The sequence below is a fragment of the Anomaloglossus baeobatrachus genome, chromosome 12 (genome assembly GCF_048569485.1).
Source record: "Anomaloglossus baeobatrachus isolate aAnoBae1 chromosome 12, aAnoBae1.hap1, whole genome shotgun sequence".
NCBI classification, from domain to species: Eukaryota; Metazoa; Chordata; class Amphibia; order Anura; family Aromobatidae; genus Anomaloglossus; species Anomaloglossus baeobatrachus.
Window position 1 is genome coordinate 18,704,706 of NC_134364.1, and position 144,179 is coordinate 18,848,884.

The 144,179-nt window shown below is 48.9% G+C and overlaps 1 protein-coding gene across 4 annotated transcripts; it reads right to left on the reverse strand.

The window, feature by feature from the left end:
- Positions 1–1,336: 1,336 nt before the first annotated feature.
- Positions 1,337–111,468, reverse strand: TRAF3 (TNF receptor associated factor 3). Of its 4 annotated transcripts, none has more exons than XM_075330519.1 (11): positions 111,136–111,468; positions 39,044–39,284; positions 38,837–38,888; positions 31,499–31,603; positions 29,231–29,398; positions 28,929–29,009; positions 28,660–28,734; positions 26,881–26,973; positions 20,142–20,282; positions 8,290–8,458; positions 1,337–7,795 (listed from the first exon to the last, which is right to left on the reverse strand). In XM_075330519.1, exons 2-11 carry the CDS (start codon positions 39,265–39,267, stop codon positions 7,224–7,226), a joined length of 1,680 nt encoding a protein of 559 aa, XP_075186634.1. In that variant the 5' UTR covers positions 39,268–39,284; positions 111,136–111,468; the 3' UTR covers positions 1,337–7,223. The 4 variants fall into 4 exon arrangements, with proteins under 4 accessions (XP_075186634.1, XP_075186636.1, XP_075186633.1 ...); XM_075330521.1 differs by lacking the exon at positions 111,136–111,468 and adding an exon at positions 104,239–104,297; XM_075330518.1 differs by lacking the exon at positions 111,136–111,468 and adding an exon at positions 80,927–81,140.
- Positions 111,469–144,179: the final 32,711 nt, after the last annotated feature.

The window sequence follows — 144,179 nt, forward strand, 5'->3', positions numbered from 1 at the left end:
AGGGGGGAGGAAGGGGTGGATGCCTGATCCCAAACAATGGGGAGGCTGCAGGGGGGAGGATTGTCATTTTTTTTCCAATGTAAGGCCTCCCCCGAAAGTAAGGCAGGGTGGGACTTTTGGGGGTAAAATTAATGTAAGACAGGGCCTTACTTTCGGGGAAACACGGTATCACAGATCTGTTAAGGATTCATTTGCAGAAAAGTTGTGCAAACACAACTTTTTTTTGTCTGTTGTTAAATAGTGGAAGTTGGCCGGATCTGTTTTTGTATGGCCAATGGATCCGTTAACGGATTGCTATTTATCATCCATCCGTCAAGAAAACACCGGATCCGTTACAAATACAAGGGATGGGTAAATAAAAATTAGTTATCGAATCCATTGTTCATAAACTCCCATGTCAAAAAAAAAAAAAAAAAAAAAAATGGATCCGGCAGAAATCAGTTTCCCAAAGGAACCGTTCTAACGGACAACCACAGGACATGTGAACTGAGCCTTACACGGTTTCCTCCAAACACACTGGCTAAAAGCGTCCTAGGGACCTAGAGGCCAATTTACATTAGGGTAAAGATTAATTCAACCTCATCTTTTGACAAAGCTCATCTCCAAAAAATGTCTCGCCCCTGTCCTGTCCCCAAATAATGATTTAAAGGGGCACTGTGTAATACTTTAATCCCCCTCTGGAGGGGAAATTAAGCACTTACTGATCAGACACACCTGATCTTTCAGGTCCCCCCTTGTAGGATGAAACTTTGTGAACATCTTAAAATAAAGATGGCTTAAAATGGAAAAATAATAAAATACAAATATATATATATATATATATATATATATATATATATATATTACACATACACACTCATACATATATATACACATATAGATAGATAGATATATATATATCTATCTATCTATATCTATATACACACATATACCGTATATATATATATATACATATATATAAATATATATATATATATACACACACAGTATATAAATATATATATATATATATATATACACACACAGTATATAAATATATATAAAAAAATATATATTTATATAAAAAATATAAATATATATATATATATATATATATATATATATACACACATATATACACCGTATATATATATATATATATAAACAAGTAAATATATATATATTATATATATATATAAAAAGAGAGATTCACAGAGAGCCAGAGACAGACGGATCATATATAATATATAGAGAGAGAAAGAGAAAGAGAAAAAGAAAAGAGAGAGAGAAAGAGAGAGAAAAAGAGAAAGAAAGAAAAAAAAGAGGAAAAGAGGTAAAAAATCATGTAAAATTAAAATATTAATGTAAAGAAAAAAATGTGAGTGAATATGAAGATAAAACTTTTGTTAAAAAATATATATTATATATTACCACACATTTAGAAAGTATAAGAAAAAATAACCTGGAATCCACGTTAAAATTTTACATTTTTATTACTTTATAATATAATCTCAATATCTGAGGGACTGAATCCAGACACCAATGTGCAATTTTTATCATTTTATTTTAATTAAAAGCCCTGAATGCGAGGCGGACATACGAGTGATCAAATACATTCCTCATCTTGACACAGACACGGCATCGTCCTCTAAATATTTACTACGTTTGGTATTTTTTTTTTGCTGAGTTGGTTTTTCTTTTAGGCCTTTTTATTTTTTTGGCTTTTACCTTAAAATGAGCACCAATGATCTGTATGTGATACAGAAGCAGCGTCTCTACACAAAAACGACATTTAATCCTGCGTCTGACAACAATCCCCACCACTGTCCCCGCACGTCTCAGGTCTTAGTGCTTCTTCGGTTGCAATCTACAGGAATGGAGCAGATATTTAGGAGTAAGCACCCAGTCACTGTCACCTATAGACCTAGGTATGCACCATGTCGGATTACAGAGGTCAATGTGCCCTCAGGCACTCTGCGTCTCATGTCATAAAATAACGACTACAATAAAATATATATTAATAAAAATAATTATTTTTAGCAGCTTCTCTTGGTCCCGTAATGGACCGATGCATAACTGGAAGCTTCCAGACCCCAACTATGTAACAAGCCCCCATTACATCACTTATCATTTACACTATTTAGGGCAGTATTCTGAGGCCCTGAAACAAGAAAAACCCTTATTAGTTCATTGCCAGTCCAGATATCCCGGTGCGGCCTTTACGACCCATGAGGGGCATTTGGGTTCATGGTAACTAATTTGGTTTTTATGAGAATTTGACCTTAAAACTTGCAGGCACGTTAGACATTCACGGTCCGAGTACAGACCGCAATGTCCGAAGTGGCTGGCGGTCTGCTGTATATAGGTCCATGAGGCCATTGAGCGGTGTAACTCACTCTATTAACCCTTTCTTGGAACTGATCACCGAAAAAGAAGGGATTATCCATACTGACTACAATTTATTTTTTATTCGTAAAAAGGCTTGGGAAATGAGTTTCCATAGATCAAAACCAAATGGCCATGAACACGACCGATATCTTTAATGATCGTCTTAATGGCATATATTACTATCTGCCTTCATTTAATACATGTGTACAGTACTGGGTATACCATAGCTTCCAACCAAAAATTAGGAATAGATGTCAGCCCCAGACCCTTCTTCGCTTCGCCTGGATCCAACCCTAGTTTTGGCCCAAAACATAATTTAATTTATTTAAAAAGAAAAAAAAATAATATAAATATATTTTGTTTTTTATTTTATTATTATTTTTTTTAATATATGTATATATAAACATTTTTACATATACATTTTATATTATATATATAAATTTTTGTTGTATATATGTATTGAGAATTTATAAAACTATATATTTTTATATATACTAAACACATACACACATAAATGTATAGTTTATCAGTTCTTAATACATATATAACAAAATGTTATAAATATCTGTTATATGTGTGTGTATGTATATATACTGTATTTATTAAGTAACAAGGAGGCCCCGGCTGTTATTAGCCATTCCCTCCCATCCGTGTCTGCTGCTGTGGCTGACAGTAAACCACTAGGCCTCAAATCTCCACCAAGTGACCTTGTTGCCCACAGCAACCAATCAGATTCCATCTTTTATTTTTTCAGTGCAGTTTACAAAGTGAAAGGTGAACTCTGATTGGTTGCTATGTGGACCATAGCAACCCATCTTGGGAACTAGTCTGCTTGCTATGGCCTCCCCTCATGTTTTAGTCATGTCTCCCCAAGGACTGTCATGCTCCATATTAAAAAATATTATAAACCAAAAATAAAAATACATAGATATATTTATGTGACAAAGTAACTCCTAGACTTTTTTCCATCTTCAGTCGAATTGTGGTAGAAAATAACCTGCGTAGTAAATATACATTTATATACTGATCCCATAACGGTCTGTAAAAAAAATAAATAAAAATAATCAGATCTTTGCTATCGTCCTAGATGCTACACACGGCCCGGCCTGGCGCTGGGGTGACATCACGTCTACATCGTCCCCCACCAGATTCTGGACCAGACGAGTAAAGTCGTTAATACTGTAAACATTATTTTTTTTATTACCACATGACTGTAGAAAAACAATGGCGGCTGCGGATAATCCCCACTGTATAAGGCACAGCGGGGGGCTCTGGGCTCCAGAGCTTACAATCGATTTTTTCTTTCGTGCTGGAGATTGTGGGAGGTAAATTTTGTAACAAAAAACACAGAAAAAAGCAAAAAATATATATAATTCTAGATAGGAAATATGCAAGGTATGGAATAGCAATGACTATTATGGCCACAGCACTCGTACAGGCCACACTTGTTAGGGCCACATCATTCCTTCTATAGCCACTAGCCTGTCTGTGTCCACGTCCATTATATCACACGCAGCCAATTCACGGGCCCTACTAAAAAGGCTTCTTTTTTGCCCCTTTAAGACCTCATAGGCTGCAGTGCTATGAACATTAGAGCGGCGTATAAAATGGCTGCCGCCACTAGGACCAGACACTTCATTTGCATGCAGAGGGGTGGGGAAAGGCAAGGGAAATGAAGCATGAATGATAAGGCGTCTACAGACCAGTTATATAGCGTAATAATCAGCATTATGACAAATAATATTCTTTATGAGCCCAATCGTATCACGGCTTTGGAATTTCTTAAAAAACAAATGGTTGCCATGAACGTAGTCTCCATTTTTGTCCATGCTTGCGCACAGTGCTGAATTCCAGAGTTCCTCATCCGTGTATCCCCCTACAGGTGTCAGGTCTAGACATCATATCAACCTTGTTCTGTAGAAATGGTTAGATGGCCATATAAATCAGACCGAGATTGGAGAGCAGTGTACACACTGGCCGCTGGCTCTCCAGACCCGAGCGCAGACCTACATAGAAATACATGAAGCGGTCATGCTCAGATCGGGAGAGCCGGCGGTCAGTCCATGCATCGTGTTCTCAACCTGATCCAATTTATATTGCCATCTGGCTGTGCCCTGACTCTGCTTTCTTTTATTAGGTAACACCAAATGAAAGCAAAATTGAGCAAAGTAATGAGAGCCCAGGGCACTAGTCATGTAAACCTATTCTAGGCTTTTCTAGGTCCCTTGATAGGGGCAGGCTGGTGCGCTTGCTCACTTATCCCCTCTGGGGTGGGAGTTAAAGCTCTGTACCCCTTACTGTACTGCCCACCCCCGCTTACTTCTAGGTTCTCTGAACTCATGAGGGAGTGGTTCATGGCCCTTATCACCCGCATGGATGAACATAGCACCAGAGGCAGGGTGTCCATTTTGACATATTACCTCCAAATTGCCCTTTTCTTTGAGGATATTTTTTTTTCTAAGAAATAATGCCACTTATTATGTAATCGATCAATTAAAACATAATTTAAAAAAAAAAACGTTTGCTGCATATAGAGATGCGTGGCATCACACAAGGTGTCGCTAATAACACAGAGTGTCTCAGTAGTGCAGTCTCAAGCTTTAGGCCTCTACCATCACTCAGATCTAAGCCTAGAAGGACGATATCAATAAACGATTTTCTGTCATTTGCACTAAACGACGTGTTCTGGTCATCACTTTGGAAAACACTTTACATTTTTTTTACATATAAAGAAAAAATGTGTTTATTTCTGCTTATTTAAAAGGGAACCTGTCATGTAAAAAAATAAAAAAAAGCTGTTAAGTTTCAAATATGGGTTTAATCTGTAGGTTAAAGGGGTTGTCCACTACTTTTACATTGATGGCCTATCCATAGACCTAAGGTCATCAATGTCTGATCGGCTGGGGTCCGACACCCTGCACCTCCCTGATCAGCTGTTCTGAATTCTCCTATTGATCTGAATGGGAGGCGGATGTGCAGTACCCAGCCGCGGCTACTATCATAAGATGGAGCAGCGCCGGAACTGAGCATTTCTGGCGGTCTACTGCCAGGACTGAGAACAGTTGATCAACCGGGGTGTGGGGTGTCAGACCCCGGCCAATCAGACATTGATGACCTATCCCAAGGATAAACCATCAATGTAAAAGTAGTGGACAACCCCTTTAATAGCCTCCCAAACCCTGGGCGGCTGCTGAACTGAAAACCCTGCTGTCAGGAGGAAATTAACTTTATTCCTCCCGGCAGCCTAGGGCTTTCAGTCATATGGGCATGGCCGGTGTGGTACCAGTCACCCACAGGTTCCCTTTAAAGGGTAACTCCACTTCCATAGCCTAAATTTTGTAAGTTAAAGTTTTTGCTTTCGTATCTGATTTTGTAACTTTGTTCTTTTCCCCATTCATATCCAAAGCGGTTTTTAAAGTTTTGCCATTTGCAGTAGGAATCGCTTAACTCCGCCTAGTTTGTCCGTCATGTGATCTCTGTAGCGGTTAGCAAAGCTTCCCACGATGCACTGCTGTTTAGCGGCAGGAAATTATTATCTTAGTGGCAGGAGATCATGAGGCTTATGGCTTTAACAATGGATGTGAATGGAGCAGAAAAGCTCAAAATGAGTCAAAGAAAATTATATATCAAAAATTCTCAACATAGTTGACATGTTGTATTTTACTTTTATCGTGTTGCATAAAAAAAAAATAAAATAAAAAAATGTAAATCAGGAATTGGTGGAGGGGTGTCAAAACTAAACTACAAGTCCCAGAGTTCTAGAGATAATGGTCACAGACCGGTCATCGCAAAGCTGCAGAAGGCTACAAAGCGCAAATAAGCAGAAATATAATCCGACCCTGGAAAAAGGGAAATAGCGCTACAATTTTTTGTTCAATCACTTCAATGCAGAACCAGAGAAACCACGAAAGTAATTTATTGAGAACTCCAAAGTTCAACATATCCCTATTTTAGGGTGAAAGCCCGAAGCCTGTTTCAGATGCACGGCATCGACGAAGCGTTCAGATGTGTAATAATAATAATCATCGGTATCTTGTCATAACCTACGACATGTAGTTGGTTTTACATTTCAAAAGTGAAATAATACAACACTGAATAGCTTAGCAGCGATAACAAAAACCCGAGATGTTTCTGTTAAGAACTTTAAGCGTATTCACCGACAAAAAAAAAAAAAAATAAAATAAAAAATGTCTGCGAGGACCACAATAGTAACATCGGCGGATTGATGAATGTCAATGACATTGGGGGGACAACAAGACGGGCAATCAAAAATAATATTACTGATAAGGCAACTGTCCTTGGAAGCGATTCATTAGAGCCCAAATTCTTCTTCCCCGTTAACCCATTTGAAGCCAGCATCAACATGGCATTATTGCTGATGGCGGCCAAGTCTAGCACCCAATGGGTTAATAGGAAGAACTTGGGATTAAAAAAACAAAAAAAAAAAACATACGGTATATATTTTTTGTATAATGCCTGCGTTTTCATTTTTGGAAAATAACATTTTTGGATACTAGAAAAAAAATATATATCTTTTTTTATTTTGCTGCCCCCTCCCTTAATCTATTCTGCATCCCATAAAAAAAATAAAAAAAAATGAAAAAACGGCAACTTTCACAATGGTCACACTACTCAGATATCCAACATTCTCATTATCACAACATAAAGATTTCAATCCTCTGCACGGAAAGTTGTCGCGTCGGGCGTCGGACCCCACATGCTTGTTCCTTCAGCCTTCTGTTCCAACTCCAACGGGTCCTCAGCTAAACCTTCGGACCTCCCTCCTTTCAAGACTGTTGTACAAAACACCCCGAACCTGGCCTGTCTTCTACCTGACAACACCTGGCTACCTACTCTCAAGGGTCTGGCAGGTCCGAGGTATCCACTATGACTTTAATAAAAATAGTATCATCTTTAATGTACGTCCCATTCTCTAAGACGCTTTGGGCGACAAATACAGGACAGCCAGAGGCGATGTTCATTTCCCCGCTGGGCTTTTTGAAGCTACTGCTGTTTGGATCTGGCTTGAAAGCGTCTCCTAAATGTCGTCTCGATGGCCCCTGGTCCATGAGCATGAGGCTAACTTTTTGCTTGAAGGGCCAAGGCAGCAGAGCGTCGTACTCTCCTCTCATGATCACAAAGAACAGGGACAGGTGCGTGTTCTTCCCCATGCCGTCCCCATTGAGATAGACCCTCGCGCACATCTTATATCCAAAATATCCAGTGTAAAAGGGCTGGCTGTACAAAGATAATGTCTTCCCCAAAACAGCCTCCTGCTTCCGTCTCTTGTAGTCTCGGATCTTCCAGATTAGGACCCCGTTGTAACTTGCAGTCTCCAGCACTTGGAACCGGAGATCCATATCGGCCAGACGGATGTCGTGAACGCTCAACATCTGATCGTGTCTATTAATTTGAGTCTCCAAGACACCTTAGGAAGGGGGAAAAAAAAAAAAAAAAAAGATTTGTAACTTATCCGATCATGCATGATGCAATATTGCGCCAAGATTTGCCAAATCACCCCCAAAAAAACGTACAATTACCATGGAAGCAAAAGTCCCTCAAGACCTCTTTTGGATAACATCTATAGAAAACAAGGTTTTACCTATGGACTGGTTCAGTTCTACTTCTGGAGACCCCACTTATACCCATAATGGGGGAACTTGGATTCCCTTTTATGCCCTGCCTGCAAAACGAGAGCCGAACATGGCAGGGAGGAGAGGAGCGGAGCAAAGCATTAGGTTGTGCTTGCACCATGGTTCTCCATTCCAGTCTATGGCATTGATGAAGACCACTGAGCTCAGCGCAGTGCTCCCCTTCTGAGTGGAGCGGTGGGGTACATGTAAGATTGGTGTGGGCCCCCCACCTCACATTATCACACATCCTGACCCTATCCATGTATATATAAATGGCTCCGAGTCTCACCAGGGTTCCAAGCCGCTGCGTTTTTACCGATAACTTCTAAATGCGTCAAACGAGTTTTTAATGACTCAAGGTCGCTTTTCACGCTATCATCGTCATCTCCCGTCTGCCGCAAGCACCGGATTTCCTTGTCCAAGTCCTTCAGTTTGTCGGCTTGGCCTTCAATCACCCTCTAAACACAGAGAAAAAAAAAAAAAAAGGAATTCACTGAAAACCCAATGGAAAAATAAAAATCACAATATTACTGGTTGTTAGTAAAATAGTTCACCATCTTGTCCTCATACATCCCCCCCTCACTGCGTACCGGACCTCTTATATAGTGCAAGTTTGGGTAGATTTTCCCATGTACACGCTGTAGGATAAAGATGGCACCCCCAAACTGCACGTCATCGGAACAATCTATGTGCAGACACTGAACAAGCAGGGAATGCTGGGAAATGTGAGCTCTGAAGCCTGCAGAAAAAGGAATTCAGCTATGGAGTGTAATACATGATGTAGATCAATATAAGATTTAATGTATGTATACTGTGACTTCACCAGTAGAATAGTGAGTGCAGCTCTGGGGTATAATACAGGAGGTAACTCAGGATCAGTTAAGGATCATTAATGTAATGTATGTACACAGTGACTGCACCAGCAGAATAGTGAGTGCAACTCTGAGGTAGAATACAGGAGGTAACTCAGGATCAGTAATTTCATGTATGTATACAGTGCATGCACCAGCAGAATAGTGAGTGCAGCTCTGGAGTATAATACACCATGTAGCTCAGGATCAGTAATGTAATGTATGTACACAGTGACTGCACCAGCAGAATAGTGAGTGCAGCTGTGGAGTATAATACAGGAGGTAACTTCCGATCAGTACAGGATCAGTGAAGTAATGTATGTACACAGTGACTGCACCAGCAGAATAGTGAGTGCAGCTCTGGAGTATAATACAGGATGTAACTCAGGATCAGTACAGGGTCATTAATGTAATTATGTACACAGTGACTGCACCAGCAGAATAGTGAGTGCAGCTCTGGAGTATAATACAGGATGTACCGTAACTCAGGATCAGCAATTTCATGTATGTATACAGTGCCTGCACTAGCAGAATAGTGAGTGCAGCTCTGGAGTATAATGCAGGATGTAACTTCCGATCAGTACAGGATCAGTGAAGTAATGTATGTACACAGTGACTGCACCAGCAGAATAGTGAGTGCAGCTCTGGAGTATAATACAGGAGGTAACTCAGGATCAGTAATGTAATGTATGTACACAGTGACTGCACCAGCAGAATAGTGAGTGCAGCTCTGGAGTATAATACAGGAGGTAACTCAGGATCAGTAATGTAATGTATGTACACAGTGACTGCACCAGCAGAATAGTGAGTGCAGCTCTGGAGTATAATACAATACGAGTAAGGCAATGTATTTACAGTTTATATAGATTGATCATGCTTTATTATTCAGCACTTATAGACTCCACACTGTAGATTCAGATCATTAGTGATAATGGGCAGGCCCATCGGTTGAGCTCATCCATCCACAATCTTTGTTTCAGCTATAAGGTTTATTTCTCAAGTGCATACGATGTACTCGCACCCAGACAGCACCGGGTATTTCCTGCAAGACTGGCAGCCACAAGGAACCACAGCTCCGGAGCGCCAGCTTCAGCAGGATTGTAAAATACATGGAGTAAAAACGCTAATGGCACATAATAACAATTCTTTAGTGGTAGAATCAGATACAGTCTGTGTATAAGATGGGGCCTTCCAAAAAACGTTCTCCCTGCTCGTTACCCAACATCAAGCATCTATTATGTGGGGCACAGTGAGGGTCCCGGTGTTTATACTGTGGATAATCATCCATGGTAGATCTGTAGAGACCGTAGTCCCCAGAGCCGCGTGGAATGATCCCTCCAGAAACGTATCAGAGACACTTCTAATCTCCGGGGTCTAGAAGAAGAAATGCAAATCCTTTCAGAGAAATTGCCCATTTCAGATGACTGTGAAACTCCGGTGTCAGAACGAGAAAGGCTTGAGAAGTGTCGCTTCCCTGTTCTCTCGAATGTCTTATATAATCTCCGGCTTCATCAGTGTGAGAAGATTACACTCATTATTGTGGGGCAAGAGAAGTAAGAGAAGTATTGTAAAGTGTTACTTACAAAAGTGAAATGTAAAACGGTGGTTATATTTGGCAATACCGGGAGCAACGCAGCCCCGAGGTTCAGGGTGACCAGAAATGGCTCTGGTTTTTCTACTGTTTCTCTACGGTTCTGCCGCTTTAGGGTGACCTGTTATATCCCTTTATAGTGTCACCATCTGGTCATTTTAGGGTGACAAATTATTCCTTTTGGTTGTCCTACCATGACTTTTAAGGGCGCCCTGCTGTTTTAGGGAGTCCCACAAAGTTCTTTTAAAAAAATCCTCTACTCCTCTAAGGCCCTCACTGTCCGCTTTAGGTCATACCTTGCTTGTCTTTTAAATTCCTGTTATTTCAGGGTGCCCTGCCCTGTCCCAGTGGTCATTCTACCCGGACCCTCTACAGCTCAATCCTTTTGCAATTTTTCATCATGTCCCTTTGTTTTTCCTATCCTGTTCTTCTAAGGCCCAGTCCTATTAGTGTGTCCCACCCATGTCCCTTTGAGATGTCCTGTTGCTTTAAGGTGTCCCGCTAGGTCACAATGTCCCTTTAGTATGTTCTGTCCTATTCCTCCAAGATCTTTTCCATCCCTCTTAGGCTCCTTGTCCTTTTTATGTCCTGTTGTTTCAGGGTGTCTGCCCTGTCCCTTTAGCGTTTTTTTCCCCCGTGTTCCTTGTACATTGTCTCTCTAAGGCCCTGTCCTACTAGGGTGTCCTGCATCACCCCTGTAAGGCCCTGTCCTAATAGGGTGTTCTGCATTTCCCCTCTAAGGCCCTGTCCTATTAGGGTGTCTTGCTGTAAGGTCCTGTCCTACATCACCCATCTAAGGCCCTGTCCTAATAGGGTGTCCTGCATCACCCCTGTAAGGCCCTGTCCTATTAGTGTGTCCTGCATTGCCCCTTTAAGGCCCCGTCTTATTAGGGAGTCCTGCTGTAAGGCCCTGTCTTATTAGGGTGTCCTGCATTGCCCCTCTTAGTCCCTGTCCTATTAGGGTGTCCTGCTGAAAGGCCCGGTCTTATTAGGGTGTCCTGCATTGCCCCTGTATGGCCCCGTCCTACTAGGGTGTCCTGCTGTAAGGCCCGGTCTTATTAGGGTGTCCTGCATTGCCCCTGTATGGCCCCGTCCTACTAGGGTGTCCTGCTGTAAGGCCCGGTCTTATTAGGGTGTCCTGCATTGCCCTTCTAAGGCCCTGTCCTATTTGGCTGTCCTGCTGTAAGGCCCTCTCCTCTTAGGGTGCCCTGCATTGTCCCGGTAAGGCCCTCTCCTCTTAGGGTGCCCTGCATTGTCCCGGTAAGGCCCTCTCCTCTTAGGGTGCCCTGCATTGTCCTGGTAAGGCCCTCTCCTCTTAGGGTGCCCTGCATTGTCCCGGTAAGGCCCTCTCCTCTTAGGGTGCCCTGCATTGTCCCGGTAAGGCCCTCTCCTCTTAGGGTGCCCTGCATTGTCCCGGTAAGGCCCTCTCCTCTTAGGGTGTCCTGCATTTACACTCTGCCTTGCACAATTCTGAGCCCTGTTGCTTTGTGGTCTCCTTTCCTTTCGGTTGTGACCCGGTCACTTCAGGTTACTCTGCCCTTTTCTCTAAACCCTCATCATGCCCTTTTAAACTCCTGTCGCTTTATGGCGCCTGCACTTTCGCCTTACGGTCCTGCCACTATACAGGGGTTTTCCCACCAGTGACATTTATGAGCCATTTATAGGGAAGGTGGTAAATGTCTGATTGCAGAAGGCTCCACCGATCCTGCAGGTAATAAATGTCATGAGTGGGAAAACCCTGCGAAAGGTTCTGCCCTGTGACTACAATTAAAGGAGAACTTCACAAAAAAAACCACCGTTTTCGGGTCTTCTGAGAAAAGATGTAAGGGATCTGAGAAATTAGCAAGATTTTATTAATTTGTCATTTCTCCGAATTGAAAGCATCTTGTCTCAGACCAGTGATCGGATGAGCCGGAGGGAATTTTTAGGGAATTATAGAAGTGAAACATGAACCCAGAAGTGACTGGTCTGAGAAATATTCCATTACTGCTGAGGAGCAACCTATTGACCCCGATGTCATCATCCGGGCGCAGACAGAAAGCCCCTAAGAACAGACTCCTAGAGGAAGCACAAATTATGTGGCCAAGTATTAAGCTACTGTATTTTTGGTTTTATAAGACGAACTGGATTATAAGATGCACCCTTAATTTAGAGGAAAATGAAGGGAATTTTGTTACTTACCGTAAATTCCTTTTCTTCTAGCTCTTATTGGGAGACCCAGACGATTGGGGTATAGCTACTGCCCTCCGGAGGCCACACAAAGCACTACACTAAAAAGTGCAAGGCCCCTCCCCTTCTGGCTATACCCCCCCGTGGTGTCACGGGTTCTCCAGTTTTAGTGCCAAAGCAAGAAGGAGGAAAGCCAATAACTGGTTTAAACGAATTAACTCCGAGTAACATCGGAGAACTGAAAAACCGTTCAACATGAACAACATGTGTACCCGCAAACAACAAAAAAATCCCGAAGGACAACAGGGCGGGTGCTGGGTCTCCCAATAAGAGCTAGAAGAAAAGGAATTTACGGTAAGTAACAAAATTCCCTTCTTCTTCAGCGCTCTATTGGGAGACCCAGACGATTGGGACGTCCAAAAGCTGTCCCTGGGTGGGGAAATAAATACCTCATGTTAGAGCTGCAAGACAGCCCTCCCCTACGGGGAAATCACTGCCGCCTGCAGGACTCTTCTACCTAAGCTGGCATCCCCTGAAGCATAGGTATGCACCTGAGAATGTTTGGTGAAAATGTGCAGACTCAACCAGGTAGCTGCCTGGCACACCTGTTGAGCCGAAGCCTGGTGTCGTAGTGCCCAGGACGCACCCACGGCTCTGGTTGAATGGGCTTTCAGCCCTGAAAGAACCGGAAGCCCTGCAGAACGGTAGGCTTCCAGAATTGGTTCTGTGATCCATCGAGCCAGGGTGGCTTTAGAAGCCTGCAACCTCTTGCGCGTACCAGCGACAAGGACAAAAAAGGTGCATCGGAACGGCGTATGGGCGCCGTGCGGGAAATGTAGATTCTGAGTGCTCTCACCAGATCTAGCAAACGTAAATCATTCTCATACCGGTGAACCGGATGAGTGCAAAAGGACGGTAAGGAGATATCCTGATTAAGATGAAACGAGGATACGACCTTAGGGAGAAACTCCGGAATGGGGCGCAGCACTACCTTGTCCTGGTGAAACACCAGGAAGGGAGCCTTGGATGACAGAGCTGCCAGCTCAGACACTCGCCGAAGCGATGTGATCGCAACGAGAAACGCCACCTTCTGTGACAGGCGAGAAAAAGAAACTTCCTTCAGAGGCTCGAAAGGCGGCTTCTGGAGAGCAACTAGAACCCTGTTCAGATCCCATGGATCTAACGGCCGCCTGTACGGGGGTACGATATGACAAACCCCCTGCGGGAACGTGCACACCTTAGAAAGACGTGCTAGACGCTTCTGAAAAAACACGGATAGTGCTGAGACTTGCCCTTTGAGGGAGTCGAGCGACAAGCCCTTTTCTAACTCCTATTGTAGGAAGGAAAGAAAAGTAGGCAATGCAAATGGCCAGGGAGACACTCCCTGAGTAGAGCACCAGATTTAAGAAAATCTTCCACGTTCTGTGGTAGATCTTAGCAGACGTGGGCTTCCTAGCCTGTCTCATGGTGGCAACGACCCCTTGGGATAATCCTGAAGACGCTAGGATCCAGGACACAAAGGCCACCCAGTCAGGTTCAGGGCCGCAGAATTCCGATGGAGAAAACGGCCCTTGGGACAGTAAGTCTGGTCGGTCTGGTAGTGACCACGGACGGCCGACCGTGAGATGCCACAGATCCGGGTACCACGATCTCCTCGGCCAGTCTGGTGCGACGAGTATGACGCGGCTGCAATCGGATCTGATTTTTGCGCAGTACTCTGGGCAAGAGTGCCAGAGGTGGAAACACATATGTGAGCCGGAACTGCGACCAATCTTGCACTAAGGCGTCTGCCGCCAGAGCTCTGTGATCGCGCGATCGTGCCATAAATGCCGGGACCTTGTTGGTGTGCCGAGACGCCATTAGGTCGACGTCCGGCACCCCCCAGCGGCAACAGATTTCCTGAAACACGTCCGAGTGAAGGGACCATTCCCCCGCGTCCATACCCTGGCGACTGAGGAAGTCTGCTTCCCAGTTTTCTACGCCCGGGATGTGAACTGCGGATATGGTGGATGCTGTGTCCTCCACCCACATGAGGATTCGCCGGACTTTCTGGAAGGCTTGCTGACTGCGCGTCCCTTCTTGGTGGTTGATGTATGCCACCGCTGTGGAGATGTCCGACTGGATTCGGATCTGCTCTCTTTCTAGCCACTTCTGGAAGGCTAATAGGGTAAGATACCCTGCCCCGATTTCCAGAACATCGATCTGAAGGGTGGACTCCTGCTGAGTCCACGTCCCCTGAGCCATGTGGCGGAGACAAACTGCTCCCCACCCTGACAGACTCGTATCTGTCGTGACCACTGCCCAGGATGGGGGCTATGACAATGAGGTGGGAATAAGCCACTATAGCAGAGAGTCCTCGGCCGTCTGGGAAAGGGAGACTTCCCTGTCCAGGGAGGTTGACTGCCCGTCCCATTGGCGGAGAATGTCCCATTGCCGTTGGCGCAGATGAAACTGCGCAAAGAGAACTGCCTCGATGGCTGCCACCATCTTCCTTAGGAAGTGCATGAGGCGCCTTAAGGGGTGCGACTGGCCTTGAAGGAGAGACTGCACCTCTGTCTGCAGTGAACGCTGCTTGTTCAGCGGAAGCTTCACTATTGCTGATAGAGTATGAAACTCCATGCCGAGATACGTTAGTGATTGAGTCGGAGACAGATTTGACCTTGCCAAATTGATGATCCACCCGAAAGTCTGGAGAGTCTCCAGCGTAACATTCAGGCTGCGTTGGCATGCCTCGAGGGAGGGTGCTTTGACGAGTAGATCGTCCAAGTACGGGATCACCGGGTGTCCCTGAAAGTGCAAGACTGCTACCACTGCTGCCATGACCTTGGTGAACACCCGTGGGGCTGTCGCCAGACTGAATGGCAGAGCTACGAACTGAAGATGTTCGTCTCCTATCACAAAACGTAGAAAACGTTGGTGCTCCGTAGCAATTGGCACGTGGAGATAGGCATCTTTGATGTCTGTTGAGGCAAGGAAGTCTCCTCGAGACATTGAGGTAATGACGGATCGGAGGGATCCCATCCGGAACCGCCTGGCATTCGCATGCTCGTTGAGCAGTGTCAGGACCAGAACGGGACGGAAGGAACCGTCCTTTTTTGGAGCCACAAAGAGATTGGAGTACAAACCCTCGCCCTCGTTCCTGAGGGGGGACAGGGATCACCACTCCTTCTGCTCTTAGAGCATCCACCGCCTGCAGCAGGGAAATGGAGTCGGAGGACGAGAACAGAACACTGTCCTGTGCACGTGAGCACAATGTCCGTCACCCACTGGTCTGTGACCTGTGGCAGCTAAATGTCGCCAAAGGCGGGGGAGTCTGCCATCAACCGCGGATGCGGAGAGAGAGAGAGAGCTGAGAGTCCTGAGGAGACCGCCTTGGTAGCGGTTCCTCCGACTGCCTTCCTTGGGCGTGATTGAGCCCGGCCGGAATCTGAGCCCGTCTGAGGTTTTGTAGCCCTTTTGCACGAGGACAATTGGGACCTGCCGGAGCTTGGGAAGGACCGAAACCTCGACTGTACTTTTAGGACAGTATTAACAGGGTAAGTCGCAGTGCAGACATTGCGGGGTTACGGACGCCTCTGCGGTACAGATGTCCCTGTGCTCAAGGCCAGCTGCGCAAGAACAGCTGAAAAGGTTAGGTTGCCTATACGGCTGTGGATGCCGGAGCAACCGACACGCCGATAGCTTCCTAGACAGATTTCAACCAGAGTCCATCTGTCTGTGACTGGCATCTTTAAGTGAAGCCCCATCTCCAGTGCAACTATGGCTCTAGATGCAAGCCTGGAGATTGGAGAATCCACCTTTGGACCCTGGGTCCAGCGCTGACCACGTCAGGGGAAAAGGGATAACGTGTATCCTAAAAACGTTTGGAGAAGACGCTTATCTGGTAAGCGTGTGTTCCTGGACTGCTTCTCTGAAGTCAGCGTGGCCAGAAAAATACTCAATATCTGTGTGAGATACTGAAAAGGGACTTCTCCTGTTCGTCTCCTATCTCCACTGGGGGAGCTGAGGGAGAAAGATCCAACCTTCCATTGATGGACGGTATAGGACATTCCGTATGGCGTTACCACCCGGTGTATCCGGATCGATAGCGATGTCAGTATCAAAGCCCTGAAGAGCTGCCTTTTGGTCAAGTAGATTGCCCATGGCCTGTCTGGACTGCAAGTCTCTATATTATGACTACTCCGTCCCTGTCCATGGACAGGGTTGACAGGTGGTTTCTTTGGCCACAACTAGTAGAGACCCCGGCAGACGAAGTGCTAGAGACCCCGGCAGACGACGTGCTACAGGGGAGCATGCACACAATGGGACGGTGTCATGAACAGCATCCCATGTAGTAAAAACAGCACTGAAAATCTGTGTTGCTTTTTTGCCGCTGTCGACTAGCTATCTAGAATTATATAGCCAAGATTGGTGACCGTACAGTGCAATGTATAGCATACAGGCATAAAGTACAAATGACCACTGCAGTACAAGCAATACAAGCAGCATAGAAGCCTGTGCCCTGGCACCCCTGCTCTTCTGCTGCTGTATACTAGTCATCTAGGGGAATATAGCCAAGAGTGACCCTACAGTGCAATGTATAGCATACAAGCACAAGTACAAATGAACACTGCAGCACATGCAATACAAACAGCATAGAAGCCTGTGCCCTGGCACCCCAGCTCTTCTGCTGCTGTAGACTAGTCATCTAGGGGAATATGGCCCAGAAGAGTGACCATACAGTGCAATGTATAGCATACAAGCACAAGTACAAATGCACACTGCAGCCCATGCAATACAAGCAGCATAGAAAAAAACCTGTGCCCCAGCACCCTTGGTTTTCTGCTGCTGTAGTCTAGCCATTCCAGGAGAATATAGCTAAGACTAGCGACTGTACAGTGCAATGTATAGCACATAAGCATAAACACAAATGAACACCTCAGTCGTGCAATACAAGCAGCCTAGAAAGCCTGTGCCTTAGCACACCTGCTTTCCTGCTGCTGATGTGTCGCTCCCCAAGCGGGCATATAGCGACCTATGCAGTTAAAAACAACACATGTACACACTGCAGTTAAATGTGGTCAGCACTATGTGTGCCGCTTACCGCCCGCCTATAAGCGGGTGTATGATCGCCACCGTCCTGCCTGGTTGCCGAAAGTCCGAGCTCGGACTGCAGTAATGGCTGCCGGCTTCTTCCCCAGCTCATGTGAGGAGGGGCGGGCCGTGGGCGTGCCCCCAAGGCAGAGCGGGAATCCGGCGTCCGACAGTGTGCAGTGAGAGGGCTGGAGCATGTAAATAAGGCTCCAGCCCTCGGCGCTGCTGATTGCTCAGCGCCTGTCCCCTTCCCTGAGTGACAGGGGGGGGGGCGGGAACGAAGCGGCACTAGGCCGCAGAAGCCGGGGACTGGATTTATAAGCGCCGCCGCCGTAAAAGCGCGGTCGGCGCCCAGTCCCCGGCGAACTACAAGTCCCAGCCGCGCCGCCGCTCCCGGAGCGTCCGGCGCGGTAGTTCCCAAAACACAAAGTCACTCAGCAAAGCTGCAGTGACTGTAACCCATTACTGTCCCCGGCGCACTAGCACACCCAGCAAGTCTGGAGTGTGCTGTGCCTGTGTGTACGGGGACACAGAGTACCTGTAATGGTGCAGGGCCATGTCCCTGAACGGTACTCCAGCTCCGTATCCAGCAGGTTCAAATGGGTCTGTGGATGGAGCCCGGCGTCAGAGCTTTGAGGCCGGCAGGATCCCACTTCCTCAGAGCCCCTCAGGGGGATGTGGAAGGAAAGCAGCATGTGGGCTCCAGCCTCCGTACCAGCAATAGGTACCTCAACCTTACAACACCATCAACGGGTGAGAAGGGAGCATGCTGGGGGCCCTATATGGGCCCTCTTTTCTTCCATCCGAAATAGTCAGCAGCTACTGCTGACTAAAATCTGTGGAGCTATGCATGGATGTCTGACCTCCTTCGCACAAAGCTTGAAAACTGGAGAACCCGTGACACCACGGGGGGGTATAGCCAGAAGGGGAGGGGCCTTGCACTTTTTAGTGTAGTGCTTTGTGTGGCCTCCGGAGGGCAGTAGCTATACCCCAATCGTCTGGGTCTCCCAATAGAGCGCTGAAGAAAGGAAAAATAATTATTAATGTTAAAATGAGGGTCAGTCTTACAATCCTAGTGCGTCTTATAATATTTCACCAGGGAGGAGCGGTGGTGGAGCGGCTCACGAAGGTCACAGGAGGAAAGGTCGATGTTAAGGGCTCAGGAGGGTCAGTACACGATGGGTCATTGGACAGCGGATCGGTGATACTGCGGGCTCGCGGGAGGGGGTGTCGAGGCTCAGGAGGGTCAGTAGACGGTGGGTCATTGGACGGTGGATCGGTGATACTGTGGGCTCGGAGGAGGGGGTGTCGAGGCTCAGGAGGGTCAGTAGACGGTGGGTCATCGGATGGGGGGGTCAGTGATACTGCAGGCTCGGAGGAGGGGGTGTCACAGCTCAGGAGGGTTGGTGATACTGCGGGCTTGGAGGAGGGGGTGTCGCGGTTCAGTGGACGAGGAGTCGGTGAGGGGGTGTTGCAACTCAGGAGGGTCAGTGGATGGTGGGTCGGTGATACTGCAGGCTCGGGGGTGTCATGGCGGTAGGCGCTATTGCTTTGCCGGCAGACTCCATTGAATCACCCGTGGTTGACAAGCTTGACTTAAAAAAATTGGCGCGGAGTCGGCGCGTGCGCAGATAAAACTCTAAGTCCATCGCATCAATGTGTGCATTCGCCGCCTCCGTGGCCAATTTCTTGAAGCCCATTGCGTCAACCGCGGGCAAATCAATGGAGCCCTCAGCCCACTGGCAGATCAATAGTGCCAGCCGTATCGCCGACCCTCTGTCCTGTGACCCTCCCTGAGCTGCTCCACTGCAGTGACACCCCCTCTGCCGAGCCCTCAGTATCGCCGACCTTCTTCTCCTGTGACCCGACTCGAACACCGCCTCCCCACTAAACCATATCCGGATTATAAGACGCACCCCGAAGTTTTTTGGGGAAAAAAGTGGTCTTATAATTCAGAAAATACAGTAGTTTTTAAATACAGTAGTTTTTTGGGATAGCAAACTGGGCATCTGCCCAGGAGAGGGGTCACTAAAAATGCCAGTTTACTGAGCACAGCTCCATACACTGAGTAGTGGCCATTCTGGGGTACTGCAGCTATGATCACATTAACTTCAATAGGAGTGGAGCTGCAGTACTGAGAACGGCCACTAGACAATGCACGGCGCTGTGGTGTTCTGGCTCTGTATACTGTGTACTTTCCACAGCAGCATGACCTCCGTACATAGATTGGGGGCGCCAGATATCGAGGTCCAGTAATACTCATATTAATTAGTAATTTTAGTCCTGGACACCTTTAAATTATAAACTGGAATACAGCATATATTGGTTGTTGGCTTTACCCCACTTTCTATAAAAACCATAACAATAAAACTTGCCTTCAGTCTCTTTTTGTAGCAGAGAGCGGCCATCTTTACAAAATGTATCCAAAAAAATAAAAAGTTGGAATTTGGTGCGTACCTGTAACTGGTGAATTTTGGATTCATTGTTTCGGAGGAGCTCTTTATGCCTTTCGATCTCTACTTCAAAGGTGCACATCTGGTTGTGTAATAACTGGATGCTTTTATTCTTATCTGAGCTTTCGTTTTGTAATTTTGACACCTGGATTAAAAATATATAAAAAAAAAAAAAAAGGTCAAAATTGATTAGTCGGTTTTTGGAAAAGAAGGGAATTTTGTTTACTTACCGTAAATTCCTTTTCTTCTAGCTCCAATTGGGAGACCCAGACAGTGGGTGTATAGCTACTGCCTCTGGAGGCCGCACAAAGAACTACACTTAAAAGTGTAAGGCCCCTCCCCTTCTGGCTATACACCCTCCCGTAGGAGTACGGATTCCTCAGTTTTAGTACCAAAGCAAGAAGGAGGAAAGCCAATAACAGTTTCAAAAACAAATTCAATCCGATAACAAGATCGGAGAACTTAAGAAACAACATGAACAACATGTGCACCCGAAAAACGAAACCCTAAGAACAAATAGGGCGGGTGCTGGGTCTCCCAATTGGAGCTAGAAGAAAAGGAATTTACGGTAAGTAAACAAAATTCCCTTCTTCTTTTTCGCTCCTAATTGGGAGACCCAGACAGTGGGACGTCCAAAAGCAGTCCCTGGGTGGGTAAAAAGATACCACATGAACGGGCTGTCAGACAGCCTCTTCCTACAGGTGGGCCACCGCCGCCTGAAGGACCTGTCTACCTAGGCTGGCATCTGCCGAAGCGTAGGTATGCACTTGATAGTGTTTGGTAAACGTGTGCAGACTCGACCAGGTAGCCGCCTGGCACACTTGCTGAGCCGTAGCCTGATGCCGCAATGCCCAGGACGCACCCACGGCTCTGGTAGAATGGGCCTTCAGTCCAGATGGAATCGGAAGCCCAGCAGAACGGTATGTGTGAAGAATTGGTTCCTTGATCCACCGCGCCAGGGTGGATTTGGAAGCTTGCGATCCCTTATGCTGACCAGCGACTAGGACAAAGAGCGCATCAGAACGGCGTAGAGACGCCGTGCGAGAAATGTAAATCCTGAGTGCTCTCACCAGGTCCAACAGATGTAAACCCTTTTCAAATTGGTGAACTGGATGCGGACACAAAGATGGCAAAGTGATATCCTGATTGAGATGAAAGGAAGAAACCACCTTGGGAGAAAACTCTGGAATTGGACGCAGTACTACCTTGTCTTGGTGAAACACCAGGAAGGGAGATTTGCAAGATAACGCCGCTAGCTCGGACACTCTTCGAAGAGACGTGACCGCCACAAGAAAAACTACCTTTTGTGAAAGCCGAGAAAGGGAAACCTCTTTCAAAGGCTCGAAAGGCGGCTTCTGGAGAGCAATGAGAACCTTGTTCAGATCCCAGGGTTCCAATGGCCGTCTGTAAGGAGGAACGATATGACAAACTCCTTGGAGAAACGTGCGTACTTTAGAAAGCCGTGCCAAGCGCTTCTGAAAGAATACGGATAGCGCGGAGACTTGACCCTTAAGAGAGCTAAGCGACAAACCTTTTTCCAACCCAGACTGCAGGAAGGAAAGAAAAATTGGCAATGCAAATGGCCAGGGAGAAAACCCTTGAGCCAAGCACCACGCTAAGAATATCTTCCACGTCCTGTGATAGATCTTAGCTGAGGATGGTTTTCTAGCCTGTCTCATTGTGGCAACAACTTCATGAGATAAACCTGAGGCCGCTAGGATCCAGGACTCAATGGCCACACAGTCAGGTTCAGGGCCGCAGAATTCAGATGGAAAAACGGCCCTTGAGACAGCAAATCTGGACGGTCTGGTAGTGTCCACGGTTGGCCTACCGTGAGATGCCACAGATCCGGGTACCACGACCTTCTTGGCCAATCTGGAGCGACGAGTATGGCTCGATGGCAGTCGGACCTGATTTTCCGGAGAACTCTGGGTAACAATGCTAGAGGTGGGAACACATAGGGGAGTCGGAATTGCGACCAATCCTGAACCAAGGCGTCTGCCGCCAGTGCTCGGTGATCGTGAGACCGTGCCATGAAAACTGGGACCTTGTTGTTGTGCCGTGACGCCATCAGATCGACGTCCGGCGTCCCCCAGCGGCAACAGATCTGCTGAAACACGTCCGGGTGAAGGGACCATTCTCCTGCGTCCATGCCCTGGCGACTGAGAAAGTCTGCTTCCCAGTTTTCCACGCCTGGGATGTGAACTGCGGATATGGTGGACGCTCTGCTTTCCACCCACGTCAAAATCCGCTGGACTTCTTGAAAAGCTTGGCGACTGCGTGTTCCCCCTTGGTGGTTGATGTACGCCACCACCGTGGAATTGTCCGACTGAATCCGAATCTGCTTGCCTTCCAGCCATTGTTGGAAGGCTCGCAGGGCAAGATAGATTGCTCTGATTTCCAGAACATTGATCTGCAGGGTGGACTCTTCCTGAGTCCACGTCCCCTGAGCCCTGTGGTGGAGAAACACCGCTCCCCACCCTGATAGGCTCGCATCCGTCGTGACCACTGCCCAGGACGGGGGAAGGAACGACTTTCCCTGTGACAATGAGGTGGGGAGAAGCCACCAACGCAGAGAGTCCTTGGCAGTCTGAGAGAGGGAGACAGTCCTGTCGAGGGACGTCGATTTCCCATCCCATTGGCGTAGAATGTCCCATTGTAGAGGGCGCAGATGAAACTGCGCGAACGGGACTGCCTCCATTGCTGCTACCATCTTTCCTAGGAAATGCATGAGGCGCCTCAGTGAGTGCGACTGGCTCTGAAGGAGAGATTGCACTCCAGTCCGTAGCGAGCACTGCTTGTCCAGTGGAAGCTTCACTATCGCTGAGAGAGTATAAAACTCCATGCCAAGATAAGTCAGAGATTGGGTCGGGGTTAGATGAGACTTTGGAAAGTTGATAATCCACCCGAAACTCTGGAGAGTGTCTAGTGCCACCTTCAGACTGTGCTGGCATGCCTCTTGAGAGGGTGCCTTTATAAGCAGGTCGTCTAGATACGGGATGACCGAGTGACCCTGCGAGTGCAGAACAGCTACTACTGCTGCCATGACTTTGGTGAAGACCCGGGGGGCTGTTGCCAGACCGAAAGGTAACGCTACGAACTGCAGGTGTTCGTCGTGTATGACGAAGCGTAGGAAACGCTGATGCTCTGGTGCAATCGGCACGTGGAGATACGCATCTTTGATATCTATTGATGCTAGAAAATCTCCTTGAGACATTGAGGCTATGACGGAGCGTAGGGATTCCATCCGGAACCTCCTGACTTTTACGTGTCTGTTGAGCAACTTTAGATCCAGGACGGGTCGATACGATCCGTCCTTTTTTGGGACCACAAACAGATTGGAGTAAAAACCGTGACCTTGTTCCTGAAGAGGGACGGAGGTCACCACTCCTTCCGCCTTTAGAGCGGCCACCGCCTGCAACAGAGCATCGGCTCGGTCTGGTGGTGGAGAAGTTCTGAAGAAACGAGTTGGCGGACGAGAACTGAACTCTATCCTGTACCCGTGAGACAGAATATCCCTCACCCAACGGTCTTTGACGCGTGACAGCCAAATGTCGCCAAAGTGGGAAAGCCTCCCACCGACCGCGGGTGTGGGAATCGGAGACTGCAAGTCAGGAGGACGCCGTCTTGGCAACGGTTCCTCCGGCTGTCCTTTTTGGGCGTGACTGAGACCTCCAAGAATCTGAGCGTCTCTGGTCTTTTTGAGTCTTTTTTGACGAGGCGAATTGGGACCTGCCCGGTCCTCGAAAGGACCGATAACCAGACTGACCCTTCCTCTGTTGGGGTTTGTTTTGTCTGTGTTGCGGTAAGGATGAGTCCTTACCCTTGGAGTGTTTGATGATTTCATCCAAACGCTCTCCAAACAATCGGTCACGAGAAAAAGGCAAATTGGTTAAGCACTTCTTGGAATGAGAATCTGCTTTCCAATGTCTCAACCACAGGGCCCTACGCAAAACAACGGAGTTGGCTGACGCCACTGCCGTGCGGCTTGTAGCGTCAAGAACAGCATTAATCGCGTACGACGCGAATGCCGCCATTTGCGAGGTCAATGGTGCTACCTGCGGGGCAAATGCACGTGTGACTGAGTCGACTTGCGCAAGCCCGGCTGAGATAGCTTGGAGTGCCCATACGGCCGCAAAAGATGGCGCTAATGACGCTCCAATCGCTTCATAGATGGATTTCAGCCAGAGCTCCATCTGCCTGTCAGTGGCATCTTTAAGTGCCGCTCCATCTTCAACTGCAACCAAGGATCTAGCTGCAAGCCTGGAAATTGGAGGATCCACTTTTGGACACTGGGTCCAACCCTTGACCACCTCAGGGGGAAAAGGATAGCGTGTATCTTTAAGCCGTTTAGAAAAACGCCTTTCAGGATAAGCGTGGGGTTTCTGGATTGCGTCTCTAAAGTCAGCGTGGTCCAGAAAAGTGCTTAATGTACGCTTAGGGTATCTGAAATGGATTCTCTCGTGCTGCGAAGCTGACTCCTCTACAAGAGGAGCTGGTGGGGAAATATTTAACATCTTATTGATGTTAAATATAAGATCATTAACTATGGCGTCACCATCTGGTGTATCTAGATTGAGAGCGGTCCCAGGATCAGAATCCTGATCAGTTACATCCGCCTCATCACCCATAGATTCATCTCGCTGGGATCCTGACCATTGAGATGAATGTGAAGGCCCGTCATAGCGAGCCCGCTTAGGCTGCCCGGGGCCATCGTCCGAGTCAGAGTCTTCACCCTGAGGTGTATGTGCCCGTCCCGGAGCTTGGAGGTAACTCAGCTGAGGGGGACCAGGGGGCAATGATTGCACAGTGTCCGTGGCCTGAAGTACAGGCCTAGCTCGCAATGTGTCAAGAATTTGTGACATAGTGAGAGACATTCTGTCAGCAAAAGCTGCAAACTCAGTTCCTGTCACCTGGACAGCATTCACAGGTGGTACACCCTGGGTCACGTCCAGCAGAGGTCCCGACTGTGCAAGCGCCGCAGGGGCCGAGCACTGCACACAATGGGGGTCCGTGGAGCCTGCCGGTAGAAAAGTCCCACATGCGGTGCAGGAAGCATATAATGTCTGTGCCTTGGCACCCTTGCGTTTTACGGACGACATGCTGCTGGCTCTCTGCAATGTGAGAGAGTCTATAGCCAAAGGGCGACCAGCGCTATGCAATACAAAGTATTTGTAGAAACAAAATACTAAGAATACTACTGGCACAAGAGGGGGTGAGCCCTGAGGGCTGCTTACCGCCCGCTGAATAGCGGGTAAGAGGCGCAGAATTCCTTGTCTGGGTCTCCCCGGCTCCCCTCTGCAGCTCAGCGTGTCAGCAGGAATGGCTGCCGGCGTCTGTGGAGAGGGGCGGTCCGTGGGAGTTCCTAAACAAAAGTGCGGGAAACAGTGTCCCCTCTGTGCCGATTGTGAGGGCTGGAGTATGTAAAAACGACTCCAGCCCTCGGCGCTGATGCACTGACCAGCGTCCCGCCCCTCTCCTGACTGGCAGGTCTGGGGGCGGGAACGAACGGAAGCAGGCCGCAAAAGCCGGGGACTCGAGTTATCAGCGCGGCCGCCGTAAAAGCGCGGCCCGCGCTGAAGTCCCCGGCGCACCACAAGTGCCAGCCGCGCCGCAGTCCCAGCGGCCGGCGCGACCGATTCCCAGAAGTGTGCCTGCTTCAGCGAAGCTGAATGAGGCCATGGCACAAGCGCCGCAGCGCTGATGTCCCCGGCGCACTACAACACCCAGCATGCTGCGGTGTGAGCGCCAAATGCACGGGGACACAGAGTACCTTGAGGAAGCAGGGCCATGTCCCTGATGTACTCCGCTCCATCCAGCATCTTCTCCAGGGGCTGTAGATGGAGCACGGTCTCAGTGCCTGGAGACCAGTAAATCCCACTTCACCCAGAGCCCTGTAAAAAGGGATGGGGAAGGAATCAGCATGTGGGCTCCTGCCGCCGTACCCGCAATGGGTACCTCAACCTTACAAACACCTCCGACATACAGTGGGGTGAGAAGGGAGCATGCTGGGAGCCCTGTATGGGCCCTCTTTTCTTCCATCCGACATAGTCAGCAGCTGCTGCTGACTAAAAACAATGGAGCTATGCGTGCGTGTCTGACCTCCTGCGCACAAAGCTAAAACTGAGGAATCCGTACTCCTACGGGAGGGTGTATAGCCAGAAGGGGAGGGGCCTTACACTTTTAAGTGTAGTTCTTTGTGCGGCCTCCAGAGGCAGTAGCTATACACCCACTGTCTGGGTCTCCCAATTAGGAGCGAAAAAGAAATGCAGATTTGCTCTCCTCCGTACAAAGCCGTCCGATCGATGATCCAAAACATAAAATTCATCCCAGGGCTAAAAATTATATTATTACAAGTTTTTATGTACAGTAAATAAAACAAAAACAATTATATAAAAGTAAAAAAAAAAAATAATAAAAATTCCGCTTTGAGCCAACGCCACAGTTCCTTATTGAGTGTTGTTTTATGCAGAGAGAACAGGGCTGTGCTCGGCAAATCCTGGGATTTCCAAAGTGATTCACAAACGTTAAAGAAAAGGAAGCAAAGCCCATAAAAACAACAACAAGCCAACAAAGAAGCAGAAAGATCCCTCATCAGAGACAAAAATATATAGCGTCATTCACACAAGTGACGTCCGCACTGCTGTCTTTTCTGTCTTTCCGTCTCTTGTTGGATACATTGTAACAGTTTTCTTAGAGGCTCACAGTAAAAAGGCAAAAAACCCCAAATACATAAATATTACCTTGGTTTCTAAAAAACTGCTCCATTCTTTCATTAAATTGACATGCTGAACAGCAGAGCTCGCTTCATGTGCTTTAATCTGCTGGTTTGTTCCCTGGAAGCAGAAAATAAGTAATTATATGTCTCCATAAGGAGCAGTATTATAGCAGTTATATACTTGTACATTGGGGCAGTATTATAGTAGTTATATTCTTGTACATAGGGGGCAGTATTATAGTAGTTATATTCTTGTACATAGGGGGCAGTATTATAGTAGTTATATTCTTGTACATAGGGGCAGTATTATAGCAGTTATATTCTTGTACATAGGGGGCAGTATTATAGTAGTTATATTCTTGTACATTGGGGCAGTATTATAGTAGTTATATTCTTGTACATAGGGGCAGTATTATAGCAGTTATATTCTTGTACATAGGAGGCAGCATTATAGTAGTTATATTCTTGTACATTGGGGCAGTATTATAGTAGTTATATTCTTGTACATAGGAGCAGTATTATAGTAGTTATATTCTTGTACATAGGGGCAGTATTATAGTAGTTATATTCTTGTACATAAGAGCAGTATTGTAGTAGTTCTATTCTTGTGGATAGGGGCAGTATTATAGCAGTTATATTCTTGTACATAGGGGCAGTATTATAGTAGTTATATTCGTGTACATAGGGACAGTATTATAGTCGTTATATTCTTGTACATAGGGGCAGTATTATAGTAGTTATATTCTTGTACATAGGGGCAGTATTATAGTAGTTATATTCTTGTACATAGGGGCAGTATTATAGTAGTTATATTCTTGTACATAGGGGGCAGTATTAAATTCATACGTTATACAGTGGTACCTTGCTTAACGAGAACAATCCGTTCTGGGACTGTGCTTGTTAATCAAGGTACTCGTTCAGCAGAGCAAGATTTCCCATAGGAAATCATTGCAATGCAGACAATTCGTTCCACAACTTCTAAAATGTCCCATCCTGGTCCCCTATTCTATCATTCCACACATGCACGCACGCACACGCACATATTATATGCTCACTTTACCTTCCGTTCCATCGCCGGTCTGCTGGGACTTGCTTGTTCTCTGGTACGGGGCCGGGCTGTGTATCAGGTTACCATAACGACGAAGCAGGAACTTCCCGGCCAGAGCGCTGACGTCAAAGGCAGAGCCGCTTGCCTCTGATTGGCCAGCGCTCTGCCTTTCATTAGCGATGACAGGAAGTTCCTCCCTCGTCGCTATGGATGCAGATACACAGCGTGGACTGGAGCGGAGCGGCGAACTACAGGACCCAGGAGGCCGGCGATGAAATGAAAGGTACACATATTATGTTATATTATATGCTCACCTTACCTTCCGTTCCGTTCCATCGCAGGCCTCCTGGGTCTTGTAGTTCGCCGCAAGGACGTCGCGATGTACCCGGGAACTACAAGAACCATGAGACCGGCGATGGAACGGAATGTAAGGTGAGCATAATACTGTTTGTGTGTGCGTGCGTGTTTGTGTGTACATGTGTGTGTTTGTGTGGACTGCAAGTGCGGGTCAGAGTGTGGTGGATGGACGAAACCGAAAGTGTGTGTGGTGAGAATTTCGCTCGTCCAGCAAAGCTTTCTCGTAAAGCGGGTTACAAATTTACAGAAAGCTTTGCTTGTTAAGGGAAATTCTCGTTAAGAGGGTTACTCGTTATGCGAGGTACCACTGTATTTTTTCAGGGTAGTTTAAGTATTAGGTCAGGAATTTTCTCATGTTACACTTAGTCCTAAAATATAAGGGAACAGAGAAATACTGACCTTAAAACTGCAGCCATAGCGTTTAAATCCACAGGTACTCGGGGCATTCACACATTCTGATAAATGAGAATTCAGCTGCATAGGGAGAAAATGAAAAATTAACTCACCTAAAAAAAAAGGCCAACCCAATACCACAAATTATAGGGCATCCTATGTGTCCTTCATGTATAAATGCATCATGTTAATTTTTGGGGGCGCACTACTGACGATTGCCTTATCTACTCTGAGCACATACGGTTATAGACGTCTAGCCCGCGGCCTTCACCCACCTCGCTCCTCAGTAAAGCTTTTACACTGCATTTATGCGGACAGGACACCACCACCGATGGGCAATCCATTTCTTCATGCTTCTGCAAAAGACAAGAAGTGACAAAAGTCATCACACGGCGTGAAACAGATGACAAATGTTGCTCTCAGGTCACTAATTAAGGGAAGTCATTTGTTAGATATTTTTTATATATAAAGAATATAGGGTTTTTGTTACTTTTTTCAATATTTTAGATATAAAATGGTAGACCACCATTTCTTTCTATGACCATCTGAGGTCCCATCCGCTATACATGGCAGTTACCTGCATTTCCACCAGCGGCACTTGGTTCTTGCAGTACTGGCAGGGCGTTTCTCGGTACTTGCATGTCTTCTCTATGTGGTCGCTGAGATCCTTGCGAATAACTTTTTCCTTACAATCCGCACGAGGACAAGAAAGTTCTTCGAACTGACAATCACTTTTTAAGTGAAACTGCAGAAATAAAACGAAAACCACAAGTAACATTATAAAGCCGCCACCATGACGGACCCTCCCTGCGGCGCACAGCGTGCCAACTGTCTAAAAATACATTTTCCAAAATTTCCACTAAATATATAAGGGTATTTTTGTCTCCTTGTGAACTCCGGTGCCAGCTCTTGGGAATAAAGAGGAGACGTGAACTCTGCCAGCTGCTCGGAGTGTGACTCATGGGGTCTTTATACAAGACTCGTGTAAATAATGTCAAAAAGCTTTCCAAAAGGGCAGCTGGTATTACATAGCCGGCCGTCCAATAGCTCCATCTTCCCTAAGTCATGATAGGGAAAGGCCAAATTGTGACTCAAACTTTGTAGAACCACAAATTTATACACGCCTTGGCGGCAGCTACCTGGCATTAGGTGCTCAAAATAATAATACCCATAGATGCATCCAGGTGCGGTGCCGGTGGAGCCGCTGTATAATGATACACTGAATTAATAATTCCAGCTATATGGAGATAACTGTCACATCTGTAAGTGTAGAAGCCACAGTTCCCGGAAGCGAATGCGAATCTGACACTAAAGAGAGACCGATAATGTGTCTAGGATGTCGGCAATGTCGCCTAGTCTTTCACTGATTACTTTCTCATCTCTTTCTTTGCTTTCAAATGGTAAAAGGATTGCAGTCTACAGGATGAATGAAGTGTGTGTAGTGATGGGAGGGATGAAAGAAAGAAAGAAAAAGAAAGAAAAAGACAGAAAAAGACAGAAAGAAAGAAAGAAAGAAAGAAAAAGAAAGAAATAGATTGTAAAATTAGGAAGTGAGAAAGGAAGGATAAAATGATATAAGGATAAAAAATGGAAGAGAGCAAAGAAGGACAGATGGAAGGAATACGGACAGAACGAAGGCAGAAAGAGGAAAGGAGGGGGAAATAAAGGGAAGAAGGGAGAGATGGATGGAAAGTAAAGAGAGACATGATACATAAAGAGACAAAAGAAGAAATGAAAAAATGGGAAAGGAAGTAGGGATGGAAGAAAGGAAGGAAGGAAAGAGACGGATGGATGGACTGACAGACGGAAGGAAGGATAGAACAAGGACGGAAGGAACAAAGGACGGAAGGAACAAAGGACGGAAGGAACAAAGGACGGAAGGAACAAAGGACGGAAGGAACAAGGACGGAAGGAACAAGGACGGAAGGAACAAGGACGGAAGGAACAAGGACGGAAGGAACACGGACGGAAGGAACACGGACGGAAAGAACACGGACGGAAAGAACACGGACGGCAAAAGCACGGACGACAAAAGCAAGGACGGCAAAAGCAAGGACGGCAAAAGCAAGGACGGCAAAAGCAAGGACGGCAAAAGCAAGGACGGCAAAAGCAAGGACGGCAAAAGCAAGGACGGCAAAAGCAAGGACGGCAAAAGCAAGGACGGCAAAAGCAAGGACGGCAAAAGCAAGGACGGCAAAAGCAAGGACGGCAAAAGCAAGGACGGCAAAAGCAAAGGACGGCAAAAGCAAAGGACGGCTAAAGCAAGCACTCCCCTTGCATAGTCACTGGTGTGCATACCTTCTATCCATATAGTGATGTTTTTTAAGGTTTTTGCACCCAGTTCAGACTGAGAATGGTGTTCTAAACGTTATTTCTTTATTTGGCAAAAGCAAGGACGGCAAAAGCAAGGACGGCAAAAAGCAAGGATGGCAAAAAGCAAGGCAGGAAAAAAAGCAGGAAGGAAGGAAAGAAAAAAGGACAGAAGGAAGGACGGAAGGAAGAAAGAACAAAAGAAGGAACAAAGTAGTGTTAGCAAAGAAAGAAGCAAGGATGGAAGGTAAGGGCTGAAATAATAGAAAGAAAAAGGAAGTAAGGAATGGGAAGCAAAAAGAAAAGAGATAATAAAACAGCAGAGATGTAAGATCACATAAATAGTATATGAATGAAGGACAGAAAGAAGAGAAATGCAGTAATGTAAGCCATTGATCTGGTCCCGCTCTGTTTCGGGAGGTGAGCATGTAACCCTCTGGTTACACTCCCCAAATAATTGGAATTCCCTGCACTTTGTGCTGAATTGCTCGGTAATTACAGGCAGTAATATTTGCGGCTTTGATTTCCAGCTTACCAATAAAGTGCCTAGTGTTATTTGCTCCTTGCAGCCGCGGCTCTCGTTCCGGCAGAACATCTGAAGCGCGAGCACCTCTCTCCGACAACAGTTATCCTTAAACACCTGAAAACCAACAGATTATTTTATTGCTCGTAGAATTCTTTTCTTTTGGACGATTTGTATAATCCGGAACAGTCACGCTCATCCCCTTGGCATTAATAGGCTTATCACCATAGGATGCCAACTTCAGCTTTTCCCTCAGACCACCTCAAAATAAATCTCTGTTAAAATACTAAGATTAGCACTTCTACCATGCTATTCCCAACACCATTCACATTGACTTCTGGTAGACCCGACGCTGGCAGCAATATGTCCGAACAGACGCCCATGACCGAGCCGGAATACACGAGTGCTACCTAAATATCAGGGGGGTTTGGAAAACATGGCGGTGGCTTTATCTTGTGTCAACTGCCAATAAATCCCAAAAACCTTCAACTGTTCATAATGGATGGTACCGGGTGCCTGCGAGGAGTCTCCCATAAATGGTGGAGGTGCCTGGAGGAGGGGAGGATGTCCTACATGTGGTGGAGTTGTAGGCCCGGGCACATGCCCTGACGTGGATGAAAACCTCACACACCTCCAGTCTTTCTACTTTTTATGATTTCAGCTGCTTTTCCTAAATATAAAACAAAACAACCAATGTCTTTCGGCATCCCTGAAAGAGCCAGACTTCCCCAGAATGGTTTGACCTTCTCAGTAGCATGGAAGAACCGGTGGTCCCCAGCAGTCTTTGCTTATTTTTCTGAACTAGTGATAAAGCATTCATCTCAGTGACCCCTCCAGATCATTACATACGCCCTCTAGGGAAAGTGATTGGCTGCAGTGGTCACACGGATTAACAGCACATTATTGCACTACGAAAGAACAAGAAATAAAACGTTGAGGATCACTGGAGCGTCGTCTATGGATTTAATTATAGCCAACAACTTATTACTCAACAGCTAATAAACTAAGCTGTAATTAGAAGTATAACAACGTGACAAATTCCAAAGAAAATCTAGTTTTGCTTTGACTTAAGTTTTTTTTTTTTTTTTTAATTTCCAAGACTTTTTTTCTTTAGTGAAGAAGTGGTGACCAACAGAGAATAGATGGTACCAACTAAGGGAGCCATGAACTATGCGACCAAGATGTCAGTCTCAAGAAGCAAAGTTGCCCCCATTAGCAATAACTGGTCTTTGACGTTAACATTTTGAGTTGACAGTTTTTGGGTCAAATGATTTTGGCATCTACCTATTGAAGGAACTAAACTGACAGGCACTCCTTGGTGAAATGGGCACGGTACCTTCTACCCTGGGTGGCACCGATAAAGACTGACCGGCACTCCTTGGTGAAATGGACTGCACGGTTCCTTCTACCCTGGGTGGCACTAATAAAGACTGACCGGCACTCCTTGGTGAAATGGACTGCACGGTTCCTTCTACTCTGGGTGGCACCGATAAAGACTGACAGGCACTCCTTGGTGAAATGGACTGCACGGTTCCTTCTACCCTGGGTGGCACCGATAAAGACTGACAGGCACTCCTTGGTGAAATGGACTGCACGGTTCCTTCTACCCTGGGTGGCACCAATAAAGACTGACCGGCACTCCTTGGTGAAATGGACTGCACGGTTCCTTCTACCCTGGGTGGCACCGATAAAGACTGACCGGCACTCCTTGGTGAAATGGACTGCACGGTTCCTTCTACCCTGGGTGGCACCGATAAAGACTGACCGGCACTCCTTGGTGAAATGGACTGCACGGTTCCTTCTACCCTGGGTGGCACCGATAAAGACTGACCGGCACTCCTTGGTGAAATGGACTGCACGGTTCCTTCTACCCTGGGTGGCACCGATAAAGTACCATACCTTGGCAAGGGTACAGGGCTTGAGGGCTTGAGGTTTTGGGTGAAGGAAAGCCTGGCTACTTTCCAACCTCACCGGGGTTCCAGCCATAGAATCAATCTAGCAAGAGCAACTTTGTAAAAGCCGTTTGAGGATCCTTCGACAGGAGTCAGTACGTACGATCCTTCTCTAAGGAAAGGTCTCACTTTAACGTCAACTCTTCTTACAAGAAATTAAAGAGTCAGGGTGAAACCCAGGCGCACGTATCTGTCGACATCTTTGTAGTTCCCCTGGCCCATTGTTAAGAAAGCCTATAGATAAAGCTACCTAACTCCAAGGAGTTAAGATCAGATTTCGACAGAAATATCCTGTGGACACGCATCCTGTTTCTCGCTTGGGACTTTCCAAACCTTCTCAACCCCGAGCTTATTCATACAAACAATTCAGAAAACGTGAACTCTGTCTTGATAATTGCCGACACTCCCCAGTACACCATATACTTGTTTTCTCAGCCATCTACATGTTGTTAGTGAAGGGCAGCTCCTTGAAATGATGGATCACGCGAAGGACGATTCAATCAAATTTTATCTGGAGTTGATCGCCTGCAGCATATCTCCCCCTAAATCCTCTGTTCAATGTTAGGAAAGTGTAAATCTGATCATCACCGGCTGGTTCCATCAGTCACTCACCTAAAATCGTGGCCAGGTGAGCAGCCATATACACGTCCTCATCTCCAGACGTTTTCTTGAGTAGTCCACCCTCTTGGATTTTCAAGGTATTCCCCTAGCCACCATTTACTGGAAAGTCTTCCTCTTTTTACTCCCTTGCCAGGATCTAGGTTCCTTTTTTCTATTTCACACCCCTATTTTCCTCATTAAGAGTTTAAACAGGATGTGATCTTGACCTCCGTTGATTTCAAGAATGAAAAGGGCATGAAGTGAGGAGCCAATTCCTTCAAGGGGTTTTCCATGGAGAGCAAATAAGTGCATTACGATGATGAGATGCATATCTAAATGCTTTATTAAAGATGCCCCATAAAGTCCTAAGCCACGTGGCAAGTTGTCTCCCCTTTTCCCTGACTCACCACTAAACAGAGGACCATAAGAAACTGAACTGAATTTCCAGACCCTGGATCACGTGGCCACTGATGACTAGGGCAAGGGTCTTTTTTCAGTTATGGGGCTGGCTTAGCTGTATAACCAAGAGAAATAATGCCAATGTCACAGGTGACAGACAGTCCAGTGGTGTCCGGCTATAGAAGGTCACAGTGTTTAGCTGCACAAACCACTCCCTCACCATGTATCATTCCTGCTTGGTTTTCAATCCCATTCCCTTTAGGACCCTTGGGCGTTGTTCAGCCTGTCAGCTGCTTTTCGTTAATACTTTCCTTGTCTATATATACCTTAACTTCCTATAATTCGGTGATGGTGATATTTGATACATCTTTATCAAGTCATCAGTGCAAGCAGGCTGTTTGCATACATCTGGAGAATCTTGGTGGTTTTTGCAGCTTCTCCACGAGTCAATTAGAGATAAGTTGTTTGTTGTTTTCCCTTGTTTGTTATTCCTGCGTGTCCTTTAGTGTCTAGTGGGGTTGACTTAGCGCTCATCCCATCTGCTCCCTACCTAGGGCCCAGATCAGTGTCAGCCTAGGGGTCAGGTATCCTGTTCGGCGCATAGAAGCAGAACCTATCTACGGCGGTGAGGGAAGCCAGGGCCTAGCAGTAGGTTTGGTCAGGGGTCACCATCTCCCCCCTTCCCTAGACACAGGGTTTCCCTTCTCTTTCATCGTACACTTGGTATTTCCCTGTACCTACCATGAGAGCCAACCCCACTTTACATCCTAACAATACAGTCTAAGGGAGGAATGCTGGGACCACCCATTTTGAGCAATATGCTACTATGATCTGGGCCTGCTGATCTTTTACATGATCAAAGTCCCCTGTTTATTATTTATATGATGAATTTTTGGCATTTATGCGACTTGATGGGTTTGGTAATCGGCATGTGAAGTACAGCAGTGATCCAATCATCCATAACAGGAGAAAATGTGGTAAATATTCTGTTATGTGTCATGCTGTAATCACAGTTTGTGAGCTATTCTTCGTCATAGCCTGAAACGCGTCAACTGTTTCGCATCGCCTCAGAATTCCCATTCCTGTTTACACAAGAGCTAGACTTTGGATTTTTTTTTTGGCACTCTCTCTTTTTACCCCGTCAGCTTGCTTTCTGTTTCTTGCAGATCAGCCTTCCCACGCGTTTTCAGCTTCATTGATTCATATTCACATAGTGGATAAGGAGTTAACAAGTTCCTGTATAACTGCAGTTCTCCGTTCTGCTCAGAGCCCGAATGAGCTGCATTTTCCATGCAATGCCTCCCACATTGGCGCCAGAGGCGAAGAAGTTTCTGTTACAGAAAGGGAAACAAATTACTTGAGTTGTTTTGAAAGCAGAACACGTGAGATCCGAAGGCAAGATCCAGAAACCAGATCCGTGCCATCCTACAAAGACCTGGGAAAACATAGAAGTCTTTTTCTTCACGTATTTGTGTCCACTTAGAGAAGGAAACTTGTGTTCACGTTAAGACTCGAGATGAAGAACTCATTCCCACCGTTTCCACCAGGCTTTTCACCTACAGTCAAAGGAGAAAGGACCTAAATGATGTCCATCGATGGCCACATCTATAGTTTTACACATCTCCTTTGCTCTTCAATCGTAAGACCACCGAAAACTTGTTGAGTGTTGGTGCTCTTAAAATATCACCATCCAAAAATGATACAAGGCATTCTTTGGATCTGGTCTAAACCATGGGTGGTCTTCTTACAGAGGTGGTATCTTTAGCGGAAATCTATTTTTCTAGCATACACTACCAATTATGATCTCCAGTGGGAAAGACTGATGTACAAGAGTAAGAAAGGTGTGGAGGGCACTATCCAAATGCCTCGTTCCCAACAGATTTTGGGATCTGAAATTGCTCTTGGATGTGGTCTAGTTGGTCGCTAGAACCCAAGCCCCAACATCACATGCCCCGATGTTTGGTAGGCCGCTGCTTTAGGACCTCGATTCCTATAAATAGTAGGTGAAGAGGACATCAGCTTTAAGAATCAGATACAGAGGAAGAAAGCGTTCTACAGTCCTTTAGCTGTAGGATTACTGATAACGTTGTGCAAGAAAACTTTCCCACATTTTATAGTAAGACACACAACGTCATTAACCGAGATTTGTAACTAAGGTCCATAATAAAACAACGACAAAGGAATTAACTTTAGTGACACAATAATGATTTCCTAACTCCTCCACTGCTTCCTTCAAAGTATTCAGTGATTTCCCCCCCTATCAAATAGTTGCTGCCATCTAAAAAGTCTTTAAGATGGTCCTTGCCCAACTACTTTTCTAGTGAGTGGACAGGACAAGTTGAAGATCTCTAGTTGATTGGACAGTTCAGTCCTATAAAATAGGTTTATCAGAGCAACGATGAGCCATGATATCACATGGCTGGTCCAATTCTAAAAAAAACGTCCAGAATAACATCTAGTGGAGCAAAAGTAGCCTTTGACATGGATTGCTTGGGCTAGTTCCAGAACTAGGTCAAGTAAAGTCAAGAACATACAGTGGAACAATTGGAAAGGGCTCCTAGACAAAAAGAGTGAAGGTGAGCCATGGCCTTTATAGGACAGACCAGTCCGATAAACATGTCTAATAAAGGTCAAAAATACTCATGGCTACCAGTTGGATAGAGAAGTTATAAAACCCAGTCTTGAGGAGTGAAACAGGCTTGTGGTCATCACATGGAAGGATCAGGTCTAGAAGCATGTCTAGTAAAGTCAAGGATGCCCATTGGTACAAGCTGAAAAGAAGCCATTAATCCTGTATAGTGAAGATGGTCCCTAGCCTATATTGATTAGACCAGTCCTACAGACATGTGTAGGAGAGTCAAGATGGCTACCACTTGGACATTCATTAGTTCTAACTTATTCTAGTAGAGGCAAGTTTGGAAACCAAATGGATCAAACAATGTCTACTAGAACGTCCATGGGTACAAGTTGGAAAGAGCCATTAACCCAGTACAATGAAGAGAGCCCATACCTTTTATTGGACAAACCAGTCCTAGAGACAGGTCTTGTAGAGAGTCATGATGGCAACCAGTTGAACACCTGAGCTTTATAATTTATTCCACCTGAGCTTTATAATTTATTCCCGTGAATGGAAGGTGGCTGTAGCGCTGGTGTCTCTGCAGAGACGCTGACTTATCACTGCCCTGGTGGTGTCACGTGCACCCCCGCACGTCCCCGGCCATCCATATGTGCTGCTGCCTCCTACCCCTCAGGCCCTGTACATGCCACACAGGGTTCCCAGGAGTGCACCTAAGATGTGTGTGCATACGCTGGCCCTCCTCTTAAAGAGCAGGCTTGTCATTTCCCGGAAATGCCTCTCAGCCTATGACTGAGAGGCACTGTGCATTTAAGGCACCCTCCCATTAGGGGAGGTGCCTGCGCAATGCCTCTAGCTAGTCAGTCAGTGTCCAGTCTGCTACCTAGCTAGTTGTCAGGTCCTCAGCTCCTGTCCATGTCCGTCACCCTGTAACCTACCTTCCCATACCTGGGTGCCCCTGCCATGCCCACCATTCCTGTCCATATACGCCTGCCCAGCCTGCCTCAGTCACCCCGCCTGTACCTGTTTATTCCTGTGTCCGTCACCTGTCCTAGGGGTCAGCTGCCACAGTCGCGGTCACTGCCCTCGGAGTGTGGGCGATTAGTTAATCCCCTCCCACTAAAGGGTAAGCCCTGGTCCCCCCTGTGGTCCAGTGGGTCCACTAATCCCGCTCGCTACCTCTACACCAGCCGTGAGAGTTACACTGGCCCATGATATAAAAATTGATGAGCCTGTTGACAAAAAAAAAAATGTCCAGTAGAGGTAGGCACATTCATGGGTGCAAAAGGTGAAAAAACTACTAATCCAGCAGAGTAACGATGGCCTTTATTGGACATACAAGACCCATCAATATTTCTAGTAGGCCCAGATTGCGGATGGCTACCAGATGGACAGTCCAGTGAAGCTCGCCCATGTTCATCAAAGACCAGTTCTATAAATTGGCTACCAATAGTTAGTAGACCTCTACACACTTTTACGGCCATTGCATTGTTGGACCATAAACCTACCTAGTGCGGCCAACACAACTCATGGCCACCAGTTGGAAGATCTCTCTTCTTGGATATCCAGAATTCACCATAATTTTACTAAGACACGTATACATAGCAAAGATATACACATTCTCCAGACTGCATCCAACTTTGGGCACAAAGTACCAAGTGTTAATGTTTTACATTAAGACCCTCTCAGTCGTGTCCCCCACACATCACCGGACTCATGCTCCAGAATAAACCCTGGTGATTCCCATTTCTTCTCTACTTTGAAGGTTTTCACAATCATCTCTCAATACGGACAAAGTTTGGAAAAATAGGAAAAAGTTCTTACCTTGTCTTTAATAATTATTTCTTCACAAGCCGTGCATTGTGGACTGGTGGAGCTGCGGGCAAAAACACGAAATCATCGGTAAATACAGAAGATTTACGCCAATTCACCAAATATGTATCCTGACAATTTCCAGGCTGGTGGATTAGGGAAGGGACCTGACAACAGCTCAGAATACACTCACTGCTTAGTCAATAGTTGTCAGCTCACCTTATTATTGAGTTCATACAGGTCTCACAATATCGGTGGCCGCATTCTGTCTGCCGCGGGTTGCACAGGACCAGTCTGCACTTCTCACACTTGTATTTCTCTTCCACCAGTTTCAAGAACTTTTCCTTGTACCCTCCCTGCTCCGGCACGTAGATGGTGGTGGCGAGGCTGCGGTCGGCTCTCTGCTGTAGTGTTTGTGATTCGATCCTTTTGCTAGCATCCATGATATAAAAGCTAAATTCTGCAACAAGAAGAAAAATATAAAAAAAATCAGGAGGCGAGGTCAAAATCTCATTTTACACCACTCAACACCAACCAGCGCCACTGCCCGCACGGCCAAGATTAACGCAACGAAGGAAGAACGCTACGAATTACATTTCCAACATCAAGAAAATAAAAGGAGAAATATTAAGTTTTAGAACCTTTTGGGAATTTTGGAGTTTAAGCATTGCCCTGCATTTGCTCCATGTGATACTTGAAAACTCTCCCGAAACATCTGGAAGACTCAAGGAAAAATGGGAAGAGGTTGTAGACTCCAGAAAAAAAGAAGGCAAATCCCCAATCCCAACTAAGATCCTCCAGAAATAAGGGATTCCAGGTTTCTGGTGCTCTGATGGTGCTTAGTCTGAGGGACCAAAGCGTAGAGAATAGGCAGAGGGACTCTTTACGGGAAGGGAAATCGCTATGGAGAAAAAATGTCTGACAGGAAAATGGAATGCGCTTTTTATGTGACAAAAAAAAAAAAAAAAAGTTTAAACATTCTCAACCCTTCTCATGAAACTTCAAAAAAAAAGGGTACATCTCTCCAGAAATAAGAGATTCCAGGTTTCTTGTGCTCTGATGGTGCTTAGTTTCAGGGAACAAAGCATAGAGAATAGGCAGAGGGACTCTACAAGGGAAGGGGAATCGCGATGGAGGAAAAACTGGGTGACAGGAAGATGGAAGGTGCTCGTTATGTTAGGCTAGGTTCACATTTCCATTAAAATGTATCAGTCACAATCTGCGGCTCTGGTAAACAACGCAATCCGTTTAGCGGATTCCGTTGTGTCCCATAGACTTGTATGAGTGGCGGATTGCGACTGATTACCATGCGTTGCATCCGCTGCTTCGCGGTCAGTCGTTTTTGGACTTACCGCCGGGCGGGAGCAACGCAGGATGTAACGTTTTTTGGGCCGTCAAAATTAACGCACCGCGCAGGAATCCGTTGCCATCCGTCAAGCTTGTAATGTATGTCTATGGTGCTGGATCCCGTCGTAATCAGTTTGATGACGGAATCCAGCGCTGGATTCCGTCATGCTCTACTGAGCATGCCCAGCATGTTTGGCACACCCACTGGGCTGTCCCAAACAAAAACGCATCATGACGGATCCATCAAAAAATGGACACACAGCGGATGTAATGGACGCAACGGATCAGATTTTTCACAGGATTCCTGTAAAAAACACATCCGTTGCGTCAGTTGACATCTAAAAAAACGACTGATCCCTTGCTGACGGATTTAAAACCACGGAATGTGAACCTAGCCTAACAAAGCAAAAAAAAAAATGGTTCAAGCATTCTAGACCCATCCCAGAAAGCTCCAAAAAGGGTACATCTCTTGGGTGACCCAAAGGCTCGCCCCGTTGCTGTACCTCCTTCTGCTCCTAGCGCAAAACACGTCAAAGGTTAAAAATCCGCCAAATCGTCACAAAATGTAGTACGGTAAGTATGATAATTTCCTGCTTTTATTCAGAGACGGAGATACAAAATATTCATTTTCGTCCGGGGTGCACACGCCAGACGTTGTCACTTCCTTCCACCTCTGTGGGTGCGGGGCGGGCTTCCCAGGAACTGTCCTCATGCGTGGTCTCGTGTTTCATCACGGGAAGAATGAGGTAACACGTTACATGAATGAGCCGGCGTGACGACGCTACTAATTTCTGTGCAAGATTTTAAACCCGGAACCTACTCGTCGTATTCTCGGAATTGCATGTGCTAAAGTTTGTCCCAATCCCGCACTCGCTGAGCCCCCCGCCCGCGACTCCTCGGAGGGGTCCCGTACTCTCACACCGACGGCCCGGAAGAAATATCTTACACGAAATTTTTTATTTATTTCTTTCCCCTCTTTCGACATTTTGATATCTGAAGCATCATGGTGGGTTTTTTTATGTTCTGACTCAGAACGAACATTGTAAAAATATAAACATTCTGCATAAAACGAGTGTGGGCAAAAGGGGGAAAGGTTGTAAAAACTAAAAGGAAGAAGCCCATGAAAATTAAAAAATAGAATGTTATATATATTATGAGGTTCCTACATTTGATGTGATGTTATGGGTCTTCAATGTAAATTAGCCATCACAAAAAAAAAAGAATACTAAAAAAAAAAAATAAAAAAAAAAAAAAAACCACCAAAACCAGCGTCATTGTTGCTGCAGTTCTCAGGCCATAGTCAGCCACATATTGTCTACATGAAAAATGTACAGGAAGCAAATTGGTGAGTAATGATGGAGAGGAAAACCCTTCTCATGTAGAAAGGTCCATCAATGCAAAGCAGGAAAACTATTTTTTGGCAAAGGAGGAAATTCAAAGTGTAACATTTACATCCATGACAGAGCGAGGTGGAAGGCCCCGGGAAAAACACCGAGCAATGGCTGGAAGGGGGAAAACACAAATACAAATGTGAGCACGTCCCAGCATCACACACTGCAGCATGGGCGTGAATACATATCCTTATTAGAAAGAGGAATGATTGATAATGTGTAGGGTGATTGTGAGCTTCATTATACTATTATATTATAGTCACCACATACTGAAGGTCATAGAGGCGTGTGATAGGCCATTAATACTGCTATATTATATAACTATTATAATACTGCCCCCTATATACAAGAATATAACTACTATAATACTGCCCCCTATATACAAGAATATAACTACTATAATACTGCCCCTATATACAAGAATATAACTACTATAATACTGCCCCTATGTACAAGAATATAACTACTATAATACTGCCCCTATGTACAAGAATATAACTACTATAATACTGCTCCCTATGTACAAGAATATAACTACTATAATACTGCTCCTATGTACAAGAATATAACTACTATAATACTGCTCCCTATGTACAAGAATATAACTACTATAATACTGCTCCTATGTACAAGAACATAACTACTATAATACTGCCCCTATATACAAGAATATAACTACTATAATACTGCCCCTATGTACAAGAATATAACTACTATAATACTGCTCCCTATGTACAAGAATATAACTACTATAATACTGCTCCTATGTACAAGAACATAACTACTATAATACTGCCCCTATATACAAGAATATAACTACTATAATACTGCCCCTATGTACAAGAATATAACTACTATAATACTGCTCCTATGTACAACAACATAACTACTATAATACTGCCCCTATATACAAGAATATAACTACTATAATACTGCCCCTATGTACAAGAATATAACTACTATAATACAGCCCCTATGTACAAGAATATAACTACTATAATACTGCCCCTATATACAAGAATATAACTACTATAATACAGCCCCTATGTACAAGAATATAACTACTATAATACTGCCCCTCTGTACAAGAATATAACTACTATAATACTGCCCCCTATGTACAAGACTATAACTACTATAATACTGCTCCTATGTACAAGAATATAACTACTATAATACTGCTCCTATATACAAGAATATAACTACTATAATACTGCCCCCTATATACAAGAATATAACTACTATAATACTGCCCCTATGTACAAGAACATTACTATAATACTGCCCCTATGTACAAAAATATAACTATTATAATACCTCCCCCTATGTAAAGGAATATAACTGCTATAATACTGCTCCTATGTACAAGAATATAACTGCTATAATACTGCCCCCTATGTACAAGAATATAACTGCTATAATACTGCCCCCAGGTATATTTGCCATTGTATTTTGTATGTGGCTCTCCGCTCAGCTTTTCCATGGCTGCTGTTCTTCACTCCCCCTCAGAAGGAATGATTGTTTCCATGTATGCTCCATTTCCATCGGAGCTTTCATTATTACGGACCCTCCACCCAGTGGTCTCCGCAGATCGTCCTTCTGCTGTCGGTTCAGGCTGATCGTATAGACATTACATATGGTGACCCCCGTCCCTTGTCGCGGTACCGGTCCCCTGCCTCTTGCGCTGGCGGCCGCGCTCCCCGCTTCGTCTGGTGCTTAGATTTAGTAGTAATTATTTGGCTCGGTTCCTACTACGACTGCCCGCCCCGCGAGGAGGAACAAAAAAGTGTGAATGAAATACAGAAGCAGAGGAGGGGGCTTGGCCCAATATCCAGGAATCTGGTTTCAGAGTGACAGGTGGGGGGAGGCCCCTGCTGCAGTCACTGGTCACAGCCAGAACAGCACCAACCGCAGCACAAATACATGTAACTGCAGATACAGGGGCAGGAGCTGCCAAGAAGAAGGATCCACAGCACCGGAGCTGCGGGAGGTTTATGAGCGCTGGTAATTGGTAAATGGAGGCCTATTAAACAATTAATCAGCAGGGGCTATAAAAGACAATAAGAACCATAATTATCAGCTCTTCTGTATTTTACAGCATAAGTATGAACGCAGTGAGTCTACAGCAGAATAGTGAGTGTAGCTCTGGAGTATAATACAGAAGGTAACTCAGGATCAGTAATGTAATGTATGTATACAGTGACTGCACCAGCAGAATAGTGAGTGCAGCTCTGGAGTATAATACAGGAGGTAACTCAGGATCAGTAATGTAATGTCTGTACACAGTGACTGCACCAGCAGAATAGCGAGTGCAGCTCTGGAGTATAATACAGGAGGTAACTCAGGATCAGTAATGTAATGTATGTACACAGTGACTGCACCAGCAGAATAGTGAGTGCAGCTCTGGAGTATAATACAGGAGGTAACTCAGGATCAGCAATGTAATGTATGTACATAGTGACTGCACCAGCAGAATAGTGAGTGCAGCTCTGGAGTATAATACAGGAGGTAACTCAGGATCAGTAATGTAATGTATGTACACAGTGACTGCACCAGCAGAATAGTGAGTGCAGCTCTAGAGTATAATACAGGAGGTAACTCAGGATCAGTAATGTAATGTATGTACACAGTGACTGCACCATCAGAATAGTGAGTGCAGCTCTGGAGTATAATACAGGAGGTAACTCAGGATCAGTAATGTAATGTATGTACACAGTGACTGCACCAGCAGAATAGTGAGTTCAGCTCTAGAGTATAAGGCTATGTGCCCACGCTAGAATGTCCCTGCGGATTTTTTTGCCTGAAAATCCGCGACTTTCGCGGCAAATCCGCACCCGCGGATCAAAATCCGCGGCAAATCCGCCGCGGAAAAATCCGCAGCATGGGCACAGCATTTCCAAAATGCCATTGAAATGGCTTGGAAGTGCTGCTGCTGCAGATTTTCGGCAAATCCGCGGTAAATCCGCGGCAAAATCCGCGGTAAATCCGCGGTAAATCCTGTAGCGTGGGCACATAGCCTAATACAGGAGGTAACTCAGGATCAGTAATGTAATGTATGTACACCGTGACTGCACCAGCAGAATAGTGAGTGCAGCTCTGGAGTATAATACAGGAGGTAACTCAGGATCAGTAATGTAATGTATGTACACAGTGACTGCACCAGCAGAATAGTGAGTGCAGCTCTGGAGTATAATACAGGAGGTAACTCAGGATCAGTAATGTAATGTATGTACACAGTGACTGCACCAGCAGCATAGTGAGTGCAGCTCTGGAGTATAATACAGGAGGTAACTCAGGATCAGTAATGTAATGTATGTACACTGTGACTGCACCAGCAGAATAGTGAGTGCAGCTCTGGAGTATAATACAGGAGGTAACTCAGGATCAGTAATGTAATGTCTGTACACAGTGACTGCACCAGCAGAATAGTGAGTGAAGCTCTGGAGTATAATACAGGAGGTAACTCAGGATCAGTAATGTAATGTATGTACAGAGTGACTGCACCAGCAGAATAGTGAGTGCAGCTCTGGAGTATAATATAGGATAAGTAATGACTTCACTTTTTATGTAAATTTAATGTGCAACATAAAATTCTCAACTGAGAAGGACTATTATTATTATTATTATGATTAGTACGGGGGGGTGATGTTTCACCTCTGACGTTTCTGCCTTTCAGTCATTGAGGATAAAATGTTTTTCGCTTTGTAAGAAATGAAGCCGGATTGGGGCTGGAGGTGAGGTCGCTCTGTGCTCTGGAGCGTGATGATTTACTATCATATGTCCAGAGTCCTGGACAACCCCTTTAAGAAATAGCCTGGAAATACCCTGCGATTTGATAGAAATCCAAACTCAACATAAGGAACAAAGGACAGCGATGACAATGCCGCGGAATTACTGCACGATCATTGCTAATTGTAGCCGTGTGCCGGGATGTAGCAGAGCCAAATCTGTCACGTGACGTTTATTTTTTTAAACATATTCTAGAGGTATAAAGTATACAGACGGCGGTGGCTCTGGGCCGAGGCACGGTCACAGCCGCGCTGGAATAGATTCTGGTAGGAAAAGTTGTAAGCAGCGTGAGGCAGACGAAAAAGTGCAAATCCACAAAAAAGTCTCTATTCCCAGTCTGAGATCAGCAGCACGCGACTGTCTGAACGCCGCTCGTCTCCACGACGCCTTAGAATTAGCAACTAAACCAGTCTATGAAGGTACAAGGGCTGCCGTCCCGTAGAAGCGAGAGCCGCCGTCCCGTAGAAGCGAGAGCCGCCGTCCCGTACAAGGCAGAGCCGCCGTCCCCTACAAGCCAGAGCCGCCGTCCCCTACAAGCCAGAGCCGCCGTCCCCTACAAGCCAGAGCCGCCGTCCCCTACAAGCCAGAGCCGCCGTCCCCTACAAGCCAGAGCCGCCGTCCCCTACAAGCCAGAGCCGCCGTCCCCTACCAGCCAGAGCCGCCGTCCCCTACCAGCCAGAGCCGCCGTCCCCTACAAGCCAGAGCCGCCGTCCCCTACAAGCCAGAGCCGCCGTCCCCTACAAGCCAGAGCCGCCGTCCCCTACAAGCCAGAGCCGCCGTCCCCTACCAGCCAGAGCCGCCGTCCCCTACCAGCCAGAGCCGCCGTCCCCTACAAGGCAGAGCCGCCGTCCCCTACAAGCCAGAGCCGCCGTCCCCTACAAGCCAGAGCCGCCGTCCCCTACAAGCCAGAGCCGCCGTCCCCTACAAGCCAGAGCCGCCGTCCCCTACAAGCCAGAGCCGCCGTCCCCTACAAGCCAGAGCCGCCGTCCCCTACAAGCCAGAGCCGCCGTCCCCTACAAGCCAGAGCCGCCGTCCCCTACAAGCCAGAGCCGCCGTCCCCTACCAGCCAGAGCCGCCGTCCCCTACCAGCCAGAGCCGCCGTCCCCTACAAGGCAGAGCCGCCGTCCCCTACAAGCCAGAGCCGCCGTCCCCTACAAGCCAGAGCCGCCGTCCCCTACAAGCCAGAGCCGCCGTCCCCTACAAGCCAGAGCCGCCGTCCCCTACAAGCCAGAGCCGCCGTCCCCTACCAGCCAGAGCCGCCGTCCCCTACCAGCCAGAGCCGCCGTCCCCTACAAGGCAGAGCCGCCGTCCCCTACAAGCCAGAGCCGCCGTCCCCTACAAGCCAGAGCCGCCGTCCCCTACAAGCCAGAGCCGCCGTCCCCTACAAGCCAGAGCCGCCGTCCCCTACAAGGCAGAGCCGCCGTCCCCTACAAGGCAGAGCCGCCGTCCCCTACAAGCCAGAGCCGCCGTCCCCTACAAGCCAGAGCCGCCGTCCCCTACAAGGCAGAGCCGCCGTCCCCTACAAGACAGAGCCGCCGTCCCCTAGAAGACAGAGCCGCCGTCCCCTACAAGCCAGAGCCGCTGTCCCCTACAAGCCAGAGCCGCCGTCCCCTACAAGCCAGAGCCGCCGTCCCCTACAAGGCAGAGCCGCCGTCCCCTACAAGCCAGAGCCGCCGTCCCCTACAAGCCAGAGCCGCCGTCCCCTACAAGCCAGAGCCGCCGTCCCCTACAAGCCAGAGCCGCCGTCCCCTACAAGCCAGAGCCGCCGTCCCCTACAAGCCAGAGCCGCCGTCCCCTACAAGCCAGAGCCGCCGTCCCCTACAAGCCAGAGCCGCCGTCCCCTACCAGCCAGAGCCGCCGTCCCCTACAAGCCAGAGCCGCCGTCCCCTACCAGACAGAGCCGCCGTCCCCTACAAGACAGAGCCGCCGTCCCCTACCAGCCAGAGCCGCCGTCCCCTACAAGACAGAGCCGCCGTCCCCTACAAGACAGAGCCGCCGTCCCCTACAAGACAGAGCCGCCGTCCCCTACAAGCCAGAGCCGCCGTCCCGTACAAGGCAGAGCCGCCGTCCCCTACCAGCCAGAGCCGCCGTCCCCTACAAGCCAGAGCCGCCGTCCCCTACAAGCCAGAGCCGCCGTCCCCTACAAGCCAGAGCCGCCGTCCCCTACAAGCCAGAGCCGCCGTCCCCTACAAGCCAGAGCCGCCGTCCCCTACCAGCCAGAGCCGCCGTCCCCTACAAGCCAGAGCCGCCGTCCCCTACCAGCCAGAGCCGCCGTCCCCTACAAGCCAGAGCCGCCGTCCCCTACAAGCCAGAGCCGCCGTCCCCTACAAGCCAGAGCCGCCGTCCCCTACAAGCCAGAGCCGCCGTCCCGTACAAGCCAGAGCCGCCGTCCCGTACAAGCCAGAGCCGCCGTCCCCTACAAGCCAGAGCCGCCGTCCCGTACAAGCCAGAGCCGCCGTCCCCTACAAGCCAGAGCCGCCGTCCCCTACAAGCCAGAGCCGCCGTCCCCTACAAGCCAGAGCCGCCGTCCCCTACAAGGCAGAGCCGCAGTCCCCTACAAGGCAGAGCCGCCGTCCCGTACAAGCCAGAGCCGCCGTCCCCTACAAGCCAGAGCCGCCGTCCCGTACAAGGCAGAGCCGCCGTCCCCTACAAGGCAGAGCCGCCGTCCCCTACAAGGCAGAGCCGCCGTCCCCTACAAGGCAGAGCCGCCGTCCCCTACAAGGCAGAGCCGCAGTCCCCTACAAGGCAGAGCCGCCGTCCCCTACAAGCCAGAGCCGCCGTCCCCTACAAGCCAGAGCCGCCGTCCCCTACAAGCCAGAGCCGCCGTCCCGTACAAGGCAGAGCCGCCGTCCCGTACAAGGCAGAGCCGCCGTCCCGTACAAGGCAGAGCCGCCGTCCCGTACAAGGCAGAGCCGCCGTCCCCTACAAGCCAGAGCCGCAGTCCCCTACAAGGCAGAGCCGCCGTCCCGTACAAGGCAGAGCCGCCGTCCCGTACAAGGCAGAGCCGCCGTCCCGTACAAGTCAGTGCCGCCGTCCCGTACAAGCCAGAGCCGCCGTCCCCTACAAGCCAGAGCCGCCGTCCCCTACAAGCCAGAGCCGCCGTCCCCTACAAGCCAGAGCCGCCGTCCCGTACAAGGCAGAGCCGCCGTCCCCTACAAGGCAGAGCCGCCGTCCCCTACAAGCCAGAGCCGCCGTCCCCTACAAGGCAGAGCCATATTTTCATTAGAACTCATTCATGAGATTGAGTAACGTTGATGGCAATGGGCGATGTTACACTGCGCTGCAGATAACAGGAGCGATATTCTGTGCTCCGCTGCAGATACAGGATCGTCTGACCTGCTCTGTATACAGGGAAGACCACCCTATGGCCGCCATCCCCAACCTGCAGAACTACAACTCCCATCATGACAAGAGTTAGTTTTGCAGCAACCTAAGAGTCACAGACTGGAGACAAGTATTCTACAGCATAAAGGCACTATCAGCCCCGGATACACAGAGGGGTAAAGGCAGGCTAAAGGTCTCGGTCTTAAGACATCATAGTTCCCTCTTGCCTTAACTGAGTGCAATCCTTAAAGACGTCATCATAGCCCTGAAATGGCTTGAAGTGGGAAGAAAGAAGGAGGGAGAAAAAGAGGAAAGGAAAAGAAAAAGAAAAGAAAGAAAAGGAAAAGAAAAGAAGGAAAAGGAAAAGAAAAGAAAAGAAAGAAAAGGAAAAGGAAAGAAAGAAAAGGAAAAAAAAAAAAAAGAAGAAGGAAGGAAAGAGTCATATGATATAATAAATCCTGTAGTCAGGTATAGCTGTGTATGGTTACACTGTATCATGGCTTTCTGCCCCCTTGGCTGACGATGATGGGGCGGTCCGAGATAAAATGTTACCAGTGTTAGTGGAACTTCCCTCTAAAAATATTTGATCAGGTTGTGGTAAGAACTGATAGTCAAACTAGAAAGAATGAAAACCCCACACACAGAGGAGGCAATGCAGGAGCAGTACAGCGTGGTGTCATCCACACACAGAGGAGGCAATGCAGGAGCAGTACAGCGTGGTGTCATCCACACACAGAGGAGACAATGCAGGAGCAGTGCAGCGTGGTGTCAGCCACACACAGAGGAGACAATGCAGGAGCAGTGCAGCGTGGTGTCATCCACACACAGAGGAGGCAATGCAGGAGCAGTACAGCGTGGTGTCATCCACACACAGAGGAGACAATGCAGGAGCAGTGCAGCGTGGTGTCATCCACACACAGAGGAGACAATACAGGAGCAGTGCAGCGTGGTGTCATCCACACACAGAGGAGACAATGCAGGAGCAGTGCAGCGTGGTGTCAGCCACACACAGAGGAGACAATGCAGGAGCAGTGCAGCGTGGTGTCAGCCACACACAGAGGAGACAATGCAGGAGCAGTGCAGCGTGGTGTCACCCACACACAGAGGAGGCAATGCAGGAGCAGTGCAGCGTGGTGTCATCCACACACAGAGGAGACAATGCAGGAGCAGTGCAGCGTGGTGTCATCCACACACAGAGGAGACAATGCAGGAGCAATGCAGCGTGGTGTCAGCCACACACAGAGGAGGCAATGCAGGAGCAGTGCAGCGTGGTGTCAGCCACACACAGAGGAGACAATGCAGGAGCAGTGCAGCGTGGTGTCATCCACACACAGAGGAGACAATGCAGGAGCAGTGCAGCGTGGTGTCATCCACACACAGAGGACACAATGCAGGAGCAGTGCAGCGTGGTGTCAGCCACACACAGAGGACACAATGCAGGAGCAGTGCAGCGTGGTGTCAGCCACACACAGAGGAGACAATGCAGGAGCAGTGCAGCGTGGTGTCAGCCACACACAGAGGAGACAATGCAGGAGCAGTGCAGCGTGGTGTCAGCCACACACAGAGGAGGCAATGCAGGAGCAGTGCAGCGTGGTGTCATCCACACACAGAGGAGACAATGCAGGAGCAGTGCAGCGTGGTGTCAGCCACACACAGAGGAGGCAATGCAGGAGCAGTGCAGCGTGGTGTCATCCACACACAGAGGAGACAATGCAGGAGCAGTGCAGCGTGGTGTCAGCCACACACAGAGGAGACAATGCAGGAGCAGTGCAGCGTGGTGTCATCCACACACAGAGGAGACAATACAGGAGCAGTGCAGCGTGGTGTCATCCACACACAGAGGAGACAATGCAGGAGCAATGCAGCGTGGTGTCAGCCACACACAGAGGAGGCAATGCAGGAGCAGTGCAGCGTGGTGTCAGCCACACACAGAGGAGACAATGCAGGAGCAGTGCAGCGTGGTGTCATCCACACACAGAGGACACAATGCAGGAGCAGTGCAGCGTGGTGTCAGCCACACACAGAGGAGACAATGCAGGAGCAGTGCAGCGTGGTGTCAGCCACACACAGAGGAGACAATGCAGGAGCAGTGCAGCGTGGTGTCAGCCACACACAGAGGAGACAATGCAGGAGCAGTGCAGCGTGGTGTCAGCCACACACAGAGGAGGCAATGCAGGAGCAGTGCAGCGTGGTGTCATCCACACACAGAGGAGACAATGCAGGAGCAGTGCAGCGTGGTGTCATCCACACACAGAGGACACAATGCAGGAGCAGTGCAGCGTGGTGTCAGCCACACACAGAGGACACAATGCAGGAGCAGTGCAGCGTGGTGTCAGCCACACACAGAGGAGACAATGCAGGAGCAGTGCAGCGTGGTGTCATCCACACACAGAGGACACAATGCAGGAGCAGTGCAGCGTGGTGTCAGCCACACACAGAGGAGACAATGCAGGAGCAGTGCAGCGTGGTGTCAGCCACACACAGAGGAGACAATGCAGGAGCAGTGCAGCGTGGTGTCAGCCACACACAGAGGAGACAATGCAGGAGCAGTGCAGCGTGGTGTCATCCACACACAGAGGAGACAATGCAGGAGCAGTGCAGCGTGGTGTCATCCACACACAGAGGAGACAATGCAGGAGCAATGCAGCGTGGTGTCAGCCACACACAGAGGAGGCAATGCAGGAGCAGTGCACCGTGGTGTCAGCCACACACAGAGGAGACAATGCAGGAGCAGTGCAGCGTGGTGTCATCCACACACAGAGGACACAATGCAGGAGCAGTGCAGCGTGGTGTCAGCCACACACAGAGGAGACAATGCAGGAGCAGTGCAGCGTGGTGTCAGCCACACACAGAGGAGACAATGCAGGAGCAGTGCAGCGTGGTGTCAGCCACACACAGAGGAGACAATGCAGGAGCAGTGCAGCGTGGTGTCAGCCACACACAGAGGAGGCAATGCAGGAGCAGTGCAGCGTGGTGTCAGCCACACACAGAGGAGACAATGCAGGAGCAGTGCAGCGTGGTGTCATCCACACACAGAGGAGGCAATGCAGGAGCAGTGCAGCGCGGTGTCATCCACACACAGAGGAGACAATGCAGGAGCAGTGCAGCGCGGTGTCATCCACACACAGAGGACACAATGCAGGAGCAGTGCAGCGTGGTGTCAGCCACACACAGAGGAGACAATGCAGGAGCAGTGCAGCGTGGTGTCATCCACACACAGAGGACACAATGCAGGAGCAGTGCAGCGTGGTGTCAGCCACACACAGAGGAGACAATGCAGGAGCAGTGCAGCGTGGTGTCATCCACACACAGAGGAGACAATGCAGGAGCAGCGCAGCGTGGTGTCATCCACACACAGAGGAGACAATGCAGGAGCAGCGCAGCGTGGTGTCATCCACACACACAGGAGACAATGCAGGAGCAGTGCAGCGTGGTGTCAGCCACACACAGAGGAGACAATGCAGGAGCAGTGCAGCGTGGTGTCAGCCACACACAGAGGAGGCAATGCAGGAGCAGTGCAGCGTGGTGTCATCCACACACAGAGGAGGCAATGCAGGAGCAGTGCAGCGTAGTGTCATCCACACACAGAGGAGACAATGCAGGAGCAGCGCAGCGTGGTGTCAGCCACACACAGAGGAGACAATGCAGGAGCAGCGCAGCGTGGTGTCATCCACACACAGAGGAGGCAATGCAGGAGCAGTGCAGCGTGGTGTCAGCCACACACAGAGGAGACAATGCAGGAGCAGTGCAGCGTGGTGTCATCCACACACACAGAGGAGACAATGCAGGAGCAGTGCAGCGTGGTGTCATCCACACACACAGAGGAGACAATGCAGGAGCAGTGCAGCGTGGTGTCATCCACACACAGAGGAGGCAATGCAGGAGCAGTGCAGCGTGGTGTCATCCACACACAGAGGAGGCAATGCAGGAGCAGTGCAGCGTGGTGTCAGCCACACACAGAGGAGACAATGCAGGAGCAGTGCAGCGTGGTGTCAGCCACACACAGAGGAGACAATGCAGGAGCAGTGCAGCGTGGTGTCAGCCACACACAGAGGACACAATGCAGGAGCAGTGCAGCGTGGTGTCAGCCACACACAGAGGAGACAATGCAGGAGCAGTGCAGCGTGGTGTCAGCCACACACAGAGGAGGCAATGCAGGAGCAGCGCAGCGTGGTGTCATCCACACACAGAGGAGGCAATGCAGGAGCAGTGCAGCGTGGTGTCAGCCACACACAGAGGACACAATGCAGGAGCAGTGCAGCGTGGTGTCAGCCACACACAGAGGACACAATGCAGGAGCAGTGCAGCGTGGTGTCAGCCACACACAGAGGAGACAATGCAGGAGCAGTGCAGCGTGGTGTCATCCACACACAGAGGAGACACCTTGATAACATATTTCCCATCATTTGTGTTGTGTTCCTTGGAGCACGGCTTTCTTGCCGTGATATATTAATAGCAGAGTCGTCCTGCTGCGCTCCTGTGCATGACGTGATAGAAGCCGCTCCACACTGCAAATTAACTGCTCATCAATTCCAAGAACCTGCCACACAAGGTGAAGACGAGAGCAGCAGAGGCTGCAGGATGCAGGAGCCCGGCCACAGAACCACAGGAACCAGAGCGGCTCCACTGCCACAGGCCTCAATGAGCTGTTCACTTGTGCGTCACTGCAGACCCATCACTGCAGACCCATCCACTGCAGACCCATCCACTGCAGACCCATCCACTGCAGACCCATCCACTGCAGACCCATCCACTGCAGACCCATCCACTGCAGACCCATCCACTGCAGACCCATCCACTGCAGACCCATCCACTGCAGACCCATCACTGCAGACCCATCACTGCAGACCCATCCACTGCAGACCCATCCACTGCAGACCCATCCACTGCAGACCCATCCACTGCAGACCCATCCACTGCAGACCCATCCACTGCAGACCCATCCACTGCAGACCCATCCACTGCAGACCCATCCACTGCAGACCCATCCACTGCAGACCCATCCACTGCAGACCCATCCACTGCAGACCCATCCACTGCAGACCCATCCACTGCAGACCCATCACTGATCCGGAGTACAAGGCCGGATACATATGGATGTGGTGCAGAATGAATGAACTTACAGCCTCATATATGCCTATGTGATTGTAAGTAGGGGTCGGGGGACTTGTGTCTAGTAGATGCAGTGTTGTCCATACACAGTGAAGTATTGCATTATTAACCCAGCCTTATACCCCAGAGCTGCACTCACTATTCTGCTGGTACAGTCACTGTGTACATGCATTAATGATCTTGAGTTACCTCCTGTATTATACGCCAGAGCTGCACTCACTATTCTGCTGGTGCAGTTACTATGTACATACATTACATTACTGATCCTGAGTTACATCCTGTATTATACTCCAGAGCTGCACTCACTATTCTGCTGGTGCAGTCACTGTATTTGATAAAATACCAGTGGTACTAGTAATATGATTGAGCCCACCCTATAACAAGCGACCACCAAACTCCCTGTTCTTTCATCTTTTGGGATGTAACAATATACAGAAAACTAAACAGCAAGAAATCTCCATAATAATTATCATCAAGACTCTCAACACATGCAGAGAAAAGATTCCCAAAACTCTGTTCTATAATTCTAGTAAAAGTCTGAACCGGTCCCCGACCTGAAAGCCGGAATCTTTCAATGACTCTGAATTAAAAAAATATTTAAAGCATTTAATAAATAAATGAAAAAAAAACAAAAACAACAAAAACCACAGAAATAAATAATAATAATAATAAAAAAAATAAAATAAATTATATATCTATATATATATATATATCTATATCTATCTATATCTATCTCTATCTATATATATATACACATACACACACACACACATACAGTATATCTATCTATATATTTATATATATATATATATATATATATATATATACACACACACACATACATACATATACATTATATATATATATATATATATATATATATATATATATATATATACACATACATATACACACACACACACACACACACACACAGGTATAATTATATATATATATATATATATATATATATTTTACACATATGCACACTGCTAGATATATATATATATGTGTCTAAGTAATATATAAACAGTATTTAAAAAATCAAATCAGAAATATACATACAGAATATAGCCAATTTCGTCACACTGGACGCGAGACCAAACATCTGTCCACAAAGAGATACTCCAACAAAATGTCCAAACAATTAAAAATAAAAAAGTATATGTATAAAAAAAAACAAAAAGACTTTTTCTCCCAGTTTAGTGCTATTCCAGAAGCGGCAGAGCCCTGGAGCTTGTGCCGCCGGCTGCCATGTGCAGGTCTGCTCCTCTTCCTCGTGCGGCTGCAGTACGCACTGATTTCTAGGGGATTACCTGCCGGGGAGACGGCGGATTGTTCCTTTTGATTCCAGACGAGAGGCACTTCCTCTGCGGAAAGTTTCTAAGAGTTTATGATAGATGATTAAAATCACAAAGTGTTCTTTTTTTTCTGTATAAGATTGAAAGTGAAATCATTGTTTTTTTTTTAGTTTTTCTAGCCTTGCACAATATTGGTTTAAGTCGGGGATTGGCAGGACGGAGAGTGGCCAGCAGGGGGCGCAATATCTGCTCTTTCCAAGTCTAGGAAATCTTGGATTTTGGCTGGAAATTCAGCAGCGGGATCTCTGCGGGACTCGTCCTCCCACACCACAACTTACAGCAGTTAATGAATCAAACAAATCTGCTGCTTGGCAGAAAAAGCGCAAAACTGCGGCCAACAGCGCAGCGCCCCTTGTGGCCAAAGCAAACCGCACCGCGCCCGCCGGCGATTTTGAACCAAAACATCATTTGTTTTTTAGCTAATGCGGTGTGTGGTTGTGTCTTTACTAAGGGGAGAACGTCTGGCAGATTCGCGCATTTTTCGGAGACCCTCCATGACTTTCCCTAGATCGTGGTGTTATTGCACCATATTTATTTATTTATTTATTTTAAATATTGTCACTTATTTTTCGGACTAATAGATCTGGCGCCAAATTAATCAAAATGGAATGATAATAAATATTACAAAACTTCAAAAAGACGCTTTTGTTTTTGCTTTATTTGTGCTTTTTATTTCTAAAATGACGACGACCTTTTCAATAAGATTTAAAATGTTCCCCCTTAAATGAGGACCTGAAGAACAATTTCGGGAAAAAGTTGCAGTCGTTTGAGAGGTCTCGAAAGATGAATTATGAATATCTGGTTAATGAAAACTCTCAGTTTTGGGCAAATGTAAAAAAAATACCAAAGGACAGAATAAAGCTGCGTAAAAATGGTGCAAAAGACGGAATTAATTTGGCACAAAAAATACCGGGAGGTAAGAAGTGTTTCAGCAATGTCTAATCATGAACAGTCCCTTTAAATGCCCTAGGAGTCTTGGCGACAGATAGGCTCCGCTACACCGAGGAGCAATCTGCATCCTTCTACATTGGCGCTCTGCTATTCGGCCTCCCTGCGTGTCCTGTCCTGATGATTGACAGCTCAATCCGGCTGCTCCGGTCCAAACTGAGCCCCCTACAGCATTAGAGGAGACAAGGGGCAAAGAAGCTTCAGAGCTCTAAGCCGTAGCCTAGGAAAACGACCACCTCCGGCAGACTGCAGAGGCGACCGGTAACCTAAGCAACAAGGAGCGAACTGTAAAATTACAAATCCTTCCATCCTAGAGAGAATTGTTAATAAGTAATCTGCAAAGATTTTTTTACGAGCATTTTCAGACAATCGCTTTAATTTTACCACGGCTGAATGCAAAACTACTCAATTCGGAACCTATTTAGGCAATTGCTAAAAAGACAACTCCCTGAGGTTCCCCAATATTTAGATTTCTCTTATTGATATTTTTAAGTGTTTCTTTGCAAGAAAATCTCCCCAGGACGGCACCGTCCGCCTTCCTTATACTTTTATAACAAGCAGCCGACAACACGCAAATCATCCAATGGCAGCTGGTCAATGCGAGCACCTTCCGAAACAGCCCCCCTTGCCCCCCAATTCTAACACTGCAGCAATCTGCACCCCCCTCGCCCCCCATCCTAACACTGCGGCAATCTGCACCCCCCTCGCCCCCCATCCTAACACTGCGGCAATCTGCACCCCCCTCGCCCCCCATCCTAACACTGCGGCAATCTGCACCCCCCTCGCCCCCCATCCTAACACTGCGGCAATCTGCACCCCCCTCATTACGCATCCTAACACTGGGGCAATCTGCACCCCCCTCGCCCCCCCATCCTAACACTGCGGCAATCTGTACCCCCCTCACCACGCATCCTAACACTGCGGCAATCTGCACCCCCCTCACCACGCATCCTAACACTGCGGCAATCTGCACCCCCCTCGCCCCCCATCCTAACACTACGGCAATCTGCACCCCCCTCACCACGCATCCTAACACTGCGGCAATCTGCACCCCCCTCACCACGCATCCTAACACTGCGGCAATCTGCACCCTCCTCGCCCCCCATCCTAACACTGCGGCAATCTGCACCTCCCTCGTCCCCCCATCCTAACACTGCGGCAATCTGCACCCCCCATCCTAACACTGCGGCAATCTGCACCCCCCTCGCCCCGCATCCCAACACTGCGGCAATCTGCACCCCTCCTCACCACGCATCCTAACACTGCGGCAATCTGCACCCCCCTCACCACGCATCCTAACACTGCGGCAATCTGCACCCCCCTCGCCCCCCATCCTAACACTGCGGCAATCTGCACCCCCCTCGCCCCCCATCCTAGCACTGCGGCAATCTGCACCCCCCTCACCACGCATCCTAACACTGCGGCAATCTGCACCCCCCTCACCACGCATCCTAACACTGCGGCAATCTGCACCCCCCTCACCACGCATCCTAACACTGCGGCAATCTGCACCCCCCTCACCATGCATGCTAACACTGCGGCAATCTGCACCCCCCTCGCCCCCCCCATCCTAACACTGCGGCAATCTGCACTCCCCTCGCCCCCCATCCTAACACTGCGGCAATCTCCACCCCCCCCTCGCCCCCAATTCTAACACTGCGGCAATCTGCACCCCTCCTAGCCCTCCATCCTAACACTGCGGCAATCTGCACCCCCCTCGCCCCCCCCATCCTAACACTGCGGCAATCTGCACCCCCCTCGCCCCCCCCATCCTAACACTGCGGCAATCTGCACCCCCCTCGCCCCCCCATCCTAACACTGCGGCAATCTGCACCCCCTCGCCCCCCCATCCTAACACTGCGGCAATCTGCACCCCCTTGTGACCGCTATAATGAAGCGGCGCGCTGCCCACACTTTGCCTTTCTTTGCCCGTCTATTATGTACAAGGATAATCCGCGATCTTGACTTTCGGCCAAGACGTTACATCACTTTCCTTTTCTGAAAAGTCGATGGGAAAACAAATATTTAAAATAATAAAGTTTCGTTTCTCCTTGTTTTACAATAGTTTATTACAGTGTAGAAATCTGGGGTCCACAGAGGATCGTCTCTGGAGCAATACACTGAAACAACCCCTCAGCTGTGAGAAGTATCGGGCCTGGACAGATTCAGAAAATTCCTAAGGAACTAAAAATGTTCCCATTCACTGACAGCAAGCAGATCTGGAGATTAGAGAGGAATAGAAACATGAAGTAGATAAGAAAGTCGCAGCTTCTTGTTACACAAGGATTCAGCTTCATTTACATAAAAATGGAAAATCCCTTTAAGCAGATTACCAGTAAGTGATGACAAATGCGGCATATCACGGGCAGACGCAGAGGTGCCGCGGAGCAGGAGGGATCTTCTTGACCTTTTAGTTTTGGGACTGATGAGGGTCCTGGGGGTCCAACCCCCACATTCATTGCAGCACTTTATATACATATCAATAAAAATACTGTTATGACCCGAAATAGCAGCCCTTAATGGTCACCGAACTGCACCACAGCGGGCTGGAGACAGTCAGCGGGCTGGAGACAGTCAGCGGGCTGGAGACAGTCAGCGGGCTGGAGACAGTCAGCGGGCTGGAGACAGTCAGCGGGCTGGAGACAGTCAGCGGGCTGGAGACAGTCAGCGGGCTGGAGACAGTCAGCGGGCTGGAGACAGTCAGCAGGCAGCGCGGGGCGGCGCTGTGCACATTCCTGCCATATCTCCCGATGGCCGGGCATTTCCCACACAAGTCATAAACCTTTGTGCTTCTTTTATAAAGTGATGATGATAACGGTCACAATGGTCACACGAGCGCGACCGCGAAAGTACCCGGGCAAGAACCGCACGCAAATCCACCGGGGGTCAAAGGGTTAATTTAATTATGTGGGCTCCTCTCAATTCCACTTTGCGGAGGTGTGTTTCAGAAGGTTCTGCAGCAGCTGAGGTGTCTATTATGAGGTTCTGCAGCAGCTGAGAGGTATTTGATGAGGTTCTGCAACAGCTGAGGTGTCTACTATAATGTCCTGAAGCAGCTGAGGTGTCCATTAAGAGGTTCTGCAGCAGCTGAGGTGTATGTATGATGAGATGCTACAGCAGCTGAGGTGTATGTATGATGAGGCTCTGAAGCAGCTGAGGTGTATGTATGATGAGGCTCTGAAGCAGCTGAGGTGTATGTATGATGAGATGCTACAGCAGCTGAGGTGTATGTATGATGAGGCTCTGAAGCAGCTGAGGTGTATGTATGATGAGGCTCTGAAGCAGCTGAGGTGTATGTATGATGAGGCTCTGAAGCAGCTGAGGTGTATGTATGATGAGGCTCTGAAGCAGCTGAGGTGTATGTATGATGAGTCTCTGCAGCAGCTGAGGTGTATGTATGATGAGTCTCTGCAGCAGCTGAGGTGTATGTATGATGAGTCTCTGCAGCAGCTGAGGTGTATGTATGATGAGATGCTACAGCAGCTGAGGTGTATGTATGATGAGATGCTACAGCAGCTGAGGTGTATGTATGATGAGATGCTACAGCAGCTGAGGTGCAGCCTTCCTACAGAGGTGACCTGTGACCAGGGCTGCTGCAGCAGGAGATAAGCGGCGGCCATTCTGCCATCATGATGGGGGGTGTATACAGAGTATAATGCTCTGCTGTGTCCCAATACACTGTAGTCTATAGTGTGTAGGGTATTGTATTGTTATAGGTACAGGTGTATATAGAAAGGCTGAATGATGTATGTAATATAGATATATTTGAATTTTTCACTCTTTTCCCACATTTCAGGCTTCAAACATAAAGATAAAAATGTTAATGTTCTGGTGAAGAATCAACAACAAGTGACAGAATCGTGAAGATGAAGGAAATTTATTGCTTATTTTAAACTTTTGTAAAAAAAAGAATAAACTGAAAATTGGGGCGTGCAATATTATTCATCCCCTGTACTTTCAGTGCAGCAAACTCACTCCAGAAGTGCATTGAGGATCTCTGAATGCTCCAATGTTGTCCTAAATGACTGATGATGATAAATATAATCCCCTGTGTGTAATCAAGTCTCCGTATAAATGCCCCTGCTCTGTGATAGTCTCATCTTCTGTGTAAAGCACAGAGAGCATCATGAAGACCAAGGAACACAACAGGCAGGTCCGTGATACTGTTGTGGAGACGTTTAAAGCCGGATTTGGTTACAAAAAGATTTCCACAACTTTAAACATCCCAAGAAGCTCTGTGCAAGCGATCATATTGAAATGGAAGGAGTATCATATCACTGCAAATCTACCAAGACCCGGCCGTCCATCCAAACTATCATCTCAGACAAGAAGAAGACTGATCAGAGATGCAGCCAAGAGGCCCATGATCCCTCTGGATGATCTGCAGAGATCTACAGCTGAGGTGGGAGAGTCTGTCCATAGGACAACAATCAGTCGTACATTGCACAAATCTGGCCTTTATGGAAGAGTGGCAAGAAGAAAGCCATTTCTCAAAGATAGCTATAGAAAGTGTTGTTTAAAGTTTGCCACAAGCCACCTGGAGACACCAAACATGTGGAAAAAGGTGCTCTGCTCAGATGAAACCAAAATCAAACTATTTGTGCACAATGCCAAATGATATGTTTGGCATAAAAGCAACACAGCTCATCACCCTGAACACACCATCCCCACTGTCAAACATGGTGGGGGCAGCATCATGGTTTGGGCCTGCTTTTCTTCAGCAGGGACAGGGAAGATGGTTAGAATTGATGGGAAGATGGATGGAGCCAAATACAGGACCATTCTTGAATAAAACCTGTTGGAGTCTGCAAAAGACCTGAGACTGGGGACAGAGATTTGTCTTCCAACAAGACAATGATCCCAAACATAAAGCAAAATCTACAATGGAATGGTTCACAAATAACCGTATCCAGGTGTTAGAATGGCCAAGTCACAGTCCAGACCTGAATCCAATCGAGAATCTGTGGGAAGAGCTGAAAACTGCTGCTCACAAACGCCTCCATCCAACCTCACTCAGCTCCAGCTGTTTACAAAGGAAGAATGGGCGAGAATTTCACCTCTCCATTGGAAAAACTGATAGACACATACCCCAAGAGACTTGTGCTGTAATCGCAGCAAAAGGGGGCGCTACAAAGTATTCACTTACAGGGGATGAATAATATTGCACGCCCCAATTTTCAGTTATTTATGTGCTATAAAAGTTTAAAATAAGCAATAAATTTCGTACAACTTCACAATTGTGTCCACTTGTTGTTGATTCTTCACCAGAACATTAACATTTATATCTTTATGTTTGGAGCCTGAAATGTGCGAAAAGGTTGAAAGAAAAAAAAAAAAAAAATCAAGGGGGCTGAATACTTTCACAAGGCACTGCAATATTTACATATGTATAATTTATATATAATATTTATAATAGATATAAATATTTATATATATATATATAATAGATATATAATTCATATACATAATAGATATATAAAATATATAGATATATATATATATATATATAATTTTATTTATATATATATATATATATATATATATATACATAATAGATATATAATATATATATATATATATATAATATAAATATTTATATATATATAATAGATATATAATTCATATACATAATAGATATAATATATATAAAATTATATATATATATATATATATATATATATATATATATATATATATATATATATATATATATTTCGCCCTATGCCTCTGCAGCAGCCTCTGTATAGTGGCTCTGGGCTTCGCTGCAGCAGATGACAAATTCTCATATCCTCGGGGCACACATATCATGGCCATATCTGCAGATAGCACAGGACGTCCGGCTTTACCCCGTACAATACACCATCTATGGAAGAATTGCTCCTTTCCAAACAGAAGACGGACCCATTAGCAGACGATTATTTGGGCATTTTAACCCTTCGTAGTGTAGAGCATGGTCCATATGGACTCCATGATGGGCCCTACACGGCGTAGAGAGGGCACTGTGGAAGCGGTTTGGGGTCTCTTTATGCTAAACATTAACTACCTAAAATCCTGAAGCCACAGCCCCGCTATGCAGTCATGAAAAAAGAAAGAAATTCTGCACACGAGGCTCTCCGAGAAGGGAAATCCCCAGCAAAAAGAACCCAAAAACATGAACAGATACACAGCGTTCCTCAATATTCAGCAACTTTCAAGAAACAAAACAATACAGGGATAAAAAAACAAAAAATATTTTACAAGACAAAAACAAACAAAACAAAGACAAAAAACAACATCATGTCATCACCAATAGCATAAAATCCAGCAGAATCCCAGAACGGGAAAGCTGGTAACTGGGATCGGAGAGAATGGAAATGGAGCGGTTGTAAGGACGCCCGGCGGACGCTCCATTCAATCTCTATGGGGATGCCAAATAAAAGCTGAGGAAATGAATGAAGCAGCATAGGTACTGCGACTACATTATATTGGGGATAAAAGTGCCCCGTTCTGCTGATCAGGGCGGACCCCAGAGGTCAGACCCCCATTGATCCTTTGGATAAGTGATCACTTGTTTTCACAGCATAACCCATTCTAAAAAAAAAAAAACGTAAAAAACTTCCCAATGTCTATATAAAGTACTCAGCCGCCACCTACGTAGTTGCTGATTTTGGCTGCAGCCCACTTTCTTCTCAGAGATCCAGGCCTACACCAGCGAGAATACAGCGAGGAGCCGAGCTCGGCCCACCGCAGTGGAATCGCACTGACTCATTCATTCAACACAAGGTTACCCCTGAATCCACAGGACACCCCCCACCAGCCGGCGGTGGAAAACAAAACGATAAAGGCCATCATGTACAGACATAGTTGGTGAAATGTAGAATATACGACCGACCCTTGGAGCACAACGTCAGGTGGAAAATAGGACTGGATCCACCTAAAGTTGGTCAAGAGTCAGGATTATGTCCCAAATTGGAAGAATCGGGCAGAACACAGGAAAGTGCATTGATATCATTTGGGGTGAGAAGAGCATAAGAGCCACTTCTTATAGTTTCCGAAAGTTTAATTGGAACTAGTTAATAGACATCAGAAAAAGAAGTGTCAGCAGAGATCGGGCTCATCCCCAAAAAGAGAGGACATACAGCGTCAGCAGAGATAGGGCTCATCCCCAAAAAGAGAGGACATACAGTGTCAGCATAGATAGGGCTCATCCCCAAAAAGAAAGGACATACAGTGTCAGCAGAGATAGGGCTCATCCCCCCCAAAAAAAAGAGAGGACATACAGTGTCAGGAGAGATAGGGCTCATCCCCAAAAAAAAGAGAGGACATACAGTGTCAGCAGAGATAGGGCTCATCCCCCCCAAAAAAAAGAGAGGACATACAGTGTCAGCAGAGATAGGGCTCATCCCCAAAAAAAAGAGAGGACATACAGTGTCAGCAGAGATAGGGCTCATCCCCAAAAAAAAAGAGAGGACATACAGTGTCAGCAGAGATAGGGCTCATCCCCAAAAAAAAGAGGACATACAGTGTCAGCAGAGATAGGGCTCATCCCCAAAAAAAAGAGAGGACATACAGTGTCACCAGAGATAGGGCTCATCCCCAAAAAAGAAAGGACATACAGTGTCACCAGAGATAGGGCTCATCCCCAAAAAGAGGACATACAGTGTCAGCAGAGATAGGGCTCATCCCCAAAAAGAGAGGACATACAGTGTCAGCAGAGATAGGGCTCATCCCCAAAAAGAAAGGACATACAGTGTCAGCAGAGATAGGGCTCATCCCCAAAAAGAAAGGACAGACAGTGTCAGCAGAGATAGGGCTCATCCCCTAAAAGAAAGGACATACAGTGTCAGCAGAGATAGGGCTCATCCCCAAAAAGAAAGGACATACAGTGTCAGCAGAGATAGGGCTCATCCCCAAAAAGAAAGGACATACAGTGTCAGCAGAGATAGGGCTCATCCCCAAAAAGAAAGGACATACAGTGTCAGCAGAGATCGGGCTCATCCCCAAAAAGAGAGGACATACAGTGTCAGCAGAGATAGGGCTCATCCCCAAAAAGAAAGGACATACAGTGTCAGCAGAGATCGGGCTCATCCCCTAAAAGAAAGGACATACAGTGTCAGCAGAGATCGGGCTCATCCCCAAAAAGAAAGGACATACAGTGTCACCAAAGATAGGGCTCATCCCTAAAAAGAAAGGGCATACAGTGTCACAAGAAAAGGGATCATACCCAAAAAGAAAGGATATACAGACAGTGTCAGCAGAGATGGGGCCCATCCTCAAAAAGAGAGGACATACAGACATGATATTGGTTGAAAGAAGCCATCAATATCTGACCACCTTTATATGTCTCAATGGTTGGACCCATCCCCACCGTGGCCAATTTACAACTTTTGTGCTTTCATTTATTTTTCTCATCTTTTTCCATCTGCCATACATATTTTATTCTTCCATTGATATACACGAGGTCAAGTTGTTGTTTTTAACTACATCATTCATTTTTCTGTATAATCTGCAGTAAAACAGGAATAAAATTAAAGAATGTTAAAATAATGGGCTGACCAACGGTTAGGTTTACCAACGGCCGGGGCTGACCAACGGCCGGGGCTGACCAACGGTTAGGTTTACCAACAGCCGGGCTTAACAACGGTTGGGACTTACCAACGGCCGGGCTTACCAACGGTTGGGACTTACCAACGGCCGGGCTTACCAACGGTTGGGACTTACCAACGGCCGGGCTTACCAACGGTTGGGACTTACCAACGTCCGGGCTTACCAACGGTTGGGACTTAGGCTACTTTCACACATCAGTTTTCTGCATTCAGGCACAATCCTTTTTTTTCCTGATCCAAAGGATCCGGCAAAAAAAATGTAAAACCGTATCCACCGGATCCGGTTTTTAACGGATCCGTTATGCCAGATGCGTACAAAACCGGATCCGGTGGATATGGTTTGCATCCGTTTTGTCCGTTTTTTTGAAGGATCAGCTTTTTTAATTAATTTGGTGCATGCGCAGTTTACAAAAACGGATCTGGTAGCCGCATCCATTTTTTACCGCATTGCGCCGGATCCGGCGTCCATAGGCTTTCATTGTAAAACACGTCGTATTGCGCCGGATCCGGCGCGATGCGGTTTTTTTGCCAGACAAAAAAACGTTGCAAGACACGTTGCCTCCGGCCGCCGCTTTGATTAATTTTGCCGCATCCGGAAAAAAACGGATGCAACGCAAAGCCATCAGGTACAATCCGGTAACAATGCAAATCTATGGGGATAAAACGGATGCGGTACCGGATCCATTTAACCTGTTTTTTTCCGGATTGTACCTGATGGAAAAAAACTGATGTGTGAAAGTAGCCTTACCAACGGCCGGGGCTGACCAACGGCCGGGGCTTACCAACGGTTGGGGCTTACCAACGGTTGGGGCTTACCAACGGTTGGGGCTTACCAACGGCCGGGGCTGACCAACGGCCGGGGCTGACCAACGGCCGGGGCTGACCAACGGTTAGGTTTACCAACGGCCGGGCTTACCAACGGTTGGGACTTACCAACGGTTGGGACTTACCAACGGCCGGGCTTACCAACGGTTGGGACTTACCAACGGCCGGGCTTACCAACGGTTGGGACTTACCAACGGCCGGGCTTACCAACGGTTGGGACTTACCAACGTCCGGGCTTACCAACGGTTGGGACTTAGGCTACTTTCACACATCAGTTTTCTGCATTCAGGCACAATCCTTTTTTTTCCTGATCCAAAGGATCCGGCAAAAAAAATGTAAAACCGTATCCACCGGATCCGGTTTTTAACGGATCCGTTATGCCAGATGCGTACAAAACCGGATCCGGTGGATATGGTTTGCATCCGTTTTTTTGAAGGATCAGCTTTTTTAATTAATTTGGTGCATGCGCAGTTTACAAAAACGGATCTGGTAGCCGCATCCATTTTTTACCGCATTGCGCCGGATCCGGCGTCCATAGGCTTTCATTGTAAAACACGTCGTATTGCGCCGGATCCGGCGCGATGCGGTTTTTTTGCCAGACAAAAAAACGTTGCAAGACACGTTGCCTCCGGCCGCCGCTTTGATTAATTTTGCCGCATCCGGAAAAAAACGGATGCAACGCAAAGCCATCAGGTACAATCCGGTAACAATGCAAATCTATGGGGATAAAACGGATGCGGTACCGGATCCATTTAACCTGTTTTTTTCCGGATTGTACCTGATGGAAAAAAACTGATGTGTGAAAGTAGCCTTACCAACGGCCGGGGCTGACCAACGGCCGGGGCTTACCAACGGTTGGGGCTTACCAACGGCCGGGGCTGACCAACGGCCGGGGCTGACCAACGGCCGGGGCTGACCAACGGCCGGGGCTGACCAACGTTTCTGTTCCCTTTTAGTGCATTTTTAGAGGAGTAGCAGAGCGGACACCACTAAATCTATAGTCTGAGCCCCGTGATCTCTACAATCATAGGAGGACATGTATCAAAGCTAAGGAAAAGGGAAAGTATCAGATTCCTTCTCTAACCCACGGCCCTTTTTATTTGCATCAGACATAACAGCTTCCGCCCAATGTTCAGTAGATTGCGACAGGACGGTGATCCCATCATCAGGTATTCCAAGAGGTTATGCTGCTAAAAATGGAAGCCTTTTCCCTGGTCTCATCCAGCCAAAAAACTTCTAATCAACGTCCTGATAATTACCTCCAAACTGTTTGCCCGAGGCTACGCGGTGTCGGGTGTATTGCACCGCCATACAATCCCCAAGTTGTACAGCGCCGGAATACGGAACTGGGAAAACGTTATGGGATTTAACTGTAATGACCATGAGCCTCTAATTTTACTCCTTTGGATCCAAGTGGAATCCGGCGAGAAACAATTTGTAAGTGATCTTTGTAGATATCCCTCTGGTGTCGCATGGATTTGGATGGTGTGCCGCCATGTGGGCTCACAACACGGCTACGACACGTGTTCAGTATCTCCGTGCCCATGCTCTATCACGTTTCTCCCTCCAATATTCCATCTCACCCCCTATTACAAAGCTTTTCTCCTATTCCTTTGGCAATCGTTCCAAAACAAGGGACCCCCACAACAGACCCCATCTGCAAATGTTCACTAGCTTCCACCAGGAAAAGAAAGTCTCCCATGAAATCAATAGTCTGCATGTGTAATGCATCCTTACAGAGCAGGAGACGATCATAGCCTTTATATACCCTGAATAATAGAGGCTGGTTCTTACTCCCTTAATTAAAATTAGTTTTCTAAACCAAACAACCCCTTTAAGGATTGTTCCTTATTGTAAAGGGAATCTGTCAGCAGGTTTTTGCTATGTACTCTGAAGCCAGCATGCTGCAAGGGCTAACACACAGAATTCAGGGATGCCCATCTCGTCATGGTCTGATCTGTTGTTTATTTGCTATTTTTGTTTAAGCAGCAGGACCCTTATCATTGCAGGACTACAATGTCACTCCTCTTGATTAACGCTTCACTGTCAATGTACAATCTCTATAGAGAGTTTGGTGTGGGCGAGGAAGCTCTCTCAGCTGTGCTACATGGCGAAAGCTAAAAATGCTGATTGTGTCAGAACGGCTGCAGCCAGTAATCTAAGTGATGCATCGTTGGATTCAGGATCTCTTTGCCTACATTATGCTGCTCTTAGATGAAGTAGCAAAAACCTGCTGAGAGATTAACGCTTCCGAAAAAGAAAAACTCCTCCAAAAAGAAGGAATGTTTTTGATTGTGGTTTCCACTGGACAAATTTGGTTTTGACCATATTAAAACCCGTGAGCACAAACCCCAATTGTGACAGAGCGAAGATTTCTGCAGATTTCGCTGGAATCTACACCCTGTTTACTGCTCACTGAACATTTCCTTGTTTAGGAGCTGCCGGCCCTTTAAGGAAAATACCCTAATATTTCTCCTAAAGCACATGTCCATTGCGACACCGCGATCCCAGCGAAATCAAAAGCCAGCAGAACGTCCACGCGGGCTGTAAACAGCGCGGTCACAGTCAGCAGCGGGGGCCATAAACTTTACTGGAGGCAATTTTAAAGTGCCGCACCCCGGCCACAACCCTGAGGGAATCCACCATGGGCGATGGCGTCGTCCCTCCCAAATAACTGGCATTTCAAAGATTAAATTATCAGCAATCAACTTTGCAAATAATGAAATGCAAATACCTCCCTCCATAAACAAACCTCAACTATAGATACCCCAAAAATAAAAGGTGAGGGGCATGCACCGAACGATCAGATTGCACAAATGGCGCCTTTATGGGCATAACCAACATTAGAGAGGTGATAATTACCAGATGACGGGGTCTACCTTTAAGATGGGGGAACAAAGGACCTGCGTCCTCCCTCCTGGCGGTGGGGAGAGGATGCCGGAGTCGGACCCCCAACAATCTAGTAACAAATCCTCCTGAACGCAAAACATTCCAGAGGAGATCTTCACCAGGGACCCTCAATTCACTAAGGCTAGTTTCACACTTGCGTTGTTTTCCTTCAGTCGCAATCTGCAGTTTTGGAAAACAGCGGAATCTGTTAACGGATTCCGCTGTTTCCCATAGTCTTGTATGGACGACAGATTGCGACTGACGGACCTGCGTTGCTTCCGCTGGCCAACGCTGCGTTGCTTCCGCTGTGCAAAAGGAACGCAGCATGTAACGTTTTTTGAGCGGCGGAATCCTTTATTTTTTCACTGCGCATGCTCATCTTTTCTTTTTTTTAAATCACAGAAACTTTGTTTTGTCTCTCGGTGGCCGACCGCTCAGCTGATTGCCCGGCAGCCGGCATGTGAGAGGGGCGCTCAGCTGATTGCCCGGCAGCCGGCATGTGAGAGGGGCGCTCAGCTGATTGCCCGGCAGCCGGCTTGTGAGAGCGCTCAGCTGATTGCCCGGCCGCCGGCTTGTGAGAGCGCTCAGCTGATTGCCCGGCAGCCGGCATGTGAGAGCGCTCAGCTGATCGCCCGGCCGCCGGCATGTGAGAGGAGCGCTCAGCTGATTGCCCGGCCGCCGGCATGTGAGAGGAGCGTTCAGCTGATCTCCCGACCGCCGGCATGTGAGAGCGCTCAGCTGATCTCCCGACCGCTGGCAAGTGAGAGCGCTCAACTGATTGCCTGGCCGCCGGCATGTGAGAGGAGCGCTCAGCTGATCTCCCAACCGCCGGCATGTGAGAGCGCTCAGCTGATCTCCCGGCCGCTGGCAAGTGAGAGCGCTCAGCTGATCTCCCGGCCGCCGGCATGTGAGAGCGCTCAGCTGATCTCCCGGCCGCCGGCATGTGAGAGCGCTCAGCTGATCTCCCGGCATGTGAGAGCGCTCAGCTGATCTCCCGGCATGTGAGAGCGCTCAGCTGATCTCCCGGCATGTGAGAGCGCTCAGCTGATCTCCCGGCATGTGAGAGCGCTCAGCTGATTAGCTGATCGCTCTCAAAAGACAGCAGCCAGGCAATCGCCCGGGCAGCCGGGTGATCAGCTGATCGTTCACAATAGTCTGCTGCCGGTAAAACGGTAACTGACCTTTCCCTGCGCCTGCGCATTACAGTACTATGCTCTGCTCTCAGCATGGCAGAGGTAGTGCGCAATGGAGGGCACTGTGTGGATGACGTAGGATGGGTCATCCACACAGAGCAGGAAGGAGGATGGTGATCACAAGGATAGAGGCGACACCGGATCAAGATCAGGGACGCCCATCGGACCGGACCGCCCCACAGGTGAGCAGGCGACAGGTTCCCTTTAAATAGACCGCACACTGACCCATAGAAATTCATTAATCCAAGTACAAATCCAATTTACAAAAATAATCCATGTGTCCGATCTATGAGGCTGAGCACGTCCTAGTCTCGTCCATTTTCCGGAACACACTTCACCATTAAAGTCCATGGGGACCCACGAATCACCTAAAGAGGTGACAAACCAAGGACACTTTGTAACTCCTGTTTCACCTGTTTTTCACTGATCCGTTAAGTCAATGGATAGATAAAAGTTCAGGCGTTCTCCTGCAGTTTTTAAAAATGGGCGAGAAAATAAAACAAAAACGGGCAAAATACAAGAAAAAAAAAAGTAAGGCTGCATTCCCACCAGGGACGGACAAATCACTGGTGCAGCCGCAGGGGCACAAGAGGTCAGGGGGGCTACATTTACCTTCAAGGCAGGTGGGATTGTGCATTATGGTAAGTTATTGGATTACAGAGGGACCTCTTATGTTTGGTTCCCACAATCAGCTTTTGGTGAGTTTTTGGTGTTACTTATTTTCCCCGCTGTAGGGGCAGACATTCTGCATTGGATACACTTCCAATTTTGCAAGTTTTCCCACCTACAAAGAATGGGGAAGTCTGTAATTTTTATCAAAGGTAACGTCTACTATGACAGACAGAATCCCCTCAAAATCCAGAAAATCCCATTGTATGATTAATTAATTTGCTTCTTATTGCATGAGATAAGTATTTTATCACCAACCAACCAGCAAGAATTCTCCTCTCACAGACCTATTATTTTTCTCCTACTCTGCACTCATTACCTGTATTAATTGCACCTGTCTGGACTTGTTGCCTGTATAATAGACACCTGTCCACACACAATCACAGTCCCACCTCTCCACCATGGCCAAGAGCAAAAAGCGGACTGAGGACACTAGGCACAAAATTGTAGACCTGCACAAGGCTGGGATGGCTACAGGACAATAGGCAAGCAGCTTGGTGAGAAGGCAACAATTGTTGTTGCGATTAATAAAAAATGGAAGAAACACAAGTTGACTGTCAATCTTACTTGGTCTGTGGTTCCATTGAAAATCTCACCTCGTGGGGTAAGGATGATTCTGAGAAAGGTCAGGAATCAGACCAGAACTGCACGGGAGGACCTGGTCACTGACCTGAAGAGGACTGGGACCACAGTCTCAAAGATTACTAGTAGTAACACACTACGCTGTCATTTAAAATCCTGCAAGGCATTTGAAGTCCACCTGCTCACGTCCAGGCCCATTTGAAGTTCACCAATGACCATCTGAGTGATCTAGAGGAGGCATGGGAGAAGGTCATGTGGTAAGAGGAGATCAAAATAAAAACATTTTAGTATCAACTCCGCTCTCAGTGTTTGGAGGAAGAAGAAGGATGAGTGCAACCCAAAGAACACGGTCCCAACCGTGAAGCATAGGGGTGGAAACATAATACTTTGGGGGGTGCATTTCTGCAAAGGGGACAGGATGACTGTGCCATATTGAAGGGAGGATGGATGGGGTCTTGTTTTGTGAAATTTTGGCCCACAACCTCATTCCCTCAGTAAGAGCATTGAAGATGGGAATTGGCTGGGTCTTCCAGCATGACAATGACCCGAAACACACAGCCAGGGCAACTAAGCAGCGGATCTGTAAGGCGGGCTTTGCACGTTGCGACATCGCAAGCCGATGCTGCGATGTCGCACGCGATAGTCCCCGACCCCGTCACAAGTACGATATCATGTGATAGCTGGCGTAGCGAAAATTATCGCTACGCCAGCTTCACATGCACTCACCTGCCCTGCGACCGTCGCTCTGGTCGGCGACCCGCCTCCTTCCTAAGGGGGTGGGTCGTGCGGCGTCATAGCGACGTCACACGGCAGGCGGCCAATAGCGGCGGAGGGGCGGAGATGAGCAGGATGTAAACATCCCGCCCACCTCCTTCCTTCCGCATTGTGGCCGGCGGCAGGTAAGGAGATGTTCCTCGCTCCTGCAGCTTCACACACAGAGATGTGTGGTGCCGCAGGAGCGAGGAACAACATCGTACCTGTCACTGCACCGGCATTATGGAAATGTCGGAGGCTGCAACGATGATACGATAACGACGCTTTTGCGCTCATTAATCGTATCATCTAGGATTTACACACTACGATATCGCAAGTGATGCCGGATTTGCGTCACTTTCGATTTGACCCCACCGACATAGCACGTGCGATGTCGTACTGTGCAAAGCCGCCCTAAGAAGCATTTCAAGGACCTGGAGAGGCCGCCAGTCTCCAGACCTGAACCCAATAGAAAATCTTTGGAAGAAGATGAAACTCAATGTTGTTCAGTGACAGCCCTGAAACCAGACAGATCTGGAGACGATCTGTATGGAGGAGTGACCTGAAAGATCTGGAGAAGATCTGTATGGAGGAGTGACCTGAAAGATCTGGAGAAGATCTGTATGGAGGAGAGACCTGAAAGATCTGGAGAAGATCTGTATGGAGGAGTGACCTGAAAGATCTGGAGAAGATCTGTATGGAGGAGTGACCTGAAAGATCTGGAGAAGATCTGTATGGAGGAGAGACCTGAAAGATCTGGAGAAGATCTGTATGGAGCAGGGACCTGAAAGATCTGGAGAAGATCTGTATGGAGCAGTGACCTGAAAGATCTGGTGAGGATCTGTATGGAGGAGTGACCTGAAAGATCTGGTGAAGATCTGTATGGAGGAGTGACCTGAAAGATCTGGAGAAGATCTGTATGGAGGAGAGACCTGAAAGATCTGGTGAAGATCTGTATGGAGGAGTGACCTGAAAGATCTGGAGAAGATCTGTATGGAGGAGTGACCTGAAAGATCTGGAGAAGATCTGTATGGAGGAGTGACCTGAAAGATCTGGAGAAGATCTGTATGGAGGAGTGACCTGAAAGATCTGGAGAAGATCTGTATGGAGGAGTGACCTGAAAGATCTGGAGAAGATCTGTATGGAGGAGTGACCTGAAAGATCTGGAGAAGATCTGTATGGAGGAGTGACCTGAAAGATCTGGAGAAGATCTGTATGGAGGAGTGACCTGAAATATCTGGAGAAGGTCTGTATGGAGGAGTGACCTGAAATATCTGGAGATGGTCTGTATGGAGGATAGACCTGAAAGATCTGGAGACGATCTGTATGGAGGAGTGACCTGAAAGATCTGGAGAAGATGAGTATGGAGCAGTGACCTGAAAGATCTGGAGAAGATGAGTATGGAGGAGTGACCTGAAAGATCTGGAGAAGATCTGTATGGAGGAGTCACCAAAACCCCTGCCACAGTGTGTGCAATCCAGGTCAAGAACTACAGGAAACGTCCGACCTCTGTAACTGCAAATAAAGGTTTCTACCAAATATTAAGTTCTGTTTTTCTATTGTATCAAATACTTATTTCATGTAATAAAATGGAAATTAATTTAACAGGCTTTTCTTTTTATTCTGTCACAGTTGAAGTCACCTACGATAAAAACTACAGACCTCTCATGGAGGGCACACAGCCTGGAAGAGGTGGCCACTACTTTAACATTAGTGGCCTATCCACAGTAGAGGTCATCAATGTCTGGTGGGCTGGGGGTCGCACCCCCACTGATCTGCTGTGTTTGTTATCGGCAGCGGACAGCTGGAAATGCTCCGTTCCGGAGTTGCCCCGTCTTCTGATAGTGGCCACGGACAGTACTACACATCCGCCTCCCAGTGATTTGATTTGGCCGCAGCCGCTGATGGGGCAGCTCCGGAACTAAACATTTTCGGTCTTAGAATAGGCCATCAATTTTAAAGTAGTGGCCAACCTCTTTAAGCGGTAAGATCATACACAACCCAAGGACAGGTGTACAACGCAACCAATGAGATCTAGAGATCCCCTTTAAACATGCAATGACTGTAATATATAGCTATGTCTACACAACGCTTCCTGGAAATCCAGGATCCGAAACAGGAATTTCACAAATTTGTTATCAATGTAGCAAATGTTTCTCAGCAGAACATTTCATCAAGATGCTACAGATGTATCAGACACCGGCTTCATGATTTCAGCCATTGATGATCGATCTGAAACATTGCGCCATTTCAGGGAAAAATATACGGTAATTTAAAAGCCGCCAGGAGTAGTCGAAAAGGCCGGTCCATGGCGGCTACTCCTCACCCGCCCCTTCTGACTGATGGGTCTCTCCCGGTGTGCCTGCACCCGTCAGTCATTGGCAGCTGGCGAGAAGCCGCCAAGGAGCAGTTTTCCGTCTAGTCTCCTGTGCGGCTTGGTCCCCGGAAGTTTTTAAAGTTTTCCCAAATAGTGACTTCCAATGGGGTTCAGGTCATGTCCGGGTCCAGAACAGAACTTTATCTACAGTCCAGCTGAACCCCGGTAACCTGAACTTCCAGAGGTCTGCTCATCTCTACTCCTAATACAATCCTATACGGGCAAAAAGGAAATGAACCAAAAAACGAGCTCGGTTAAAAAGCATCTTTCATGAAATCAGAGCCACATTACATTCTGCCTGGAGCATTTCTCCACAGTGTCCCGTATTGCTATAAATGATCACCCAGACGGGGGCTTATGTCACCATCCGGACCTCAAAACATGGATTGCGACAATATTAATATCAGAGGCACGTGTGAGGAATGTGTAGGCAAAATTCCAGAAGAAAAGCAACATCCGGAGCAAAAGTTTCTCAATGACTTGAAGTGGAGGGAACATTTTGTTACTGGGATTACACAAGGTTTGTAGTATGTATTGTGCAAGTGCTGCACTAGCGTGCTCTCAGGGAATGACCTCACACCGCAACAATGTGACGTCTGGAGAGGAGCGTGACATGGAGCCGGAGCGGGGCAAGGAGCAGGACCCAAAGCGGGGCACACAACCAGGCAGGGAGCGGGGCACGAACCGGGTGCAGGAACAGGGCCCAAAGCGGGGCACACAGCCAGGCACGGAGCGGGGCACGGAGCAGGGCACGGAGCGGATCCCGAAAGAAGGTACGGAGCGGATCCCGAAAGAAGGTACGGAGCGGATCCCGAAAGAAGGTACGGAGCGGATCCCGAAAGAAGGTACGGAGCGGATCCCGAAAGAAGGTACAGAGCGGATCCCGAAAGAAGGTACAGAGCGGATCCCGAAAGAAGGTACAGAGCGGATCCCGAAAGAAGGTACAGAGCGGATCCCGAAAGAAGGTACAGAGCGGATCCCGAAAGAAGGTACAGAGCGGATCCCGAAAGAAGGTACAGAGCGGATCCCGAAAGAAGGTACAGAGCGGATCCCGAAAGAAGGTACAGAGCGGATCCCGAAAGAAGGTACAGAGCGGATCCCGAAAGAAGGTACAGAGCGGATCCCGAAAGAAGGTACAGAGCGGATCCCGAAAGAAGGTACAGAGCGGATCCCGAAAGAAGGTACAGAGCGGATTCCGAAAGAAGGTACAGAGCGGATCCCGAAAGAAGGTACAGAGCGGATCCCGAAAGAAGGTACAGAGCGGATTCCGAAAGAAGGTACAGAGCGGATCCCGAAAGAAGGTACAGAGCGGATCCCGAAAGAAGGTACAGAGCGGATCCCGAAAGAAGGTACAGAGCGGATCCCGAAAGAAGGTACAGAGCGGATCCCGAAAGAAGGTACAGAGCGGATCCCGAAAGAAGGTACAGAGCGGATCCCGAAAGAAGGTACAGAGCGGGTCAGGGAACAGGGCTCAAAGCGGGGCACACAGCCAGGCACAGGAGCGGGTCCCGGAAGAGGGCATGGACCAGGTCAGGGAACAGGGACACAGAGCGGGTCGGGGAACAGGGACACAGAGCGGGTCGGGGAACAGGGACACAGAGCGGGGCACACAGTCAGGCACAGAGTGGGTCCCGGAAAAGGGCATGGAGCGGGGCATGGAACAGGACCCAAAGTGGGGCACACAGACAGACATGGAGTGGGTTCTGGAAGAGGGTACAGAGCGGGTCAGGGAACAGGGACCAAAGCGGGGCACGAAGAAGGTCCTGGAAGAGGGCACGGAACGGGTGCTGGAATAGGGACCAAAGCGGGGCAGACAGCCAGGCATGGAGCGGGGGACATGGAGTGGGTCCCGGAAGAGGGCAGCGGAGCAGGGCCCAGAGCGGGTCCCGGAGAGAGGCACACAGCCAGGCGAGCAGTAAGACATTAAACGTGACATGGGCACGGAGCGGGGCACCGACATGCTTCTATTTCATACCAATGACCTCACAATTACACAAGCCCGCGTGAGTCCAGTAACAATCCGCCGGTGTGAGGAGCCCAATGATTGCACTCACGTATAATATTATAATTAAATGGTACAAACAACACAATATTTACAAAACAAAATGTGCCCAATCTGCAGAGTCCGGATCATGAGGACATTGGTCGGGTCCTTTATATAAAAGGTTTTAATACCAAAGAATATTTTACACAGGATCAGGATAACGAGTTCATCCAGGATGAGTCAGAAGAAGCCGATCCAGAGCGATCATGAATCACAAAGCAGCAATTATATGTTATCTGCGTCTAATGTACGCGGGTTTATATACCGGCAAAAATGTGCATAGATCAATATGGGTGTGTGCGTGTATAGGTGTGTGTGTCCCTGGGTGGGTATAGAATAGATGGTTATAAATATAGGTATGATAATGCTGGAGCACTGCAAGAATGTATCCGAATAAAGAAGTGCATGTAGCTATAGGAAGATACATGTGTGTATCTGCAGAAATGTATGTTTAGATGTGTATGTATTAATGTGTATATTTAGATGTCAATGCATTTTCCAAATATAAGTGCTGAGGAGTGGACGTATCATTGGTGCATCATGTGCAGTCTGCAGCCCTGGGGGATGAGGGGGGGGGGGCGGAGAAGGGGGAGGGGGGATGGGGTCACGCTACCCCCAAAGCAGGTGGGATGGTGCATTATTATAAGCTAATGAACGGTGCCTCATCTGCGGTGAGAGCAGGGCTAGCAGGAATCCGGATTTCTCATCAGTGCAAAAATCGGTGTGCCGGATGGCCAATGCCACATGCCACGTTTTCTGGTCGCCTCCTCGAAGGGTCCAGTAAAACTAGTAACGCGCCAGGTGAATGGGAAGAGAGGTGAGGAAAAGGATTTTCAGCTGTATCCCCCCGGCCTTGCGATCCTCCATCTTTTCGCAGCATCCCCAGCTCCTCTCCTGAATAGCGGACCACCGCCGTGTCATGAGGGTCACCATAGTGTACGGAGGTTGTAGGCAGCCTATGATTCAGGACAGGCCGAGGATGCCGCATGTAGGAGGATCGCAGCGCTCTGCTCCAGCGCTAAGGGACACAACCACGGGACCAGGGTCCGCTCAATAATATTCCTTATCTCTAAATATAAATAATAGCATAAACACAGGATCCAGCCTCACTTCAGATTCCCTCCAATCTTCTCACTGCCACGCACAGGGAAAATAAGCGGATATATACAGGTGCGTATGTATGAACATGTATATACAGGTGCGTATGTATGAGCGGATATATACAGGTGCGTATGTATGAGCGGATATATACAGGTGCGTATGTATGATCGGATATATACAGGTGCGTATGTATGAGCGGATATATACAGGTGCGTATGTATGAGCGGATATATACAGGTGCGTATGTATGAGCGGATATATACAGGTGCGTATGTATGAGCGGATATATACAGGTGCGTATGTATGAGCGGATATATACAGGTGCGTATGTATGAGCGGATATATACAGGTGCGTATGTATGAGCAGATATATACAGGTGCGTATGTATGAGCAGATATATACAGGTGCGTATGTATGAGCAGATATATACAGGTGCGTATGTATGAGCAGATATATACAGGTGCGTATGTATGAGCAGATATATACAGGTGTGTATGTATGAGCAGATATATACAGGTGTGTATGTATGAGCAGATATATACAGGTGTGTATGTATGAGCAGATATATACAGGTGTGTATGTATGAGCAGATATATACAGGTGTGTATGTATGAGCAGATATATACAGGTGTGTATGTATGAGCAGATATATACAGGTGTGTATGTATGAGCAGATATATACAGGTGTGTATGTATGAGCAGATATATACAGGTGTGTATGTATGAGCAGATATATACAGGTGTGTATGTATGAGCAGATATATACAGGTGTGTATGTATGAGCAGATATATACAGGTGTGTATGTATGAGAAGATATATACAGGTGTGTATGTATGAGCAGATATATACAGGTGTGTATGTATGAGCAGATATATACAGGTGCGTATGTATGAGCAGATATATACAGGTGCGTATGTATGAGCAGATATATACAGGTGCGTATGTATGAGCAGATATATACAGGTGTGTATGTATGAGCAGATATATACAGGTGTGTATGTATGAGCAGATATATACAGGTGTGTATGTATGAGCAGATATATACAGGTGTGTATGTATGAGCAGATATATACAGGTGTGTATGTATGAGCAGATATATACAGGTATTTATGAACATATGTGTATGAACCTGTGTATCTATGAATGGGAATGTATAGGTATTCATGTATGAACATGTATACATACAGGTGCATGTGTATGAATGAGTATATAGAAGTGTGAATGAGTAATTACAGGTGTGCATGTATGAACACTCATATAGAGGTGCCTATCTATGAATGGGAATATATAGGTACTCATGTATAAACATGAATACATGTGTGTGTATGAATGCGTATATAGAGGTGCGTGTGTATGAATAATTATACACAGGTGCGTATGTATGAATGTGTATACAGCAGTGCGTGTGTATGAATGCAGGAGTATACAGAGGTGCGTGTGTATGAATGCAGGAGTATACAGAGGTGCGTGTGTATGAATGCAGGAGTATACAGAGGTGCGTGTGTATGAATGCAGGAGTATACAGAGGTGCGTGTGTATGAATGCAGGAGTATACAGAGGTGCGTGTGTATGAATGCAGGAGTATACAGAGGTGCGTGTGTATGAATGCAGGAGTATACACAGGTGCGTATGTATGAATGCAGGAGTATACAGAGGTGCGTGTGTATGAATGCAGGAGTATACAGAGGTGCGTGTGTATGAATGCAGGAGTATACAGAGGTGCGTGTGTATGAATGCAGGAGTATACAGAGGTGCGTGTGTATGAATGCAGGAGTATACAGAGGTGCGTGTGTATGAATGCAGGAGTATACAGAGGTGCGTGTGTATGAATGGAGTATACAGAGGTGCGTGTGTATGAATGGAGTATACAGAGGTGCGTGTGTATGAATGCAGGAGTATACAGAGGTGCGTGTGTATGAATGCAGGAGTATACAGAGGTGCGTGTGTATGAATGCAGGAGTATACAGAGGTGCGTGTGTATGAATGCAGGAGTATACAGAGGTGCGTGTGTATGAATGCAGGAGTATACAGAGGTGCGTGTGTATGAATGCAGGAGTATACACAGGTGCGTATGTATGAATGCAGGAGTATACAGAGGTGCGTGTGTATGAATGCAGGAGTATACAGAGGTGCGTGTGTATGAATGCAGGAGTATACAGAGGTGCGTGTGTATGAATGCAGGAGTATACAGAGGTGCGTGTGTATGAATGCAGGAGTATACAGAGGTGCGTGTGTATGAATGGAGTATACAGAGGTGCGTGTGTATGAATGTGTATACAGAGGTGCGTGTGTATGAATGTGCATACAGAGGTGCGTGTGTATGAATGTGCATACAGAGGTGCGTGTGTATGAATGCAGGAGTATACAGAGGTGCGTGTGTATGAATGCAGGGGTATACAGAGGTGTGGGTGTATGAATGCAGGAGTATACAGAGGTGTGGGTGTATGAATGCAGGAGTATACAGAGGTGCGTGTGTATGAATGCAGGAGTATACAGAGGTGCGTGTGTATGAATGCAGGGGTATACAGAGGTGTGGGTGTATGAATGCAGGGGTATACAGAGGTGTGGGTGTATGAATGCAGGGGTATACAGAGGTGTGGGTGTATGAATGCAGGAGTATACAGAGGTGTGGGTGTATGAATGCAGGAGTATACAGAGGTGCGTGTGTATGAATGCAGGGGTATACAGAGGTGTGGGTGTATGAATGCAGGAGTATACAGAGGTGCGTGTGTATGAATGCAGGAGTATACAGAGGTGTGGGTGTATGAATGCAGGGGTATACAGAGGTGTGGGTGTATGAATGCAGGAGTATACAGAGGTGCGTGTGTATGAATGCAGGAGTATACAGAGGTGCGTGTGTATGAATGCAGGAGTATACAGAGGTGCGTGTGTATGAATGCAGTATACAGAGGTGCGTGTGTATGAATGCAGGAGTATACAGAGGTGCGTGTGTATGAATGCAGGAGTATACAGAGGTGCGTGTGTATGAATGCAGGAGTATACAGAGGTGCGTGTGTATGAATGCAGGAGTATACAGAGGTGCGTGTGTATGAATGCAGGGGTATACAGAGGTGTGTGTGCACTTTTGTGTGTAGGTATGAATGGCCATATTAAGGCTTATTCAGCTATATAGAGCCATGCATGTAAGTGACGGGGCTGGAGGAGTGCACTAGTGTGTGCAGTGTGTATACACATGTCAGGGGTATATTTCTTCTTCATACACTCACATAAGCAGAATATTTATAATAATGACATTAACCAGCAAAAACCATTGTGCAGGTCATACCTACACCCCCACACTGCAGGACCCTCACACTGCAGGACCCTCACACTGCAAGACCCCACATTGCAGGACCCTCACACTGCAGGACCCTCACACTGCAGGACCCTCACACTGCAAGACCCTCACACTGCAAGACCCCCACACTGCAGGACCCTCCACACTGCAGGACCCTCACACTGCAGCACCCCCACACTGCAGGACCCTCACACTGCAGTACCCCCACACACTGCAGGACCCTCACACTGCAGGACCCTCCACACACTGCAGCATCCCCCCACACTGCAGCACATCTCCCACCCTGATAATGCCATAGAGGTCATGCTCTGCACACCCGGCCCTCCATAATACCACCAGCTCCCCTCCCCCACCAGAGACACAGACACTGGCCCTTTAAGTCCATGGCCCTCCCACATGAGCACTGTGCTCCATTGTAACCGATGAGGGCTCTGCAGGACACATGGGGGTCTGGCAGAGGGGGGGAGGGGAGCAGGAAGCCCTGGTGCAGTCAGTCTGTGGTGGCTACTCACTATTCATCGGCGGCACCCGGAGGAGGAGGCCAGGAGAGAGCAGGGGCAGGAGGAGGAGGCCAGGAGAGAGCAGGGGCAGGAGGAGGAGGCCAGGAGAGAGCAGGGGCAGGAGGAGGCCCCGGGCAGTGGCCGCCGCTCTCCGCTCACAGAGAAAAAAAACTACATTGTTGAAAAAGTGAATCAGCGAATCAGCCGCCGGCATCCCGGGCAGAAGAAAGCCCCTTACCCAGAGAGCAGCGCGGCGCCGCCCCCTGGAAAGTCCCCGCAGCCACTTCCTCTGATGGAAATCCCCGGCAGCGAGCGCCTGCTGAAGAGCGACTCTGCTGCCCCCTGTGCCCCGGACTGCGGCACCGCGGCTGTGTGCATAGAGGCTGCCCCCTGTGCCCCGGACCGCGGCACCGCGGCTGTGTGTATAGAGGCTGCCCCCTGTGCCCCGGACTGCGGCACCGCGGCTGTGTATATAGAGGCTGCCCCCTGTGCCCCGGACCGCGGCACCGCGGCTGTGTGCATAGAGGCTGCCCCCTGTGCCCCGGACTGCGGCACCGCGGCTGTGTATATAGAGGCTGCCCCCTGTGCCCCGGACTGCGGCACCGCGGCTGTGTGTATAGAGGCTGCCCCCTGTGCCCCGGACTGCGGCACCGCGGCTGTGTGTATAGAGGCTGCCCCCTGTGCCCCGGACTGCGGCACCGCGGCTGTGTGTATAGAGGCTGCCCCCTGTGCCCCGGACTGCGGCACCGCGGCTGTGTGTATAGAGGCTGCCCCCTGTGCCCCGGACTGCGGCACCGCGGCTGTGTATATAGAGGCTGTGCCCCGGACTGCGGCACCGCGGCTGTGTATATAGAGGCTGCCCCCTGTGCCCCGGACTGCGGCACCGCGGCTGTGTGTATAGAGGCTGCCCCCTGTGCCCCGGACTGCGGCACCGCGGCTGTGTATATAGAGGCTGCCCCCTGTGCCCCGGACCACGGCTGTGTATATAGAGGCTGCCTTCTGTGCCCCGGACTGCGGCACCGCGGCTGTGTATATAGAGGCTGCCCCCTGTGCCCCGGACTGCGGCACCGCGGCTGTGTATAGAGGCTGCCCCCTGTGCCCCGGACTGCGGCACCGCGGCTGTGTATAGAGGCTGCCCCCTGTGCCCCGGACTGCGGCACCGCGGCTGTGTGTATAGAGGCTGCCCCCTGTGCCCCGGACTGCGGCACCGCGGCTGTGTATATAGAGGCTGCCCCCTGTGCCCCGGACCGCGGCTGTGTGTATAGAGGCTGCCCCCTGTGCCCCGGACTGCGGCACCGCGGCTGTGTATATAGAGGCTGCCTCCTGTGCCCCGGACCGCGGCTGTGTATATAGAGGCTGCCCCCTGTGCCCCGGACTGCGGCACCGCGGCTGTGTATATAGAGGCTGCCCCCTGTGCCCCGGACTGCGGCACCGCGGCTGTGTATATAGAGGCTGCCCCCTGTGCCCCGGACTGCGGCACCGCGGCTGTGTATAGAGGCTGCCCCCTGTGCCCCGGACTGCGGCACCGCGGCTGTGTATAGAGGCTGCCCCCTGTGCCCCGGACCGCGGCACCGCGGCTGTGTGTATAGAGGCTGCCCCCTGTGCCCCGGACCGCGGCACCGCGGCTGTGTGTATAGAGGCTGCCCCCTGTGCCCCGGACCGCGGCTGTGTATATAGAGGCTGCCCCCTGTGCCCCGGACCGCGGCACCGCGGCTGTGTATAGAGGCTGCCCCCTGTGCCCCGGACTGCGGCACCGCGGCTGTGTGTATAGAGGCTGCCCCCTGTGCCCCGGACTGCGGCACCGCGGCTGTGTGTATAGAGGCTGCCCCCTGCGCCCCGGACTGCGGCACCGCGGCTGTGTATATAGAGGCTGCCCCCTGTGCCCCGGACCGCGGCTGTGTATAGAGGCTGCCCCCTGTGCCCCGGACTGCGGCACCGCGGCTGTGTGTATAGAGGCTGCCCCCTGTGCCCCGGACTGCGGCACCGCGGCTGTGTGTATAGAGGCTGCCCCCTGTGCCCCGGACTGCGGCACCGCGGCTGTGTATATAGAGGCTGCCCCCTGTGCCCCGGACTGCGGCACCGCGGCTGTGTATATAGAGGCTGCCCCCTGTGCCCCGGACTGCGGCACCGCGGCTGTGTGTATAGAGGCTGCCCCCTGTGCCCCGGACTGCGGCACCGCGGCTGTGTATATAGAGGCTGCCCCCTGTGCCCCGGACCGCGGCTGTGTATATAGAGGCTGCCTTCTGTGCCCCGGACTGCGGCACCGCGGCTGTGTATATAGAGGCTGCCCCCTGTGCCCCGGACTGCGGCACCGCGGCTGTGTATAGAGGCTGCCCCCTGTGCCCCGGACTGCGGCACCGCGGCTGTGTATAGAGGCTGCCCCCTGTGCCCCGGACTGCGGCACCGCGGCTGTGTGTATAGAGGCTGCCCCCTGTGCCCCGGACTGCGGCACCGCGGCTGTGTATATAGAGGCTGCCCCCTGTGCCCCGGACCGCGGCTGTGTGTATAGAGGCTGCCCCCTGTGCCCCGGACTGCGGCACCGCGGCTGTGTATATAGAGGCTGCCTCCTGTGCCCCGGACCGCGGCTGTGTATATAGAGGCTGCCCCCTGTGCCCCGGACTGCGGCACCGCGGCTGTGTATATAGAGGCTGCCCCCTGTGCCCCGGACTGCGGCACCGCGGCTGTGTATAGAGGCTGCCCCCTGTGCCCCGGACTGCGGCACCGCGGCTGTGTATAGAGGCTGCCCCCTGTGCCCCGGACTGCGGCACCGCGGCTGTGTATAGAGGCTGCCCCCTGTGCCCCGGACTGCGGCACCGCGGCTGTGTGTATAGAGGCTGCCCCCTGTGCCCCGGACTGCGGCACCGCGGCTGTGTGTATAGAGGCTGCCCCCTGTGCCCCGGACCGCGGCTGTGTATATAGAGGCTGCCCCCTGTGCCCCGGACTCCGGGACCGCGGCTGTGTATATAGAGGCTGCCCCCTGTGCCCCGGACTGCGGCACCGCGGCTGTGTATATAGAGGCTGCCCCCTGTGCCCCGGACTGCGGCACCGCGGCTGTGTGCAGTGTATAGGGGCTGCACACCACAGTGTATACACTGTGTTCCAAATTATTATGCAAAAAGAGCTTAGGAGTGATAAGGTTAGACATTTTTTGTTTGTCATTTAAACTCATTGCTGGTGATGTGTGTCCGGGCTCTTGATATCACTTTATATCATTGCTGGTGATGTGTGTCCGGGCTCTTGATATCACTTTATATCATTGCTGGTGATGTGTGTCCGGGCTCTTGATATCACTTTATATCATTGCTGGTGATGGTGTCCGGGCTCTTGATATCACTTTATATCATTGCTGGTGATGGTGTCAGGGCTCTTTATATCACTGAGAGCAATTGCAGATACCTGTGCACATTAGTTTGGCGTTAGGCGTGTCTACATAAAGGCAGACTACTTAAGAAGGCTGTTCCACATTATTAAGCAGCTACGTTTTTTGCCAAAATGGGAAAGAAAAAGGATGTGTCGGCTGCTGAGAAGCAACAAACTGTGGAGTTTTTAGGTGAAGGCATGACTACAATCAACACTGCCAAGACACTTCATCATGATCATCGCACAATCAAGTAGCATGTAGCGGATTCCCAGCACACGCGTGTACGTGCTGATAAGGAGAAATTGAGGACTCTTTCCAACAGGCAATTGCGTCAGGTGAAAAGAGCAGCTGCTACAATGCCTGGTCATAGCAGCAGACACGTGAAGCTGCCGGTGCCTCCAACGTCCCCCGAACAACAAGATGCAGGGTCCTTCAGAGGTTTGCAGCAAGCCATCCTGTCGCCACCTCTATCCACTGCACACAGGCAGAAACGGCTCCAGTGGCCAAACCATACATGAAGACTGACTTCCAAACTGTTGTGTTCATCGATGACTGCTGTGCAACGCTCGATGGTCCAGATGGATGGAGTGGAGGATGGCTGGTGATGGACACCCCATGAAAACACGGCTAAGGCGCCAACAAGGAGGAGGTGGAGTAATGTTTTGGGCTGGAATCATGGGGAGAGAGATTGTCGGCCCCTTTATGATCCCTGAAGGGGTAAAGATGAACTCCATAATCTATGTGGAGTTTCTAAAACAGCACTTCCTGCCATGGTTCAGGAGGAAGAACCGTGCATTCCGCAGCAAGATCATTGTCATGCATGATAATGCACCGCCGCATGCTGCAAATAACACATCTGCATCTCTGGCTGCTATGGGCATAAAAGAGGACAAACTTATGGTGTGGCCACCATCTTCCCCTGACCTCAACCCCATTGAGAATCTCTGGAGCATCATCAAAAGGAGTGACTATGATGGCAGGAGGCGGTTCACATCTAAGCAACAGCTCTGGGAGGGTATTCTGTCCACATGCAAAACAACTGAAGCACAAACCATCCAAAAACTGACAAATTCAATGGACGAGAGAGTTCAGAAGCTTCTTTCAAACAAGGGGTCCTATGTGCAAATGCAACATCACCTAGAATTAAGTTTTGACTTGAGAACTGTTTGATTTCATTTTATAATAAGCTGTGAATGCTTAGAATGTCACAACTGACCATTTTGTTTTTCAAAATAAAATAAAAAGGATAAACTCTGCTGTGCATAATAAACTGGAACATGCATTTTAAGTGCATTTTGAGTGTTTATTATTTTTAAAAATATACTGTTTTCATAGGCAGTTTGATCAAAAACATTTCAATTATACCCGAATAGTAGACGACTGGAAAATAGCAATGACTCAAATTCATAAAGGTAATTTAGGAAAATATGAAAAAATATTTTTTGCATAATAATTTGGAACACAGTGTATATAGGGGATACACACCACAGTGTATATAGGGGATACACACCACAGTGTATATAGGGGATACACACCACAATGTATATAGGGGATATGTACCAAAGTCTATATAGGGCTGCACCACAGTGTATATAGGGGATACACACCACAGTGTATATAGGGGATACACACCACAGTGTATATAGGGGATACACACCACAATGTATATAGGGGATATGTACCAAAGTCTATATAGGGCTGCACCACAGTGTATATAGGGGATACACACCACAGTGTATATAGGGGATACACACCACAGTGTATATAGGGGATACACACCACAATGTATATAGGGGATATGTACCAAAGTCTATATAGGGCTGCACCACAGTGTATATAGGGGATACACACCACAGTGTATATAGGGGATACACACCACAATGTATATAGGGGATATGTACCAAAGTCTATATAGGGCTGCACCACTGAGTATAGGGGCTGCATCACCGTGTATTTAGGGAGCTGCATCAGTGTATTTAGGGTTGCTCCAAGGGGTATATAGCGAATGCTCCACAGTGTATATAGTGTATGCACCACAGTGTATAGGGTATGCACCACAGTATATATAGGGGCAGCTCCACAGTGTATAAAGAGACTGCTCCAAAATGTACACTATTCTGCTGGTGCAGTCACTGTGTACGTACATTACTGATCCTGAGTTACCTCCTGTATTATACTCCAGTGCTGCACTCACTATTCTGCTGGTGCAGTCACTGTGTACATACATTACATTACTGATCCTGAGTTACATCCTGTATTATACTCCAGAGCTGCACTCACTATTCTGCTGGTGCAGTCACTGTGTACATACATTACATTACTGATCCTGAGTTACATCCTGTATTATACTCCAGAGCTGCACTCACTATTCTGCTGGTGCAGTCACTGCGTACATACATTACATTACTGATCCTGAGTTACCTCCTGTATTATACTCCAGAGCTGCACTCACTATTCTGCTGGTGCAGTCACTGTGTACATACATTACATTACTGATCCTGAGTTACATCCTGTATTATACAGTTAGGTCCAGAAATATTTGGACAGTGACACAAGTTTTGTTATTTTAGCTGTTTACAAAAACATGTTCAGAAATACAATTATCTATATAATATGGGCTGAAAGTGCACACTCCCAGCTGCAATATGAGAGTTTTCACATCCAAATCGGAGAAAGGATTTAGGAATCATAGCTCTGTAATGCATAGCCTCCTCTTTTTCAAGGGACCAAAAGTAATTGGACAAGGGACTCTAAGGGCTGCAATTAACTCTGAAGGCGTCTCCCTCGTTAACCTGTAATCAATGAAGTAGTTAAAAGGTCTGGGGTTGATTACAGGTGTGTGGTTTTGCATTTGGAAGCTGTTGCTGTGACCAGACAACATGCGGTCTAAGGAACTCTCAATTGAGGTGAAGCAGAACATCCTGAGGCTGAAAAAAAAGAAAAAATCCATCAGAGAGATAGCAGACATGCTTGGAGTAGCAAAATCAACAGTCGGGTACATTCTGAGAAAAAAGGAATTGACTGGTGAGCTTGGGAACTCAAAAAGGCCTGGGCGTCCACGGATGACAACAGTGGTGGATGATCGCCACATACTTTCTTTGGTGAAGAAGAACCCGTTCACAACATCAACTGAAGTCCAGAACACTCTCAGTGAAGTAGGTGTATCTGTCTCTAAGTCAACAGTAAAGAGAAGACTCCATGAAAGTAAATACAAAGGGTTCACATCTAGATGCAAACCATTCATCAATTCCAAAAATAGACAGGCCAGAGTTAAATTTGCTGAAAAACACCTCATGAAGCCAGCTCAGTTCTGGAAAAGTATTCTATGGACAGATGAGACAAAGATCATACCAGAATGATGGGAAGAAAAAAGTTTGGAGAAGAAAGGGAACGGCACATGATCCAAGGCACACCACATCCTCTGTAAAACATGGTGGAGGCAACGTGATGGCATGGGCATGCATGGCTTTCAATGGCACTGGGTCACTTGTGTTTATTGATGACATAACAGCAGACAAGAGTAGCCGGATGAATTCTGAAGTGTACCGGGATATACTTTCAGCCCAGATTCAGCCAAATGCCGCAAAGTTGATCGGACGGCGCTTCATAGTACAGATGGACAATGACCCCAAGCATACAGCCAAAGCTACCCAGGAGTTCATGAGTGCAAAAAAGTGGAACCTTCTGCAATGGCCAAGTCAATCACCAGATCTTAACCCAATTGAGCATGCATTTCACTTGCTCAAATCCAGACTTAAGACGGAAAGACCCACAAACAAGCAAGACCTGAAGGCTGCGGCTGTAAAGGCCTGGCAAAGCATTAAGGAGGAAACCCAGTGTTTGGTGATGTCCATGGGTTCCAGACTTAAGGCAGTGATTGCCTCCAAAGGATTCGCAACAAAATATTGAAAATAAAAATATTTTGTTTGGGTTTGGTTTATTTGTCCAATTACTTTTGACCTCCTAAAATGTGGAGTGTTTGTAAAGAAATGTGACAATTCCTACAATTTCTATCAGATATTTTTGTTCAAACCTTCAAATTAAACGTTACAATCTGCACTTGAATTCTGTTGTAGAGGTTTCATTTCAAATCCAATATGGTGGCATGCAGAGCCCAACTCGCCAAAATTGTGTCACTGGCCAAAGATTTCTGGACCTAACTGTACTCCAGAGCTGCACTCACTATTCTGCTGGTGCAGTCACTGTGTACATACATTACATTACTGATCCTGAGTTACCGCCTGTATTATACTCCAGAGCCGCACTCACTATTCTGCTGGTGCAGTCACTGTGTACATACATTACCAGTGGCGTAACTACCGCGGTCGCAGCGGTCGCGACCGGGCCCGGGCGGTTTGGGGCCCGCGGGGACCCGGCAGATCAGCAGCCAGCTCCTCTCAGTGAGAGAGAAGCTGCGCTGATCTATCACAGTGCACGCGCCCACTATATGACCCGCTGCCGCCCCCGACACCGGGCCCTCCTGCCCGATGTCAGCGGCGGCACCGGGGCCCCCCTCCCCCGTCACCGCGCACAGTAATAATGAAGCAAAGAGCGGCCGGCGCCGCTCTGCATCATCATTCTCCCCCTGTGCGGTGACGTCACTCCTGTGCGACTGCTGTGCTGAGTGCACAGAGCGCAGGGAGGGAGGACGCCGACCGCAGCACCGGGAGGACGAGCAGCAGTGGAAGGAGGAGAGCAGGGAGTACAGCATCAGTGGAACAAGGAGACGTCAGGACAGAGCAGCAGTGGAAGGAGGAGAGCGGTGAGTACTTGGTTTTTTTTTTTTATATATATATGAGTACACGGTGGTCAGAGGCCTGGAGTGGGGAGGCTGCATTATACTGTACATGGAGGCCTGGGGTGGGAAGGCTGCCTGATACTGTACATGGAGGCCTGGGGTGGGGAGGCTGCATCTGTACATGGAGGCCTGGGGTGGGGAGGCTGCCTGATACTGTACATGGAGGCCTGGGGTGGGAAGGCTGCATCTGTACATGGAGGCCTGGGGTGGGGAGGCTGCCTGATACTGTACAAGGAGGCCTGGGGTGGGGAGGCTGCATCTGTACATGGAGGCCTGGGGTGGGGAGGCTGCCTGATACTGTACATGGAGGCCTGGGGAGGCTGGCTGCATTATTATACATGGAGGCCTGGGGAGGCTGGCTGCATTATTATACATGGAGGTCTGGGGAGGCTGGCTGCATTATTATACATGGAGGCCTGGGGAGGCTGGCTGCATTATTATACATGGAGGCCTGGGGAGGCTGGCTGCATTATTATACATGGAGGCCTGGGGAGGCTGGCTGCATTATTATACATGGAGGCCTGGGGAGGCTGGCTGCATTATTATACATGGAGGCCTGGGGAGGCTGGCTGCTATATTATACATGGAGGCCTGGGAGGCTGGCTGCTATATTATACATGGAGGCCTGGAGAGGTTGGCTGCATTATTATATATGGAGGCCTGGTGAGGCTGCATAATAAACATGAAGGACACCTTATACATTGAATATAGAGGTGTAATATACATAGAGGTCTATGAGGCTGCATTATACTGGAGGTCTATAGGGCTGCATTAAAATGGAGGTCGGGGGGGGGGGGGGGGCTGTATAATACAAAATGAAGGGACACCTTATACATGGAATATAGGGGTGAATTATACATGGAGGAGTATGGGGCTGCATAATACCATCTGAAGTTTTATGGGGTTGTGTTATAATACATATAGGACTATGGGGGCTGCATTATAATATATGGAGGACTATGGAGGCTACCTTATAGATAGACTATGGAAGTGCATTATAAAACATGGAGGACTATGTGGTGCAGTATAATATATGGAGAACTATGGGGTGAATTTTAATACATGGAGAACTATGGGAAATGCATTATAATTGAAGGGCTACTTTATACATGGAGGATTATGGGGGTGCATTATAATATATGGAGGGCTATGTATCTGCATTCTAATATATGAAGGGTTATGTGAGACCCTTTATACAATTATTTGGAAGGCTATGTGGGGGCTGTTATAGTATTTTGAGAACTTTATACAGGGGGGACAAAGATACAAGTATGGGATGGAAATGTTTTGTGCTGAGGGAAAAAGGCTCTTTCCCTCAGCACCCAGCTTTCCCATGCTCTGCTATACATCTCTCAGCAGCCAACTTTCCCATGCTCTGCTATACATCTCTCAGCACCCAGCTTTCCCATGTTCTGATATACATCTCTCAGCACCCAGCTTTCTCATGCTCTGATATGGGAAAGCTGGGTGCTGAGGACAAGATAAATATCAGAACATAGGAAAGCTGGGTGCTGATAGAGGGATTTCAGGGTGCTGTGGGTGAGAGCCAAGTGTCAGCGTCATTATCCTGTACCCCGAGTGTCAGTGTCATTATCCCTTACCCCATACCTCCCAACCGTCCCGGATACAGCGGGACTTTCACACTTTACGTTGTTTGTCCCGTTGCCACGATCGGGACGGCCGGCTCCCGGGCTCCGCCCACCCACTCTCTCTCCGACTCCCTGCTTTTCCCTCCTACCATCCCAGTAGACGTGGCATAACAGAGAGGAGCGCTGCCTGTGCTGCTGCTGGTACAGTAAAATCTCCCCAGCGCTGATTTCCCTCCCTCCCCCCCCCCCTCACCCCCGGCCGGAGCCTCTCTGTGCGGTCGGCCGGCCGCCTGTCTGTGCGGTCGGCCGGCCGCCTTTCTGTGCAGGCGCCCCCCGGCCGCCTGTCTGTGCGGGCGCCCCCCGGCCGCCTGTCTGTGCGGGCGCCCCCCGGCCGCCTGTCTGTGCGGGCGCCCCCCTGCCGCCTGTCTGTGCGGGCGCCCCCCTGCCGCCTGTCTGTGCGGGCGCCCCCCTGCCGCCTGTCTGTGAAGGCGACTGGCCACCTCACTGTGTGGGCGACCGGCCGCCTCACTGTGGCTCCCTGCGTGTCCATGCTGGAGGCCCGCAGGCTGCCTGCGTGTCCATGCTGGAGGCCCGCCGGCTGCCTGCGTGTCCATGCTGAATGGGTGTGGATGGGGAGTGGATATGGGCGTGACTGTGAAATGGGTGTGGTTAGGGGGCATGGCCTAAAAATTTGCCGCGGCGCGCTACGCGCGCCGCAAACTTTGTCCTTCTTTTCCTTCTTTAAAAGTTGGGAGGTATGCCTTACCCTAAGTGTCTGTGTATGTGGAGGGGGGCCCCAGGTCTAAACTTTGCACCGGGGCCCATCCAACTCTAGTTACGCCACTGTACATTACATTACTGATCCTGAGTTACCGCCTGTATTATACTCCAGAGCTGCACTCACTATTCTGCTGGTGCAGTCACTGTGTACATACATTACATTACTGATCCTGAGTTACCTCCTGTATTATACTCCAGAGCCGCACTCACTATTCTGCTGGTGCAGTCACTGTGTACATACATTACATTACTGATCCTGAGTTACCTCCTGTATTATACTCCAGAGCTGCACTCACTATTCTGCTGGTGCAGTCACTGTGTACATACATTACATTACTGATCCTGAGTTACCGCCTGTATTATACTCCAGAGCTGCATTCACTATTCTGCTGGTGCAGTCACTGTGCACATACATTACTGATCCTGAGTTACCTCCTGTATTATACTCCAGAGCTGCACTCACTATTCTGCTGGTGCAGTCACTGTGTACATACATTACATTACTGATCCTGAGTTACCTCCTGTATTATACTCCAGAGCCGCACTCACTATTCTGCTGGTGCAGTCACTGTGTACATACATTACATTACTGATCCTGAGTTACCGCCTGTATTATACTCCAGAGCTGCACTCACTATTCTGCTGGTGCAGTCACTGTGTACATACATTACATTACTGATCCTGAGTTACCTCCTGTATTATACTCCAGAGCTGCACTCACTATTCTGCTGGTGCAGTCACTGTGTACATACATTACTGATCCACAGTTACATCCTGTATTATACTCCAGAGCTGCACTCATTATTCTGCTGTTGCAGTCACTGTGTACATACATTGAACACTTCGGGTACACTCCAGTAATTGCACGTGGCGGTTTTTAGGTATATAACTACATACACTACATTGAACAGAACCATGATACAATAATCCTCAGACTGTGACCCATGATTTGGAGTTTGTATTTCTTTCAAGTTGTAAGAAAAGATTTCTACTTCTTTGGATCTTAACATAAATGTGGCTGAAAAATAACAAAAACTGCACAATGGTGCTCTACTGTTACGAGGGCCGGCCGGAAGCAACCAAGATGTACTGCGGAGAACAAATGATCGCCCCTACAAGGGTCAGAGCTGAGAGGGAATCTGTCACAATGTCCACGCAGCGCGCGCTCTCACAGTGGCCACGCAGCACGCGCTCTCACAGGGCCCACGCAGCGCGCGCTCTCACAGTGGCCACGCAGCACGCGCTCTCACAGGGCCCACGCAGCGCGCGCTCTCACAGTGGCCACGCAGCGCGCGCTCTCACAGGGCCCACGCAGCGCGCGCTCTCACAGTGGCCACGCAGCGCGCGCTCTCACAGGGCCCACGCAGCGCGCGCTCTCACAGTGGCCACGCAGCGCGCGCTCTGTGGACGCAGGGAGCAGAGAAGGGACCAGAATAATAGCAATGTTTGTGAGAAAGCAGCAGCATAGCTTTTATTTTCTTCATTCAATTTCCTGGGGTTTGTACAGTCAGGGCTGAAAGTGTTGTCCCTCTCAGCTTTATATTTGGTTGCACACTCTTTACCCTTTGGGATAAATCCCTTCCATCAGTCGCCTCCTGTCCCCGTCCACAAGCTTCTTCCTCCTCTCACCTGGAATCTCAGACTCCTCTTTATAAACGTCTCCAGGTCTCTCATATCTGAAGGCGTCTCCTCTCTCCTCTTCTCCAAATTTTCAGATTTCTCCACGGGTGTCAATAGGGTTTAGATCCGGACTCATTGCGGCCTCTTCAGAACTCTCCACCACTTTGTTTCCTTCCATTTCTGGGGCTTCTTGAAGTATTTGGGGGACATTGTCCTGCTGGAAGACCCCTGACCTAGGACGCACCCCCAGTTTTCTGACACATGCTTTAAGCAAAGTTGTTTACCCACAATTTTGGAAAGTTGACAAGAATGTTGTCTGGCCAATTTGTGGGGTTTTGTGTGAAATTAAGTCCAATTTGCCTATTTTTTCTGTTTTGTTTTTTGTGTTGTACCAATACAAAGGAAATAAATGTGTCTAACAAAACGTGTGCCAGTAATTGCAATACTTTTCTGGGGAAATTGCTGCCTGTCCTTTCACCAAATGTGGCATATATCAATAGGACATTTCTTCTTCTTCCTCGCCCCTTGCCTCCTGGACTCCCCATTAGGCCATGTTCAGTATTTGTAAGCAAAAATCAGGAGTGGGTGAAAAATCCAGCAACAGCAGTTTGCTCGGGTGGTTTCCTAATTTTGAGCTTTAGATTTCAATGTAAACATTAGAATGTTTTTCCGTCATAATGTGGAAATTCCCAATCAGGACAGTGCCGATTTGTCAGTAGGGGGCTCAGCTCCTTGTCCCCCCTTCAATGCTATGTGACCTAAGAGTAGGACAAAAATGCACTTTAGGGGTATAGGCACACTAATCTGATCCCCTGTCCACGACTGTATCCGTGACATCTGTGTGATACATTGTCCCCATTCCCCAATATGATACATTCCAGATAAAAGCTACAAAAACAATGCAGTGTTGTGTCCACATTCAAGGGCATCAGCTAAAAGCTAAGAATGGGGAAGAAGAGCTCTAGTGTTCAAATCTGGAAAATCCCTTTAAGCGCTGAGTGACTCCTGGGTGATCGGAGGTCACCTGCAGCACATATCAGAAAATAAACAGCTGGTAGTCAGAGCGGGCAAACACTGGATTATGGTAACCCGAGAGCTGGCACCGCCGCAGCCAAGACTCCTTCCAGGACCGTCGCGCTCCTTGTATAGCTCGGGGAGGTGGGGGCACAACCTGGTGGCGCCAATCCTGGGTTTCTCGGCCTATTCTCATTAGTGCACTTATCAGAAATAAATAATTGAGGCTGGATTAAGTGTTGTAATTAGAGATCGCGCCGTCTCCACGTTATTTAAGGAAATAGATTTCTTTTATTCTCACAATTTTCTGCGGAGGAAGAAGAGCGAAAATAACAGCGATGTGCAAATATCTCCAGAAGCAGAAAGTAAAATATATCCAGAGAAGATGTGAAGGAAAACAGAGGCGCGGGAAAACAGGAGGCGCGGGAAAACAGAGGCGCGGAAAAACAGGCGCGGGAAAACAGGAGGCGCGGGAAAACAGGAGGCGCGGGAAAACAGGAGGCGCGGGAAAACAGAGGCGCGGGAAAACAGAGGCGCGGGAAAACAGAGGTGCGGGAAAACAGGAGGTGCGGGAAAACAGGAGGTGCGGGAAAACAGAGGCGCGGGAAAACAGAGGCGCGGGAAAACAGGAGGCGCGGGAAAACAGGAGGCGTGGGAAAACAGGAGGCGCGGGAAAACAGGAGGCGCGGGAAAACAGGAGGCGCGGGAAAACAGGAGGTGCGGGAAAACAGGAGGTGCGGGAAAACAGGAGGTGCGGGAAAACAGGAGGTGCGGGAAAACAGGAGGCGCGGGAAAACAGAGGCGCGGGAAAACAGGAGGCGCGGGAAAACAGGAGGCGTGGGAAAACAGGAGGTGCGGGAAAACAGGAGGCGCGGGAAAACAGGAGGCGCGGGAAAACAGGAGGTGCGGGAAAACAGGAGGTGCGGGAAAACAGGAGGCGCGGGAAAACAGAGGCGCGGGAAAACAGGAGGCGCGGGAAAACAGGAGGCGTGGGAAAACAGGAGGTGCGGGAAAACAGGAGGCGCGGGAAAACAGAGGTGCGGGAAAACAGGAGGCGCGGGAAAACAGAGGTGCGGGAAAACAGGAGGCGTGGGAAAACAGAGGCGCGGGAAAACAGGAGGCGCGGGAAAACAGGAGGCGCGGGAAAACAGGAGGCGCGGGAAAACAGGAGGCGCGGGAAAACAGGAGGAGCGGGAAAACAGGAGGCGCGGGAAAACAGGAGGCGCGGGAAAACAGAGGCGCGGGAAAACAGGAGGCGCGGGAAAACAGGAGGCGTGGGAAAACAGAGGCGCGGGAAAACAGGAGGCGCGGGAAAACAGGAGGCGCGGGAAAACGGAGGCGCGGGAAAACAGGAGGCGCGGGAAAACAGGAGGCGCGGGAAAACAGGAGGAGCGGGAAAACAGAGGCGCGGGAAAACAGAGGCGCGGGAAAACAGGAGGTGTGGGAAAACAGAGGCGCGGGAAAACATGAGGCGCGGGAAAACAGGAGGCGCGGGAAAACAGGAGGCGCGGGAAAACAGGAGGCGCGGGAAAACAGAGGTGCGGGAAAACAGAGGTGCGGGAAAACAGGAGGCGCGGGAAAACAGAGGCGCGGGAAAACAGGAGGTGCGGGAAAACAGAGGCGCGGGAAAACAGGAGGTGCGGGAAAACAGGAGGTGCGGGAAAACAGGAGGCGCGGGAAAACAGGAGGCGCGGGAAAACAGGAGGCGCGGGAAAACAGGCGCGGGAAAACAGAGGTGCAGGGAAACAGAGGCGCGGGAAAACAGGAGGCGCGGGAAAACAGGAGGCGCGGGAAAACAGAGGTGCAGCCGATTAGTCTGCATTGATGATGATGATGATGGGGTCTGGATGTTAGGTACGTTACAATTACAGACAAACACAATGTAAGCAAATAACAAACATTGTTTATTGCACACAGTGGGGAAAAAAAATGTAGCTGATCCTCCAAACATCTCATGTAGACATTTTGGACCATTCCTCCCTGAAAATGTGGCTTCAGCGCCTCAATATTTCTGGGATGCCTACTGAGCGATGCAGCTGTGACTCCTGCACTTGGGGAGAGATCCACAAATAGGACATTATATCTTGTTGCGTCACCCACCATTTCTTTGGCATGAGGTGATGAATGGTTGGCCCTTATCTGCTGGAAAATGATATTATACACCGTGTAATTCATTTTTCTCCTCAAATCGTAAGATATTCTGGGCCTTAAGGCAGCAACGCAGCCACAAATCATGATGCACCATCCTCAATGATGGCTTTTACACCATGAGGCTACATCTACCATCATATTTCCTCCACCATTCAACTCCCTTTACAAAAGATCCTTTTGCTGCCATGATACTTCATCCAACATGAGGCTTTGCCCACCAAGATGGTCCGTCCAACACAACGCTACATCCCCCATGGGGCCTTTTTCACCAAGATGCTCAATTCACAAGGATGCTCCCTCCGCAAGGTTTCTATCACTAGGATGCTCCCTCCGCAAGGCTTCTATCACTAGGATGCTCCCTCTGCGAGGCTTCCTTCACCAAGATGCTCCCTCCATGAGGCTTCCTTCACCAAGATGCTCTCTCCGCGAGGTTTCCTTCACCAGGATGCTCCCTTCATGAGGCTTCCTTCACTAGGATACTCCCTCAATTAGACTTCCTTCACTAAACTGCTCCCTTCATGAGGCTTACTTCACTAAGATGCTCCCTCCATGAGGCTTCCTTCACTAAGATGCTCCCTCCATGAGGCTTCCTTCACTAAGATGCTCCCTTCATGAGGCTTCCTTCACTAAGATGCTCCCTCCATGAGGCTTCCTTCACTAAGATGCTCCCTCCATGAGGCTTCCTTCACCAAGATGCTCCCTCTATGAGGCTTCCTTGACCAAGATGCTCACTCCGCGTGGCTTCCTTCACCAGGATGCTCCCTTCATGAGGCTTCCTTCACTAAGATGCTCCCTCTATGAGGCTTCCTTGACCAAGATGCTCTCTCCGCGTGGCTTCCTTCACCAGGATGCTCCCTTCATGAGGCTTCCTTCACCAAGATGCTCCCTCTATGAGGCTTCCTTGACCAAGATGCTCTCTCCGCGTGGCTTCCTTCACCAGGATGCTCCCTTCATGAGGCTTCCTGCACTAGGATGCTCCCTCCACGAGGCTTCCTACACTAGGATGCTCCCTCCACGACACTCCCTGCACTAGGATGCTCCCTCCACGACACTCCCTCCACGACGCTTCCTGCACTAGGATGCTCCCTCCACGACGCTTCCTGCACTAGGATGCTCCCTCCACAACACTTCCTTCACTAGGATGCTCCCTCCACAACGCTTCCTTCGCTAGGGTTCTCCCTCCACAAGGTTTCCTTCACTAGAATGCTCCTTTCACGAGGCTTCCTTCACTAGAATGCTCCCTCCATGAGGCTTCCTTCACTAGGATGCTCCCTCCACAAGGCTCTCTTCACTAGGATGCTTCCTCCACGAGGCTTCCTTCACTAGGATGCTCCCTCCGCGAGGCTTCCTTCACTAGGATGGTCCGTATATGAGTCTTCCTTCACTAGGATGCGTCCTTCACGAGGCTTCCTTCACCAAGATGCTCCCTTCACCAAGATGCTCCCTCCACGAGGCTTCCTGCACTAGGATGCTCCCTCCATGAGGCTTCCTGCACTAGGATGCTCCCTCCATGAGGCTACCTGCACTAGGATGCTCCCTCTGCAAGGCTTCCTTCACCAGGATGCTCCCTTCACGAGGCTTCCTTCACCAAGATGCTCCCTCTATGAGGCTTCCTGCACTAGGATGCTCCCTCCATGAGGCTTCCTGCACTAGGATGCTCCCTCTGCAAGGCTTCCTTCACCAGGATGCTCCCTTCACGAGGCTTCCTTCACCAAGATGCTCCCTCTATGAGGCTTCCTGCACTAGGATGCTCCCTCCATGAGGCTTCCTGCACTAGGATGCTCCCTCCACGAGGCTTCCTGCACTAGGATGCTCCCTCCACGAGGCTTCCTGCACTAGGATGCTCCCTCCACGAGGCTTCCTGCACTAGGATGCTCCCTCCATGAGGCTTCCTGCACTAGGATGCTCCCTCTGCAAGGCTTCCTTCATCAGGATGCTCCCTTCACGAGGCTTCCTTCACTAAGATGCTCCCTCCACAAGGCTTCCTTCACCAAGATGCTCCCTCCACCATGAGTGTCCGTCCTCATTAGACTCCCTCCTTGTGCATCTGTACTTCAGCCTTTGTCTCATCTCTCTTTGGAACACTTTCCTAAAAATATTCTGGAACATCCAGCTAGTCTCGGGTAAACTTGAGAGTGGCCTCAATGTTTTTGTGGACAGCAGTGGCTTAGTTCGAGGTGTGCTTCCATTCTGGATCCTCTCACCGTGTTCTTTTGCAGTCACCATTGGGTTCTTCCTCACCTCTTTCAGGATTTCCTGTTGTGCTATGTGAGTGATCTTAGCAGGATGTCGCATCTACGGAGAATAAAATCAATTCTGACTTATCTTCATCTGTAAACATCTCGTCTAACTATGGATTGTGTTCACCCTCCTTAGTAATGCTTTTCTAGCTTCATGTGCCACTTAATGTGCAATGGTTCAAGCTTAGCAGTCTTGATAAAAGCAGGCAGTCAGTAAGCAGGCTTTGTGTTCCTTTCTGGAGTTGTACAGCCCCTGTGATGCCTGCACAGTGAAACTCATCTTATCAGAAATACCTTTAGCCAACTAGGTCTTGGAGATGGTTGTTTCAATAATATTTGCACATATTTATAGCACAGGCAAATATAGGAAACTTTGCATATATCTTATTAGAGGAATGTCTCTTCTTTCCACTTATGAGCCACTTCTTCCCCCACCTCCTGAACTCATCATTTCCTCTTGGCTAACAGTCAAAATCCACCTTTGTTCAATCAACAGAGGCGGCCAGCTAACTATGGGGACGGACAGAGGCAGACATCACAATGCTGCTTTCCAGTAAGTGTTTTATATGGTTCCAAGTGAAGAATTCACAGCTACATCGCTCAGTACTATTGTATAAAGTCCTATATGTGCCTTTCTAGGAACTCTCCCCAAGTGTACGCTTCACAGCTACATCGCTCAGTACCGAGGTCCTATTTGTAGATTGCTAGGAAGTGTCTCTCCCCGAGTGCAGGATTCACAGCTACATCGCTCAGTACTATTGTATAAAGTCCTATTTGTGGCTTTCTAGGAACTCTCCCCAAGTGTACGCTTCACAGCTACATCACTCAGTACTGGAGGTCCTATTTGTGGATTTCTGAAAGTGTTGATCTCTCCCCAAGTGTACGCTTCACAGCTACATCACTCAGTACTGGAGGTCCTATTTGTAGATTGCTAGGAAGTGTCTCTCCCCGAGTGCAGGATTCACAGCTACATCGCTCAGTGCTATTGTATAATGTCCTATATGTGGCTTTCTAGGAACTCTCCCCAAGTGTACGCTTCACAGCTACATCGCTCAGTACTGGAGGTCCTATTTGTGGATTGCTAGGAAGTGTCTCTCCCCAAGTGCAGGATTCACAGTTATATCGCTCAGTACTGAGGTATAATGTCCTATTTGTGGCTTTCTAGGAAGTGCTGATCTCTCCCCTGGTGCAGGATTCACAGCTACATCGCTCAGTGCTACTATGTAATATCCTGTAGCAGTTGACTGTGTGTGCTGTGTGTTGGAGACATTGTAGCAGCTAGCCTCCACCCACTAGCTCTGAGACACACAGAAAAGTCACCTGAACCTATAGGCACATTTTCATAGAGACATTTGGCTGTGGATATTTACTTGAGAACATCATGTGTCATTAGTGTAATTACATTATATCTATATATAATTACAAGAGATAACAATCAGACCACATCCAGGCGACTCCACCATTGGCAGGAGCGTGGTACAGTATGTATGGTGTGAAGCGCGAGAGGATGCGGAGATGGTTTGGTCACGGTAAATCGTCACTTCTGATGATCCCTATAATCCCTGCACTCGTGCATTTGTCCATATTTTACAGCATTCCATTCGCAGAAAAGCCCCGAGACGTCGCGTTCTATCAGGGGAACTATTTTAAAAACATTATTTTTGGTAAAAGAGGCACTGAGCAATGTGCAGCGATCTATCCCTTCACAGAGGCTTTGGAGTTCCCCTTTTTGTTCGCAAACAGAAGATTGTGTCAACAGAGCAGGAGCGTTACCTGGCCGTGCAGACAAAGAAAGAAAGAAAGAGAAAGAAAAGAAAGAAAAGAAAGAAAGAGAAAGAAAGAAAAGAAAGAAAGAGAAAGAAAAGAAAGAAAAGAAAGAAAAAAAATGTTTTATTTTTTATCAATACTCCTGCATGCCCTGCTTTATGAGAACCGTAAAATGCAGTGAAATCTGACACTCAACGATCCAGAAAGTCTGATAATCCAGAAAGTCTGATAATCCGGAAAGTCTGATAATCCGGAAAGTCTAATAATCCAGCAAGTCTGATAATCCGGAAAGTCTGATAATCCGGAAAGTCTGATAATCCAGAAAGTCTAATAATCCAGCAAGTCTGATAATCCAGAACGTCTGATAATCCAGAAAGTCTGATAATCCAGCAAGTCTGATAATCCAGAACGTCTGATAATCCAGAACGTCTGATAATCAGGAAAGTCTGATAATCAGGAAAGTCTGATAATCAGGAAAGTCTGATAATCCAGAAAGTCTAATAATCCAGCAAGTCTGATAATCCAGAACGTCTGATAATCCAGAACGTCTGATAATCCAGCACAAAACTTCAATAATGTGAAATGTCCCAAGACCGGTCATTTTCTACGTTCACATAATTAATTTATCATTTTCCGTTGCAAGAAAAAAGGATATATATATTACTATTACTATTACTTTTCAGCAGCTGGATGTAGACACAAGTTTTCTCATTCAGTGACAACAAGCAGAGATCTTGACAGATTTCATTGCATATCAGCAGAGCCCGCAGAGGACCTGGCGCTGCTAGGAGAGGGCTGGATTTTCAGTTCTTGTGCAATGTTTGGCCACTTTTCAATATTCAAAACTGGACGGACAACAACGTTACATCCACAGGTGACTTATTAATCCTCACAATAAAAGACATCATCACTAGTACCGAGCACCCGAGCATGGTAGTGCCCACTCATCACTAGTTACCAGTACAGAGCCCCCGAGCATGGTAGTGCCCTCTCATCACTAGTTACCAGTACAGAGCACCCGAGCATGGTAGTGCCCGCTCATCACTAGTTACCAGTACTGAACACCCGAGCATGGTAGTGCCCGCTCATCACTAGTTACCAGTACAGAGCACCCGAGCATGGTAGTGCCCTCTCATCACTAGTTACCAGTACAGAGCACCCGAGCATGGTAGTGCCCGCTCATCACTAGTTACCAGTACAGAGCACCCGAGCATGGTAGTGCCCGCTCATCACTAGTTACCAGTACAGAGCACCCGAGCATGGTAGTGCCCTCTCATCACTAGTTACCAGTACAGAGCACCCGAGCATGGTAGTGCCCGCTCATCACTAGTTACCAGTACAGAGCACCCGAGCATGGTAGTGCCCTCTCATCACTAGTTACCAGTACTGAGCACCTGAGCATGGTAGTGCCCACTCATCACTAGTTACCAGTACAGAGCCCCCGAGCATGGTAGTGCCCTCTCATCACTAGTTACCAGTACTGAGCACCTGAGCATGGTAGTGCCCACTCATCACTAGTTACAAGCACTGAGCACCTGAGCATGGTAGTGCCCGCTCATCACTAGTTACAAGCACTGAGCACCTGAGCATGGTAGTGCCCGCTCATCACTAGTTACCAGTACTGAGCACCTGAGCATGGTAGTGCTCACTCATCACTAGTTACCAGTACTGAGCACCCGAGCATGGTAGTGCCCGCTCATCACTAGTTACCAGTACTGAGCACCTGAGCATGGTAGAGCCCGCTCATCACTAGTTACCAGTACTGAGCACCCGAGCATGGTAGTGCTCGCTCATCACTAGTTACCAGTACTGAGCACCTGAGCATGGTAGAGCCCGCTCATCACTAGTTACCAGTACTGAGCACCGGAGCATGGTAGTGCTCGCTCATCACTAGTTACCAGTACTGAGCACCCGAGCATGGTAGAGCCCGCTCATCACTAGTTACCAGTACTGAGCACCTGAGCATGGTAGTGCCCACTCATCACTAGTTACCAGTACAGAGCACCCGAGCATGGTAGTGCCCGCTCATCACTAGTTACCAGTACAGAGCACCTGAGCATGATAGTGCCCCCTCATCACTAGTTACCAGTACTGAGCACCCGAGCATGGTAGAGCCCGCTCATCACTAGTTACCAGTACTGAGCACCTGAGCATGGTAGTGCTCGCTCATCACTAGTTACCAGTACCGAGCACCCGAGCATGGTAGAGCCCGCTCATCACTAGTTACCAGTACTGAGCACCCGAGCATTGTAGTGCCCGCTCATCACTAGTTACCAGTACTGAGCACCCGAGCATTGTAGTGCCCGCTCATCACTAGTTACCAGTACTGAGCACCTGAGCATGGTAGAGCCCGCTCATCACTAGTTACCAGTACTGAGCACCTGAGCATGGTAGTGCCCGCTCATCACTAGTTACCAGTACAGAGCACCTGAGCATGATAGTGCCCGCTCATCACTAGTTACCAGTACTGAGCACCCGAGCATGGTAGTGCCCCCTCATCACTAGTTACCAGTACTGAGCACCTGAGCATGGTAGTGCCCGCTCATCACTAGTTACAAGTACTGAGCACCCGAGCATGGTAGTGCCCGCTCATCACTAGTTACGAGTACTGAGCACCCGAGCATGGTAGTGCCCCCTCATCACTAGTTACCAGTACTGAGCACCTGAGCATGGTAGAGCCCGCTCATCACTAGTTACCAGTACTGAGCACCCGAGCATGGTAGTGCCCGCTCATCACTAGTTACCAGTACTGAGCACCTGAGCATGGTAGTGCCCGCTCATCACTAGTTACCAGTACTGAGCACCCGAGCATGGTAGTGCCCACTCATCACTAGTTACGAGTACTGAGCACCCGAGCATGGTAGTGCCCGCTCATCACTAGTTACGAGTACTGAGCACCCGAGCATGGTAGTGCCCACTCATCACTAGTTACGAGTACTGAGCACCCGAGCATGGTAGTGCCCGCTCATCACTAGTTACGAGTACTGAGCACCCGAGCATGGTAGTGCCCGCTCATCACTAGTTACGAGTACTGAGCACCCGAGCATGGTAGTGCCCGCTCATCACTAGTTACCAGTACTGAGCACCCGAGCATGGTAGTGCCCACTCATCACTAGTTACGAGTACTGAGCACCCGAGCATGGTAGTGCCCGCTCATCACTAGTTACGAGTACTGAGCACCCGAGCATGGTAGTGCCCGCTCATCACTAGTTACGAGTACTGAGCACCCGAGCATGGTAGTGCCCGCTCATCACTAGTTACCAGTACAGAGCACCCAAGCATGGTAGTGCCCGCTCATCACTAGTTACGAGTACTGAGCACCCGAGCATGGTAGTGCCCCCTCATCACTAGTTACCAGTACTGAGCACCCGAGCATGGTAGTGCCCGCTCATCACTAGTTACCAGTACTGAGCACCCGAGCATGGTAGTGCCCACTCATCACTAGTTACCAGTACTGAGCACCCGAGCATGGTAGTGCCCGCTCATCACTAGTTACCAGTACTGAGCACCTGAGCATGGTAGTGCCCGCTCATCACTAGTTACCAGTACTGAGCACCCGAGCATGGTAGTGCCCGCTCATCATTAGTAATAACTTATATGCATTGTCCAACCTTTTTAAATAGAAGGGTAACCTGTATTGGAGTAGATCCAGTAAGGCTATGTCTGCATGCTGCAGAAAATTTGTTCACAAAAAAAAAAAAAAAAACCCATGTGTTTTTGCACTTTTTTCCATGCATTTGGTGAAATCAGTGGCTGGAAGGGCTAAAAAAAAAACGCACAATGAATGGACACGCTGCTTTTTTTTGCTGTATCAAACACTGCAAGGAAAATAAGCAAAGTGTGCACAGCGTTTCCAGATTCTAATAGACTTTGCTGGGAGAAGGAAAGACAGACAGGTTTGGGCAACAAACTGCACCAAAAAATGTTTCAAAGACGCGGCAAAAACCGCAGTGTGCACAGTGCACTATAATGAATATATGCAGAATATGCAGGGCTCCACTCACGTTATGTGGGACGCCGGCCTCGCTCCTGGATCTCCTCAGAACCGCGCTTACCTCTAGAGAAGCCTGATCCTGAGTGATCGTGACATAACACATTCATGCGCCCAACCATGTAATTAACAGTGGGAAAGCACCCAGGCAATTACGCATTCCTGAAACACTCTGTGCTGCAGTTAGCACATGCGTTATACTCTCAGGACGGCTCTCCCTGAGGTTTCCACATAAACCCTCATCTGTGCGATGCCCGGGGCCAGGACATGGCGGCTCCGTCGCTCTCATCAGCCACATAAAGGAAAAATAAAGCTAGAGTCGCATGCTCTGTAGGGAAATCTCGTTGCGTGGAGTGACCAAGTGGAAATCTTGTGAGCCAAAAACCAGAAGAAATCTGACTACAGCCAGACACAGAGGTCTCAGGAAAGCCCCAAGTATTTTAAGGCCGAGAGTCTAAAAAAAAAAAATACAGAACAGTCATTGCTGGAGCGGCGGCGGCTCCGGGGGCACAAGGTGTGATACTGTCACTATCAGGGGGAGGGGGCACATAAATGGGGCGGCTGCTGTACATGACCACCACAGGACGCGTGGACCGGACCCTCCTGCCTGACCCGAGTATTACTAACAACATATACCGATGAAGAGTCACCGGTCCGATCCAACCGAGCATGCACAGATTAGTGAGGGTGCCACGATTACACCGGGTACGGTCAGTCCTACCTGCTCTGCTCATGCGTATCAGCACAAGGCTCTGGTGAATGTGCCGAGGTATGCATGCTCAGGTATGCACGCTCAGGTATGCACGCTCAGGTATGCACGCTCAGGTATGCACACTCAGGTATGCGCCCTGGTGCACGTGCTCAGGTATGCACACTCAGGTATGCACCCTGGTACACGCGCTCAGGTATGTGCCATGGTGCACGCGCTCAGGTATGTGCCCTGGTGCACGCGCTCAGGTATGCACGCTCAGGTATGCACCCTGGTTAATGTGCTCAGGTATGCGCCCTGGTGCACGCGCTCCGGTATGTATGCTCAGGTATGTGTCCTGGTGCACATGCTCAGGTAAGCACACTCAGGTATGCACACTTAGGTATGCGCCCTGGTACACGCGCTCAGGTATGTATGCCCAGGTATGTGCCCTGGTGCATGTGCTCAGGTATGCACGGTCAGGTATGTGCCCTGGTGCACACGCTCAGGTATGCACGCTCAGGTATGTGCCCTGGTGCACACGCTCAGGTATGTATGCCCAGGTATGTGCCCTGGTGCATGTGCTCAGGTATGCACGGTCAGGTATGTGCCCTGGTGCACACGCTCAGGTATGCACGCTCAGGTATGTGCCCTGGTGCACGCGCACTCAGATATGCATGCTCAGGTATACGCCCTGGTGCACGCGCACTCAGATATGCATGCTCAGGTATACGCCCTGGTGCACGCGCACTCAGATATGCATGCTCAGGTATGTGCCCTGGTTAATGTGCTCAGGTATGCACACTCAGGTATGTGCCCTGGTGCACGCGCACTCAGGTATGCATGCTCAGGTATACGCCCTGGTGCACGCGCACTCAGATATGCATGCTCAGGTATACGCCCTGGTGCACGCGCACTCAGATATGCATGCTCAGGTATGTGCCCTGGTTAATGTGCTCAGGTATGCGCGCTCAGGTATGCGCCCTGGTGCACGCGCACTCAGATATGCATGCTCAGGTATGTGCCCTGGTTAATGTGCTCAGGTATGCACACTCAGGTATGTGCCATGGTGCACGCGCTCAGTTATGTGCCCTGGTGCATGCACATACCTGGCGCCCCTTTTGCTGCGGTGGTGCATCCGTTCTGGAGCTCTGATATCGCTTTTTCTCACCTGCTGATGGGAGGGACTGGTCGGCCATGTTTAAGACACCCCTACCATAAAAAGCGTGCTGTATGCTGTGATAAGTCAAGTGGGCATTTAGCCTGTACATAAGAGCCATGCTGTCTGGTAGTTAACCCTGCCGCTTCTAGGCTTTGATTCAGCATTAGATCTTGCGCATGCGCTGCTGCCTGGGCATGAGCAGAACAGCAAAGTATAGGAGGTCGGCACATGTAGGACGTCTGACACATGCCCATTCCCCACTCACCATTGGCAACAACTTCAAAAGAGCGGTGGCACCAGGGACGGGCACTATACATTGGCTTGTGGCTATCAGGGAATGCTGAGACTTGTAGTTTTGCAATAGCTGGAGGATCTGAAAATCGGCGACACTTCCTCCTGATAGATCCCAATCACGGAGGGTGAAGGTGACCGTGTACGGTGATCTATAGGCAGGAAATCCCCTATATTATATAAGGAAGGTTCTTTCAGGTCTCGCTTGTTGTTGCCATACAAAGGTCATTGCACAGACTTGTTTTCTTGTACGAAGGTTACCTGCAATGAGAGCGGAGTTTATAGCAGGGAGGGAAGAGGGAACGAGTCCCAAGGGAGGAGTGACAGCAGCATGACCGTCCACGGACGGGAACCCGAGGGGCCGACGGCCACCGCAGCGCTATAATACGAGCGTCCGCACATGTCCCACCCAACTCTCCCAGAGCTCTGCAAGGCTGAACAGAAAAGTGACAGCTGCTGCAGGACGCACGTACCGAGCGGTTGTCACTTCATATAACATATTATAATATATTGTGTTGTGCAGAAGTCTGGTGGATTCACAGCTGATAGTCCTACTGAATACACTGTTAGAATTTGTATTATGGCAAGAAAAAAGCAGCTACGTAAAGAAAAACAAGTGGCCATCATTACTTTAGGAAATGAAGGTCAGTCAGTCCGAAAAATTGGGAAAACTTTGAAAGTGTCCCCAAGTGCAGTGGCAAAAACCATCAAACACTACAAAGAAACTGTCTCACATGAGGACCGCCCCAGGAAAGGAAGACCAAGAATCACCTCTGCTGCGGAGGATAAGTTTATCTGAGTCACCAGCCTCAGAAATCGCAGGTTAACAGCAGCTCAGATTAGAGACCAGGTCAATGCCACACAGAGTTCTAGCAGCAGACACATCTCTAGAACAACTGTTAAGAGGAGACTTTGTGCAGCAGGCCTTCATGGTAAAATAGCTGCTAGGAAACCACTGCTAAGCACAGGCAACAAGCAGAAGAGACTTGTTTGGGCTAAAGAACACAAGGAATGGATATTAGACCAGTGGAAATCTGTGCTTTGTTCTGATGAGTCCAAATTTGAGATCTTTGGATCCAACCACCGTGTCTTTGTAGAACAGGTGAACGGATGGACTCTACATGGCTGGTTCCCACCGTGAAGCATGGAGGAGGAGGTGTGATGGTGTGGGGGGGGCTTTGCTGGTGACACTGTTGGGGATTTATTCAAAATTGAAGGCATACTGAACCAGCATGACTACCACAGCATCTTGCAGCGGCGTGCTATTCCATCCGGCTTGCGTTAGTTGGACCATCACTTATTTTTCAACAGGACATTGACCCCAAACACACCTCCAGGCTGTGTAAGGGCTATGTGACTAAGAAGGAGAGTGATGGGGTGCTACGCCAGATGACCTGGCCTCCACAGTCACCAGACCTGAACCCAATCGAGATGGTTTGGGGTGAGCTGGACCGCAGAGTGAAGGCAAAAGGGTCAACAAGTGCTCAGCATCTCTGGGAACTCCTTCAAGACTGTTGGAAAACCATTTCCGGTGACTACCTCCTGAAGCTCATCAAGAGAACGCCAAGAGTGTGCAAAGCAGTAATCAAAGCAAAAGGTGGCTACTTTGAAGAACCTAGAATATAAGACATATTTTCAGTTGTTTCACACTTTTTTGTTAAGTATTTCATTCCCCATGTGTTAGATCATAGTTTTGATGCCTTCAATGTGAATCTACAATTTTCACAATCATGAAAATAAAGAATACTCTTTGAATGAGAAGGTGTGTCCAAACTTTTGGTCTGTACTGTATATAAAAATAATTTATTTAGTGACCATTTCAGGACTGTTGGATGCAACAGTAACAAACCCTCAGCTGTGAGAAATACTGGATCTAAACAGGTTTTGGAGCTAAATAGGACAGTTCTAATTGGCTGACAGCAAGCGGAGATCCTGGAAATAGTGGAGGATTACAACAAAAAAGTATATTACAAAGTTGCAGAACTTTAAGGCTTTATTTACATAAAAAAAAAAACAAATTTGAAAAGAAAATGATATCAATGTCATGAACCAACAAGTGGTAAATGCCGGTTAGCCTCGACTCTCGGTTGCTGTTAGAAGAGCAGTGTTTGCACAGACGGGACCTGATGTGGATTGGGGGGGCTCCGACTCTGCAAACAGCACCCCAAATGTCTATTAAAAGGGTGCAGACAGCATCCATAACATAAGGCAGCCGCTAACAATCATGGTTGAATGTTTTGCCTTCTATATAAAGAGATTGTCAGCACAGGATGACTGTTCAAACCCAGCACAGGCGCTCCTACATCATGGCATGGGCAGTTATTTAAGCTTACGGTCCACAGAGATGCTCTGGTTTCTAAATCTGACCCAATATTGCAGCTAACGGTTTGTTACAATGTGTCAGTGTAAGAAAGGCCGAGTCTCCTGGAATCCCGGCCTGTGCCTTCTGCGCTGACACATTGTAACAACCTACACTTTCTACCTCCCCCGCTATTCCTCCTTCTATTGTTCTGGACCGTGGTGATGAGTAAATCCTGCATCAGTCGTGTGATTTCATATCTAGCGCATTGGTGCGGCCATCACCGAAAATCGATCCGCGAGAACGAAGCTGCTTTATATAAGAATCAGGATATCCTCTAATTATAGAGGCCGGGTCAGTATACTGCACCTCCACCAGAGGGCGATGCAGATATAATTGTGTGCACATGGCCATACAACAGCTTGGAGCTGGAAGGAGCCATAGGAAGGACATAAGGAGATCTATGGGACACTATACGATCTCTCCATACTGCAGAGTAAGGAACGCTGCACTTAAAGGGATTGTCCATTCCTGTGATATGGATGGACTATCCTTAGGATAGATTGGTGTGGGTCGGGGCAGCCAGAACAGCACAGCGCCACACATCTTGTAGTGGTCATTTTGGGAATTGCAACTCAGGTCATATTCACTTCAATAGTAACATACCTGCAGTAGCGGAGAACGGCCACCACACAGAGAACGGCGCTGTGGTGTTCTCTTTTTAGTGCCAGGTGTCATCCCCCCACCAATCTAACTCCAGGATAACCCCTTTAAGTCACGACAGGTCTCTATGGAGATTTTGTAGGTGAAGGTGGTCGCGTTCAGTTCTGCTGCCATGATCAGCCATAGTAGATCAAATTTTCATCTTTCGATTAAGGGGATCACGTCTCCTCCTTCTCCCCTCTCACAGCATAAATCTCAGGGAGAGAAACTGCAGCTGCATCCCCCTCCTCTCCAGCATGTACTGAGACGCCGCTCAATGATTTTTTTTTCTGGAGACTAAAGAGGATTTTCATAATAGGGAAAAGGAAAATGATAGGTTATTGGAGGGTACCCAGCACCTAAATCCCTCACCCATCACCTTTCAGGTTCAGCTGGATGTTATCACTTATGTGGATGGAGCACAGCGCCATCAGTTGTATAGTGGTCGTAGTGGGGTACTGCAGGTCCACTGCTTCATATTGGGGCAGATGCGCAGTACCTGGCCGTGGCCACAACACAGATGATGGCGCTGTGCTGTGCAGATCTGCAGCTTATGATCTCATCTGGACGGCACCAGTCAGTAGGGACACCGGGTATCGCACCCCCAGTCACCTATCCTCAGATTAGTGGACAATCCCTTTAAGACTATGCCAGTTTCCTTACATTCGTCTCCATACTCACAGGTATACATATACGGATCACTGTGCATTTCCGCTCTGGGCTTGAATCTGACCAGGAACGATACCAACATGGCGGCTGTATGCTCCCCCCACACATCGGAGCCCCCCATTACAGCCGGCACATTCTCCGCACAGCGCTGCAGGACTACGTCTCCGCGACATAAAATAAGAAGAAATTCAGTTTTTCCACCGTCCAATCCAGAAGTGCAGGTCGTTCTTGTAAGAAAGCGGCGCCCCCTGGCGGTCAGCAGAAGTACTGCACCCCCCAAATTACATTCTACAACCGTCTCCACTTCACATCAGCACACGGTAATATCATGTACCACTCCCGGAAATTACAGCCAGGTTTTGGGGGTGTTTTTTATTTATTTTTTTTTATTTTATTTTTGTTAAATAAATAAATAAATAAATCCAATCTCATCATCATGATGGAAATTCTCACTGAGAACATAAAATAATCGACTTCAAGAGGAAAAACAGAAAAAAACAAAAAAAAACAAAAAAAATATTATAAATAAATGGTGGAAATGATTTAAAAAAAAAATAATGGCTATACCGGACGCAAGATTCCAAAGTATTCCATCATTCCGAGTGGATACATTTGTGATACAATGTAACAGTTTATTTTTAACCCCTTCCCCTCCTTGGATGACACAGCACCGTGATCAGGGCAGATATCGCTCAGTCATATATTTATTTATTCATGCAGTCGCTGTATATTCACACGCTTCCCCCCCACCCCACCCCCTCCATGTTTTCCTGCAATGATCCAGTGCACATCACTGCGGTATCGTTACCCAGGTGGAGGGCACATATTTAAGGCTCTGCGTATATGGAAGCAATCAATCACTGCCCCATCCGTCGCTGGCACCGGGGGGGGGGGGTAACCTCCTTTGCAGCACTCCCTGTTGCTGCATCCAGCATGCCAAAATGGGAACGAGGACATTTTTTTGCAGCCAAAACCCATAGAAAAAAAAATAATAAAATGGAAAAAAAAAACCCCTGCAAAGCCATTCATTTTCCCTAAGTGCCCCCCTCTGCAGCACTAAGGTCACTGCTCACATTGCCCATTAGCACAGTGTCCTTACCTTTTCCTCACTTTACTGAATTCGGCGTCGGGTCGTAGCACCAGATCCCTTGATTCCATTGTAAAATTAAATGAAAAAAATATATTTATATATATATTAATTAATGCAAATGAAAAAGTGAATTATGAGCAAAGCGGCCGTGCTGGGCTATAGGTGAGCGGGCGGGTGGGCACGGGATAGGTAAGCCGCTGGCATACACTAGGTGCACAGCAGACCGGAGCTGCTGGTAGCAATGAGGCCATTGCAGTGCGGAGGGGTCAGGGGAGGAACAGATGCTGCAGATCCTGGAGCAGACAGCACAGCACCCATAGCAGCGCTGCTGTACTCCGGCTGGGTGCCACCAGCGCACAGGGGTATTGCCTGTTTAAAGGATCGCCTGAAAGAATGAAAAGGAGAGTATAGGCAGAGCTCACCCCCTCTGCAAATAGGAATGGTAGAGCCCAAGGAGGAAAAAAAAAAAAAAAAAAAAAAAAGATCAGGTTGGGCAGTTTTTGCAGAACAGTCTATGGATGACAAGAAAAAAAATACTGAAATGTAACATTGTATCTTCACCTGCAGATAATCAGTATATACAGGGTGTGATATCCACCGAGGGGTGCAGGCGTTACACCGATCAGTCAGAGGGATCAACTGATGAAATGATCCCGATCCACTCAGCAATCACCGATAATAGTCATTTATATTTATACAGCGACAACATATTCCGCACTTTACAGTTCACAAATATGTAAATGGTCGTCCACCTGTATAACGAGCGATCGTGACGGCGTGCTTTACCTCTCTGATCTGGCAATGCTCAGATGTTGCAGATATGTATTACTACATGTGAATAGGGTATAACAAAAAAACAGCTAAAAAAAACCCAGCGACTCCGCATCTGAGTCTGCATATAACACGATGGCAGACTTGCAAAAAAAAAAAAAATTCATCCTAAGTGATGAGCGGGCACTACCATGCTCGGGTGCTCAGTACTGGTAGCTAGTGATGAGTGGGCACTACCATGCTCAGGTGCTCTGTACTGGTAACTAGTGATGAGCGGGCACTACCATGCTCGGGTGCTCTGTACTCGTAACTAGTGATGAGCGGGCACTACCATGCTCGGGTGCTCGGTACTGGTAACTAGTGATGAGCGGGCACTACCATGCTCAGGTGCTCAGTACTGGTAACTAGTGATGAGTGGGCACTACCATGCTCGGGTGCTCGGTACTGGTAACTAGTGATGAGCGGACACTACCATGCTCGGGTGCTCTGTACTGGTAACTAGTGATGGGCGGGCACTACCATGCTCAGGTGCTCAGTACTGGTAACTAGTGATGAGTGGGCACTACCATGCTCAGGTGCTCTGTACTCGTAACTAGTGATGAGCGGGCACTACCATGCTTGGGTGCTCGGTACTGGTAACTAGTGATGAGCGGGCACTACCATGCTCGGGTGCTCGGTACTGGTAACTAGTGATGAGCGGGCACTACCATGCTCGGGTGCTCAGTACTGGTAACTAGTGATGAGCGGGCACTACCATGCTCGGGTGCTCGGTACTGGTAACTAGTGATGAGCGGGCACTACCATGCTCAGGTGCTCTGTACTCGTAACTAGTGATGAGCGGGCACTACCATGCTCGGGTGCTCGGTACTGGTAACTAGTGATGAGCGGGCACTACCATGCTCAGGTGATCAGTACTCGTAACTAGTGATGAACGGGCACTACCATGCTCGGGTGCTCGGTACTGGTAACTAGTGATGAGCGGGCACTACCATGCTCGGGTGCTCGGTACTGGTAACTAGTGATGAGCGGGCACTACCATGCTCAGGTGCTCGGTACTCATACAGTAACTAGTGATGATCGGGCACTACCATGCTCAGGTGCTCAGTACTGGTAACTAGTCATGAGCGGGCACTACCATGCTCGGGTACTCAGTACAGGTAACTAGTGATGAGCGGGCACTACCATGCTCGGGTGCTCTGTACTCGTAACTAGTGATGAGCGGGCACTACCATGCTCGGGTGCTCTGTACTCTTAACTAGTGATGAGCGGGCACTACCATGCTCTTGTGCTCAGTACTGGTAACTAGTGATGAGCGGGCACTACCATGCTCGGGTACTCAGTACTGGTAACTAGTGATGAGCGGGCACTACCATGCTCAGGTGCTCTGTACTCGTAACTAGTGATGATCGGGCACTACCATGCTCAGGTGCTCAGTACTGGTAACTAGTCATGAGCGGGCACTACCATGCTCGGGTACTCAGTACAGGTAACTAGTGATGAGCGGGCACTACCATGCTCGGGTGCTCTGTACTCGTAACTAGTGATGAGCGGGCACTACCATGCTCGGGTGCTATGTACTCTTAACTAGTGATGAGCGGGCACTACCATGCTCTTGTGCTCAGTACTGGTAACTAGTGATGAGCGGGCACTACCATGCTCGGGTACTCAGTACTGGTAACTAGTGATGAGCGGGCACTACCATGCTCGGGTGCTCAGTACTGGTAACTAGTGATGAGCGGGCACTACCATGCTCTTGTGCTCAGTACTGGTAACTAGTGATGAGCGGGCACTACCATGCTCGGGTGCTCAGTACTCGTAACTAGTGATGAGTGGGCACTACCATGCTCGGGTGCTCAGTACTCGTAACTAGTGATGAGTGGGCACTACCATGCTCGGGTGCTCAGTACTCGTAACTAGTGATGAGTGGGCACTACCATGCTCGGGTGCTCAGTACTCGTAACTAGTGATGAGTGGGCACTACCATGCTCGGGTGCTCAGTACTCGTAACTAGTGATGAGCGGGCACTACCATGCTCGGGTGCTCAGTACTGGTAACTAGTGATGAGTGGGCACTACCATGCTCGGGTGCTCAGTACTGGTAACTAGTGATGAGTGGGCACTACCATGCTCGGGTGCTCAGTACTGGTAACTAGTGATGAGTGGGCACTAACATGCTCGGGTGCTCAGTACTGGTAACTAGTGATGAGCGGGCACTACCATGCTCGGGTGCTCTGTACTCGTAACTAGTGATGAGCGGGCACTACCATGCTCGGGTGCTCAGTACTGGTAACTAGTGATGAGCGGGCACTACCATGCTCGGGTGCTCTGTACTCGTAACTAGTGATGAGCGGGCACTGCCATGCTCGGGTGCTCAGTACTGGTAACTAGAGATGAGCGGGCACTACCATGCTCGGGTGCTATGTACTCGTAACTAGTGATGAGTGGGCACTACCATGCTCGGGTGCTCAGTACTGGTAACTAGTGATGAGTGGGCACTACCATGCTCGGGTGCTCTGCACTCGTAACTAGTGATGAGCGGGCACTACCATGCTCTTGTGCTCAGTACTGGTAACTAGTGATGAGCGGGCACTACCATGCTCTTGTGCTCAGTACTGGTAACTAGTAATGAGCGGGCACTACTATGCTCGGGTGCTCAGTACTGGTAACTAGTGATGAGTGGGCACTACCATGCTCGGGTGCTCAGTACTGGTAACTAGTGATGAGTGGGCACTACCATGCTCAGGTGCTCAGTACTCGTAACTAGTGATGAGTGGATACTACCATGCTCGGGTGCTCTGTACTCGTAACTAGTGATGAGCGGGCACTACCATGCTCGGGTGCTCAGTACTGGTAACTAGTGATGAGCGGGCACTACCATGCTCGGGTGCTCAGTACTCGTAACTAGTGATGAGCGGGCACTACCATGCTCGGGTGCTCAGTACTGGTAACTAGTGATGAGCGGGCACTACCATGCTCGGGTGCTCTGTAATCGTAACTAGTGATGAGCGGGCACTACCATGCTCGGGTGCTCAGTACTGGTAACTAGTGATGAGCGGGAACTACCATGCTCGGGTGCTCTGTACTCGTAACTAGTGATGAGCGGGCACTACCATGCTCGGGTGCTCAGTACTGGTAACTAGTGATGAGCGGGCACTACCATGCTCGGGTGCTCTGTACTCGTAACTAGTGATGAGCGGGCACTGCCATGCTCGGGTGCTCAGTACTGGTAACTAGTGATGAGCGGGCACTACCATGCTCGGGTGCTATGTACTCGTAACTAGTGATGAGGGGGCACTACCATGCTCGGGTGCTCAGTACTCGTAACTAGTGATGAGTGGGCACTACCATGCTCGGGTGCTCTGTACTCGTAACTAGTGATGAGCGGGCACTACCATGCTCGGGTGCTCAGTACTGGTAACTAGTGATGAGTGGGCACTACCATGCTCGGGTGCTCAGTACTGGTAACTAGTGATGAGCGGGCACTGCAATGCTCGGGTGCTCAGTACTGGTAACTAGTGATGAGCGGGCACTACCATGCTCGGGTGCTCAGTACTCGTAACTAGTGATGAGCGGGCACTACCATGCTCGGGTGCTCAGTACTCGTAACTAGTGATGAGGGGGCACTACCATGCTCGGATGCTCAGTACTGGTAACTAGTGATGAGCGGGCACTACCATGCTCGGGTGCTATGTACTCGTAACTAGTGATGAGGGGGCACTACCATGCTCGGGTGCTCAGTACTCGTAACTAGTGATGAGTGGGCACTACCATGCTCGGGTGCTCTGTACTCGTAACTAGTGATGAGCGGGCACTACCATGCTCGGGTGCTCAGTACTGGTAACTAGTGATGAGTGGGCACTACCATGCTCGGGTGCTCAGTACTGGTAACTAGTGATGAGCGGGCACTGCAATGCTCGGGTGCTCAGTACTGGTAACTAGTGATGAGCGGGCACTACCATGCTCGGGTGCTCAGTACTCGTAACTAGTGATGAGCGGGCACTACCATGCTCGGGTGCTCAGTACTCGTAACTAGTGATGAGGGGGCACTACCATGCTCGGATGCTCAGTACTGGTAACTAGTGATGAGCGGGCACTACCATGCTCGGGTGCTATGTACTCAACTAGTGATGAGCGGGCACTACCATGCTCGGGTGCTCAGTACTGGTAACTAGTGATGAGCGGGCACTACCATGCTCAGGTGCTCTGTACTCGTAAGTATTGATGAGCGGGCACTACCATGCTCGGGTGCTCAGTACTCGTAACTAGTGATGAGCGGGCACTACCATGCTCGGGTGCTCAGTACTGGTAACTAGTGATGAGCGGGCACTACCATGCTCGGGTGCTCTGTACTCGTAACTAGTGATGAGCGGGCACTACCATGCTCGGGTGCTCAGTACTGGTAACTAGTGATGAGTGGGCACTACCATGCTCAGGTGCTCAGTACTCGTAACTAGTGATGAGCGGGCACTGCCATGCTCGGGTGCTCAGTACTGGTAACTTGTGATGAGCGGGCACTACCATGCTCGGGTGCTATGTACTCGTAACTAGTGACGAGGGGGCACTACCATGCTCGGGTGCTCAGTACTCGTAACTAGTGATGAGTGGGCACTACCATGCTCGGGTGCTCAGTACTGGTAACTAGTGATGAGTGGGCACTACCATGCTCGGGTGCTCTGTACTCGTAACTAGTGATGAGCGGGCACTACCATGCTCGGGTGCTCAGTACTGGTAACTAGTGATGAGTGGGCACTACCATGCTCGGGTGCTCAGTACTGGTAACTAGTGATGAGCGGGCACTGCAATGCTCGGGTGCTCAGTACTCGTAACTAGTGATGAGCGGGCACTGCCATGCTCGGGTGCTCAGTACTGGTAACTAGTGATGAGCGGGCACTACCATGCTCGGGTGCTATGTACTCGTAACTAGTGATGAGGGGGCACTACCATGCTCGGGTGCTCAGTACTCGTAACTAGTGATGAGTGGGCACTACCATGCTCGGGTGCTCCGTACTGGTAACTAGTGATTAGTGGGCACTACCATGCTCGGGTGCTCTGTACTCGTAACTAGTGATGAGCGGGCACTACCATGCTCGGGTGCTCAGTACTGGTAACTAGTGATGAGTGGGCACTACCATGCTCGGGTGCTCAGTACTGGTAACTAGTGATGAGCGGGCACTGCAATGCTCGGGTGCTCAGTACTGGTAACTAGTGATGAGCGGGCACTACCATGCTCGGGTGCTCAGTACTTGTAACTAGTGATGAGCGGGCACTACCATGCTCAGGTGCTCAGTACTCGTAACTATTGATGAGCGGGCACTACCATGCTCGGGTGCTCAGTACTCGTAACTAGTGATGAGGGGGCACTACCATGCTCGGATGCTCAGTACTGGTAACTAGTGATGAGCGGACACTACCATGCTCGGGTGCTCAGTACTCGTAACTAGTGATGAGCGGGCACTACCATGCTCGGGTGCTCAGTACTCGTAACTAGTGATGAGCGGGCACTACCATGCTCGGGTGCTCAGTACTCGTAACTAGTGATGAGCGGGCACTACCATGCTCGGGTGTTCACTACTGGTAACTAGTGATGAGCGGGCACTACCATGCTCGGGTGCTATGTACTCAACTAGTGATGAGCGGGCACTACCATGCTCGGGTGCTCAGTACTGGTAACTAGTGATGAGCGGGCACTACCATGCTCAGGTGCTCTGTACTCGTAAGTATTGATGAGCGGGCACTACCATGCTCGGGTGCTCAGTACTCGTAACTAGTGATGAGCGGGCACTACCATGCTCGGGTGCTCAGTACTGGTAACTAGTGATGAGCGGGCACTACCATGCTCGGGTGCTCTGTACTCGTAACTAGTGATGAGCGGGCACTACCATGCTCGGGTGCTCAGTACTGGTAACTAGTGATGAGTGGGCACTACCATGCTCAGGTGCTCAGTACTCGTAACTAGTGATGAGCGGGCACTGCCATGCTCGGGTGCTCAGTACTGGTAACTTGTGATGAGCGGGCACTACCATGCTCGGGTGCTATGTACTCGTAACTAGTGATGAGGGGGCACTACCATGCTCGGGTGCTCAGTACTCGTAACTAGTGATGAGTGGGCACTACCATGCTCGGGTGCTCAGTACTGGTAACTAGTGATGAGTGGGCACTACCATGCTCGGGTGCTCTGTACTCGTAACTAGTGATGAGCGGGCACTACCATGCTCGGGTGCTCAGTACTGGTAACTAGTGATGAGTGGGCACTACCATGCTCGGGTGCTCAGTACTGGTAACTAGTGATGAGCGGGCACTGCAATGCTCGGGTGCTCAGTACTGGTAACTAGTGATGAGCGGGCACTACCATGCTCGGGTGCTCAGTACTGGTAACTAGTGATGAGCGGGCACTGCCATGCTCAGGTGCTCTGTACTCGTAACTAGTGATGAGCGGGCACTACCATGCTCGAGTGCTCTGTACTGGTAACTAGTGATGAGCGGGCACTACCATGCTCGGATGCTCAGTACTGGTAACTAGTGATGAGTGGGCACTACTATGCTCGGGTGCTCAGTACTCGTAACTAGTGATGAGTGGGCACTACCATGCTCGGGTGCTCAGTACTCGTAACTATTGATGAGCGGGCACTACCATGCTCGGGTGCTCAGTACTCGTAACTAGTGATGAGGGGGCACTACCATGCTCGGGTGCTCAGTACTGGTAACTAGTGATGAGCGGGCACTACCATGCTCGGGTGCTCAGTACTCGTAACTAGTGATGAGCGGGCACTACCATGCTCGGGTGCTCAGTACTCGTAACTAGTGATGAGCGGGCACTACCATGCTCGGGTGCTCAGTACTCGTAACTAGTGATGAGCGGGCACTACCATGCTCGGGTGCTCAGTACTCGTAACTAGTGATGAGCGGGCACTACCATGCTCGGGTGCTCTGTACTCGTAACTAGTGATGAGCGGGCACTACCATGCTCGGGTGCTCAGTACTGGTAACTAGTGATGAGCGGGCACTACCATGCTCGGGTGCTCTGTACTCGTAACTAGTGATGAGCGGGCACTACCATGCTCGGGTGCTCAGTACTGGTAACTAGTGATCAGTGGGCACTACCATGCTCAGGTGCTCAGTACTCGTAACTAGTGATGAGCGGGCACTGCCATGCTCGGGTGCTCAGTACTGGTAACTAGTGATGAGCGGGCACTACCATGCTCGGGTGCTATGTACTCGTAACTAGTGATGAGGGGGCACTACCATGCTCGGGTGCTCAGTACTCGTAACTAGTGATGAGTGGGCACTACCATGTTCGGGTGCTCAGTACTGGTAACTAGTGATGAGTGGGCACTACCATGTTCGGGTGCTCAGTACTGGTAACTAGTGATGAGTGGGCACTACCATGTTCGGGTGCTCAGTACTGGTAACTAGTGATGAGTGGGCACTACCATGCTCGGGTGCTCAGTACTCGTAACTAGTGATGAGCGGGCACTGCCATGCTCAGGTGCTCTGTACTCGTAACTAGTGATGAGCGGGCACTACCATGCTCGAGTGCTCTGTACTGGTAACTAGTGATGAGTGGGCACTACCATGCTCGGGTGCTCTGTACTCGTAACTAGTGATGAGTGGGCACTACCATGTTCGGGTGCTCAGTACTGGTAACTAGTGATGAGTGGGCACTACCATGTTCGGGTGCTCAGTACTGGTAACTAGTGATGAGTGGGCACTACCATGCTCGGGTGCTCAGTACTCGTAACTAGTGATGAGCGGGCACTGCCATGCTCAGGTGCTCTGTACTCGTAACTAGTGATGAGCGGGCACTACCATGCTCGAGTGCTCTGTACTGGTAACTAGTGATGAGCGGGCACTACCATGCTCGGATGCTCAGTACTGGTAACTAGTGATGAGTGGGCACTACTATGCTCGGGTGCTCAGTACTCGTAACTAGTGATGAGTGGGCACTACCATGCTCGGGTGCTCAGTACTCGTAACTATTGATGAGCGGGCACTACCATGCTCGGGTGCTCAGTACTCGTAACTAGTGATGAGGGGGCACTACCATGCTCGGGTGCTCAGTACTGGTAACTAGTGATGAGCGGGCACTACCATGCTCGGGTGCTCAGTACTCGTAACTAGTGATGAGCGGGCACTACCATGCTCGGGTGCTCAGTACTCGTAACTAGTGATGAGCGGGCACTACCATGCTCGGGTGCTCAGTACTCGTAACTAGTGATGAGCGGGCACTACCATGCTCGGGTGCTCAGTACTGGTAACTAGTGATGAGTGGGCACTACCATGCTCGGGTGCTCAGTACTCGTAACTAGTGATGAGCGGGCACTACCATGCTCGGGTGCTCTGTACTCGTAACTAGTGATGAGCGGGCACTACCATGCTCGGGTGCTCTGTACTCGTAACTAGTGATGAGCGGGCACTACCATGCTCGGGTGCTCTGTACTCGTAACTAGTGATGAGCGGGCACTACCATGCTCGGGTGCTCAGTACTGGTAACTAGTGATGAGTGAGCACTACCATGCTCGGGTGCTCAGTACTCGTAACTAGTGATGAGCGGGCACTGCCATGCTCGGGTGCTCAGTACTGGTAACTAGTGATGAGCGGGCACTACCATGCTCGGGTGCTATGTACTCGTAACTAGTGATGAGGGGGCACTACCATGCTCGGGTGCTCAGTACTCGTAACTAGTGATGAGTGGGCACTACCATGTTCGGGTGCTCAGTACTGGTAACTAGTGATGAGTGGGCACTACCATGTTCGGGTGCTCAGTACTGGTAACTAGTGATGAGTGGGCACTACCATGTTCGGGTGCTCAGTACTGGTAACTAGTGATGAGTGGGCACTACCATGTTCGGGTGCTCAGTACTGGTAACTAGTGATGAGTGGGCACTACCATGCTCGGGTGCTCTGTACTCGTAACTAGTGATGAGCGGTGTGAGGTATCAACCGGCTGTATTACAAAGGGCCGGTATGTTTTGCAGAAGCGTGGGTGCTCTGCAATGTGAAGCTGGCTGGGACCTGTGGTTCCACAGGATTGCATTCATGCAGAGCCATGGAAGGGTGTGTGATGCTGATTACACACTCCTTACCACCTGTGGGTGTGGCTCCAGGGGTTAAAGCAATCCTGTCTCTGAACCTGGGAGAAGTGTGTCTAGGGCAGTCTAGTTAGAGACTAGCTCTAGACTTCCAGTGTGTGTGCTGGGAGAGTGTGAGAGCAGAGCCGAGAGTTCTGCATGGAGAGTGTCGAGGGCAGTCTAGGGAGAGACAGGCTCTAGACTTCCAGTGTGTGTGCTGGAGATGGAGAGAGCAGAAGCAGGGTGTTTTGCACTCCTCCGGAGACCTTCTTCTGAAGGAAGGGGCTTTTAGGTCCATGTGTAAAGCCATGTGGCTGGAGCCAGGGGGAACCTGGAAAGGACACTAGCCACCTTAAGAGGAAGGTAACTGGGATTGGACCTGGGGTCTGGATACTGACAAGGGTCAGTGACACATGGGTGGCAGTCCAAAAGTGTGTGGACTTTATATTATGTGTTGGTCTTTGAGGAGAAAGCCAACGAACGGCATCTTTATGTTATGTGACCTGATATGGTTTATGGACCTGTTAATAAACCAGATGGTCTGTTAAAGAGACCAATTACTCTGGCGTGCTTTAATCCCGCTACCTGACGTGTGGCCCACATACACTTGGGGCCCACATTGTCACATTATGGTGGAGAATGCGGGCATATGGCCTGGTTGCTAGGGGCAACGCAGCCTGGTTGCTAAGGGCAATGCAGCCTGGTTGCTAAGGGCAACGGCCTAGGACATATTCCTGTGGATACGGACTGCTTGCGGTGGATCGGCGGGTCCACGAAAATTTTTTTGAAGCGGTTTGCGGTGGATCGGCGGGTCCACGAAAATTGTCTGCGCACTCAAGCAGCTGGCGGTGGATCGGCGGGTCCACGAACAGGGACAGCGCTCTCAAGCACCTGGCGGTGAATCAGCAGGTCGTTGGGGACCTGTGCTGCAGTGGCGAGAGTCAAGCGACTGGAGGTTCCAGGCCAGCCGGAATTGCGAGGCCCTGCTTGGTGAGCAGTGATACACCACAAGCTGGAGACCCTGGTTGTACGGGCGGTACAACCCGGAAAGGTTAGTGGTTCTCTAACCCCCCCCCTGTCTTTGACCACCGGGTATTACCCATTGGAGCGCCCCTCCTGTGCCTCTTTTTCGTTACAGCATGGAGGAGCTCCTGAATCAGCTGCTGCAGAGCCAGCAGCACCAACGGCATGTGCCTGGAGGTCCAGTGACAGCAGTGGGGGCTAAAAGCCAAAAAGAGGGAATGGTCCCTGCGGACGTTGTGGAGGAGCTGTACCTGGTCCAGGGACAGCAGGAGCTGTCAGTGTGTAGCGATGTCGCAGCCATGGACCAGTTTGAGCGTACCCTTCGGGGGCCAGTATGGACACTGGGTGCCCAGGGAGACAAGGGCAAACGGTGTGAACTGGGGGCTAAGGACATTGCATGGAAACCGCAAAAGGGGGCGGAGTCCCAGAAGGGAATAGTTGCCCATAAGGGGGTGGAGTCCCATAAAGGGGTGGTTGCCCATAAGGGGGTGGTTGCCCATAAAGGGGTGGTTGCCCATAAGGGGATGGAGTCCCAGAAAGCGGTGGTCCCCCAAAAGGGTGCGGAGCATCCCAAATCCAAGGGTGAAGTGGCGCAGATGGACTGTAGCCAGGGACAACAGTGTTCATGCCACAAGTGTCCTGTTTGCAATATAGACCACCCATCCGACGAGAAGCCACGTCTGTGTTCCGTGGAAGTGGATGGGGAATCTGTAACAGGAGTCGTAGACTCAAGGAGCTTGGTGACCCTGGTGAGGGCCACCTCTGATGTCCACTTGATTCCTGGAAGGAAGATCCACGTCGGCTGCACCCACAGTAATGAGACAGAATACCCGGTCTCCAGCGTGGTCATTAAGACAGCCTGGGACAGTGGTTCTCATGATGTTGGTGTAGTCTCAGATTTACTGCACCCAATTATTATAGGTTGGGACTCTAAATTATTTGTGCACTTGTGGAAGCAGGGGGACGTATACGGTTGCTTGTGTAAGAGCCGGAACAGCCCAAAGGAAACCCCACCACATTGGGAGGTGAAAAGGGGTCCTTGTTGTGCAGTTATGTGTGGTAAGGAGGAGATAGCACCTCCTAAAATTGACTGTCCTAAGTTAGGGGTGACCAAAGAAAATGATGGACGGACCCAACTTAGTGTCATAAGGACTAAGGGAATAACCGATAGTGTGACCGTTAAAAACGGGGTAGCTCCAGAAAGGGAGGCAGATATCTGGTTAAGTGGGGACATGATAGTCCAGGATGCCAGGGGGAGTGATGATGACTCCAGTAAAGACATTGACTCTAGTAAGGTGACAAACGAGTACAGTGTGGTACAGATGGGCGAGAAGGGCAAAACTTCCTCCCGACGCCGAAGACGTAATAAGCGCCGAGAGGGGGCACAGTGTAGGCCGTCTGAGGGTGCAGAGAAAGTGACATGCCTGGTTAATGAAAACATGGTGCTAGTAACACCTGCTACGGAAGAGTCAGACAGTGATATCCTGCAAAAGAAAGAGGAATCAAAGACTGAACTGACACATTGTCACGACAGAAACCAGCAGGGTGAAATTGCAGGGGAGGAACCGACCAAAGACGTAATGGCGGTGTCTCCTATAATTTCCATGCATGAAGCTGGAGGTCTGTTGGATGATAGCGCTGTACGAGATGACATCCTACAGAACAATATAGGAGAAGGAATCCAGGGCAGTGTTGGTGGAGTACAAATCCACAAAGGTCATGGTGAGCAGACTGGTAAGCTACCCAGTGGTGAAGTGATGAATGTTGAAAATGGTGCCAAGGTTCTAAGAAGAACAGAGTACCGTGCTGAAGGGCGTAACACCCTGGTAGAAGGCGATGCTGTAAATGCCCAAGAGACGGCAGAGGGTGACACTGCAGAGACCCAAGTGGAAGTTGGAGGGAATGCAGTGAAGTCCCAAGACACAGCAGGTGCTGTAAAAGCGGAAAGAGCCTCTGAGGAAGAGGTGAAGTCTGGACATGAGGTCTCATCAGAAGCTGAGAGCCTGACTGACTCAGTGGGTAAGACCAAGATCGCAGACAAGAAGATTGGTTCAGCTAAGAGCATGAAACCCAAACGTTCTGAAGCTGAGATGGAAGAAGCCTCAGAAATAGTGTGTCGTAGACCAGAGAGGTCCGCAAGTGAAGACTCATTCAAGAGGATGAGCAAAGACCATCTGCAACAAGAGATACTTCTTAGGCAGGCTACTGAGAGTCGAGTAAGGGAGCTGGAGAAAGAAGTGGCTGAGCTCCGAAGTCGCTTGGCAGAGTACCAGTCCAAGTCCCAGGGAGCCTTGGAGCAGATGGAGCAGCGAGTGTCAATCCTGACCAAACATGTTGAAGCAGGGAAGGCCCAAAGAGAGCTGACTCTGGAAGCTAAACTTGACAAGCATGTGGCAGGGATGAATGAGACTTCTGTAGTCAAGTGCATGGTGGATATACCTAAGGACTTAAGAGAAGCGTGTGCCACCGAGTGCATGCATGACGAATTTAAGAGAGCTGTGGAAGCGTGTGAGGTCTACTGTACCCCAGGGGCTGAACAGTTAGTGATATTGTCTACCAGGGAAATTACTGGGCAGCGGGTGGCTATTCTAAAGGACATGCACTTCAGATGTGTTCGTATGAAGTGGCAGGTCCAACTGCAAAAGGAAGAAGCCACTAGACAGCTAGAGTATAAAAGGAAAGCGCAGAGTCTGGCGGAAGATATTGTCCAAGTACCCCGGGCTCTGGTGGGGAGAGTCATTGGAAAAACCGGACGAGTCATGCAAGACATGGTGAATAAATCAGGATTGGTGAGATTAAGAATCCCTGCTGCTAATGAGAGCAAGATACCCAGGGAAGCTGGTATGGTTCCGTTTGTCTGTGTCGGGACTGTAGAGAGTCTTGGAAACATTTGAAGCCTTATTGAATATCGGGTACACCATGTACGTGACATGGAGCGGTTGTGGCAAGAAAACCTGAAAATTAAGGAGCAGCTTCGCCAACTGTGTGGGGGACAGCAGCCGTCTTCCACCCGTTGTTCAGGGGAAAGAAGTGGAAGATGGCGTGTCGGTCCAGTAGTTCAGACGCGCGATAAAAGGAATCGCCGACAGAGTGGTAACCTACGATGTACGGTAGATAGTGGCCGCTATGAGCTTAGAGTTCCCGACAGTAGCCTTGGGGGTACTCGAGAAAGCCTAGGTTCGGACAAGACTGTAGGTTTGACTGGGGACATGTCTCTCTACTACGGTGACCCTGGGAGGGGGTCGGGGAGAGAACGGTCTGGAAATGGGACGTCCTTTAACCCTAGGTTGACCAGACAGGGTTTGGTGACAGTGTCGGGCGATGCCTCAGGGACTACTGCTCTTGGACGGCCCTCTCAACTGGTGGGGCATGGCAGCGGGGATGCCCTGTCTCGCGGCCCCAGGTCATTGGCAAGTGTTCTCCCCTACGGGTTTGAACAGAGGGGGAGGGTATGTGAGGTATCAACCGGCTGTATTACAAAGGGCCGGTATGTTTTGCAGAAGCGTGGGTGCTCTGCAATGTGAAGCTGGCTGGGACCTGTGGTTCCACAGGATTGCATTCATGCAGAGCCATGGAAGGGTGTGTGATGCTGATTACACACTCCTTACCACCTGTGGGTGTGGCTCCAGGGGTTAAAGCAATCCTGTCTCTGAACCTGGGAGAAGTGTGTCTAGGGCAGTCTAGTTAGAGACTAGCTCTAGACTTCCAGTGTGTGTGCTGGGAGAGTGTGAGAGCAGAGCCGAGAGTTCTGCATGGAGAGTGTCGAGGGCAGTCTAGGGAGAGACTGGCTCTAGACTTCCAGTGTGTGTGCTGGAGATGGAGAGAGCAGAAGCAGGGTGTTTTGCACTCCTCCGGAGACCTTCTTCTGAAGGAAGGGGCTTTTAGGTCCATGTGTAAAGCCATGTGGCTGGAGCCAGGGGGAACCTGGAAAGGACACTAGCCACCTTAAGAGGAAGGTAACTGGGATTGGACCTGGGGTCTGGATACTGACAAGGGTCAGTGACACATGGGTGGCAGTCCAAAAGTGTGTGGACTTTATATTATGTGTTGGTCTTTGAGGAGAAAGCCAACGAACGGCATCTTTATGTTATGTGACCTGATATGGTTTATGGACCTGTTAATAAACCAGATGGTCTGTTAAAGAGACCAATTACTCTGGCGTGCTTTAATCCCGCTACCTGACGTGTGGCCCACATACACTTGGGGCCCACATTGTCACAGCGGGCACTACCATGCTCGGGTGCTCAGTACTGGTAACTAGTGATGAGCGGGCACTACCATGCTCGGGTGCTCAGTACTGGTAACTAGTGATGAGTGGGCACTACCATGCTCGGGTGCTCAGTACTGGTAACTAGTGATGAGTGGGCACTACCATGCTCGGGTGCTCAGTACTGGTAACTAGTGATGAGTGGGCACTACCATGCTCGGGTGCTCAGTACTGGTAACTAGTGATGAGTGGGCACTACCATGCTCGGGTGCTCAGTACTGGTAACTAGTGATGAGTGGGCACTACCATGCTCGGGTGCTCAGTACTGGTAACTAGTGATGAGCGGGCACTACCATGCTCGGGTGCTCAGTACTGGTAACTAGTGATGAGCGGGCACTACCATGCTCGGGTGCTCAGTACTGGTAACTAGTGATGAGCGGGCACTGCAATGCTCGGGTGCTCAGTACTGGTAACTAGTGATGAGCGGGCACTACCATGCTCAGGTGCTCAGTACTCGTAACTAGTGATGAGCGGGCACTGCCATGCTCAGGTGCTCTGTACTCGTAACTAGTGATGAGCGGGCACTACCATGCTCGGATGCTCAGTACTGGTAACTAGTGATGAGTGGGCTCTACCATGCTCGGGTGCTCAGTACTGGTAACTAGTGATGGGCGGGCACTACCATGCTCGGGTGCTCAGTACTCGTAACTAGTGATGAGTGGGCACTACCATGCTCGGGTGCTCAGTACTCGTAACTAGTGATGAGGGGGCACTACCATGCTCGGATGCTCAGTACTGGTAACTAGTGATAAGGGGGCACTACCATGCTCGGGTGCTCAGTACTGGTAACTAGTGATGAGCGGGCACTACCATGCTCGGGTGCTCAGTACTCGTAACTAGTGATGAGCGGGCACTACCATGCTCGGGTGCTCAGTACTCGTAACTAGTGATGAGCGGGCACTACCATGCTCGGGTGCTCAGTACTCGTAACTAGTGATGAGCGGGCACTACCATGCTTGGGGCTCGTAACATGCAATTGGACACTTGGAGGGGTTTGACTCGTTTACAGAGTATAATGGGAAACTCGGAAAATGCTTGAGCTCCTCAATAACTTCCATTATACCCAGCATGGCAGTGCCCGCTCATCACTAGTTACCAGTACTGAGCACCCGAGCATGGTAGTGCCCGCTCATCACTAGTTACGAGTACAGAGCACCCGAGCATGGTAGTGCCCGCTCATCACTAGTTACGAGTACAGAGCACCCGAGCATGGTAGTGCCCGCTCATCACTAGTTACGAGTACAGAGCACCCGAGCATGGTAGTGCCCGCTCATCACTAGTTACGAGTACAGAGCACCCGAACATGGTAGTGCCCGCTCATCACTAGTTACGAGTACAGAGCACCCGAGCATGGTAGTGCCCGCTCATCACTAGTTACGAGTACAGAGCACCCGAGCATGGTAGTGCCTGCTCATCACTAGTTACCAGTACTGAGCACCCGAGCATGGTAGTGCCCGCTCATCACTAGTTACGAGTACTGAGCACCCGAGCATGGTAGTGCCCGCTCATCACTAGTTACGAGTACTGAGCACCTGAGCATGGTAGTGCCCGCTCATCACTAGTTACCAGTACTGAGCACCCGTGCATGGTAGTGCCCGCTCATCACTAGTTACCAGTACTGAGCACCCGAGCATGGTAGTGCCCGCTCATCACTAGTTACGAGTACTGAGCACCCGAGCATGGTAGTGCCCGCTCATCACTAGTTACGAGTACTGAGCACCCGAGCATTGTAGTGCCCGCTCATCACTAGTTACCAGTACTAAGCACCCGAGCATGGCAGTGCCCGCTCATCACTAGTTACGAGTACTAAGCACCCGAGCATGGTAGTGCCCGCTCATCACTAGTTACCAGTACTGAGCACCTGAGCATGGTAGTGCCCACTCATCACTAGTTACCATGTGTGGAGTTACCCTAAATATTATCAAATGCGGATATGAAACCTTATAAATTGAGAATGGTTTAATAATCAGCACAATATGAAGGGTATGATTACTTTTGCAACTATTTGATTCCTCAAATGCTTTTAAATAAATAAAAAGCCCAACACTTTACTAATAGGTGAGCTTGTGCGGTGTGATCCATGTTTCTCGGCTCCTCCTGCGCCATTTCTTGGTAACGTACAGACAGTAGTAGAGGAGCGGATGGACAGTAGTAGAGGAGCGGATGGACAGTAGTAGAGGAGCGGATGGACAGTAGTAGAGGAGCGGATGGTCGCAGTGACACTTTCCTACACACAGATTCATTATTGACTTTTCTCTTTTTTTAGGGAAAATCCGCATGAAAAACCTCTTCAAATATTCAGGATTTTATATTGAACCCGCTTCAAAATCCATGTAAAAAACCCTAATGCACAAACTCTGCATTTTTTTATGATGCTGCCTGTTCTTTTGTCGTCGCTGCAGATGTTATTTGTGGCTCAGGGAACGTATGGCTCAGCTCAGGCTTTATTATTATTATTAGACAGAAGCGAGAAGTGGTCATAAGACTCGGCCTTTCTTATATACATGTATTTTTGGCTAAAAATAATTTTTCTGATTGGGATTCATTAAAAAAAAAATTGCCCCGTTTCCTTTCTGTAGCCTCCATGCTACAATGACTGTCACTGGCTGCAAGAGGAGCTAACTTAGAATCCTTCAGCGAGCTCATTCTGACGGTCCAATGGGGGAAATAGCATCTTTAAGTGGGCGACACTGGGGTCTCAGGGTCACATGTCAGCAAGGGCGACATCTGTAAGGAGATTGAGGGGTTTTAATGGTTTTAGCATACTCCGTGACATTCTTTTCCTCATTATAGCCGCTTGCAGTCAGTGAATAGGAACAATCTTGATATTTCATCCTCACAGCTGAGGCTTTGGTACAATTAGATCCGGTATTCAGTGAAGTCATAAAGAAGCCCGAGATTGTTACAATGTATCAGTCAGAAGCTACAGAAGACAATTGTTGGGACTGGATACATTGTATACAAATGTTTGTTTTTGCAGGAGGAAGAAGAGAAGAACACTGCGGAATATTGTGATAATGAATTGCAAAAAAAAAAAAAGGGGGGAAAAATAAAAATCCCGTCATTAGATCTTCCGCGTAGATGCCGCCCCCAGCCCCGGTCCCCTTCCTCTTTGTGTCAGTAGACTTATTTTTCCATTTTCATTCTGGGATGTCAAACGCTTTTAACGGCAGAGAAAGTATCTGGGTACGAGGTTAATTGGATCACCATGGCAACCGACAGTTAACGGAGCAACTTCAATAATAGCTGTGCACGCTCTTCACCACTAGGTGGCGCCACAAAAAAAAAATCTTCAAAAAGCAAAAAATGTTAGTTTTATTTATTTTTTTTTTTTAGACACTTAATCCCTAAGGACCGGTCGATTTTTCATTTTTGAGCTTTCATTTTTTTTCCTCCCCTTATTGCAAGAGCCATAACTTTTTGTGTTTGTGTTTTTTGCAGGATGAATTGTACTTTTGAAGGACGTCATTCATTTGATCATATAATGTAGCAGTAATCAGGGGGGGGGGGAATCCAAGTGTGGCGACAAAATGAAAAAGTGAATTTTTGCTTTTTTCTACTATATTATATACAGCGTTAATTTTACCATAAATATGACCTGACGGTGAGATCCTCCGGGTCAGAATAATTACATAGATACCAAACATGTGAAGTTTTTGTTCTATTTAACTGGTGATAAAAAAAAAAATTCAGACCAAAAAAAAAAAAAATAAATAAATAAAATAAAAGAAGGGAATTTTGTTACTTACCGTAAATTCCTTTTCTTCTAGCTCCTATTGGGAGACCCAGACGATTGGGTGTATAGCTACTGCCTCCGGAGGCCACACAAAGCATTACACTAAAAAGTGTAAGGCCCCTCCCCTTCTGGCTATACACCCCCAGTGGGATCACTGGCTCACCAGTTTTAGTGCAAAAGCAAGAAGGAGGAAAGCCAAGAACTGGTTTAAACAAATTCACTCCGAAGTAACATCGGAGAACTGAAAACCATTCAACATGAACAACATGTGTACCCGAAAAACAACCAAAAATCCCGAAGGACAACAGGGCGGGTGCTGGGTCTCCCAATAGGAGCTAGAAGAAAAGGAATTTACGGTAAGTAACAAAATTCCCTTCTTCTTCGGCGCTCCATTGGGAGACCCAGACGATTGGGACGTCCAAAAGCTGTCCCTGGGTGGGTAAAGAAATACCTCATGTTAGAGCTGCAAAGACAGCCCTCCCCTACGGGGAGGCAACTGCCGCCTGCAGGACTCTTCTACCTAGGCTGGCGTCCGCCGAAGCATAGGTATGCACCTGATAATGTTTGGTGAAAGTGTGCAGACTCGACCAGGTAGCTGCCTGGCACACCTGTTGAGCCGTAGCCTGGTGTCGTAATGCCCAGGGCGCACCCACGGCTCTGGTAGAATGGGCCTTCAGCCCTGATGGAACCGGAAGCCCAGCAGAACGGTAGGCTTCAAGAATTGGTTCTTTGATCCATCGAGCCAGGGTGGCCTTAGAAGCCTGCGACCCTTTGCGCTTACCAGCGACAAGGACAAAGAGTGCATCGGAGCGGCGCAGGGGCGCTGTGCGAGAAATGTAGATTCTGAGTGCTCTCACCAGATCCAACAAATGTAAATCCTTCTCATACCGATGAACTGCATGCGGATAAAAGGAAGGCAAAGAGATATCCTGATTAAGATGAAAAGAGGATACCACCTTAGGGAGAAACTCCTGAATGGGGCGCAGCACTACCTTGTCCTGGTGGAACACCAGGAAGGGAGCCTTGGATGACAGCGCTGCTAGCTCAGACACTCTCCGAAGAGACGTGACCGCCACTAGAAAGGCCACTTTCTGTGAGAGTCGAGAAAGTGACACATCCCTCAGAGGCTCGAAGGGCGGCTTCTGGAGAGCAACAAGGACCTTGTTTAGATCCCACGGATCTAACGGCCGCCTGTACGGAGGTACGATATGACAAACCCCCTGCAGGAACGTGCGCACCTGAGAAAGTCGTGCTAGACGCTTCTGAAAAAACACGGATAGTGCCGAGACTTGCCCTTTAAGGGAGCCGAGCAACAAGCCCTTTTCCAACCCAGATTGCAGGAAGGAAAGAAAGACAGGTAACGCGAATGGCCAGGGAGACACTCCTTGTGCAGAGCACCAGGATAAGAAAATCTTCCACGTTCTGTGGTAGATCTTAGCAGAAGTGGACTTCCTAACCTGTCTCATGGTGGCAACGACCCCTTGGGATAATCCTGCGGACGCTAGGATCCAGGACTCAATGGCCACACAGTCAGGTTCAGGGCCGCAGAATTCCGATGGAAAAACGGCCCTTGGGACAGTAAGTCTGGTCGGTCTGGTAGTGCCCACGGTTGGCCGACCGTGAGATGCCACAGATCCGGGTACCACGACCTCCTCGGCCAGTCTGGGGCGACGAGTATGACGCGACCGCAATCGGATCTGATCTTGCGTAACACTCTGGGCAAGAGTGCCAGAGGTGGAAACACATAAGGGAGCCGGAACTGCGACCAATCTTGCACTAAGGCGTCTGCCGCCAGAGCTCTTTGATCGCGAGACCGCGCTATGAAGGTCGGGACCTTGTTGTTGTGCCGAGACGCCATTAGGTCGACGTCCGGCACCCCCCAGTGGCGGCAGATTTCCTGAAACACGTCCGGGTGAAGGGACCATTCCCCTGCGTCCATGCCCTGGCGACTGAGGAAGTCTGCTTCCCAGTTTTCTACGCCCGGGATGTGAACTGCTGATATGGTGGAAGCTCTTTCCTCTACCCACAAGAGAATTCGCCTGACTTCCTGGAAGGCTTGCCGACTGCGTGTCCCTCCTTGGTGGTTGATGTATGCCACCGCTGTGGAGTTGTCCGACTGGATTCGGATCTGCTTTCCTTCCAGCCACTGCTGGAAGGCTAATAGGGCAAGATACACTGCCCTGATTTCCAGAACATTGATCTGAAGGGTGGACTCCTGCTGAGTCCACGTCCCTTGAGCCCTGTGGTGGAGAAAAACTGCTCCCCACCCTGACAGACTCGCGTCTGTCGTGACCACTGCCCAGGATGGGGGCAGGAATGATCTTCCCTGCGTTAATGAGGTGGGAAGGAGCCACCATAGCAGAGAATCCTTGGCCGTCTGAGAAAGGGAGACTTTCCTGTCTAGGGAAGTTGTCTTCCCGTCCCACTGGCGGAGAATGTCCCATTGAAGTGGACGCAGATGAAACTGCGCGAACGGGACTGCCTCCATTGCTGCCACCATCTTCCCTAGGAAGTGCATGAGGCGCCTTAAGGGGTGCGACTGACCCTGAAGGAGAGACTGCACCCCTGTCCGTAGAGACCGCTGCTTGTCCAGCGGAAGCTTCACTATCGCTGAGAGAGTATGAAACTCCATGCCAAGATACGTTAGTGATTGAGTCGGTGCCAGGTTTGACTTTGAAAAGTTGATGATCCACCCGAAAGTCTGGAGAGTCTCCAGCGCAACATTCAGGCTGTGTTGGCATGCCTCTTGAGAGGGTGCTTTGACAAGTAGATCGTCTAAGTAAGGGATCACCGAATGTCCCTGAGAATGCAAGACTGCTACCACTGCCGCCATGACCTTGGTGAAAACCCGTGGGGCTGTCGCCAGACCAAATGGCAGAGCTACGAACTGGAGATGGTCGTCTCCTATCACGAAACGTAGAAAACGTTGGTGCTCTGTAGCAATCGGCACGTGGAGATAAGCATCTTTGATGTCTATCGATGCAAGGAAATCTCCTTGAGACATTGAGGCAATGACAGAGCGGAGGGATTCCATCCGGAACCGCCTGGCGTTCACATGCTTGTTGAGCAGCTTTAGGTCCAGAACAGGACGGAACGAGCCGTCCTTTTTTGGAACCACAAAGAGATTGGAGTAAAAACCTTGCCCTTGTTCCTGCAGAGGAACAGGGATCACCACTCCTTCTGCTTTTAGTGAGCACACCGCCTGCAGAAGGGCATCTGCTCGGTCGGGATGTGGGGAGGTTCTGAAGAACCGAGGCGGAGGACGAGAACTGAATTCTATCCTGTACCCGTGGGACAAAATGTCTGCTACCCACCGGTCTTTGACCTGTGGCAGCCAAATGTCGCAAAAGCGGGAGAGCCTGCCACCGACCGAGGATGCGGAGGGCTGAGGCCGAAAGTCATGAGGCAGCCGCCTTGGAAGCGGTACCTCCGGTTGCTTTCTTGGGGCGTGACTGAGCCCGCCAGGAATCTGAGCTCCTTTGCTCCTTCTGAGTCCCTTTGGACGAGGAGAATTGGGTCTTGCTGGAGCCTCGAAAGGACCGAAACCTCGACTGCCACTTCCTCTGTTGAGGTTTGCTTGATCTGGGCTGGGGTAAGGAGGAGTCCTTACCCTTGGATTGCTTAATGATTTCAGCCAATTGTTCACCAAACAGTCTATCTACAGATAGCGGCAAGCTTGTTAAACATTTTTTGGAAGCAGAATCCGCTTTCCATTCCTTTAACCACAAGGCTCTGCGCAAGACAACAGAGTTGGCGGATGCCATTGAGGTACGGCTCGTAGAGTCCAGGACAGCGTTGATAGCGTAAGTCGCAAACGCAGACATTTGCGAGGTTAGGGACGCTACTCGCGGCACTGCTGGACATATGATAGAGTCCACCTGTGCTAGACCAGCTCAAATAGCTTGGAGTGCCCACACGGCCGCGAATGCTGGAGCAAACGACGCGCCGATAGCTTCATAGACAGACTTTAACCAAAGGTCCATCTGTCTGTCATTGGCATCTTTAAGTGAAGCCCCATCTTCCACTGCAACTATGGATCTAGCTGCAAGCCTGGAGATTGGGGGATCCACCTTTGGACACTGGGTCCAGCGTTTGACCACGTCAGGGGGGAAAGGGATAACGTGTATCCTTAAGACGTTTGGAGAAACGCTTATCTGGGTAGGCATGGTGTTTCTGGACTGATTCTCTGAAGTCAGCGTGGTCCAGAAAAGTACTCAGTTTAGGCTTGGGATACAGGAAATGGAATTTCTCCTGCTGTGCAGCTGCCTCCTCTGCAGAAGGGGCAGGGGGAGAAATTTCCAATAGACTATTGATGGCCGCTATAAGGTCATTTACCATGGCGTCACCATCAGGAGTATCCAGATTTAGAGCGGTTTCAGGATTAGACTCCTGATCCCCCTCCTCTGTCTCATCATGTAGAGACTCTTCTCGTTGAGACCCTGATCCGCGTGATGACGTGGAGGGTCTCTCCCAGCGAGCACGCTTAGGTTGTCTGGGACTGTCATCTGAATCAGAGCCGTCAGGCTGAGATGCCTGGGACCCCCTTGAAGCACGGATTAACTCCAACTGAGGGGGACCGGGGAACATTGCCGCAGCAGTGTCCATGGACTGAGTAACTGGCCTGGCCTGCAAGGTCTCTAGGATTTTTGTCATAGTGACAGACATCCTGTCAGCAAAAACAGCAAACTCTGTCCCCGTCACCGGGACAGGGTTCACCGGCGACTCTGCCTGGGCCACTACCACCATAGACTCCAGCTGACGAAGTGGCACAGGGACCGAACATTGCACACAATGGGGGTCATTGTAACCTGCCGGTAGATTAGCCCCACAAGCGGCACAAGCAGCGTTCACAGCCTGTGTCTTGGCACCCTTGCGTTTTGCAGATGACATGTTGTCGTCTCCTCAGAGCAATAGGGGTATACAGCCAAGAAGCGACCTTACAGTGTAAAATATATATATATATATATATATATATGGTACAGAGAAAAAAGTACACAAATATCACACTGTGGCACTAGTGGGGCCAGCACTTAAGTGCTGCTTACCGCCCGCTAAACGCGGGTATGTGGTCGCCAGAAATCCCTTGTCTGGGTCTCCCAGAGCCTGTGTCCGTTCTCCAGCCAGACTGCATGTAGGAATGGCTGCCGGCGTCCTGTGGAGGGGGGGCGGGCCCTGGGCGTGTGCAGACAAAAAGCGGGAAACCTGCGTCCCCCTGTGCTCAGTGAGAGGGCTGGAGCATGTAAATAAGGCTCCAGCCCTCGGCGCTGAATAAACATACAGCGTCTCTCCCTTGCCCTGATTGACAGGGTGGGGGCGGGAACGAAGAAGAGCTAGGCCGCAAAAGCCGGGGACTAAATTTATAAGCGCCGCCGTCGTAAAAGCACGGTCGGCGCTAAGTCCCCGGCGCACTACAAGTCGCAGCCGCGCCGCCGCTCCAGGGGCGGCCGGCGCGGCAGTCCCCAACACATAAAGTCACTCAGAAAAACTGCAGTGACTGTAACCCCAGCGCGCAGCGCTACTGTCCCCGGCGCACTAGCACACCCAGCAAGTCTGGAGTGTGCGCGGCCTGTACAAACGGGGACACAGAGTACCTTAATGTCGCAGGGCCTTGTCCCTGAACGGTACTCAGCTCCGTATCCAGCAGGTTCCATGGGTCTGTGGATGGAGCCCGGCCTCAGGGCTTGGGGGCCGGTAAGATCCCACTTCCTCAGAGCCCCTCAGGGGGATGGGGAAGGAAAACAGCATGTGGGCTCCCGCCTCCGTACCCGCAATGGGTACCTCAACCTTAACAAACACCGCCGACATAAAGTGGGGTGAGAAGGGAGCATGCTGGGGGGCCCTAGTATGGGCCCTCTTTTCTTCCATCCGACATAGTCAGCAGCTGCTGCTGACTAAACAGTGGAGCTATGCGTGGATGTCTGACCTCCTTCGCACAAAGCAGAAAACTGGTGAGCCAGTGATCCCACTGGGGGGTGTATAGCCAGAAGGGGAGGGGCCTTACACTTTTTAGTGTAATGCTTTGTGTGGCCTCCGGAGGCAGTGCTATACACCCAATCGTCTGGGTCTCCCAATGGAGCGCCGAAGAAATATAAAATAGTATTCTGCTTGTTTCCCGACTTTCCGAGAGCCGGAATGTTTTCAGTTTTTGGGCTCTGGGGCTGTGTGGAGACTCATTTTTTGCACCCTGAGGTGATGTTTTTATTGATATTATTTTGGGGTATATGCGATCTTTTTATTGACATTATTTTGGGGTATATACAATGTTTTTATTGACATTATTTTGGGGTATATACAATGTTTTTATTGACATTATTTTGGGGTATATACAATGTTTTTATTGACATTATTTTGGGGTATATGCAATGTTTTATTGACATTATTTTGGGGTATATATAATGTTTTTATTGACATTATTTTGGGGTATATACAATGTTTTATTGACATTATTTTGGGGTATATGCAATGTTTTATTGACATTATTTTGGGGTATATGCGATCTTTTTATTGATTTATTGACATTATTTTGGAGTATATACAATGTTTTTTATTGACATTATTTTGGGGTATATGCAATGTTTTTATTGACATTATTTTGGGGGTATATGCAATGTTTTATTGACATTATTTTGGGGTATATATAATGTTTTTATTGACATTATTTTGGGGGTATATACAATGTTTTATTGACATTATTTTGGGGTATATGCAATGTTTTTTATTGACATTATTTTGGGGTATATGCAATGTTTTTATTGACATTATTTTGGGGTATATATAATGTTTTTTATTGACCTTATTTTGGGGTATATATAATGTTTTATTGACCTTATTTTGGGGTATATATGTTTTTTAATGACATTATTTTGGGGTATATGCAATGTTTTTATTGACATTATTTTGGGGTATATGCAATGTTTTTTATTGCCCTTATTTTGGGGTATATGCAATGTTTTTTATTGACATTATTTTGGGGTATATATAATGTTTTTATTGACATTATTTTGGGGGTATATATAATGTTTTTAATGACCTTTTTTTGGGGTATATATAATGTTTTATTGACCTTATTTTGGGGTAAATATAATGTTTTATTGACATTATTTTGGGGTATATATAATGTTTTTATTGACCTTATTTTGGGGTATATATGTTTTTAATGACATTATTTTGGGGTATATGCAATGTTTTTTATTGACATTATTTTGGGGTATATGCAATGTTTTTATTGACATTATTTTGGGGTATATACAATGTTTTTTATTGACATTATTTTGGGGTATATATAATGTTTTTATTGACATTATTTTGGGGTATATATAAATGTTTTTATTGACATTATTTTGGGGTATATATAATGTTGTTTATTGACTATTTCTGGGGTATATGCAATGTTTTTATTGACATTATTTTGGGGTATATGCAATGTTTTTATTGACATTATTTTGGGGTATATGGGATGTTTTCATCACCTGTTTTTTTGGGGGGTTTTTTTGTTCCAAAAAAATTGCAATTTTGACATTTTAATTTGTTTTTCTCATTAAACTGATTACCAATCGAATCAATTTTTTTTATATTTTGATAGCTCGGCCCTTTAAGAACGCAGCGATATCAAATGTGTATTTTTTATTTTACTTATTCTTAATGGGGATTTGAACTTGTGTTTTAAAAAATATTTTTCATATTTTTAAAACATATTTTTAAAAACTTTTTACAGTACTTTATAGTCTTCTTAGGGCACCTGAAGCTGCGGTCATCTGATTGCTTGTGCTGTAATCCGCTATGAATGCAGCTCGCAGCCGACATTCACGGGGGGGGGGGGGGGGGGGGGGGGGGGGGGGGGGGGGTCGTAATGACAGTGGGAGGTGATGTGCTGCCAACCGGTGCACAATAAATCCCGCTATCAGAGATAAGCAATAGGACGCAACTGGTAAACAGCGGCAGATCTACATTGTCCGATCCTCCCGCGGCTGTTAGAGGCAGATGATGAGCTGATCAGATCAGCCGACATTTGCAGGGAAACACGCGGGCTCAGTGTGCGTCACTCGCACCAAATCATGGACACTATCCACGCCGTACAGGGCACTTCATGGGGACTTCAGGATTCCAGCTGACGTTTCCATGCACCTGATCCTCGGAATATATCGATCTAATCAATCTTCTAGCTGCTCTAATGAATGACCCGCAGCCGCGCGGCCTCGCTCTGCACATCTATATGATGGATTTTAGCCTTACATGCTGATAAAGCAAGGACGGTCCTTTCCAAGAGATTCTCAGCGTTTTCAGAAATACTTAAATCTCTCCATACGACAGTCCTTCCCTCTATTGTGCATCAATTTCAAGGTCTGAGCAAGTAACCTGCAGTGTAAAGTAAGGAGGCTTTCAGGTAGAGAAATAAGTGTCCTAGCATGCTGGTAACGCAGATGTCAGGAACCTGGAGACGGGGCAGCTGTTCATTTTTGCAGCAGCGACCAAAAAAAACAATCATCACATCCCTTCATAGCATAAATAGCAATTCCCTGATTTAAGGCATTTGCATTTTTGCCACAAGAGCAAAGAGGTCATACAGTACCTATAGTGCCGATAGATACTGCAGATCAATAGGGAAAGATCTGAAAACTGCACCAGCAGAATAGTGAGTGCAGCTCTGGAGTAAAATACAGGAGGTAAGTCGGGATCAGTAATGTATGTACACAGTGACTGTACCAGCAGAATAGTGAGTGCAGCTCTGGAGTATAATACAGGAGGTAACTCAGGATCAGTAATGTAATGTATGTACACAGTGACTGTACCAGCAGAATAGTGAGTGCAGCTCTGGAGTATAATACAGGAGGTAACTCAGGATCAGTAATGTAATGTATGTACACAGTGACTGCACCAGCAGAATAGTGAGTGCAGCTCTGGAGTAAAATACAGGAGGTAATTCGGGATCAGTAATGTATGTACACAGTGACTGCAGCAGCAGAATAGTGAGTGCAGCTCTGGAGTATAATACAGGAGGTAACTCAGGATCAGTATTGTATGTACACAGTGATTGCACCAGCAGAATAGTGAGTGCAGCTCTGGAGTATAATATAAAGGATGTAACTCAGGATCAGTAGTGTAATGTATGTACACAGTGACTGCACCAGCAGAATAGTGAGTGCAGCTCTGGTGTATAATACAGGAGGTAACTCAGCATTAGTAGTGTAATGTATGTACACAGTGACTGCACCAGCAGAATAGTGAGTGCAGCTCTGGAGTATAATACAGGAGGTAACTCAGGATCAGTAATGTAATGTATGTATGTATACAGTAACTCCACCAGCAGAATAGTGAGTGCAGCTCTGGAGTATAATACAGGAGGTAACTCAGGATCAGTAATGTAATGTATGTACACAGTGACTGCAGCAGCAGAATAGTGAGTGCAGCTCTGGAGTATAATACAGGAGGTAACTCAGGATCAGTAATGTAATGTATGTACACAGTGGACTGCAGCAGCAGAATAGTGAGTGCAGCTCTGGAGTATAATACAGGAGGTAACTCAGGATCAGTAATGTAATGTATGTACACAGTGACTGCAGCAGCAGAATAGTGAGTGCAGCTCTGGAGTATAATACAGGAGGTAACTCAGGATCAGTAATGTAATGTATGTACACAGTGACTGCAGCAGCAGAATAGCGAGTGCAGCTCTGGAGTATAATACAGGAGGTAACTCAGGATCAGTAATGTAATGTATGTACACAGTGACTGCAGCAGCAGAATAGCGAGTGCAGCTCACAAAATTTTCTCAAAAAGAACAAATAAAAATTTGCCAGTGACTAGTGATGGGTCAGACCCGGACTGTATAAGTCCAGAGCCACGCAGTTTCAAAGGTGCCCGGGATTCCGGGTGTTTGATCCGGATCCAGCCCTCAAGAAATTAGAAAAAAAAAATAAAGGAAAAATAAAGAAAAATAAGAATGAAGCGAGCGCTGCACTTACCCAGGCTCCGGCGCGGCTGGAACTGCTCCTGCGGCCTCTCTGTGCCGCTCATCATCGCTCATTACATATGCACGGCTTTCCCCCGCCCACCGACCGGCCAGCCTCTGTGATTGGTTGCCCACCTGTGTGACAGTGTCTATAAGGAGGATAATAAGCTGCACACTCACCACTATCAAAATATAAACCTGAAGAATGGTAAAGCATTACTGCTATAGGGGGTACTATGGAATACATGAAAAATGTATGGCATCAAGGTTAGGTTCCCGAAAAGAAGGGAATTTTGTTACTTACCGTAAATTCCTTTTCTTCTAGCTCCTATTGGGAGACCCAGACGTGGGTGTATAGCTACTGCCTCCGGAGGCCACACAAAGCATTACACTAAAAAGTGTAAGGCCCCTCCCCTTCTGGCTATACACCCCCAGTGGGATCACTGGCTCACCAGTTTTAGTGCAAAAGCAAGAAGGAGGAAAGCCAATAACTTGGTTAAACAAATTCACTCCGAGTAACATCGGAGAACTGAAAAAACCGTTCAACATGAACAACATGTGTACCCGAAAAAACCCAAAAATCCCGAAGGACAACAGGGCGGGTGCTGGGTCTCCCAATAGGAGCTAGAAGAAAAGGAATTTACGGTAAGTAACAAAATTCCCTTCTTCTTCGGCGCTCCATTGGGAGACCCAGACGATTGGGACGTCCAAAAGCTGTCCCTGGGTGGGTAAAGAAATACCTTATGTTAGAGCTGCGAAGACAGCCCTCCCCTACGGGGAGGCAACTGCTGCCTGCAGGACTCTTCTACCTAGGCTGGCGTCCGCCGAAGCATAGGTATGCACCTGATAATGTTTGGTGAAAGTGTGCAGACTCGACCAGGTAGCTGCCTGGCACACCTGCTGAGCCGTAGCCTGGTGCCGTAATGCCTAGGGCGCACCCACGGCTCTGGTAGAATGGGCCTTCAGCCCTGATGGAACCGGAAGCCCAGCAGAACGGTAGGCTTCAAGAATTGGTTCTTTGATCCATCGAGCCAGGGTGGCTTTGGAAGCCTGCGACCCTTTGCGCTTACCAGCGACAAGGACAAAGAGTGCATCGGAGCGGCGCAGGGGCGCCGTGCGGGAAATGTAGATTCTGAGTGCTCTCACCAGATCTAACAAATGTAAATCCTTCTCATACTGATGAACCGATGAGGACAAAAAGAAGGCAAAGAGATATCCTGATTAAGATGAAAAGAGGATACCACCTTCGGGAGAAACTCCTGAATGGGGCGCAGCACTACCTTGTCCTGGTGGAAGACCAGGAAGGGAGCCTTGGATGATAGCGCTGCCAGCTCAGACACTCTCCGAAGAGATGTGATCGCTACCAGAAAAGCCACTTTCTGTGATAGTCTAGAAAGTGAAACCTCCCTCAGAGGCTCGAAGGGCGGCTTCTGGAGGGCAACTAGCACCCTGTTCAGATCCCATGGATCTAACGGCCGCTTGTACGGGGGTACAATATGACAAACCCCCTGCAGGAACGTGCGCACCTTAGGGAAGTCGTGCTAGACGCTTTTGAAAAAAGACGGATAGTGCCGAGACTTGCCTTTAAGGGAGCCGAACGACAAACCTTTTTCTAACCCAGATTGCAGGAAAGAAAGAAAGGTAGGCAATGCAAAAGGCCAGGGAGACACTCCCTGAGCAGAGCACCAGGATAAGAATATCCTCCACGTTCTGTGGTAGATCTTAGCGGACGTGGGCTTCCTAGCCCGTCTCATGGTGGCAACGACCCCTTGGGATAATCCTGAAGACCCTAGGATCCAGGACTCAATGGCCACACAGTCAGGTTCAGGGCCGCAGAATTCCGATGGAAAAAACGGCCCTTGGGACAGTAAGTCTGGTCGGTCTGGTAGTGCCCACGGTTGGCCGACCGTGAGATGCCACAGATCCGGATACCACGCCCTCCTTGGCCAGTCTGGGGCGACGAGTATGACGCGGCTGCAGTCGGATCTGATCTTGCGTAGCACTCTGGGCAAGAGTGCCAGAGGTGGAAACACATAAGGGAGCCGGAACTGCGACCAATCTTGCACTAAGGCGTCTGCCGCCAGAGCTCTGTGATCGCGAGACCGTGCTATGAAGGTTGGGACCTTGTTGTTGTGCCTGGACGCCATTAGGTCGACGTCCGGCCTTCCCCAGCGGCTATAGATTTCCTGAAACACGTCCGGGTGAAGGGACCATTCCCCTGCGTCCATGCCCTGGCGGCTGAGGAAGTCTGCTTCCCAGTTTTCTACGCCGGGGATGTGAACTGCGGATACGGTGGAGGCCGTGGCTTCCACCCACATCAGAATCCGCCGGACTTCCTGGAAGGCTTGTCGACTGCGTGTCCCTCCTTGGTGATTGATGTATGCCACCGCTGTGGAGTTGTCCGACTGAATTCGGATCTGCTTTCCTTCCAGCCACTGCTGGAAGGCTAGTAGGGCAAGATACACTGCTCTGATTTCCAGAACATGGATCTGAAGGGTGGACTCCTGGTGAGACCACGTACCCTGAGCCCTGTGGTGGAGAAAAACTGCTCCCCACCCTGACAGACTCGCGTCTGTCGTGACTACCGCCCAAGACGGTGGTAGGAAGGATCTTCCCTGTGATAATGAGGTGGGAAGAAGCCACCATTGCAGAGAGCCCTTGGCCGTCTGTGAAAGGGATACTTTCCTGTTCAGGGATGTAGACTTCCCGTCCCATTGGCGGAGAATGTCCCAATAAAAGAGGACGCAGATGAAACTGCGCAAACGGAACCGCCTCCATTGCCGCCACCATCTTCCCGAGGAAGTGCATGAGGCGTCTTAAGGAGTGCGACTGACCTTGACGGAGAGTCTGCACCCCAGTCTGTAGTGACCGCTGCTTGTCCAGCGGAAGCTTCACTAGCGCTGAGAGGGTATGAAACTCCATGCCAAGATACGTTAGTGATTGGGTCGGTGACAGGTTTGACGTTGAGAAGTTTGATGATCCACCCGAACGTCTGGAGAGTCTCCAGCGCAACATTCAGGCTGAGTTGGCATGCCTCTTGAGAGGGTGCCTTGACAAGTAGATCGTCCAAGTAAGGGATCACAGAGTGTCCCTGTGAGTGCAAGACTGCTACCACTGCCGCCATGACCTTGGTGAACACCCGTGGGGCTGTCGCCAGACCGAATGGCAGAGCTACGAACTGAAGATGGTCGTCTGCCATCACGAAACGTAGAAAACATTGGTGCTCTGTAGCAATCGGCACGTGGAGATAAGCATCTTTTTTTTTTTTTTATCATAAAGGTTTTTATTGAGTTTTCAGAAAAATACAAACTTCTCATACAACAACATCAAGAACAGAGCATTGAGTAGCAAGAGGTGGAATAGCCTCGAGCCATTATCAGAATATCAATCTGGGACATTAATTACCCCTTACAACAACAACCTGAACATAGGAGCAGGGAGGGAGGGGGGAAAGAGAGGGGGGTGGGGGAAGCAGCTCTACAAGACATTCTTAGGCATAATCAATTTATTTATGGTGTAGGTGTCGGTATCTGGGGGAGGGCCGTTGCATAAAGGGAAGTGGCCACGGGTGCCATTGTTTAAGTCTCACCGTTCTCTTCTCTAGGTTGGGGGCCAAGTTGGTTTCGTATAAGCAGTGTAGGTTGATCCTCTCAATTAGATCTCTTTTTGTAGGGGGGCTCACCGACCTCCACTTGTATGCCACACAGTACCTGCCAGCTATGAGAATGTGAGAAATGATGTTTTTTAAAAGATCCGGGATCCATCTAAGCCAATGTGTAGCACCGCTAAGGTTGGGTTTGGAGAAAGGCGGAGACTAGTAACCTCATGGATTAGATTGAACACCTCCTGCCAGAAGTTAGATAACTTAGGGCAAAACCACCACATATGACATAAGGTGCCCCTGTGGTTGCAGCCCCTCCAGCACAGTGGTGACACATGTGGGGAAAAAGAAGCCAGTTTAGTAGGGGAGTTGTACCACCTCAGATGAACCTTTTTTAATTGCTCTATATGACTGAGACAAGAAGAGAACTTGTGGATCCATTTTGAGGCCGCGAACCATTCTTGCGGCGGAAGCGGAGAAGCTAGATCTTTTTCCCATTTGAGCATATACGGCAATTGTTTGTCCGGTTGTGGGGAGTTTAGCATATTATGGATATATGAAAGGCCTTTGATTTTGCTATTTTGAAAGAATTTTTTAATTGAGGCGTGGTCGGCTGTCGTGGGAGCCGGGAGATGAGGAGCG

Excerpts from the sequence above, each read along its gene's own strand:
- TRAF3 (XM_075330518.1), bottom strand. The coding sequence starts at position 81,128 with ATGCCGGCGGCTGATTCGCTGATTCACTTTTTCAACAATGTAGTTTTT. Across the intron at positions 31,604-38,836 it reads AAATAATTATTAAAGACAAG|GTGTTTAAGGATAACTGTTG; the intron begins GTAAGAACTTTT and ends GTTGGTTTTCAG. Across the intron at positions 29,010-29,230 it reads TGCCGCTGGTGGAAATGCAG|AAGCATGAAGAAATGGATTG; the intron begins GTAACTGCCATG and ends TGTCTTTTGCAG.